This window comes from Sceloporus occidentalis, unplaced genomic scaffold (assembly GCF_023333645.1).
Source record: "Sceloporus occidentalis isolate IW3139 unplaced genomic scaffold, rSceOcc1.0.p SCAF_3, whole genome shotgun sequence".
NCBI lineage: Eukaryota > Metazoa > Chordata > Lepidosauria > Squamata > Phrynosomatidae > Sceloporus > Sceloporus occidentalis.
The window spans coordinates 61334266-61440341 of NW_028316983.1; the positions used below are offsets into that span (position 1 = coordinate 61334266).

The 106076-nt window shown below is 42.4% G+C and overlaps 1 protein-coding gene across 1 annotated transcript; it reads right to left on the reverse strand.

The window, feature by feature from the left end:
* Positions 1–11549: 11549 nt before the first annotated feature.
* Positions 11550–94169, reverse strand: MDFI (MyoD family inhibitor). The gene is made up of 4 exons (XM_089518288.1): positions 94085–94169; positions 34605–34829; positions 14977–15252; positions 11550–13115 (listed from the first exon to the last, which is right to left on the reverse strand). The coding sequence occupies exons 1-4, from the start codon at positions 94167–94169 to the stop codon at positions 12859–12861; spliced, it is 843 nt and encodes a 280-aa protein (XP_089374414.1). The 3' UTR covers positions 11550–12858.
* Positions 94170–106076: the final 11907 nt, after the last annotated feature.

Here is a 106076-nt window from a genome sequence, read left to right on the forward strand (position 1 = left end):
ACATAGCTCACTTTCTACTCTCTCTCAAAAATGAGATGAGCCCTTGAACTTCCTTGGTTCTTTTCTTTTCTTTTCTTTCTAGTCACTGAAGTCTATGCTCCTCCTGTGAGGCCCATATAATTTAAATGCATTCAAAGAAATGTAATCCTGCAGACTTGAGGCTATATACCTTCAAGTCATTTCTGATTTATGGCCAGGGTTGCCATATTCCAGTCCCTCTTATCTGGGCATCTAATTTGCATGTTATGCAAATTATTATAATTATGCATATTATTGATTTGTATTTTGATTGTGCAAATTCAACACATTAATTACTGCACTTTTTCTAGCATTATGTTTCAATCTCAGTACCAGTACCAAGCTAAGTGCTCCCCCCCCCCCCCCACACACACACACTAGCTGATATGAACAGAGGGAGGTTTCTTAAGGCTGTTAGGAAGCTCCACTCTGTTGCTTACCATAGGCTCAAGCTGCTGACACAATTACCACACAACACAAGACCGTCTCTGCTTGCCTCCTTTTCTTTTCCATCTTCTGGTCCTATCAGGGGATGGGGAGAGGGAATGGAAGAATAAGGTGGCAATGCCACACCTGTGCAGTAGCAGCCGGTGCCTGCAGGGCAGGATGAGACTCTTGTCAGTGCCAGTCTTCTTGCATGATTTACTGCGTCATCACCACTGCCATATTTTAATCCACCATTGCACTGTGATGAAGAAGAAATCCAGGATTTACCATTTCAACTGGGCCAGTCAGCCAGGATGTTTCTTTAGTCCATTCAATCCTGGATTTTCCAGGACAAATGGCAACCCTGCTTATGGCAACCCTATCAGCCTTCCTCTGAGGCTGAGTGTGACTTGCCCAAGGTCAGTCACCCAGTGGGTTTCTATAGCCAAGTGGGGATTCTAACCCTGTTCTCTAGAGTTACAAACCAGCACTCAAACCACCACTATATACCACGGTGGCTACAGAGAAGACTATTGTCTTCTCACTTTGGAACTATTTATCTCAGCAGTTCACTGAAAACTGGCTGGGTAATTCTCTTTCTCTCTCCGTCTCTTTCTCTCTCTGCCCCCCTCTCACACATGTGCCCCCCCATTCCTTCCATCTTGTGTTTAGTACACAATGGCCTGCCTCTGCTATGGTATTTTTAAGACACCTATGAAATCTAATTAAGAACATGTTAGTATGGGTGCCATTTAGTTAACCAACATCCTACTATGTACTTTTTTTAAAAATAAAAAGAATGTACACTACTTATTATTTCTTAGCAAAACATCTGCTGTTATGGAAGAAGGAGTGTCAGAGTGTCAGTGGTGGTGGAGGGTGGGGGAGTAGATGCATCCCTCCTTCTGGTTCAGTGCAGGCTTGGAGGCCCCTTTGTTGCTATAGGAAGAGAACTGGAGGTTAAGAAAGGCCTGGAGAACAGGAAAGAAATGAGCCAGGCTTACTCTGGCTTTCTGCTTCCTTATATCTTTCCCCAGATGCTCCAGTGGCAAGGATTTTTCTTTCTTTTTGCTGTAAAATGCAGGACATGCAAAACATCAATTTGCCTTCTTCAGTAGTTACTAAAGTACTTTCTAAGGATCACACAATCACAAATGGCAGAGTCTTTCAGTTTAATTTGCTCCTGTGGTGATGTTTTAAAAATCCTGTTTATCCATTCTGAATATAAAGAAATTTGTTAATTTTTATACATTTTTATTAAAATTGAGCTGAGATGAAATTCTTGCCACAAAACTTAGTGGGTCTGTTTTTATTCCCAAGATGGAGAGGACCATGTTTCACCTGTTCACCATGATATAGTTGTGAAAGATGAGGAACCTGCCAGAAAAAAAGAAGTGGCAAGCCTAACTCAGCATTGACATGGTTGAACACATAGGCATTAAAAAAGCCGGACTTTTGCCGAAATTTGAAGAAGTATTTCTATTCAAGATGGAAAGAATTTAGATGGTTTAAAAAAAGCAATGTAAGAGAAACTAAAACTGACAAATTTACAAGGTCTTTTTAGTTCTTAAAAAAAATTGTCAGTTTTAGTTTCTCTTACATTGCTTTTTTTAAACCATCTAAATTCTTTCCATCTTGAATAGAAATACTTCTGCAAATTTTGGCAAAACAACAATGAATTGAAATTTGATATTCCCATCCCTATCCATAGATCAGATCTGACATAGCTTCCACACACAGTGGAGGTTCACTAGTCTCAGACTGTATTATTGATTCACAATATTTAAGTAGGTAAATTCTCCCCCAGAAGTTTAACGCTATACTCTCAGTGCTGACTCACAGTGTTGTCAAGACATTTGTGCCTATTTCATTGACGCTTCCGCTATAGTCTCTTCCTCGTTCCTTAAAACAAACACACACACACACACGGCTGGGAAATATTTAAAAACAGCACAGCGGCAAAAGAGAGGGAAATTCGTGCACCAGACAAGAATACACACTGTACCTTGTAAAAAAAATCTCCCTTGTGGGCCTTGGCTTAGCTTGTGGAGTTTGCTCCCCATTGCTACCACTAGCAAAGTTTAAGTAGCTGGCACAGAGGGAGGAAGTGGCAGTGAGCTCCCAGCACTGGCTCACTAGTGAGACTACGGCAGCATTTGGATGCAGGTTGTCTGGACTGAGTCAATCTACTCAAATGTACATGGCACAAATATTTATTTCCCACAGACTTCTGTCAAAACTTCTTACCTACCTAGCTACCATATATGCTCCCCTTACTAGAATTAGGAAATGATATTTTAGGACTGCAAATCCTTGAATATCCCAGCCAGCATAATCTATGGCTGGGGCATTTTACAAGTCCCCCCCCCCCCGCCCCCGCAGGCAGTGCTAATTAATAATAAGTATTAATAAGGCATTTACAAGCATTCTGCTCAGGATGGGAGGCCCATTGGATATTTGTTTGGGTTAATATGTAACTTCAAATCAACTGTCAACTTATGGTGATGATTTCATGAATTTCATAGGCAAGGAATGTTGTAGCAGAATTGAGCACACAGAGTATCTCCGGAAGCCTGCGTTAGGATAAAACAACTGGCAGCCTTGGAGCTTGCCAGGAATCCAGCTGTAGATGAAAGCCAACTGGAGTCTGGTTTATCTCCAAAGAGGCACTTTATTTCTTAGAGTTGCTGATTAGAAAGGAACACACTAACAATAGCTATCTCACATCCACCAACGACACAAACCCACACTGTACAGTAGAGATCTGGACTTTATATACACTTTTGCCATGCGGCCACTTTGCCCAGCCTCTTGCTCTCAGCATTTCCTGTGCCACCTGAATTATTGTCCTCCTTCCAGAACGACACTGCATATTTACACTGGCAATGCTTTGGTTAACATGCCATCTATGTTGTCTTTTGTGTCAATGTATCCTAACTTTAGAATTCTGTTTTGTACCATTTCCCTCACATTCTGGTACCTTACACCAATGTACTTTGTACAGCAGTTTAAATTCTCTGTCTCTGACATGGCAATACAGGACTGTGAATCCTCATGCACTACTATTGGTTCTGTGCATCTCTCACCTAAATCGTCAAGCAATTGACATATCCACCGAATCTCCCCTGTCATTTCAGACAATGCTGCAAACTCTGCTTCAGTAGTACTCAATGCTACACAGTTTTGTTTTCTGCTTTTCCAAATCACTGGACTATTTGCATATTTCACCACTAGACCTGTCACTGATTTTTTTGTCAGTTAATTCAGACGCAAAAGAACTATCAACATAACAATCAAGCTGATCCATGCTTCCCTGAATTACTAACTTTCTGTCCTTGCTCCCTTTCAAATACCTAAGCACATGCTTCAATGCAATCCAATCCTCAAGTTTAGGACTATTGACCTTTCTACTAAGAACTCCAGCTGTAAAAGAAATGCCAGGCCTTGTGTTATTGGCAATAAACATCAAGCTACCTACTACACTTCTGAACAATTCTGGATTCTCAAACTCCTTTGTTGACTCACAGCTGGCATAACTAGGAGTCATTGGACTTTTGACAACTTTTGCACTTTGCAAACCACACTTTTTAATCAGCCCTTCAATCTTTTTCTGCTGACTTAGCAAACATCTGCCATCCTCAGTCCATTCCACCTCAATACCAAGGTAATTCCTTAGATTCCCTAAGTCTTTAAGAACAAACTTCTTGGACAATTCCTTTTGCACCAACTGCACTTCATGTTCTGACTTTGCTGAAACACACAAGTCATCCACATAAATTACCAGTGTTACCTACCCCTTGGTGTACACACAAGCAACAGCAATGCTACGTTTGTATCCAAGCTTCACAAGCTCCTTGTGAATACACTAATTCCAGCATCTTGCACTTTGTTTCAGACCACAGAACACCTTATTCAATTTGTACACCTTCTTATCACTGTCTTTGTCAAATCCTTGTGGTTGCTCCATGTATACTTCCTCATCATGATGAGCAATCAAATATGAAGTCTCAAAATCAAAATGCCTTACAATTTCCCCTTGTCTAGTTGCCAAAGCTAACACTAATCTAAGACTTTCAGGCTTTGCTGTTGGAGAAAAAATTCTATCAAAACTCTCAAATCTCTGCTGTGTAAAACCTTTTGCCACCAATCTGGTCTTGTATCTGTGGTTACCATCTGGCATTTCCTTTCTTTTGTAAACCCACTGGCAACCAACAATTTTGTGATCTTTTGGCCTATCAACCACATCAAAAACCTCCTTTTCTACCAATGACAAATTCTGCCCATTGCAGAAAACCACTTTTCCTGTTTCTCCTCTGGATAACTTTGCAAATCCTTGTAACTCTCTGGCCGATCAGCCACCACTGTACAAGCTCTGGTACTGTGTACCACAAAATGTTCTGGAGGTCTCCTCACTCTCTGTGTCCTCCTAGGTACAATCACCTTTGTCCTACCTCTCTCATCCTCACTCTCTGAACTGGTTTGAACCTCAGTATCAACCACTGGCACTTGCTCAAATTTTGTTGTTGTGATTGGTGAGTGTAGTAAAGGTTGTGTTTGTATGTGTTGTTGAGATGTACTAGGTGTGCATTCTGGTGAATCTTCTTGTTTTCTCACCCCTCCATTCCTAGTACTTATGTCTTTTTGTCCCAGCCTTAGAAAAACTTCCTGGTTGGCATGCAATCTTTCCCAACCTGAATGCTTTTCAAAATTTGCACTTCTGGGCAAACCTCTCCCAGTTTCCCCAGACGTGTAAAACTGGAATGACCTAACACCCGGTGGTAATAATGTGCAGTCAGAATGCAAAGACATGTTATTAACTGTAGCACACTGTGCCTTACTGCCCATGTAATACATTTTGTTTCTTTTCTGTGCTTTTGCACAAACCTGGTCACCCATTATAATAACACATTCATCCCCTTTGAAACTTAATGCATACCCGTCAGTAGTTAATGCAGGCACACTAACCAAACAGTTTTGCAATTTGGGAACACACAGCACATTAGCAAAGTCTTTTTCAAAACTTGGAATGAACACAGTCCCCATGTCTTTTACTTCCCTTGGTGCACCATCAGCCAAAGCAACTGAATGCACGTTGGAAGAAGTCTTGTTCCTCAGGAGCTTATATGAGTTTACCATATGACCTGCAGCCCCTGAATCCAAAATCCATACTTGACTCTCCTTGTCATCCTGATAGGCTTTATAGTCACTATCGTTTGTCACAGCTGCAACACCCTTCCTGGTCTCAGGATTCTTGGGCTGCTTTCTCCTCACTGCTGCAAGCTTTCTACAGTCCTTTTTGAGATGGCCTGGCTTGTCACAATAGAAACAACGTTTCTCCCTTGACACAGTTGCCTTCTCCAGCTGTAGCTCTCTCAAAGCCTCTGGTGGGTAAGTTGTTCTCAGCATGGTCTGCTGCTGTTTTGGGAATCCTGCCTCAAACTGGAGTTGCTGGCTCTCCTCCAAGACACGAGCAGCTACCAACTCCACAGACATCTGTTCCTCAGGCACTCCCTGGAAACCATACAGGATGTGTCCATAGTCCTTTGAGAGCCTTCCTAGTAAGATGTTCGGTTGGCAGGTTGACACCTCTCAATTGAACTTGAGAGAAGAGGTTTTGCATTATTTCCAAATGCTTTTCAGGACTCTGCCCCTGTTGCATTTTACAAGCGTACAACTTCCGGCACCAAATCATTCTTGACAGAGCTGTCCCAGATTGATGTATGTCCTTAAGAGCATCCCACACAGCTTTTGCGGATGTCTTTTCCTGGACATTATTTATCTGGCTCGGCTCAAGGGTCAAGAAAATAGTAGCTCTTGCCTTTCTATCATCCTCAGCATTATCCACTGTGGCTCCACGCTGTACCACACTCCAAAGCTCTTCTATTATCAAGAGAGCTTCACAGTAAGCACTCCATGAACTGTAATTGGTTTCACAGAGTTTAGGAAATTTGACTGCTTCCATGGCTTAAATCAGAACAGAAAAGTTCTGGCAGTCTTCCCAGCTCCCACTGTTCTGTCTCTTTTGCCTTCCGACACTGAACAGAAGAACAGCAAAAAAGTGCACTCACTTACAGCCAGTTGAATTTCTCATCGCAGCGGAAGCGTGCTGGGCCCATAACCCTTGTTGTAGCAGAATTGAGTGCTCAGAGTATCTCCAGAAGCCTGCGTTAGGATGAAACAACCAACAGCCTTGGAGCTTGCCAGGAATACAGCTGTAGATGAAAGCAAACTGGAGTCTGGTTTATCTCCGAAGAGGCACTTTCTTAGATTTGCTGATTAGAAAGGAACACACTAACAATAGCTATATCACATCCACCAACGACACAAACCCACACTTTATACAGTTGTCCCTCCATATTTGCTAGGGTTAGGGGAACAAGACCCCCGTGAATATGGAAAACTGCAAATAACAAAAACACTGTTTTTACCTGAGAGGACACCTCTCTAGGAATCTCTAGGTCCTCCAATGCAACTCTGTGGTCAATGTCCAACATACACTGACCATAGAATGGCACTGGAGTAGCTACAAATGGTCTTTCAGTGCAACCTTTAGTTAAAGTTGACCACAGAGTTGCACTGGAGGACCTAGACAGTCCTAGAGAGAACATATTAATGAAATCCATGAATAATCAAATCCGCAAATATCAAATCTGCAAATATGGAGGGATGACTGTATACACTTTTGCCATGCGACCACTTTGCCCAGCCTCTTGCTGTCATCATTTCCTGTGCCACTTGAATTATTGTCCTCCTTCCAGAATGGCACTGCATATTTACATTAGCACTATGTGCTCACTGGCACACAATGACCTTGTACTTCCATCTGCTGACAGGAGCTCCAGCTGCAACCCAAACAGTACGTGACCATTTGCCACATTGTCACATCTGGACATTTTCCTTTTGGCTTTATTTCCCAACAAGGAATACTCTTATATGGTTTGCCATTGTCTTCTTCCAAATATATCCTACAGCAACTGGGCCCCATTCATATTAGAGAATTATAACACTATTATTCTGCCATAACTGTTATGGCAGCATCCCATAGAATCCTGTGTAGGGAAGGCTATTTAGGATTCTCAGCTGGAGACCTTTAGTGCCTCACCAACAACAAATCCCAGAAATCTATATTATGCAGCTGTGGAAGTTTAAATGGGATCATAGCATCTCAGAATTTTCTGGTGATCTCCATTCAAAGTTTTAAACAGGCCTGACCCTGATTAGCTTATAGGATAAGATAGCATATGGTGCCTTCATTGTCATGGTTGTTTTATGCCTTCAAGTCATTTCCAACTTATGGTGACCTATCATAAGGTTTTCTTGGCAAGATTTGTTCAGAGGAGTTTTGTCATTGCCTTTCCCTGAGACTGAGAACACGTGACTTGCCCAAAGTCACCAGTGGCTTTCATGGCTGAGCTGGGAATTGAATCCTGGTCTCCAGAGTTGTAGGCCAACACTCACACCACTATTCCACGCTGGCTCTCATTGCCTTTATTAGTGTACCCTTCCAACATTTAACACTGACGTATACATTATCACTGCACTGATCAGAATGTGTTGAATTTCAAAGATGCAATACAACTGTAATATACTATTTACTCAAAACAGGCCCATGGAAGCCTGGTTGAGACAGGTGATAGCTGGGCTGTAATACTACATACAGCAGATGGGACTTAATGCATCTGAATACCCATAAAAACCAGGTGCCAGGGAGTGAAGTTCCAGCTCAGCCTAATTTTCTAGCTAATGTTTACTTATTTTAGAATGACAGTGTATACTCTGCAAAAACAGTTATTCTGGTCAATTGTATCAGATCCCAGAAGCACTGGGCACTGTGTGGTTCTAGGGGGTACAGTCTGAAAACAGTGACTTTCCCAAGATGTGTCCAAGGTGGACTCTTGTGCAGTGTTGTGCTTTGTAGTCTTAGTACTACAGTTTCTCCCCATACACAATCATTTTGTGAAACCATGTCACTACACCAAGTCTTCTGCAAGCATATGTCCTATTGTTTGTGTGTAAAGAGACACATATACAGTGTGCCTTTGGTATCCACTTGGGTTTGGTTCCAAGACTCCCTGTGGATACTAAAATCCAAATGCTCAAGTCCCATTAAATATAATGGTGGAGTAAAATTGTGTCCCTTACAGAAGGCTGACTGTAATCACTTCTACATCATGAAAGTGCAGTCCAGATACAATCTGACTGCTTCAGTGATGCCTAATAGGTGCAGCACATTTGGTTTGCTCAACCTGTTTTCCCAGTTATAATACAATTGTGGTGCTAGACTACACTGCAGCTGAGCATCTTATCCCAAGGTTAAATAAGCATATGTTACCAACAGGATACAGGGTGTTGGGTACATTACCCTCGCCCACACAAAACACTCTGAGCATGGCCCAAGAGAAATTGCACTGTAAACGTTGTTGTTGTTAACCACCGAGTCAATCTCGACTCATGGCAACCCTGTGGATGAGACATCTCCAGGACTGTAAACAGTCTTACATATTACACAGTGTGAAGTGGCATTGTCTAAATACATGTAAAAGTATAATAAACACTGGATCAGCAGGAATGCAAGTCAACCTCTACCACGTCTTCATTTCCTCTTCACTGAATACTCTTATAAAACCTGATGATTATTTTGACCATTAATGTTTCACAATCCATGTCCAAGGTGGAGTAAACTAATCTTGTTGGGATTTCTTTTAAATAAAGATATTTTAAAAATGTTTTAGAGAAAGAAAAACAAGGCACACAGTAGAGCTAGTTTAATTGTGAGGCAATCCTGATTCGGGCTGCTAATAATCAAAGACATCCAGAATTTAAGGTTCAGGGAGCTGCTGGTGTTGCCACTTTTGACAAACTTCATGGATGGTAATGCCAGTCATGCTGCTAAGCATCATTCCATTTACTGCATCTTGGATACTTCCAATTGTGCTATTGGGTAGTATCTTAAAATACTCTTCATAAAAGAAATGGGGAATGTTTGACTCTCCAGATATTCTGGAGCTCAACTTGAAAAACCCATGGGATTGAGGAATTTGTAGTCCATCACACACGGAGGGCCAGATGACCCTCCTTCAGATCTCCTCACTTCGTCAATAATTTCCTCTCTATTCAGATAAAGTATTAGTAGCAGTTGTTGCACCATTACATACTGACAGAAGTCATGCTCTCCAAAGTCAGGAGATTACTAGGCTTCAAGGTACTGGACCAAAGCCAGCAGAAAGAGTGTGTGTGTGTGTGTGTGTGTAAGGGAATGGGACACAGATTATTAAATTCACATTTCTGCATGCAAATAAGCTATTTTTCTATGTGTGTTTATTGTCATTCCTGAACTTCAAATGAGATCTATCACAATAAATCACTGGAAAAAATACAAATTGTGAGCTTGCAAGATCACAATATTATTATTTCTGAGTTTTGCTCTTTCCAAGAAATACTGCAATAGAAGTGGCATGAAGGTATCTTTAAGGGGCTTCATTTCAGAAAGTTTCCTAGTTCTTATTCTTTGGGGGAAGAACAGCTCAAAACAATGTCTGTGGCCCTCCAGATGTTACTGGACTGCAGTGCCATCCTCCTTTACCACTGGGTAAACTGACTACAGCTGATGAAAGTTGCAATTCCACATTTCATTAGTCACATACCCTCACCACACTTTAGCATAAGTAAATCAGGAGGCCACAAAAGTTGAACATCAAAAAGGCTTAAAGGTTAGTAGAATGTTGAACTGGGTTGTGATACACAGTGTCATTACTGACCCAGAAGCACTGTACAGTTAGGATTTAAGAAAGGTGTCTATATGTATCAATCCTCCACATGTGTGCCCCTCAATCCCACATCCCCTCAGTGCAGAGTATCTTCATGCAAACCTACATGCTGCTGAGCCCTATTACCCACCTCTGCTACATACTGTAAAGCCCCTGAATCCACCTCATGTGGCCATTCTGTGCTTCACAGTGAGCAAGCAGGCATGGAGAAATGATGGCTACATCCCACAGCTAGATGCTAAATGATCACAGCAGCACTGAGACCCCTGGAAGACCACAGTGGATCTCAGTAATGATATCATCAGTTCATGTCTGGCTATGGGGAGATAGTCAGGTGCTCTTCTGATCCTATCTGCTTCCTGAGAAACAGAATGGCTGTGTAGGGTGGATTCATGGGGTGGGTTCATTAGGGATCTTTAGAGCTGCAGAGAGAAGAAGAGAATACCAACTCCTGCAGCAGCACCCCAAAAAGAACATCTGCACATTTAAGGGAAACATGTGCATGCAGCTGGCTACTGTGTCATGTAACATGGGGGATGAGTTTCAAGAAATGTTTCTGTACGGAGCTATCCCATTTTCTCTCATTTCTGTGGCAGCTGCAGTTATGACCACATCAGAATGATGGTGCCTTTTCCCTAGCCATCCTCATATCTTAGGCAGCTAGTTCTTAGAAATTTCAAATATTCCTCTGACATATTTAAGTCTGGGCTGGCAAATATTTGGCCTTCCAGGTGTTTTAGCCAACAATGCCAATCAATCCCAGCCAGCATGGCCAGTGATAAAGAATTGTGGAATTTTTAGTCCAGTGATGTGGCAGGCCAGATGTTCCTCCCCTTTGCTTCTTGTTTGTCTCTATCATAAACAACAATACTCCATGAATCAATTCTCACGTTATACAGACTGCTTCTAATAGTATGTTAGTTCTTTGGTGTCATGCCCAAGTACAAAATACAGATGAGTGCATTAATTAAATGTAACTAAAATCCATTTTTAAGGCATAAGGTAGATACAAGTTCACACACTCTCAGCCCACATATGGTGGCTAGTAGGCATACATGGTTATTATAGAATCGTATTGGTGGAATGGTCCAGTGTAACCTCCTGCCATGCAGGAATAAAGAGCTATAGATACTGCTGAAAGTTGCCCATCCATCTTGTTTGAAGACCTTCAAAGAAGCAGAATGCCCCCCTCCCCTGGCAGTCTACTGTCAAAGGTATCATATTGTCAAATATATATATATATATATCCAGTGAAATAGCCCTCGAAAAGGACCCCCTCACCAGTGTGCAGTAGTTTCAGCCTTCTGGTCAGTGTGCAACAATGAAGATTTTTTTCTGGGTGAGAAATGAAAAATACTTTTATTTACAGTAACAAATAAAAAGACAAAATACAAACCTTTCCCATGCTAAAAGGAAACAGGGGACTCAATATGGCAGGCATATTTTGGTTGGTAGCAATTGTCCCACCTGCTGGCCCCAAGACATGCAACCAAGTGTGAAGGATCACTTGGAATGCTGTCACATCAGTGTCCAATACCTTGCAAAGAGGAGATGCAACTGGCTTGTGCCTTTGAGCCAGGCCTAGTGTTTTACTTCCTCTTCCACACCTATATGCTGCACCCCCAGCCTTTTAAAAAGCATCTAGAGATCTCTGGCAGGCACCAGAGATGACCAAGAGGCCCTTGAATGAGCGCATTTGGCAGGGGAGAGTGGTGTGTTCTTGGCTTTATAGAACTATCCACTCTCAGTACCAATATCCAAAAGGATGACTAAGAGATGGTGGAAGAAGCAGGGCAGGGATGAAATACAGTTTCTTTGAAAGGATTCACAGAACATGCCAGCTCCCAGCTGCAGACAAATATGAAGGGAAGCCTCCCCAGTTCTTTTTCTCACTGGGTCAGGGGCTGCTCTGGGGACCTGGCTTCCTTTCATCATGCCACTGGAAGAACCCAGCTGCAGCTACAGTGTCAGGGATGGGCCCTGAGCAGCTGTGTGAAAACATTCCTTCTTGGCACACTAGGCCAGCTGCCATTCCTTGGAGTGCCAAGATGCTCAGGAGCCAGCCAGGAGCCAGTGAGACTGCCAACTAATTGGCAGCATCACTATACTTAAGGCACTTTCGGCAGCCAGCAACACAACAGAACTAGAAAAACTCCTCCAGGAGCTGGGCAGTGGCAGCTGGACTTGTTGGCCAGTAGGTGGCACAGCTTACTGGCACACTAAAACACAGGCAGCATGGCTTGCCTGTGATCTTTGGCTGTGTGAATGCTCTAGCAGATCTTTGCCAAGCAGCTATTCTTTTCCTCCTCTTGGCTCAGGCAGCAGGAACACTGCTATTTCCCAGCTTCCATAAGGAGAAATCTGGTGGGAAGGGGGTGGGGAAGCAAATCCACTACGTGTGCTTCAAGTGTCCTGCAAATCTTTAGTGTCAGTCTGGTAAAAAAAGAACCACTTGTTCCCAAGCAGGATTTTGGTTTCAGTAGAGTCCACACTGAACCCATCTCCTGCTCCAAACTTAGCTTTTATGGATTCTCATCATTTGATAATGGAGAAGATTAATGGCAGGAACCTGGCCAAGGTCTTTCCCCCTGCCCCCAGTTCATAGCCAGAATTCCTATGTTCAGACAACAAGATCTGACTCCCAGTTTCAAGAAGAAAAGCACAAGCCACAGCACTCCATGCAGATCTCCAGGCAGTCAGCTGACTCACAGCATGCATCTATAATGCCACAGTCCATGTCACAGGGCAGGTCACAATCGGCACATTCCCCAGAGCCACAGCAACAGCAGCAGATGCAAGAATCCTCGGAGCTGCAGGAGCCACAAGTGGCACAGTCCAGCATGATGTTGCAGAGGGTCAGGAACTCACAAAAGAGGCAGGAGAGGATGCAGTGGACACAGCAATCTGGAAGCAGAAAAAACAGGATAACCAAAAGCAGGCCAAATGTTGGCTGTGTTGGGTGGATGCTGAAATAGTGCAATAGGAGAATAGGAAGGCAAAAAGAAATGGAAGACAATACTGTGCATAGCTGGGGCATGGCAGGGTTTTGCATGAGTGGTGCTTCAATGTTATACTGGCACTGAAACCATCATTCCAGTATCACTAGGCATTTGGGCCAAGGCATCAGAATCCTTTACTTCTGCCCCCCATGGATCACAGTGGCTACTGATGACTCATTAAGCAAGTGAGTGAATAAATGTGAGCATCTGGAAGGTTGCACTTAATCTCTTCGACAGGTTTAAGGTTGTAAGTCTGGTAGGGCAAGGAAAGTTAATTCCAAAAGTACACTGTACCTTGTCTCTTAGATTTTAAGACTGTGGCAGGGCATGGGTGCATTTTTTTAAAATTGTATAAATCCATAGTGTGTTTGAACACAGTATTCAAACACATGATGAGACAGCAGGTTAACTTTCATGATGGAAGGGAAAGGGGTCATGTGAAGAAGGGCTACACCCAGCATAAATGGAATATCACCTCCTGTTTGAGTTCAGACAACATCCCCTAAACATTTGCTAGTGTTTGTGACTGGTAGGGCAAAATTTCTCTGTAAGAAATTTAATATTTAATACAACCATTTGCTGCTTTTACAAGGACTATCCAGTAGCTTCACAGTAAAGGAAGTAAGCACACATCTAAAGAGGAAACAATTCCCACTTCTAGTCTAACCATCAAAGAGACAATGGAAACAACAAAACCAGTACAATGTGTCCACTTTTCCTGTGAACATGATACTTCCCTGCATCTATGAGGTGAAGCACTGCAATGGGTTGAGCACAAGTGCCATGCAATCAGCCTATGTAGTGAAAAGAGTAAGTGTATACTTCATAACTTCCTAAAAGAAAGAACTGTAATAAAGGCTAATAGCTGCCATGCTAGCTTAAATTATTAAAACTCTGAAAGAGGCAGAGGAACACAAGTTGAAGAATTGTGTCAGCAAATACATGATTGCTATCAAATTGCTGCAGATATTGAGTTTAGGTCATGCACAGATTATTTAAGAATTTTCTCTATCCCTGATTTCCACCTGCTGTTTGCATTTCTTCCTAATGTATCTCCTTCCCCTTTCTCTGAAGATGACCCCAGAAACATAGGAAGCTGCCTTATATTTACTCAGATCATTGGTCCATCCATCTCAGTATCGTCAGCTCTGACTGGCTATTTGGGAATTCAGACAGGATTCTAGCTCTGCCTGTAGATCAGGTGTGTTCAGTGTGGTATCTTGGTATATAAACCCATTTCTGACATAGACTAACTCCATGGCTGTAGCCTTGCAGACTTGGGACCACAGTTTTCTATTTGTATGAACTGCTAAGAGACTGGGTGGACTGGAAATCATATCTGCTGATGTAAGAAATCACAAGAACCCTTATCAGGGATAGCCCCACTATTAGGCAGAGTGACACACTTCGAGGTATAGAGGTTCATGCCTTATTAGCCTATTCCCCTCAGGTGTAGTGAAGGACATGACCCCTTCACCAGTGTTGATGGAAGATTTAGCTGCCAATCTGGTCAGGTTTTGTATGAGAGGGAGAGGAGCCATCTTGTCTACTTCAGGCCGCAAAACAATCTTGGACCAGGCTAGCCTACTCTAGGTAGCGAGGGCCCTAAAAGATGGCATATACTGAAAGATTAACTGGGGGCATCAATGTCTCTGCTACCACATGGTGGTCCTTTGTCCCAGTCTCTCTCCCTTTCCTGTGATGCCTGGAAGAGTGAAGAAACTCAAAATGTTAACTCCAAAATATTGAGGAAAGGGGAGAGATACCTTCCTGTGCTTCAGTAGGAATCTGAGAGGATGCAGATTTGGAGCTGCCTTTGCTCTTTTTGCTGATCTGACTGTTGATGGAGTGATGTGACTGTAGCTTTCGATGTGGCTTCTGGGAGCCTGAGAGTGACCTGAGTTCAGAACACAAGACACCATTTCCAGCCTCGCCATTAGAATTGCTGAGCTCATCTGACACGCGTCCAGCACCATTCTGCAGCAGAGGGATAAAAGTTGAAGCTGGAGGGATCTGAACAGTAACCCGGCTCTGGGGCTGGCCTGTTGGCAACAGAGAAAAACAGATTTGAACACAGGATTTCCTTTATATTTACTTCCTTTGAGAACTTTATTTGGATTAACAATAAATTGTCCCTCTACATTCCCTCTCCTGCTATTTTCTTTCATTTATATAAAAATAAGAAGCAAATGAAAAACATATATCTGGTACATTCAGAACATTAACAATATGTCCCTCGCGCAGACAAACAATGTTGCCTGGGCCTACTCCAGCTAGCTAAGCTCCTAAAAGACAGCATATGTTAAAGCAGTAACTAGAGACATCCATGTTTCTGCTATTACATGATGGTTCTTTTTATTGTCATTGTTTCCTCTCTCCTTTGATGACTAAAAGAAAAAATAATCAATTAATATTCATTTTAAAAAATCCATAGACAAATATCAAAACTTCTAGAGGCAGCAAGTCTCCATTAAGAGCCCCACAGGAGACCTTCAAAAGTCTTTGAGTTTTTTGCAGTTGGTATTAAAAGGAATCCATGGTATGTGTTAATAGGGAAAAGATTCCACAACTTGGGTGCTTTCATTGAAAAGGTCATCTCCCTGGAGGCGACACTTGAACAAGGACCTGCAACCATGATCTTAAAGTCTGGATAGGTTAATATGGGAGTGTTACATGGTCGTAGGCTAGTTAGGATTTTAACTTGGTCCAAAACAGACTTGCAGCCAGTGTACTTGACAAAGTGCTGGCATAATACAGTATGGTCAAATTTCCAAGTCCACACTAAGAGCTCTGCCACGCATAGGCGGGATACAGACCACCCTTTTGGGGCAGCCTGCACCCGCCCCTTTCCCTGATGAATCAGGGCCTCAGCTGCCACAGTGGCAGCCCTGGAGGCCCCAATCTGCTGCTTTTCCAGGCCTCGGGGAAGCGGCAAAAGGCGGCTTACCCGCAGCCTGGAAAGGGGTGTCCTTAGGGCTTCATACCCCAAGGACACCTGGAGAGCGGCGGGGAGACAGAGAAAGAGGCCACTTGGCCCCTTTCTCTTCAGTACCATTGGCGCGGCCATGTAAAGGCCATGCCAGTGATACGCAGCACAAAAGGAGCTCCGTTTTGGAGCTCCTTTCGGCGCCACTGAAAGGGTGCCACAAGCGCCCTTCAGCAGCGCCAGGATGTAACAGCCGCACTGCGCCGTTTGGATGTGATGCGGCCATTACGTCAAAATGGTGACGCCTGTGTGTACAGGGCACCACCGTTTTGATGCCCCCGTCATGTGCTAGGGGTGAGGCCGGTATGGACACTGCGTCCTCGGCCAACCCCTAGCACGTGATGGGGGCGCCGCATACGCCGGTATGTACAGCGCCTATGTTAGATTAAAAGAATTTCTGGACTGTTTTCAATGGCAACTCCATGCATAATGCATTACAACAATTTTAAGTGGTAATTTACCCAGGCATTGTTTATTGTAGTCAGGATACCTATGTTCAGTACATCTGCCAGGTCAGCAACATTGTTCCTGAGATTTCAAGGCCCAAATATGAAAGGTAAGTGCAGGTCCCTGTGATCTCATGGGGTGAGGGAGGCACCATGAAGGAAGGGAAGAGTGCAAGAATTGACCAATCCAATTCAAACCTTTGTTTATAGATTAGAACCACTTAGGGGACAGTAACTCAGCAGTCCTTCTCTCCAATTTCTTGTTGAAATTCTGACCGACTTCAAAGTCAGTGACAGAATGTCCTAAGAAGCTACAATGTTCTCCCAACTCTTTTTGAATAACATGCATAGTAACCCAAGTAGCACAGCAGACTGTGATTTCTGAAATACAGGATATTGTAATGACATGTGAACAATGATTAATGACTATAAAGATGACAAGCACATCATGCACTGGCAACAATATTGTGTTTTCATGGAAGTGTGGTCCAAATGGCTCATTTGAATCTCTGAACAGCAATGGGCCTTTAAAATGAATTAATTGGAAATAAAAACTAATAGTATAAAACTACAGAAATCTGAAATAAAACTACAGTCTGCCCTTCTTATCTGTAAGGGATCCCTTCTGGACCCCCCATGGATAAGGAAAAACGTGAGACTGGTTGTCCTTAATGGCGGAAATGACATGCACATGGCTGCTAATGTAGCCAAATGCATGCATGTCCATTGAAAGCAATGGAGCTTAACCTTCACAAATGTTTAAATCCACAGATAGCAAATCATAGATATTGAGAGCCCACTGTATTGTTATTGTTAACTGCCATCCCATCAACTTCAGTTTACAGTAACTCTATCTGTGAGAGACCTCCAAGTCACCCTATCATCAACAGTCATGTTCAGGTCTTGCAGACTCAGGGCCATGGCTTCCTTGATTGAGTTTATCCATCTGGAATGCGGTCTTCCTCTTTTCCTAAAGCCTTCTACCTTATTGTTTTTTCTGAGGACTCATGTCTTCCCATGATATGTCCAAACTGTGACAGTATCAGTTTAGTCATTTAATCTTCTAGAGAGAGTTCAGTTTGATTTGCTCTAGCACCCATTTATTTGTCTTTTTAGCAGCCCATGGTGTATGTAGAACTGTACCAAGATGGTTAAAAGAAACTCAAAAGGCTAGGCTGAAAAGATGCATAGTAACACCTTCTCAAAAACTGCAAGTCTAGCTGCCACCTAACATTCTTAAAGAAGAACATTCCATAGCTGGAGCGTGGTGCAGAAGAAGGCCCTTCATACAAGTTCAGCAAATGGGCCCTGAAATGGTCATGTCCTCAAAAGGGCTTCCTCTACAGAACTTAATAACCAGACAGGTTTATAACAAGTTAGGCAGTCACAGACACTAATTAGCATAAGATTTTAAAGGTTAAAAATCAGAAAATAAATAACAACTAGGGCAGGTCTTTCAGAGTTGGAGTAGCATCATCTTGATACCGTGTGCCACCCCTATTTACTTTGAAGTAATTCCACTTTACTCCAATATAAAACTCTAATAACACTTGCAGCTAAAACAGGAAGGATGACTACATGACTCTCCAGATATTGTTGGATTGAAGTTCTCATCACCCCCAGCATTAGCTATGCTGGCTGGGGCTGATGAAAGTTTTTGCCCAACACAAATTCCCCACCACTGATATAAAATGACTGTGTTGAGACTTGCAGCAGAAAACAAATACTGAAACCAGCCTAGATGGTAAGGGCCATCTGGGACAAATTTGCTTAAATAATGCAGACACTGTGGCTTTCTAAAATTATGGATTCTACGAGCAGAGAGATGGGGTAGCAATGGGAAGCCCTCTAAGCCCTGTGATAGCAAACTTTAACATGGAACACTTTGAAAAGCAAGCCCTGGAAACAGCACCGAAAAAGCCCACAACTTGGTTCCAATGTGTGGATGATACTTTCACTATTTGGAGCCATGGAGAAGAAGATCTGGCTGTGTTCCTGAACCATCTGAACAACATCCACCCCAACATCCAATTCACTATGGAAAAAGAAAAGGAAGGAACACTACCATTCTTGGATGTCCTAATCATCTGCAAACCGAACCAATGTTTGGGTCACACAGTATACAGAAAACCTACACATACAGACAGATACCTGCACAAGAACTCCAGTCATCACCCAGGACAAAAAAGAAGCACAATCAGAACACTGGTAGACCGGGCAAAATGCATCTGTGAACCCCATTTCTTGGAAGATGAATTGAAGCACCTAGACCAGGCTCTACAGGCTAATGGTTATTCCAGCTCAGACATCAGAAGGGCTGCCAGGCCCAGAAAAACCCAGAGGAGGGAAGACAAACAACCACCCAAAGGGAAGGTATTTTTACCATACATCAAAGAAGTCACAGACAGAATAGGAAAACTGGTGAGGAAACACAAGCTTCAAATGGTTTACAAACCAACGAAGAAAATCCAACAAATGCTTTGCTCAGCCAAGGACCAGAGAGACCCTCTCACAGCCGCAGGAGTTTACCGCATACCATGCAGCTGAGGACAAGTCTACATAGGGACCTCCAAACGCAGTGTGCAAACAAGAATCAAGGAACATGAGAGACACTACAGACTGGGTCAGCCAGAAAAATCAGCAGTAGCAGAACATGCCACAAACCATACTGGGCATAAAATACTGTTTGAAAACACTGAAATTCTGGACCATGCCAACAACTACCATGTCAGGATGCAATTGAAATAGACAAACACCTAGACAATTTACGAAAGAAGAAATGCTTAAAGTAAACAAAGTCTGGTTACCAGGCCTGAGAAACACCAAAAGCAAGGCCCAGCACATGCAAATAAATACCACCCAGAGTCAGAGGAGTTAACCAGCAGACAATGGATCATTAATCAAATGGACACTCATAGGGCTTGCCATTCATAGAATCATAGAAGCATAGAGTTGGAAGAGACCGCACGGGCCATCCAGTCCAACCCCCTGCCATGCAGGAAATCCAATCAAAGCATCCCCAATAGATGGCCATCTAGCCTCTGCTTAAAGACCTCCAAGGAAGGAGACTCCACTACACTCCGAGGGAGTGTATTCCACTGTCGAACAGCCCTTACTGTCAGGACGTTCTTCCTAATGTTGAGGTGGAATCTCTTTTCCTGGAGCTTGCATCCATTGTTCCGAGTCCTGTTCTCTGGAGCAGCAGAAAACAAGCTTGCTTCCTCCTCAATAACAGGCCAACACAGAGATCTGGACCATGCCAACAACTACCATGTCAGGATGCACAGGGAAGCTACAAACACCTGGACAATTTCAACAGGAAAGAGGAAACTATTAAAGTAAACAAGGTTTGGCTATCAGTCCTGAGGAATAGCAAGATGAAGACTCAAAAGATGCAAATGAGAAATCTCCCAGGGTCAGGACTTTCCCAGCAGACAATGGCCTGTTACAGACAGCCAAAATAAAGCTGCTTCGAGTCACAGTGGAGGTATGGTGTTTCAATGATGCATGCGTCCTAAAAGTCCAGAAGTTGCACCAAAGCCACACTCCAGCCCTAAGGACTGGAGTGTGGCTTTGGTGTGGCTTCTGGATTCTTAGGACGCATGCATCATTGAAACACCATACCTCCACTGTGACTCGAAGCAGCTTTATTTTGGCTGTCTGTAACAGGCCAATGAGCACTAATCAAGCAGACACTAATCCTCTTTTGCAGACCCTCCCACCCTGAGGCCTGCCATTAGCAACAGAACATACACATGCAAATCACTCCTGCCTTCACATACACATGCAAATCACTCCTGCCTTCCCAGGTCATGCAGTATATATATCCCCAAATCCTTTCCAAGCAAACATTCTCTGAAGATGCCAGCCACAGATGCTGGTGAAACGTCAGGAAGAAACTCTTATAGAATATGGCCACATAGCCACAAAAAACAATGGATGCCAGCCATGAAAGCCTTTGACTTCATGCTTCCTAAAATTGTTTTTTCATTCTTCTTGATGGTAATGGTGGAGAGAGTAGAATTTCTTGGTGTTAATGGCAGGGAGGGTGTGTGTGAAGTTTTGGGAAGTGTCTGTTTCCATTTTATGCAGCTGTATTCCTTTCTCAGGGCATAGCTAGAAAAACCTCTGTTAGTGCTGGCCTGTTATACCATTCCCATTCCAATCATCAACCACAAAGCCTGCAAAAATAAAAGAACAATTGTGATTGCAGAACTCAACATAGTTCTTTTTGCTACAACAGACGTTCTGTGGCATGTATCGAAGGGGGAGGTATGTGAATGAAAATACCTGCATTGCTTGGCCACATATACAGCATTGTCAGATTGCAAGCATATAGGCCAGGCCATTGAAAAGGAAGAAAATAAGCAAATACATTCAGGTAAAGCAGCACTCTATTAATTTTTGGACCAATATGCTAACTGCCTTTTTACAAACACTTAGAATGGTATGCTCTTGTTGCAAGTATAACATCACAAGAAATAAACTTAAAAGAGGGATAGGGGAAGTGACACAAAGTGAGAAGCATTTGCCTAAAAGGTACCATTAAGTGGGTGGCAAATTTGAAGTCCTTTGTTTTAGAACTAAATCCAGCATTTTGGATCACAGTTCTAAATATGACATGACTGTAGGTTGTATTTTTAGCTTTTTCACACACTGCTTCAGTGTATACTTCCTCTGCAATCCACATGATGTCCATGAATGAGAGATTCATAGGAGATTCTGGGAGATGTTATCAAAACCTTTTAAAAAATATTCCCAATCTCTGCAGCAGAGTTGCACTTTGTAATCCTAGGGGCTGCCATGTTCCTCCACAGTGTCTGAACACTGTTGCATCAGGATGGGGGTGGGTAGGGATCACAGTTAGAAATGAGGAAAATAAAAAGAAGCCCAGTAAAACTTGTCAAGTTTCATTACTAATTCATATATTTTCCAGACCTTTTAAAGTTTTCTCGATTACTATTAAACAGGTTGAATTTTTTTAGTTGATTCATTGTTGTTTAATAGGTCAAATGTAAATAAATACATCATTGTTCTGTTGCAGCTTTGTACAAACAACTTTGTTCTTTTAATGGAATTAATTATTTTTTAAAAAAAACTTTTGTGTTCATGATTTTTTAGGTATACTCTGAATTCTTTATAAGCTGTCTTGGGTCTCATGCCAGGAGAAAGATGGGATGGATGAATGGATGAATAAATGTACATATTAGAAACACTTTAGTAAAATATGCCTATTTGAAATGCTGAAAGATATGATTTTGCCACATATTAAATAGCAGATATGTTATTGCAAAGGCCATTCTTCCTATTCTTATTTTGCATCTCATTTTAACATAAGAACAAATGTGCTTAATTTGTAGTTACCGAAATTATATCAAAATTTCTCCACCCAGTTAGAATGGGACCTCATAGTAATCTACCCACACCTCAAACTATTACATACCTTTAATATCTAACTACTTAAACTGTAATCTTTTTTAATGTTTAATAACAATGTAGAATGTAGAATAACGTATTAGATAGGTATACAGCAAGCCCACATTTGTTGCCTCTACACATAACAGAAAGCCATAACAGGACAGTTTTTCAAACCCAATGGGACATGGCTTCCCAAATATATGTATCTGTGTTAAAATACATGCACAAAAGCATTTTTCATACATGGTATGTGCCCACTGAACATGGTCCTCCTCCAGTGCACATGGAGGTACAGAAGAAGGAAAAGATGAAATCTACTCAAAATTCCCACTCCACCCCGTTTTAGCAAAACGCCTTAGCCTTCTAATGTGGTCAACTCTCCCTGTAATTTGGGCACTGCAGAAATTATAATCATGTATACAAAATGTATGAAATGTTCCTAAAATTGCTCAGGACAGTACAAATTGCCATTTGGAATTTCCAGATTCATGAAGACAATAAACTAAATTGTTTTGACTAAGAAAGATATTTTGGGGAACTAAGTACAAATTACTGTACAAGTGAACCTCTTTCACATAGTTTCTTGTGTGCAGCTTCTAAACGGATGAAGTCTAGACCAGGATAGTGATAACTAAAAGGATGCAATTGGGCACTATACAAACAAATAACCCCCACCCAATCTAGGATTTGTTTCTCTTTCTCTCTGCTAGACTTTACATTTCTTTCCTTCCTCTGATCTGTAAACAAGCAGTGATTCAGCAAAAAGGCTTGAGAGCAGAAGGCATCTTGAGCCAATCTGGGGAACAGAAGCTACATTCTCTCTGGGGTGTCTGCTGGACAGGCTCTGGGATTTTGGGGTTGAACAGGGCCAAACTGAGTCATACTGAAGGCATCATGCACAGCCTTCAGACACAGGATGTTTCTTGTCTTCTGCTGCTGATGGGCCAAGCAATGCACAGTAGGTGGCAAAAAGGCAAGCTTGGTTTCTCTAGTTTGAGTAGCCTACCAAACAGCGCTAAGGTTACACAAAGTTCTATTTTGACTTACAAAAGAGAAATGAAATGAAACTATAGGCATTGGGAAATGTATTAGCTGCAATTTCCTTGAGCTGAGTGTAGGGAAGAGGGTGCAGTGACTTGGTTTTGGAGACATATGCCTGTACATCTGTACATCCAAACTGAACTAAACTACCCCTTCCTACCATTCTCCCTTACACCTGCCAAAAAGGAGATCAATGCTATCTGTTCATGCTGAGCATCAGTTTAGTGGTGGTGGTAGAAGTGGACATCCTTCTATGTCTACATGTTATTGCCAGAAGAAATCCTTGTGTTTTCACATCCTATTGCTCCAGAAGGACAGGACTCTCAATCAGGATCCACATTATTAGAATTGCAAGGCACACCCAGTCATCTACCTTCATAATGTATTCCACTGCTCGGAAAGCATGTATAAGAACTTTAAGAGAAGAACACCAGGCACTGCATAAGATAACCAATTCCATAAAAGCATATAGGGGAGCATCATAAGCTGAGTACTTCTTCCTCCAACGATGCTACCCTTAATACACTTTGTATTGTTTGATTTCCTTCGTCAAGGAGAGCTAGGCCTGGTTATTACTTGAAGGAAGACCACCAATGATCTTCAGGTAGGCCTAGGAAAGAATCCTGTTTGAAATCCTGAAGAATTGCTGCCAATCAAAGTTGAAAATAAGAGCTAATTGAACCAGTGGTCTGACTCTGTATGTGGCCAACTGCTATGTTCCAAATACAATAGCATTCACATGCACACACATGCACACACAAAAATTCACAGCCTGATACTCAAAATAAGTGAAACTTCCCTACGTATTTTTTTATTTTACTTTGTAGTGAGCTACAGCTAATGGTGTTCAGTCAAGAGCTCATAAAATAAGTATGGTGCTGTTAAGATTTTGCTTAAAAGGTGGAACAATGAAGTCCAGATTTTTTGTATGTATTACTCTTCTGCTAGGGATCTCATGTTCACCTGTGGGAAGCCATTGGTCATTCACATTCATGAAACAGTTTCTATCATTGCTATTTCTTATTTATTTCAGAGATTTCTGTTTCAGTTTTTAGCTGACTCTCATGTGGCTGTGCATAAAATAGCCATACAAGAATACATTCAAACTGCAATATAAGTCAACCTAACATAATAAAAGCGTGGACCAACTAGAGCACCAGCTCACCAGAAAAATACTAATTTTACATTTTCAAAATAATAATAATTCCCAAAGCACAAATGATCATGATTATCTTATCCTGATACCAGAATTATCTCTGTGGGTGGGGAGGGAGAGAAGCACTCAAAGCCTTTTTGTTGGAGTCAGATGGTCAATATTTTGGTATTTGAGAACTTAAGAAGAGCTGCACTGGATCAAACAAAAAAACCTCACATACGTCAACATTCTATGTCCTTGGTGGCCAACCAGATGACTATGGAAAGCCTATAAGCAGGACATAAATACAATAGCACACTCCAATATGAGTTCCCCAAGAACTGATAGTGGTTGCATATGGACTTTGATAAAGATGGCAATATGTAGCCACCACCTAACCACTGATAGCCCTATCAGTGTACATAATCTGTCTAATCTTCTTTTAAACATGCCCAAGTTAATGATTATCACTATAGTCCAAAAAGCAAATTCCCAGATTTAAACTATGTCTTGTGTGAAGACATATTTCCTTTAATCTGTTCTGAATCATGATTCTTTAAAAAAAAAGGGGGGGGGGGAAGGAAGGGATGAAAAAATGATCCATTTTTGGCAGTGGAAACTGATAACCATGCCTACAGTAAAGGAAAAAAGAATGGAAAGACTGATTGTGAGACACTGCTGAGATGAATCTAATCTTGAAAAAGTATCAGACTGAATGCAGTGACAACTGAAAAGGAATTCAATAAAGAATATAAACCATAATTGCATTAACTATAGAAAGGAATAAACTTTGGGTGTTTTTTTAAAGAAAGAGAAAATTCCACTTCTCATGCCAACTAATCTGGTTTCCACACAAGATGGAACTTGAAGTAGGGCCTCCTGGCTGATCTCAACTTCTGAAAAGCTTCCTATGAACTACAGCTATGGTGGGGAACATGCAATCTTCCAGATATTTTGCAACAGCAGTTTCTATCAGCCCAAGCCAGCATGGTTAATGGTGAGAGTAGCACTTCAGTAACATCTGGTAGGCCATATATTCTCTATGCTTGGGTTGCAGCAAAATAAGTATTTGCCTCTTGTTACTCAAGAACTGTGCTACATGTTAAGGAAAGAGATGAATAATTGCACCTTCACCGTATTTACACTTCTTTGAGACAGCAGCCCCATGATAGGGGTATTCTTTTTTAAGGGGGGGGGGGTTAAGATGTTTTTGTATTGTATATTTCTTGTATTTTAAACTGTAAGCTGCTTTGATTACTTTACAGCAGAAAAGCGAGATATAAATAAAAGATTTGTTTGTTTGTTTGTTTGTTTGTTTATTTATTACCCATCTGCAACTTCAGAGGATTGATTTTCATTAGAAAACGTGTATGTATATGTCTCTTGTCTCTGTGAAATTTAGGGCTGAAACAGATGGCCCTGCCCAGATGTGGACCAGCTTGTGGGCACTCTGGCGGTGTGGTATTTACACGCCACATACCACTAGAGCAGTCCTTCCTAATGCCGCGACCCCTTAATACAGTTCCTCATGTTGTGGTGACCCAAACCCATGAAATTATTTTCATTGCTTCTTCGTAACTGTAATTAAATAGGTGTTTTCCAATGGTCTTAGGCGACCCCCATGAAAGGGTCATTCAACCCCCAAAGGGGTCCCGACTCACAGGTTGGGAACCACTGCACTAGAGTGTCTTAAACCTGGCTTCTAGCTGCAACAGGGCAAGAAAAGATGGCTTTTTGCAATATTACTGCAGCCAACAAGACTGCTGAGGGTGGGGACAGAGTCTATAGCACCTGCTTCTATCCCACCAACTTCTTTTAAAAATGTTGAGAGAAGTAAAGGGACCACTGTTGAAATGTGCACCTTGGTTCCAATATTATTGCCATAACCATCACAAGCCTTAAAGAGCCCCTTATTAAGGGCTACTCAGTTGAGTTCATAAAAAAGAGGAGACTGTGCAGTGCCCCATGCACCCCATCACACTTGCCCTGTCATACTTTCTCACAGCCCAGATCCAGGGCTACAATCCTCATCTATTTTACTAGCTATGAATTCCCTTTACATCTGCATACTCCTTGCCAACACAATGACTTCTTGAATTAAACTGTCTACTAAATAATGTACCCTCATTTTGACCCCTCTGCAACCTGGGTATGGAATGATCAGCATTCTGAAATGTGCTGACGTTTTCATTTAAATAGCATGCCAATTGCCTTTTTGTCTGCCTTTTTTTGACTGCAGTAACCATCCATTAGCATGTGTATGATGATGGGACACAGTGATCACACATGAAAGTCTCTCACTTAATGGAAATGGCAGTATCCAAGTGAACCTATAGCTCCCTATGTGCAAAAGGATGGGAACAGATCGTTTCTCTGTACTTTAAACTTTTCTGGGAGGGACAAACCCCTTGCTATAAGCACATCCATCTAGTTTTCAGTTTCAGCTTAAGGCAAAGAATGAATTTCACCAGCTGAGTTCAAATGGAGCCCATGAGAATATGGGTTCACACACTGACATGACCTTAACTGCTGTGGCATGAGTGAACCATTATAATCATCATTATTTCAGGAATGAAATTATAGAGTGGTGAATCCCCTAATCAGATAATTACAGGTGGGAATTCCACTGATGATAAGAATTTTGTTCCTGGCAATTTATTACATTTTTCCCTGGCTCTCCAACACAGTCTTCTTGCACGAGGCAGGCCAATACCCAATATACCATTAGTAGCTTGGACTGCTCCTAAAGGTCTCTCTGATCTGGGGGTGATGGAGGGCAAGTAGCCTGAAGATCTACTGGTAAAATCCACAGAGAACTTCCCCTAGGCAAGAACAGCAAAATGAGCCAAAGTTCCACATATACTCTGTTCATATTTCCGAGGAGGGTTCAGAAAGAAAATTGAAAAATTAACCCAAGGCTTAAAAAAATTATTTAAAACAGTTGTATGCAACAACAGCAGATTCCATGACCAACTTTCTATCCTTAGGACTCAAGTGCATGGAGTGCCAAAAGTCTGGTGGAGTCAGAAACTTCTTTTGGAAATATTACTCTGCTGTAGCTAGACTGGATCTCTAGTGCTTGCAGAAACTACTACCCAGTAAGTCAGGATCTGGAGCAAACATTGGTATTGCCTACACTATGTAGGAATCATGAATACAAATCAGTTACAGATGTATAACTTAGCACCAATTCAGATATGTAATTGTGATCATGAATTCCAGCAATTATTAATTAAAGAGTTAGAGGCAGTACAGACCAGCACTTTATGCTGGCCTGACTGCCTGTTAACGCTGAAATAGGGTGGAGCATGCACATGCTCTGAGCCCTAGTTCCACCACCCTGGAGCCATCTTGGCACATGCCCATACACACGGGGCATGCCTTGACGATGTTTCTCGGGTGCAGTGCCCAAACAGTGCTATGCAAAGGGGCGTCATCATGGCACACAAGTGCGCCAATGGCACTCCTTCGGGGGATGCAAAAAGAACCCACTGGGAAGTGAGTTCTTTTTCATCCTTCTGGAGGCCACGGCTTCTGGTTGTCATGGCTTTTTCTGGTTGCCGCGGCTTACATGGGGGATATGTTCTGGACCCCCTCCCACGTAAGGGGAATCCTGCACATGATTATGCCCCATTGCAAACCATGGGGTATCTACACCATGGGTGGGCGGGCGGGCGGGCGCGCGCGCGGTTGTTTGCCACACGACTTCAGTGTATGCTTAAAACTGCGTATGGTGCACCTGTGTCTGGCGTGGATTAACTGTATGACTATCAAATCAATTTGTCACAACAGAAACTCTATACTGTGTACATACATAAGCATATTTCATACATTATTAATACAATTCATCCAGAATTCATGTGCACATGTCCCTTAAGCATGTGGATGTGATTTCCCACAAGCTGTAAGGGTTACTACTCCTGTCCCCTCTTTGCAGTGTTCAAAACCCCTCTGCCAGCTTACTGCCAGCCCTGGAGCTTCAATGTAAACAGCCAAGATTGGAGAAGCAGATGGCAACCCCCCCAACCCCCCTACCCCCAAAAAATTGCTGGAAGCACAATGATTACATCAGTGCTGAGACCTCTGAAGGTCCCTCACAGATCTCAGTGCTGATGTCATTCTTGTGCATCTGGCTATGGGGTGGGTGGGTAGCCAGACCTTCTGTGAACCTGTCTGCTCATGGAATACCTGTATGAGGTGGCTTTACTAAGTGAGGAGGTTGCATTTGAGGTAGCTTTAAAGTAAGTAATGTGGTATATTGGGTAGCTAGCATAAGGTACAGTTGTCATATTAGACTTGGACTGGGGTGAATTCAAATCCCCTGTTAGCCATAAAGCTCTAAGAATTCCTTAAAACCTCAGCCTAAAATGGTTTTGTTATGAAGATACATATGCCAGCTTGAGATCTCTGGAGGATGGGCAGGGTATTGGTGTTGTTGTTGTTGCTGCTGCTTCTATTACAGTGGGCCCTTTGTATCAGCGGACTGTTGATCCCCAGATTTAACTGCCTCCCTCCAACTGCCATGGCCCATATTATTCAATGGTGGTGCATGCATGTGGATGCACTGATACACCTATATACATATTGCAACCATTGGATAATATGCAGCATGACCATCTGCATTTTTTTTTCATCTGTAGAGGAACAAAAAACCGAACCACCTTAGATGGGAGAGGCCCCTTCCCCAGAAAAGGGACTCAAGGTGTGTTACAAATTAAATAAATACAATGTAGTTAATACATACAAAATGACAAGATTAAAATGTAATTAAACTAACAATCACATTAATATAATTTAAAACAAATATAAGCCTGCCATTCAATTCAATTTAAATGAAGCAATTTTTTTGAAGCTACCAAGGGCTTTAGAGTTTCTATTTTACATTCATCCATAACATTAGCTTTTGGGGTACATTTGAATGTTACCCAAGGGAGCAACAAGACAGAGCCAAATTTTCTACCAGGGCCTTCCTTACTCAAACTCTAATAGCTGTGCTATTAAGCCCCATTATTTTGCTTATCTAATAGAAAAAGTTCTGAACGAGGCAGGGAATCCTCTGTTGAAGATGGGTTGGAACTTCTCAAAAGGGAAGCAGATCATATAATAATGCTATATAAAGACGAGAAGTTTACTTCAAGCTACCTAGCCATAACAATACTGAGAGCAATGTTTCATGTTTAAATCTTAAATACGAAGATGCCTCATAGATCAATATCAGACTATGGAGGGGTAATCACTTTATTCCCAGAGAAATGACTTAATCCTAGACTATGGAAAAAGAGGACTAAATTTGACTTGCATATACTTTCTACTGACTTTCCTTCTGGCAAATCATACTATACTCTTTGAGGGCTGGCAGAAATGTGTATGTCCATGTATGTGTGTGTGTGTTTGTATAAACATACAGCAGAATAGTAGTGATGACAAAACAGCTGGGGGCAAACCTGCTGAAAGCTCAATTTCTACAGAGGGTGCAGCATAACAGCAGAGTGACTCATAGATGCAGAAGATCAACAGGCAAGCTGCCCAGCACCAGATGCTCACACGCAGCCATGTGGTCTCAGTGTGATGATATTTCTAGGACAGCTTTCTCTAGTTACCTTTTGTCCACATATCTGTTCACACAATGGGAAGTTTCATGCAAACTCTTTGTGCTTTTCTTTACCCCAGTGGTGAGATTTCTCAACATGGTACAACTTTTGAGAGGAAAGGAATTATAGTAGGAGTTAGCATTTGTAGGGCTTGACAAGACATTATGGTCTGAGTGTTGGACTAGGATTCAGAGGAACCTGGCTTTTAATCACTATTCAGCCATGAAAATCCAGTGGGTGACCTTGGACAAGTCACACTCTTTCAACTTAAGAGTAAGGGAATATAAAGCCTTCTCTGAATAAATCTTGCCAAGAAAACTGTATGATGGGGCACCATAAAACAAAGTTGACTTGAAGCCTCAAAACAACAAGAAGTCTTAACAGGAATACTATACAATGACAACCAAATGCCTCCTTCTTTGGGGGTTTCTTGTTGGATAAAAATACTTAGAGAGGACATTAGAAGCATGAAAGTAGGAGCAGAATTTTTGAACTACAGCTTTCAGAATCATCACTGAACCATGACTGAGCCTCAGCCACTGGCCATGATAACTATGGGATTCTAGAAGATGGAGTAGGATGAAGGCTCCATTATGTTTTTTCCTGAAGTGCATGCAGAACAATGCAGTATGACACCACTAAGTGCTGGAGCTCCATGCTATGGAATCCTCGAATTTGTAGTTTTACAAGGTCTTTCACCTTCTTTGACAAAGAGAATTGGTGTCTCACAACACCACAGATCTCAGGATTCTGTAAGATGGAGCCATGACAATTAAAGTGGTTTCAAAATGCATTATTTCTACAGTGTAAATGCCCCCCTAGTCTCTGCTTATATGCTCCTGATTACATCCTCCTAAAGTTTCCAAATATAAAAGGACTGCTTGGTTACTATGTGTATGCTTATGTCTGATGTAAGTACCATTTGCCTGATTGATGGCTTCTGATGCTACTTTGTAGCGATTCAGGTCTGTGGAGCAGACCAGCACCAGAACAACTTGAATCAGCACAACTTTTAGAATGATTGAATGTAGGCCAGCTTTAATTAAAAAAACCCCCCAACAAACCTAGGTGCTTTGATAATACACAAATCTAGATGCCATCCCTAGCTCTGAGGCCTGAAATTACATGCCTCCCCTATTGCTACATGTGATCACCACAGTTTTTGGGACTGTTTGGCCAGTTGCTAATTGTGGATTAACAGTTTTTGTTTCCTGACTGGTTTACATATTGGAGAGTGAATCAGAGGCTGGAATAAATTAGAATAATAGAATAGAGTTGTGAGGGATTTTCAGAGCTAGGTTTTCACTCTCAAAAGATGGCCATCCAATCTGTTTAAAAACCTCCAAGAGAGAGTCCATCACCTCTTGGGGTAGTATGCTCTATTGCTGAATACCAGTAAATTCTTCCTAATGTTTAGGTGGAACCTCTTTTCTTGTAATTCAGATCCAATGTTTTCTGTTTTCTGAACCAGCAGAAAACATAACTGCATCTTCTACATGATATCCCTTCAGGTATTTAAATATGGCTACCAAATGGCTATCAAATCAGCTCTCAATTTTCTCTTCTCCAAGCTAAACATACCCAGCTGCCTAAGCCATACAACATACCTAGACATGGTTTCCAGACCTTTTAAAATTAAAAATTAATTTGAAGCCTTTCAAACTTAAAATTAATCAGAAGGGCATCAGCAACCACTGGCAAACTGAGGCTCTTTTAAATACTGGCATAAGGCGGGGTACAGACCACCAGAAAGAGGCGCCAGGGAGGCACCTCTCCTTGCTCCGCAGCAGCGCCAAAGCAACCAAACTGTGTGATGCTGCTGTGCAGCAAGAAAGAAGCGCTCGGAAGCGGCTCCTTTTTGCGGCGCACTCGCGATGCCGCAAACCTCCAGAGGCGTCTGGATGGCGTCGCAGCTTCGCAGCGCTGTTTGGATGCTGCTCAGCTGCGATAACATAGCTGTGCACGCCGTGTAGAAGGCGCTGCGCAGCTGTGACGTCCTCGTCGCATGCGAGAAGCGAGGGGCGTCTGGAAGCACCGCCCCTCGCACGTGACGAGGGCACCCTATAGCACCCATCTGTAGAGTGCCTCAGTTAACAAATAGCAAAGATACTGTCTCTGCTATATAGAGACAAGTGTTATGTGATGGCACCCAGAGTTTCCTAGAGAAACACCATGGTCTGTGAATCACATTTTCACAAATTAGACAGAAACAAACCACTGAGACAGGGATCCTCAGCCAACCCTTGCTTTCAGATGAGCATTATTGTTTGAATAGACAGGTAATCTATGTATCTATTCAAACATCTGTTTGACACATTCATACTTTCTTCAGTTCATTTTTTGCTGAATAACTTTGAATGAAATTACAAAGATAAATGTTTCAGTGTACTGTAACAATATTTCCTTGTCTCATTTCCCCCTCTCCCTGTGTTGTTGTGCCAAAATAGGAAACAGTTGTGAAGGGTAGAGATGATTTTGCATACAATGATTATTATTTCATTTAATGTTCCAGTGTTTGACTTTAACATCGCCAGCACATCCAATGATGTAAGTTGTAATTCACGGATGGACATATCTGGGGGTCAAAATGAATCCCCAGAGCCCACCACAGGCCACACAGCCCCTCAAAAAACCATGTTTTCCTACTTTTTTTCAAAACCTAAAATGAGCAGAACTTAATTTATCATTTTGGAAGAAAAGGCTGAAAAACCCCCTCCTTCCATACACAGACAGGTAAGCCACTGCAGTTTGCTTTAGAGGAAGCTGCCAGCTCCTAGACATGCACACCAGTGGCAATTACCCTTTTAAAGCAAAACATTATTTTTTGGATCCTAGGAACCCTGGGAGGCTATGAGGTTTGCAAAAATGGATGGATGCCTGTCAGCTACAGCCCTATGTTGCTTACCTTCCTGTAGTCCCAACAACAACTGGGGGGGGGACACTGATTTCCCATTAATGATCTCGATTTTAAAAATCTGAGAGAGGGAGGGAGGGACTAAAACATAATGCATGAGTGGGAGTATCATTCAATTTATGAAATTTTAAATCAATTGAACCTGCATACAGTGACTCCCAACTTTGGCCCTCCAGAGGTTGTCAGTGTACAAGTCCCAGAATTGCTGCAGACTATTTGCCATAAATTTGTCAGAGATCCAAGAATCTCTAAGAACTCAAAGTGGGGAACAACTGACAAAAATTGTTCTGAGAAGGAATCTGTACAACATGTGCTGGATGAAAATTATTAAGGAAATCAACAGTCTGATGTAATATTATAAACACATGTTTAGCTCCTTAGGTTTTATTGACTGCACTCCTAAATGAGGTTATACCATCAGGGCACTATCCTTTATAATAGAGGCAAGAGTGATTATTGGTAGATACTAGCAGAACTCAAAAAGTAGTAACGACTAAAAGAGTGGATGACAAAAGCTTGCCAAACAGAAAAATTGTCTATATCTAGGGAAACAATCAGTTTAAGTCAAAGAGATAGTAGAAAGCACTGGAAAAATTGCTAAGAGCTAGAGATCTTTTATTATTGGAAACAAAACACAGTATTCATATTAATGCAATTAATAGCTCTTTGACAATTTAATTACTTCTATTTGATTCCTTTTTTTAAAAAAAGAGGGCACTTATTTGCCTGTAGAATTATAGCTGAATGAAGACCTCTCCCTCTATTTGCTGGCATATTCACAGGTGGTGAGATGTTTTGGGGGAGACAATGGGAGTGTGCAATCTCTGCAATTCTTTGTGGGGGTGATGTACAAAAGCTTGATAGGGATGCGAGGAATTATCACTAGTAGAGGCAGACAGTGATGCATTTTTCTTTTTTAGTTAATATTGCCAGTGCCATCACATACAGCACTGTTCTACCTAAAGAGCCAAGAAGTAATCATAATTTTCTCTGATTAGAATGTTCCAACACATTGGATCCATCCCTGGCCATTCCAGGGAATGATGGATAGAAACGTAAATGATGTTGTCAATTTTTTTTTCAGCTAATCTTGTTTTTAGCCTTTGTAAGCCATGTTGGGCAGCATGGTGTAGTGGTTTGAGCACTAGACTATGGAAATTATCATATGGGGGAAAGAAGTGGTTTGAGGAGGTACACTCACACAATTCTGCCAAATGCTTTCACACTGCATCCATTCATGCAATTGCAAGCTTGTGTTATGCCCAAGTTTTTGTGTGTCTGTGCAAAACAGGATTTACAATGTAAAAATCTATGGAATTTTTGCACAAACCATTTTTTGTAAAAAGAAAAAGAATGAAGAGAAGAGAAGAGAAGAGAAGAGAAGAGAAGAGAAGAGAAGAGAAGAGAAGAGGGGAAGAAAGCTCAATAAGAGAATATTGGAGAATTCCAATATGTATTAGAATTCTTGTGATCTCACCCAGTGGGGTGAATGTGTTTGAAATTATACATTATTTCACATGAGAAAAAAAAGTAAACCAAGATTTACATCCCTAATGTGGTTGCGAGTATTTGTCTGGCAGGACCTCCTACATTTCCAGTGGCAGGAGAACTTGGAAGAAATAATGAAACAAAGACGTTTAAATCAGTTTTAAAAAGCCAAATTATAACAAGTCACTGTGGCAAGTTCAATTCCACCACTATGGATTTTCTTCCAGGCTGTCAGCCTCAGTTTTGGAAATGTAAATTTTGTCCATTTATCTCAAGTTGAATATTCTCCTTACATTTGGTTTAGCGGTGCATGGAGATGGGTGATTAAGAGGAGGGAGAGAAAGAAACAGAAAAAGTGAGGAGGGCAAAACCTACGTGTCACAGCTTCTGTCACTACTGCAAAGCCATCCTCAGATTTTGTTTTTGAAGAGGACATTCCATTCACCAGGGATCTGTGAGATGCTGAATGTTCTTGAGATGGATCTTCTTCCTTCACACCTGTAGTCTGTTTTTGAGAGCTATGGGGTAGGTTTGAAGAATCTGGAGTTGTTGCTGTTGCTGAATTAGACTTGGAGGAACAGGACTCATTTGTATCTTGACCTGAAAGAGAGGATGAAATCTGACATCAGTACACTTCATTCAAGGAACAGCAAGCTCTAAGTTCATAAAGGAAGGAGCATAATACATGTATTTAAATACTGTATTAATTGTAATCACACAATTCTTTCCCCTTCTGCTTTCTTCACTGTCCAGATTTTCATAGCCAAGCACAGAAATGGGAAATACAATGGCACAGTAATCCGATACTGAATCTCACAGTTTTGAATCTCCATTCTTCCCAGGTGGACAAATGGCTAAAGCATGTTGAAATCATTCATCTTATTCCAAAACTGTTGTAGGTTTATTTCCTCCCCTTTTTAGGGCCAAAACAGATGGCCACGAAGGGGTGGCTTCAAGCCTCCCCACTGAAGACGCCTTGGGACCGTGGGAAAAACACACCATGGTCCTGAAGACACTCTCCACTGCCAGTCCAAATAGGAACGGAAAAGATCTGCACCTATTTGGTTTGGCTTTGGGCTGCCTTAGGCAGCCCCAGTGCAACCCCTGGGCAGCCTCTGGGCACTTCAGGGGCGTGTATCATAAAAATGTCATGCCCCCAGAGAGGCTTGAAGCCACCCCTGTCTGATCAGCTGGGCAGCTTCCTGGCAGCTTGGGGGCATGTTGTTTAGATGATGCACACCCCAAACTTGGCAGGAAGCCACCATGAAGCCACCCATCCAACCACATAGGGGCCGCTTTGTGGTGCTCTGGTGGCATGGCGTTTCGACGCTGCATGCAGCAGGAGTGCTGTCTGTGGCAACAGAAAAGCCAGCATTTTGCCGGCTCAAAAAGGAGCAGCTTTCTGCCAATTCTTTTTGCACTGGCAAACAGCTGGATCGGGGCATGGTGTGCGGCTGCTTAGGCCCCAACCCAACATTCAAAGGGGCACCATTAAGCCACCCCTTTAGAGCCATCTGTTTTGGCCCTCACTATAAACTGGGAAACTATATTTACCAGGAAATTTAACTTGGAACGCAAACCCATTTCAAGTTGTAGTTTAAGACCACAGCTTATTTCATTCCTGGTAACTTGCTTTAGATGTAATGATAAATTATTGTTAATTAATGAAGGAAATGTTCAACTGCAGTGTGCAGAGAAAAGAAAAGGGAAGGGATATTTTGAGGACAGCATATGCAGGCAAAAGGCATGGACGTGTCTAAGCATAATAGCCCAAATTATGCGTGCCCCCCTACTGAGCCAACATGCTGTGATGTACTAAATAGTGAAGTATACTATATAAATCTTTCCCCCCCCAAGAGGATTACTGAGGGCTGGCCTACACTGGCACTTTCTGACCCCCAAATAGCCCCAAATTTCCCTCGTTACTTCCACATTCTGGGCAACACAGGGTGGCTGTCTACAAACATTGTGCTATACTACTTTTAAAAAACCTTCTAATTTTTATTAATTAAATGTATTATTTATGTAGTACAAATTATATGATCCATAATTCATAATATACCCCCCTTTTTGCTCCCTCTCTCCCCTCCCACAAAGAGACACAGTGAAACTATACATTCCATACAAATTAACAGTTATTCTCGGACATATGAAAATATCATTAATTAATTTATTAACTTCACAGTTCATTTTTTCTTCTACTTTCTTAATCACTATTTCCCATTTATCTTTCCATGATTCTTTATTGCTTTGTCCAATAGATTTAAGCCTTTTTTGCCTAAGGAAATCAAATAATACCTATTCTTTTATATATTTAAACAAATGAGATATGTTCCAATTAGATTCCTTTTTCTATCCAAAGTGCATGGGCAGCTTTAAAAGTTTGTTTTGTTACATATCTTTGATTTCTATCCAAATCCAATCCCCCTAAATTAAAAATATTTTTCTGCTTAATTGTATTTCTGTCCCTATTATTATATTTATCTGCTCCTTAACATCTATCCAAAATTCTTGAACAAATGGGCATTCCCACCACATATGTATATAAATGCCTTTCATTCCACATACATGCCAACATTTTGATTGAAATTTATCATTTATAAATGCTAACTGATGTAGTGTCCTATACCAGCTTACAATCATTTTCATTTGTTGTTCTTTTACATTTGTATTTTTAATTTTAACAGTTTCTTGTAGCCAATTTTTTTTATTTAACTATCAATAAACCATTTTTCCAATTCATTGTCAGTTCCTCTACAATTCTGCATACATGTCCCACTGTGCTTTTCAGCGCCACTGCTGGTGCAGATCACTCCCTCGGCTGTAACAAATGAGGCACTTAGTATCGATCATATGGCTGGGTGCCTTGTTGTGACCTCAGAGGGAGCAATTCATGCCAGCGGTGGCAGCAAGGGCAGCAAAGTGGGATGCTGTATAAACAGCCATCTCGCATCAATCTGGAAAATCCAGAGAAAGAGGTAAGTTTCTTTAAACTGGTAGAGACAGGGGTGGCCTGAATTTGATGTAAACTGGGCTCATGTCATGAAGACAGTCTGCAGTTCAACTGGGGCTTTGGGACTGTGTTGCAGAAACAGGTCACGATGAGGGTGGGGGAAAACTGGTCTGAGATAGTAATGAAACAAACAACCTTCATTTATATACCGCTTCCTACCACCTAAGCAGTGTCTAAGCAGTTTACTACTGTAGGCTAATGGATCTAGAAACTGGGGTCCAAAACACACTGCAGATACAATCCAGTTTGAGACCACTTTAACTACCCTGGCTCACTGCTAGGGAATCCTGGGAATTGTAGTTTATTGGGACACGAGAGCTCTCTGACAGAGAAAGCTACATGTCTCACAAAACTACAGTTCCCAGACTTCTCTACCATTGAACCAGGGCAGTTAAAGTGGTCTCAAACTAGATTATTTCTGCAGTGTGTTTTTGACCTGAGTCTTGTGTGGTGGGGTCTATTTATTATCATAGAGAAGAGAAGATTGAGATGATATAATGGCCTCTTCAAATATCTGTAAGTTTTTTGAGCAAGTTTTTTTTAAAACTGCTCTAGATGATAGGACCTAAACCAATGGATTCAAATGGCAGATCCTAACCAAACACTAAGATGTTAACTGTGGCCCTAGCAACCTGCCCTTTGGAGCCCAGAGCTATGCACAGGGTTTCATGCCCACACTGGTATACTCTGGTGCACACGGCTAGCAAATTCTATGAGAGATTACCCTGCCATGCCCTGTTGGAAAAATATTGCCATTGGTAGGGAAGCTTCCAAGGTGCTTGGCTGTCTACTGCAGCAGTGAACTATGTGCAAAGAGAGGTATAATATCTTGACCAAAGACTGGTTGCAACTTTAGTGACTTGAAATGGGACCTGTTTGCTAGGGAGTAATAATAAGGCATAAAATGAAATCTTGGATTCAGTGAAATCAGAGGCCAAAATCCCATTAAGATTCTAAGAGAGCAAACAGACAAATCCTTCTAAGCAGCCACAGCTTCACCCATAGACCTATTCATCTTCCTACCTCCTCTCTCAGAGCCCCTTCCTGCTTCCATTCAGTACTCAGAATAGCAACAATTTACACATACGATGAACAGCTGGAGCACAGCGGCTTCAGAGGGGTGGGACCACACTTTATATAAAGTAAATTACACCTTGGGTGAAGAGAGTGAGGCCAAACACCCATAATTACACTGACGGTAACAACAAGGCCTACTCGCGCAGTCAGGCAGGGGGCTGAGGGCAGGAAGCAAGAGGTCTTGGACCCATCATTAAACTGAATATAACAAGAGGTCCTACATACAAGCAGACAGGGAGGAAAGGAGGTAGACCGTGCACACATAATTATAGCAGATGTAACCAGGAGCCCAGTGTGAAGAGTACTGACTGGATCCACAAGCTATTACAGTTAATAAGGGACTTTTTATATTCTTTTAGAAGGATCTGCATCAACCAAAAGGCACACAGATTTGGAGTGAGTGTCATATGTAATAGGTAAAAATCATACATAATAGGTCATATGTAATAGATCATACATAATAGCATCTTGTTGTTTTTAAAATTATATTTATTAATATTATTTCATTAAAATATCATATAAATTCCATCCAAGCACTTTCATTTGTCAGTTTCTTATGTACAGATTTCACTTTAAACTCTCAGTTCCCTTGTTCTGTCTGTAACATATTCTAAATGATTATTATGAACCTTATCCTTCAATAACACAATTGGTCTTAAACTCTGATATGATAGCCCTGTTTAAATATTTGAAAGGATGTCATATTGAGGAGGGAGCAAGCTTGTTTTCTGCTGCTCCAGAGAACAGGACCCGGAACAATGGATGCAAGCTACAGGAAAAGAGATTCCACCTCAACATTAGGAAGAACTTCCTGACAGTAAGGGCTGTTCGACAGTGGAACACACTCCCTCGGAGTGTAGTGGAGTCTCCTTCCTTGGAGGTCTTTAAGCAGAGGCTAGATGGCCATCTGTCGGGAATGCTTTGATTGGATTTCCTGCATGGCAGGGGGTTGGACTGGATGGCCCGTGCGGTCTCTTCCAACTCTATGATTCTATGAATCTTTACTTGTCTTTACCTATGAAAAATAGTATCTAATGAATGAAGGCCAGAGACAGTCTAGGGATTCTGTTGGTCTACCGGCCACCCCGTGCACTAACGGACTCCCTGGCTGAGCTGACACACCTGGTCTCGGAGCTGGTGTTGGAGTCCCCCAGGCTTCTTGTCCTGGGGGACCTCAACATCCTCTTCGTGGCCAGTCAAAATCCATCTGGTGCGGCTCGGGAGTTCATGGATTCCATGACTGCCATGGGCCTGTCTCAACTGGTCTTGGGGCCGACGCATCCTGCGGGTAATACACTCGATATGGTTTTTTGCACGGACATGGAAAGTCCGTGGGCGGAAGTAACTAATATTTCCGCCCTGTCATGGACGGACCATTTCCTGGTGGAGGCAAAAATCAAGGCTTCTACCCAGTTCCCTCCCGGGGGTGGTGGACCTATTAGAATGGTCCACCCTCGAAGGCTGATGGAACCCAAAAGGTTCCAAGAAGCCCTAGAGGGGTATATGGTTGGATGTGACGGTGATTCTGTTGATGCCCTGACTACCATCTGGGACACTGATCTCTCCAGGGCTATACACAGTATCGCTCCCAAGTGTCCTCTCAGGCCTGCTTCCAAAAAACAGCCCTGGTATACGGAAGATCTCCGGGCAAGGAAGCGGGTCCTGCGACGACTAGAGCGCAAATGGCGAAGCCATCATCTCTTAACCGACAAGGCTCTCCTAGCCTCTCTTTTAGATGACTATGGAGAGGCGATAGACGCAGCAAAGAATTCGTTCTATGCTGCGCGTATCGCATCCGCGGAGTCGCGTCCAGCAGAGCTGTTCAGAGTAGTGAGGGAGCTCACGCAGCCTTCCCCCTCTCTGAACCCTATTTTGGAACCATCCAAGGCCTGCTGTGACCAATTCAACAACTTCTTCGTGGACAAAACCTCTCGGATAAGGGCTGATCTCGACGCCATTATTGGGTCAGAATCCGGAGTAGAGGCCTCCAGAGCTTCCGTGGACTCTATTGTACTGGATCAATTTGAGCCTGTAAGTACCGAGGATGTGGACAAGATCCTTAGAAGCGTTAGGAAGACAACCTGCTCACTCGATCCCTGTCCCTCATGGCTAGCGGCTCAGGGGGGAGTAGGTGTAACGTCTTTGTTGCACCAGATTATTAATACATCATTCAGGGATGGGCAGTTTCCAACCAGCTTGAAATTGGCCACAGTAAAACCGCTGATTAAAAAGCCCTCCCTTGACCCCCTGTTGCATAGTAATTATCGGCCTGTTTTGCTATTGCCATTTTTAGGGAAGGTGATCGAGAAAGCGGTTGCACTCCAGCTTCAATCGATCTTGGATGATACTGATTATCTAGACCCATTTCAAACTGGGTTCCGGGTGGGCTATGGAGTTGAGACTGCCATGGTCACCCTGGTCGATGATCTCCGTCTGGGCATAGACAGGGGTAGCGTGTCCCTGTTGGTGCTCTTGGACATCTCAGCAGCTTTCGATACCATTGACCATGGTATCCTTCTGGAGCGCCTGAGAGAGTTAGGAATCGGGGGCACTGCGCTCCAGTGGTTCCGATCCTACCTCTCAGGAAGGTTCCAGATGGTGCAGCTGGGAGACGTGTGCTCTGATAAGAGGGCACTTACATCTGGTGTCCCTCAAGGAGCCATTCTGTCTCCCATGCTATTTAACATTTACATGAAACCGCTGGGAGAGATCATCCGGAGGCACGGGGCGCGGTGTTATCAGTACGCTGATGACACCCAAATAGTCTTCTCTGTGTCTCCGACTGATGCAGTGACCAGGGATGGCATCTCTCCTCTAGATGCCTGTCTGGAGTCAGTAATGGGCTGGATGAGGGAAAACAGACTCAGGCTGAATCCAGAGAAAACGGAAGTACTTGTGATAGGTTCCCCAGGTCCAGGTTTGGAGGTTTGTCCACCTGTCCTTGACGGGGTCACGCTTCCCCTGAAGGACTCTGTTCACAGTCTGGGGGTGCTATTGGACTCGTTGCTCCACCTCACATCTCAGGTGGATGCGACGGTCAGGAGTACCTGCTATCAGCTTCGGTTGATACGCCAGCTGCGACCCTACCTGGGCCGGGGAGACCTTGAAACTGTAGTACATGCTCTGGTAACCTCTCGTTTGGATTTCTGCAACGCGCTCTACATGGGGCAACCCTTGTACCATACCCGGAAGCTTCAGTTGGTTCAGAACATGGCAGCAAGGCTGGTCACTGGATCTTCCAGGGCTAGCCACATAACACCGGTACTTGAAGATCTCCATTGGCTGCCTATTCGCTTCCGGGCGCAATACAAGGCGTTGGTTGTTACCTATAAAGCCCTAAATGGCTTGGGCCCAGGGTACTTAGAGGACCGCCTCTCTCCATATAATCTGCCCCGCACTCTCAGATCTGGGGATAAACATCTTTTAAAAGTTCCAGATGTGAGACGAGCTGTCACCACGCAAAGGGCCTTCTCAATAGCGGCCCCTAAGCTCTGGAACTTGATCCCCGACGAGCTCCGCTCGACCCCCTCCCTAGCCCAATTTAAAAAAGGGCTGAAAACGTATTTGTTCAAACAGGCTTACCCTCAATAGCCCTATTATGTTCCCCTCCCCCATTGCTAGCTTGGATGCTTGTAAATGCTATTGTGTATTGTTGTTTTTAAGCTGATATTGTAACTGTTTTTATTGTATTTTATCTGTTATTGTATTTTATTTGTTATTGGGATGATATATCCCATTATTGTATGCCGCCTTGATCCCTGGAAAGGCGGGATAGAAATAAAACTTTTATTTTTATTTATTATTTATGTTCCCCTCTGTTTTCTCTTACCTTTAAAAGTTAGCCTATCTTTTTATTTCCTTATGAAAAAAAACCCTAAGTAAATTGTTAAAACATTTTAAACACCTTTATCATGTTCTGTTTCCTGATGTCCTTTCTTTTTCCAGAATTATCTACTCTTTTTATGATTCAGTCTAATTTCTTAATAGTTCTTTCTTTATTCCCCATGTTTCCCCCCCAATAATCTATTATGGGATACCATTCCTTTTCAAATTTCATCACTGACTTATTTTTAATAATATATGAGAGTCTATCCATCTCTCTACATTCATTTATTTTTTGTAACCGGTTATCTATCAATGGTATATTTTTATTTTTCCAATTTTTGGCTATTATTAATCTTACTGCTGTTATTATATATAGTAGTACCCTCCAGTATTTAGAATCATAGAATCATAGAATAATAGAGTTGGAAGAGACCGCAAGGGCCATCTAGTCCAACCCCCTGCCATGCAGGAAATCCAAATCAAAGCATCCCCGACAGATGGCCATCCAGCCTCTGTTTAAAGACTCCAAGGAGGAAGATTCCACTACACTTTGAGGAAGTGTGTTCCACTGTTGGACAGCCCTTACTGTCAGAAAGTTCTTCCTAATGTTGAGGTGGAATCTCTTTTCCTGGAGCTTGCATCCATTGCTCTGGGTCTTAGTCTCCGGAGCAGCAGAAAACAAGCTTGCTCCCTCCTCAGTATGACACCCCTTCAAGTATTTAAACAGGGCTATCATATCACCTCTTAACCTTCTCTTCTCCAGGATGAACATCCCCAGCTTCCTTAGTCGTTCCTCATAGGGCTTGGTTTTATTGCCAGTTTCATATATAATTATTATGGATTATTCACTATTTACTTTAAAATGTTACAGTTATCCTGGCTTCATCAGCTTCATTTCATTCAGGTGGCTCAGAAGCAAACTTGGTCTGACGTTATAGTTGCTCCCCATTATCCCAATGGGTACTGTATATATATATAACATGCCTCTGGCTAACACTTCAGGCACCTGATGAAATGGACTGCAGTGTAATTTATACTAAAGCAGATCAGTTTGTTGTTGTTTTTTTGCAACAAACTGACACAGCTACCCTTTTCAAATTATACTGTTGCCCAAACACAAAATGAAAACTACAATTTTAAGTAATATTCCATTTCTGACTTAGATTTTGGATTCTGATTTGGAGAGAAACTGTGTCTACCACTAACTATGGCCGTTACAAATGGGCCTATAGTACGGACTGGGTCCGTATTAGGGTTAGAAAGGGGCATCCCTTCTGGACACCCCTAACCCTAATATGGACCGAATCCGTACAAAATGGCGGCGCCCATTCCACATGGGGGCTGCCATCTTTACGTAGCGGACGCACTGCGTCCGCACGATGCACAGCACATATGACGCTGTGAGTGCACCATTGGCACCTCGCGGCGTCATATCCGCGCCGCGGAAAGAAGTGCCATTTTGGGACTTCTTTTTGCTCCGCAAGGGAGCCGCGCGGTTTGGCTGCTGTGGCTCCCTCGCGGAGCAACCGGCAGCGGCGCGAGACTGCCCCTTCTGGGCGGTCTGTAATGCGCCTATGTTCTGCTGATGGTGAAACAAAACCAGATATTGCACAGGTTAAGAGGTGCTATGGTAGCTGTGTTTAAATACTTGAAGGGCTATCATATTGAGGAGGGAGCAAGCTTGTTTTCTGCTGCTCCAGAGAACAGGACCCGGAACAATGGATGCAAGCTCCAGGAAAAGAGATTCCACCTCAACATTAGGAGGAACTTCCTGACAGTAAGGGCTGTTCGACGGTGGAACACACTCCCTGGAAGAGTGGTGGAGTCTTCCTCCTTGGAAGTCTTTAAACAGAGGCTGGATGGCCATCTGTCAGGTATGCTTTGATTCTGATTTCCTGCATAGCAGGGGGGTTTGACTGGATGGCCCTTGTGGTCTCTTCCAACTCTATGATTCTATGAAATATGATTCTATGAAATATATATTATTTGAATTTACCTCCAAATAATGCAGGTCAGAATTTATTATAGGGGAAAAAAACCACAGGGGCTACCCTGCTGTGTAATGCCATTTCTCATCACATGGAATGATACAGATATTCACCAAGATGTTTATCACACTATGCTCTTAAAGAGGTACTATTCCAGTGTGACTCCTCTAGCAGCCTCCTGTTGCATGCTGGGATTGGCAGTTTTAAGGAGGGGTATTTAGAATTCTCAGGCAGAGAAGTTCAGCTCCTTAAAACTGCCAATCCCAGCATGCAACAGGAGGCTGCTAGAGGAGTCACACTGGAATAGTAGCTCTTTAAGAGCATAGTGTGATAAACATCCAAGTGAAATTGATATGGTGAGGTTTACTACTGGATGTATAAAATCTTCTCTTTGATAGTGAATTCTAGGGATGGAGTGCTTCTTCAGGCTTCCATGTACCTATCTGCTCTAAGATCAGCATTCAAAAAACACAGGTTTACAAACAACTTCAAGAAATCTTTAAAGTAATAGTTGTGTGTCCAAATGTACACTCCAGTCCTGAACCACATGATTCCTACCCATTCCAATGCCTTCTACAAGTTATTACAAACAGAAATAGAGATAATCCCCAAATATTTGTATTTTGCAATCCCAAATCAGGCTTTGGGTCGAAACAGATGGGAGTGCAGTGTTTACATGACGCACGCTCTAAAGCCACCCAACAGCCACCTATAGCAAGATGTGGGCAGCTTCAAGATGCTCTGGTGGCACGGTGTTTACACACCACATGCCATCTTGAAGCTGCCTTGAGGCTGTGGCAGGCTGTAAAAGGCAGCTCTTTCCCAGCCCAAATAGGAGCAGATCTTTTCCACTTCTATTTGGCCTGGGTTCAGGGCAGATTGGGGCTGTGGCATGTGTTTGCTGAAGCCCCAATGTGTCTTCAGCATAGGCAGCTTCAGGTTCCCCCTTCCTGGCCATTTGTTCCAGCCCTTTGATAACAGTTCTAGGGACTTCTTAATTCAAGTATTTTCTGGTTGTGACCAGGTCAATAAAAATTATTATTATGCTAACATTTAAATGCTTCTGCCGCTCTTCCTCTTTCTCTGTTTTTGTCTTTTTCAATCTTTTTTTTTTAAAAACACACACCAATTGCTTAAAAAAAATCACTTTCAACAATATAAATGTCAGGATTACATATAGTGGAGAGGGTTCCACTCGTAAACCTCTGAATGAGAGAACAGACACCCAGGGTCAATTCTCTAAAAATAAGCTGAACAACTTCCTTCTTATTAGGAACAAAACATAAAGGCACAACTTATTGTAGCTAACCAGAGCAGCTCATGTAGTTTCTACTTATTCTAACATACAGAGAGATGACATGAAACCAAACTCATACCTATTGCAAATGACAAGTATCAGTGGGGGAGCAGATAGTTCCAAAGGCCTCTTAAGATGCATTAAACCAAGATGTGGGAATTGTGTGTCCCTCCAGATGTTTCATCACAAGTACCTATGTTGACTAGGACTGCTGGGAACTGCAGTCCAGCAACATCTGGTGGGTCACACAATTCCCACCCCTTCATGCCATAAATGATAAACTGCAAGTAGTTTTCAGCAAACTGAAAATAACCAACACTTCTCTAGAAAAATGTCTAGAGAAGAGGAGAAATTTCAGGAGGCCTAACATCTTGTGGAGGAAGAAAAGAACATCTTGTGGAGGAAGAAAAGAAAAGACCAGGCAGGCTTTCCATAAAATATAAGCATTAAATGCACTGCACTTTTCTTGACCTGGTTCTGCTGTGCTCATTAAACTGCCCTCAAGGGAACAGTACATGAACCATTCCCTCCACAATCTGCATGTCAGATGGACCCAAGCTGAAAGAAGGGGCACTCTGAAATCCCTCTCAGACAATCACAGCCTTGTGTCCAAAAACAGGAAGACAAATATTGATTTGGCCTAGCAGTTTTTCTCCTCCTCAGTACTGGAATTATTTAAAGATAAAATGTCTCCAGAAGGAGAAAGAGAATTTGCCAGCCAAAGGTCTCTAGTTTACAATTTTTCAATAATTCACATCTGGAAAAGGTGCAAAATATTAACGAAAACACTTATTGTCTTAAAAGTATAATTAATTTTTGTAAAACCCAGTGACTTTAGAATGCTTCCATCATGTTCTACAAATTCCATATTATTCTCCATTTGCCATATTTTTGCAACCCTTCCCGTAGGAGGAAGTACAATGTGCCCGCACCGTACTCAGGCTTGCCATACGGGTATTCAAGGTCATGTGGATGGTGAGCACCTGCCCTCTTAACAGCATGTGTGCCCATGGTGCACGGGAGCATGCCACCATTAAAATCAATGAGACATGGTCCCACAGTGCTTCCCTTACATGGTGGGGGGGGGGGGGGTCTGAAACAGATCCCCCATGTAAAACAAGGGTCCATTGTAGTCACATGCAATGAGTTATCTATTTTCAGTACTTCTGGCTTGACCAAAGGAATGTGGTTGCAGCAGGACTGAAGAATCTTCCAGTATACATTACATAAAGCTTCAGCACATCCTGGACTTAAGAGTACAGTTACTAACACTGTCCTATGGAAACAGGTCATGCTTTAACTTAAATACCAATTTAATTCACTCTGGTTGCATCTACACTAATTCTGGAATTTGTAGTTCTGTGGGATATTTAGCCTTCTCTGTCAGATCACTCAAGTGCCACAACAACCTACAAATCCCAGGATTTCATAGGAGCAGAAATTACAAGCATGACTGGTGAATACTCTAGAAACAAAATTCTCTAGTTGAGAGTGTTCTAAATTGAACCATTATGTTTTCTGCATGAATGCTAAATTTCTGGATGGCACGCACACTTTTTCAGAGCCAATCAGAAATAGCAGTGTTGGATGGAGGGAATGCAGCTCTAGCAAGAGCACTGGACATCAGCCTTCAAAAGATACGCAAACTATATGCTTGCACAAGTGTTTTCAAAAAGTACCTCCCTCATTCTGATGGTAAGACTCAAAAACTGTTTTAAACATCAAATTGCATGCCCTATGTACAGGGTGTACCTGTTTCTCTAATCTGGACTGTCCTAGCCTAGGGGTTGCTTAGATGCCAAGGTATAGACTGATCAGTTTCTGAACACACAATGACAGCATCTGCTGGCTTTGAGAACCTTATGAAAGTCTGGGCTGTGCAATCTGATGAATGCATATTGCACACCACAAAAAGTCACAATAGTATCACTGAACATTCCAAGAGAAGATTTTTTTCCTTAGAGTATGCATGGATGTAATATATACTGTAATAAGATTTTGTATTTTGAAACCCTTATTTTCAAAATTCTGCTGTCATCACTAATGAGGAAGCTGATTAACTACTGTGACACTACAATGGTAGAGGAAGCAAAGATATGGACTTCAAAAACTTCACAGTATTTTCATCAGATTATACTTATAATGTTCTATATTGATGTCAAGGTACGTGGAGAATACAATCTAATGAATATCTTCACCGTATTTGATAGATGCTTGCTGCTACACTTTCATTCTATTAGTCCCTTTCTATGTGCTGGAGCACAGATTTATAGTTGCATCAGATGAAAATTTCCAAATGAAGAACAGATCTAGAAAAATACTGAGGTGGAGTGAAATTATGCCATGGTTACTTCATCATTCACAACACTGACAAATGCTGCACTTCAACTTTTGTTGATCTTCCAGTCTGGCAGTTTGTAGCACTTTCCAAAAATAATAAGGTGAACTGGAATGTTGATCTATGTGACACTCATGAGAAACATGACAAGAGCAGTGAAGAAAAAGGAACATGTTGGTTTGTTCGTCCATCGTTTAACGATGTGTCTAACCAGTGTGCCTTGTAAAATAGTATTCCAGAAGATACTACTGTCAATTGTGGTCTGGCAGCTGGAAGTAGGACCACAGTGATCCAACAACTGGGAGCCACTGGGCTGGAAAAATGACTTCCCAGCTCTATCAGTGCATGCTGGAGATTCAGACTGCAACTACACTACAGAATTAATTCAGTTTGACATGGTTTTCTCTGCCATGGCTCAGTACTGTGGAATTCTGAGATCTGTTGTTTTGTGATACATTTAACTTTCCCTGTCAGAGAGTTCTGGTGGCACAAAAACTACAAATCCCAGTATTCTGTAGGATGGAACCATGACAGTTAAGATGGTGTCAAACTGCATTAATTTTTCAGTGCGGCAGCAGCCTGCAATTAGGATGTTTGGATGTGAAACAAATGCTCTGTCACTCAACTATTGCCCTTTCTCAAAAGTAATCTGTTTGAATGGGCAGGGCAGTATATTTGGAAAGGAAATATAGGCGGTATCCAGACCAGCGCAAAGCGCTGGCCTGGATACGTACTAGGGTTGCCTTGAGGCTTCCTTTACAGACGCCCTACAACCCTAGAATGTACTCTGTACATCAAAATGGCGGTGCCCTGGCTACATGAGCGCTGCCATTTTGACGAGACGGACGCACCACGTCCAAACGGCACAGCGTGGGCGTCATGTCCTGGCGCCACTGTAGAGCACTTGTGGCACCCTTTCAGCGGTGCCAGAAGGAGCTCCATTTTGGACCTCCTTCCGCCGCACATATCGCTGGCACGGCCTTTAAACAGCCGCACCAGCAATGCAGAGAGAAAGGGTCCGAGCGGCCCCTTTCCAGGCCACGAGGAAGTGGCATTTTGCTGCTTCCCCGAGGCCAGGAAAAGTGGTGGATTGGGGCCTCCGGGGCTGCTGCTGTGGCAGCTGAGGCCCCAATCCGTCGGGGTAAGGGGTGGGTGCAGGCCGCCCCAAAGGGGCGGTCTGTATCCCGCCACAGTAATGTAATGTACCATATTTTCCGGCGTATAAGACGACCCCCAATTTTTCCAGTTAAAATATAGAATTTGAGATGTACTCACCGTATAAGACTACCCCTCTTCCAACACACACCAAATAAAAATTTAAAAAACATCAGATTTGATTTCAATATGGTAATTTTAATTCAAATGCTTATGACATGCAGGTACTTAGCAGGAAACTTTGTTGTATACAAAGCCTGCTTGGACTGGTTAGCTCTCCTTGCCTGCCCAGCCCTCCCTGTCTCCAAGACTATCAGTGTGATAGTGCAAACACGGCTCTTTTTCCCCATACCCCAGGCATCCTGGATGCCTGCAGCTTGCTCCACCCTTCACTTACACCTCCCCAGTGAGGTGCCTCCTCACCTGGTCAACAGGACCGTGTTAAGTCACTTCTTTCCACGAATCCTGGTGAATGGATTTTCTTCTACCGTACTTGTACAACACCGCCCTTGCTGCTTTCATACGGTCACCAGATACGGCGGGGATATGGCCACAGCCGTTTTTGAACTCCCCCCACCATATGCGGCGACCGCAGATTCTCCAGTCTGGCTCAGACGTTTCAGCACCTGCCCTGTAAGACGACACTTGGCTTATAAGACGACCCCTGACTTTTGAGAAGATTTTCCTGGGTTAAAAAGTAGTCTTATACGCCAGAAAATACAGTATTACACGTAACATATATAAAGTATATAACACTAGCACAATGCTGTGGGCAATCTGGGCATGAAATAGAAGTTTTACTGAGTGAAGCATGCTTACATTACCTGGCACAAGCAAATGTTTAGCTTTCTCACATCTGCTTATCTCCTCTCCCCTTTTATCTCTATTTTTCTTTTCAAACATGTACAGTACAAGATGCTGAGGGCAGCTGCTGTTTACTTTGCCTGTTTTAGGCACACATACACAGCTACAGAAAGACCAGCTAGAGTAGGATCCCAGCTCAGTCTTTGCACTGTTCAATGCAGATAGGCTGCTTCAACTAGACACTGAATTCTATGTTTCTCCAGCCTTCTTCCACATATTCCCAAATGCCAACTAGACAGAGTGTGAGGAACAATAGGAGGGCTGGGCAGGTGTAAAAAGACACTGTAAAAAAAAAGACCTTAGCAGTCAGAAGCTTTAACTGACACATGTCTATAAATAGAACTTACTTTCCCTAATCAGCTCCCATGTACTTTCAAAACATTTGCTCAGAACCATCAATTAGTGACAGAAAATGTAAAATTGAAATAATGGCCCGATCCAGACGAGCCTTTACAGCGCCCCGTCACGTGCTAGGGGTTGGCCGAGGGTGCACTGCCCATACTGGCCTCTCTCCTAGCACGTGACGGGGGCGTCAAAATGGTGGCGCCCTGTACACACGGGTGCCACCATTTTGACACAACAGACACTTAGTGTCCGCACGTCCTGGTGTCATTGTGACATCGCAAGTGCGCACACTGCGGTGTCACAAACATGTCACAAGAAGAACCTGCTTTTTAAGGGTTCTTTTTGCTGTGCGAGGGAGCCGCGTGGTTTGTCCGCTGCAGCTCCATCATGCAGCAAAACAAGGCGTGGATAAACCTCCCTTTTTGGGTGGTCTATATCCCGCCAATATTACTTATCTAATATCCAGGGAGCATATGGGAAAGGGTAGGCATATATATGGAGGAAGCTACATAAATTGCTGTGTTGTTGTCAACTAGTTTCTTTTCGAAAGCCACTAATCTGCACTCCAGGGAAAAGGTACACTTCTAGCAGTGGAAGTGTATCTTTGTCATGATACCTTTTATTAGCCAACCGAAATGTACAATATACTTGTTGCGAGCTTTTGAAGCTCCTTAGGCTTCTTCATCAGGCAAGATGTTACAAACCAAACAGGAGAAAAAGAACAATTGGAGATGTTAATCAGATGCCTGCACGTTATTTCAGTCCTTAGTAAAGATGATATGATGGGGAGGATATCTTTTGTAAGCAGGCTCTTCCTCCTTTTGGCCAAGCAGGAATAGGGAACTTTTCAAAGTCCAGGAAATTTAAAGTCTATTTGTAACTCAACAGGGACCCCTCTTTTGCAATCCATATGTCTCCATTCCAGTGAGGTCACAGGCCTTTTTGTAGGCAGAAAACAATGGATTCTTCAAGAAGTCTCCATGTTTTTGCATCAGGAACATTTTGGATTTTTGTTTGTGTAGCTTCAGGCTGTGCTAATCATAGCAGCCCAGTTTAACCATAGTCAAACATTTTTAGATTATTATATTTATATCCCTGTTTTTTTTTCTTCTTCCAAGAAACCTAAAAAGGCTTATATGATATTCATCCTCCTGACCAGTTTATTCTCACAACTCTGCGAAGGAAGGTTGAAAGACAGCGACTGGCTGAAAGTCACTAGTGATCTTTGTGGGTGAATGGGGATTAGAACCTGGATTTCCTGAGTCTTAATCCAACACTCTAACCCGGGGTAGGCAACCTGTGGCCCGCGGGCCGGATGCGGCCCGGCGAGGCCTTGGGACCGGCCCCAGCCCGGTCCTGCCGCCGGGGCCTTTGGGGGGCAATTGTCTATAGAAGCCTCAGAAACATGCATTTATATTAACATTTTTTAAAAAATCAGCAAATTTTTTCGCGTGTCCTCCATTTTTTTTTAAAAAGTGTCTTCCATTTGAAAATTTTGTCCTACATTTGTCCTGGTTTATTTATATATTTAATTTTCAAAAAAAATTATTTAATTATTTATTTTTTGGCTTCGGCCCCCCAGTTGTCTGAGGGACAGCAACCCGGCCCCCGGCTCAAAAAGGTTGCCTACCCCTGCTCTAACCACTACATCACATTGATCCCACAATGCACTGCCACCATCATAGACCAACAAGTTTCTTTCAGACTATGTACTTCCTGATTTACCAGTTGGAGACTTCTACAATACTGTACAGACTCAATGCAGACATCACTAAAAGTCCAGATTTGTGAAACTGAATTATGATTTTTGCAACATAATTAAACACATTATGAACATAATTATGACCGACCATAGGGGGCAGCGCTCATCTCTGTTGCTAAGACGAAGAACCAGCATCATCAGAGACTACTCTATGATCATGTGGCCAGCATGATTGCACAGAACATTGCTTGCTTTCCCACCAGAGTGGTACCTATTTATCTACTTGCATTTGCATGCTTTCAAACTGCTAGGTTGGCAAAAGTTGGGACTAGTGATGGGAGCTCACCCCATCATGCAGGCGATACAATTCCCTAAAATGTATTTATTATGTTGTTTATAATATTATTTCACATTCACCTCCCTCCTACTCCTGTGCCAGATTTTCAGAGGGAGACTAAATGGGAAAGAATTTGTTAAGACTTACTCTACAGTCCACGTGCTCTGATCTGCAGGTACAGATGTGTATGGCGGAACTGGTTGTATCATAAGTATTTTTAAAAATTTAGCATATTATTTGCATTCATGCTTTTGAATGTACAGGAATGGAAAAGTTGGATACCAAAAGAAGAAGAAGAAGAAGAAGGAGAGAGAGAGAGAGAGAGAGAGAAAGAAAGAAAGAAAGAAAGAAAGAAAGAAAGAAAGAAAAGGAAGCACAATCATGTTTGTAAGCAGACAGTTTTCAGAATGTTAACAGCAAATGAACCTTTCCCCAGTTCAGTCAGATTTTGTATATTTCTTTCAAAGAAAGAGAGATAAAAATAGATTTGGTTGCAGACAGAAACCCACAATTGGGAGGATGTGTTTTGATGGCAGCTGGGTTCTGTGAATTGTCTTCAAAGTTATAATACGTGTGGGCAGACAGTTAGGCCTTATAATAAGGATGTCAGAGCTGTGGCTTCATGAGGCCTATAGTTGCTGTCCTGCATGCTATTTACATATGTCAAAGTCTCATGTCTCTCAAGTAGAAGAATGGCTTCACACTGGACATTTTGCCCACAAGATCATCTTTGTGTAGGATAGCAACCTTTGTGAAAACTAGTGCAGTAAGTTATTCTGGACAAATATATGGATCAGTGAGATATGGCATGTTTCATCTTTCTACCACTTATTCTGCTGCAGCTATACAACTAGAAGTATAATTTTCTTCACTCCACTTTCTGATTCTTTGAATAGTCTTTACTGTACTATGCATACCTAGATCAAGTATCAGATCAAGTAAAACTCTTAACCATATTACTAGATGCTTTTCACTGATGTGTTTTTTAAAAATTGTTTTTAATTCAGTTGTGTTTTAATATTAACAACTGTTAAATTGTGTTTATAATACAATAACTCTTCTATGTTTTTATCTGTATCATTGTTGTTTTTTAAAAATATCATGACCCCAGTTTTGGAAGAAAAGTGTAGATGTAAGCAAGATAACTCCTCTTCCTGTTTATAGTTTTTCATGTGGACACTTCATTTTACAATAGTGAGACAGGAAGAGTTAAAGCAATATCCCACTGCATCTGCTAAAAAGGTGAATAGTTACAATTGTGGTCCACTTGTACTTTAAATTGACATTCAACCTGAAATTAAACCCTTACTGGGCTATTTCAGATTTGGAGGTACACAACCACAGTGGCAATCATTCCTGACTTCCTGAATTCCCCATCTCAGTTGACTCCATTTGTAAGGAGTCTTTACACAACAATGGTCTGATTTTGATTTTGGGACAAAATGGTAGTTCCTAGAGCAAGTTATTTCTTTTAGGAGATGGGGTGGGGAACCAGTTTATCAGGATGGAGATGTAATACTTCTCACAATTCATTTTATTTCTGTACTAAAGCACAGACGAGATTCAAGACTGGGAGAACAGATACATATGGTACAGATCACCTTCAAGAGGTTTTAGAAAATGCAGACCTTTCACACAGACTGTCATGCCAAGGAAAATTATGGAGAGTCTAATTAAGGACATGCTGGTACAGTAATTGTATAACCTTCTCAGGTCAAACCAGCACAGGTTCTTCAAGGGGAAATTGTGCTTCTCTAACCTGTTAAGAGATCTTTTGAGAAGTTAATTGAAGATTAGATATATAGGAGCTAGTGGACATCATTATTAATGAAAATTATAATTTGAGCATATCCAACTCTTTCACTGCAAGTCACACTCATCCCTTAGCTTACATTTTATTGAAACAGTATTATCCAAGTCAGTGACAACATAAGCCCATATTAGATGTTTTAATAAAATGTACATGCCCAAAGGTTCATATATAGAAGTTCCCAAATACTCGATGCCTGAATTCCATCCCAGGTAAGATCTGAGGGTATATGTAATAATAAATAAATGATTTATTTATATTCCACTTTTTCTTTGTGAAATCAAAGCAGATTACAAAAGAAAGGTATTGAATACGAAAAATACAGCCTCCCCACCAATTGTAGCACAACAAACATAATAACAATAAATTATACAAAAGCAGAAATAAAGAATAAAGAATACAACAAACATAATCCAAAGTACATGACATAGCATAATGCCTAATAAAAATACAAAGTACAAAATCCAAAATACATAACATGCTAATAATTAAGGCAAAACTTCTACATGTATAGCATTTGCTTTCTACCCAAATAGAGCTGCATATACTGAACCTGAATGCCAAATTTAAAAAAAAAATGTGAAAAGTAAAGTTAGTTGTCAAAAATAAGGTGAGGATAAGGCAAAGAAAATAACATATCAAAAGGAAGCAAAAAATTATTCTGCTTTTCACTAGGTGAAGCCAATCAGATTATTTAATTGCTACTGTGTTCTCGAGTGCCAATATGCATTTTTTTTAAAGAAATGTACATATATCCCAGGTAAAGAAAAAAAACTTTGTGTAACCCATGGCTGTGGTGATGATAATTGAATGCTGCAAACTGTACAAGCAATGCATGTTGTGCAAATCTGCAGATTTGTGTATATTATTCTGCATTTGCTGGCCATATGAAGCATCAAATAACAATGCATCGAAATTCAGTTCGGCTCCCCCTGCTGGCTTGTTGGATTTACCAGGTATTACATATGCACTTTCAAGACTATCTTCACAGTGTTAAAAATTAGAAACTTTAAATGAGAGATAGAGAGAGACAGAGATGGAGATAGAAGCCAAGATGCTAATTTCAGGATGTTCAGGTCTGCCCTCACAATCCATTTCTCTGTTCTTGTACTGAATCAATGTGGCATATATCCAGTCAGTATTCATAACTTCTCAAAATTAAGACTGGAAAAGAATCACACTGTAGTGAACAAAGGCCACATCGTAAAAGAAAGACCTTGTCTGCTTGGCTCAAAAGGTCCATTCCCCCTGTATTGTTCTGGTGTCATCTTGTTCTGATCGCAAACCCCAGTTCTGGTGTAAGGAGTCTGGACAATGTCCAGCATGAATTGTACCAGAGCTGGGCTATACTAGACATAAAATGGAGTAAAATAACATACAGTTGCTCCAGATCTTTCAGGAAGATCTGGAGCCCTCTGTTCCTGAACTGCAGCAGCTGTCTGCATGAGTGCCCTCCTGGACTGCCCAATGCATCTGGTGCCACCACAGATTACTTGCTCTGAGGTCAGAAGAGGCACTCAGCCAAGTGACCATCACTGGGTGCTTCACTCTGACCCCGAAGTAAGTGGCCCACAGTGGTAGCAAACATGCTAGATGGCCCAGCAGGATGTCTGTGTAAACATCTGATGCATCATGAGAATTGATCCAGCATCCTGCAGAGAGTGAGGAGATCCCACATACCATCTAGAAGTGAAGAAGAGAAAATTCGTCTGCTGTTCAGTGACTGCACATCCCATCTGCCACCTCTTCCATCACCCAGGGACTCATTTACCTCCACAGGGGAAGCTGCCTCTTCTCAGGAGTGAGGCCCAGTCAGCAGCTCCCAGAGAAGCAGTGTGCTCCTTGCCTGCGCTGAAAACCCGCAGAGCTATAAGAGAGTTTCTGGGAGCTTCTGGCTGTTTTTCCACAACACCAGCAACTGCCCAGCTGTCGGGTTAGCCTCCGGGCGGGGGACTACTGTGGGGACAAGGCTTCTGCCCATGGGGTTGCCCATGGGGTTGCTTCACTGTAGGGTGAAGGCCTGTCTCCCGGCTGCCTCTTTGATAAGTAAGGAAATTAACTGACCAGTCCTGTGGGGAGGGGAGATGTACAGCCAGTGAAAGGAGGTAATGATACTCAGGGAGCAGCCATTGAAGGTATACAGAGGACTGGGAGCTATGGAAATGGGAGACAGTTGCACCATCATAGGGGTACGATAGGGTGTTAGTCACCCCCAAATTGTCTCCTATCCCAAATCTGGATAGCCAAGGCACCTATCCCCCCATGTTGAAAATGCTGCTGCTTAATGCCAGGTCAGTGAATGGTAAAACAGCTGCCATTTAGGACTTGATCCTGAAAGAACAAGCTGACCTGGCCTGTATGACAGAGACCTGATTGGATGAGGCTGGGGGGGGGGGGTGAATTCTCTCTCAGCTTTGTCCACTAGGATTTTCTGTGCAGCAACAGACAAGACCTTGGGTGTGGGGAGGTGGAGTTGCAGTTGTCTATCAGAATAATATCCCCCTAACCAGGCATCCCTCTTTGTACAGGGTTTGAATGTGTTTATTTAAAGGTGGGCAGCCAGGACAGATTAGGGATTCTGTTGGTTTTCCGTCCACCCTGCTGCAAAACAGTCTTCCTTCCTGAGCTAGCCAGGGTAGTCTCAGGGGTGGTGTTGGAGTCTCCTTGGATTATCCTGCTGGGGGACCTCTACATCCATGCTGAGGCTACCTTGTTGGGAGTGGCTCAGGACTTCACAGCCACCATGACAACCATGGGGCTTGTCTAAAGTGGTATCTGGCCTCATCATGCCACTGGGCACACTCTAGACCTTGTCTTCTGTACAGAGGGGGGTGCTGGTGATCTGAGAATGGAGGAGCTTTCTACTGTTCTGTTGCCATGGACAGATCACTTTCTGGTCAGGCTTAGACTTGCTGGAACTCAGAACTTCTGCAGGGGTGGGGACCCATTAAGATGGTCCAGCCCAGGATGCTTATGGATCAGGGTGTATTCCTGATGGCTCTTCGGGAGTTTCCTGCTGCCTTGGCAGGTGGTCCTGTCAAAGGCCTGGTTGATCTCTGGAATGGAGAAACTACCAGGGCAGTTGACATGATCTCTGTTAAGCGTCTTGTCTAACGAAGTGGAACTAAACCAGCCCCTTAGTTTTCTAAGGAGCTGACAGCAATGAAACGAATGAGACGGAGACTGGAGCGACAGTGGCAGAAAACTCTGAGTGAATCTTCCATTTTTGGTAAGGTGTTGGAGTGTGTGGTGGCTTCCCAACTCAAGGCGTTTTTGGATGAGATGGATTATCTAGATCCATGTCAGTCTGGTTGTTGGACAGAAACAGCATTGGTTGCCTTGGTGGATGACCTACGCAGAGAACTGGACAGGGAGAGTGTGTCCCTGATGGTTTTGATGTACTTCTCAGTGGCTTTTGTTACCATCGACCATGGTATCTTTCTGAGTCGCTTCTCTGAAATGGGGCTTAGAGCTACTGTTCTACAGTGGCTCCGCTCTTTCCTGGAGGGGGGCTCTCAGAAGGTGGTGCTGGGAGATACCTGTTTAACTTCTTGGCCATTGGCCTGTGGGGTCCCTCTGGGCTCAGTCCTGTCCCCTATGCTTTTTAATATCTACATGAAACCGCTGGGAGAGGTCATCCAGAGTTTTGCAGTAAGGTGTCACCTGTATGTTGATGATACCCAGTTCTGTCACTCCTTTCTACCTAATTCCAAGGAAGCTGTTTCTGTCCTAAACCAGTGTCTGGCTGCTGTAATGGACTGGATGAGGAAAAACAAATTGAAGTTTAATCCAGACAAGACAGAGGTGCTCCTGGTCAGTTGAAATACAGATCTGGGAATAGGGATTCAGCCTATGTTAGAGGGGGTTACACTTCCCCTGAAAACTCAGGTTTGTAGTTTGGGAGTACTTCTGGATTCAGCGCTGAGCCTGGAAGCCCAGGAGACCAGGAGTGCCTTTGCACAGCTAAAACTTGTGCACCAACTGTGCCTGTTCCTGGAGAAGTCAGACCTGGCCACAGTGGTACATGCCTTAATTACATACTGTTTGGATTACTCTAATGTGCTCTATGGGGGGCTGCCTTTGAAAAGTGCTCAGAAACTTCAGCTGGTTCAAAAAGCTGCAGCCAGGCTGTTAACTGGAGCTGGCTATAGGGAGCATACAACTTTTTTGTTGCAACAGCTCCATTGGTTGCTAGTCCATTTCCGGGCACAATTCAAAATGCTGGTTTTGACCTATAAAGCCCTATATGGCTTGGGTCCAGGCTATTTGAAGGATCTCACTATACGTATCTCCCTATACGAGTCCCGCAGAATTTTGAGGTCATTGGGAGAGGCCCTTCTCTCTGCCCCACTACCCTCCCAGGTGCGTTTGGTGCGAACAGGAGAGAGGGCCTTTTCTGTGGCTGCTCCCAAGCTCTGAAACTCCCTCCCTGGAGAGGATAAGCTGGCTCCATCCCTGCTGTCCTTCCGGCAGCAGGTAAAGATGTTTTTATGCCACCAAGTTTTTGTATGACATGGATCCTGTATTGTTTTTGTTTTGAAAGAGTTTTAAACTTTAAAAATTAATAATGTAATGTTTTTAATTGTTTGAATTGTTGAATTGTTTTCTAAACTTGCATTTTGTATGTTTTATAGTGTTTTAACTTGGACTATTTTAGATTTGTTAGCTCCCTGTACTGGGAGGAATGCAGGATATAAATAAATAAATATGATGATGACAACAACGATGATGATGATGGAGGGGAAGGTAATGAGCATTTCAGGGAAGATAACAAGGCCAAGATAGCCTGTGCTTCCTCCAGAGTATCATGGCCAGTGCAAGGAGTGCAGACAAGGCCTAAGTTGGAAATTGGAATTTGCATAGCCTAACTCTCTGACATAATGTAAAATTGTCCATCCATTTGCATCTATATTTATCTCAAACACTACACTCATAAAGTATGCTATAAGCAAAAAGCAGGAAGGTGAGGCCCAGGAGAACAAAACATTCTAACATTTTGGAGTCCACACTTTCACATTTCCTCTCTGTAACCATTGTTCCCCATTACACCTATCTCCCAGAGTGCCATGTTTTTTTCAGTCTCTTTCGAATGGTGTGAATGGCCGCTATGGCTTTTCTGATGTTTTGATCACCAACTCATCCCTGGCCCAAAGACTTTGTACTATTATAATGTGAGATTTCCATCCACATAACTTTTACACCATTAGAAAGAACAATTTCCACCCATAAGCTTTGCTGACAACCTGTTTCCTTTACACACAAGAGGAAAAGATCAAGGAACAAATGAAAGCTTGTTCTGTACAGAGATAAAAATCTCAGATGAACCTAGCTTCCAACACATTATAGAATCATAGAGTTGGAAGAGACCACAAGGGTCATCCAGTCCAACCCCCTGCCATGCAGGAAATCTCAGTCAAAGCATCTCCGACAGATGGCCATCCAGTCTGTTTAAAGACCTCCAAGGAAGGAGACTCCACTACACTCTGAGGGAATGTGTTCAAGTCTGAACCAGCATGTAGTGCAAGGTGGACAAAGTGCAAGCCACATACAGCCCTTGAGATCCTTAAATGCACCATGCATTACTGCCAGAAGCCCCCCAAAGTCCCCAGATTCCCCTCCCCATTTAAAAAAAAAAATACCTTCAGGCTATTTTTGAGGTGATTTTTTTAAATCCTGAAATCTCCCAAAACTGCCTAAAAGGCAGTTCCCTAATCCCCAGCCTCTAAACCTCCTCAAAAGAATCAACAAGAAGGGGAAGCCAAAATGGCATCCAGAAGTGGTATCACATCACTTCGGACTCACTGAAACATATGACCTGCAAGGTGACCTGAGGAAGGAAAATGTTTCTCACTGTGTTGGCAGGCAAAAAATGTGGAGGGCCAACTGTAATTGTGTGAAAGAAGTTGTAGCATAAGCTTTCACAGACTCAGTCTACTTTCTCAGATGCATCTGAGGAAGTATACCAAGTCTACAAAAGCTTATGTTACAACTTTTTTTGCACACTTAATCTCAAAGGTGCTACAAGATTCCTTTGCATAACATCAGTTGAGGCAGCCAATCTCCACTTGCATTAAAGTGCATAACTTTTTCTAAGAAGACTTGGTATATGGGCTTAAATATTGCAATTTAAAGTTGCCAGACAGAGTAAGCAATTAAGATGGTTTATAAGCCAAATCAACAGTACAGCAGACTGAGCTTTCTGTCTTCACAGAAAGGCAATATTCCAGGGAGAATCATTTTTTTTAAAAAAAATATTGAGTTTTATTTGTACGCAACAGTGCCTTTATCAATCGACATTACAAGTATAAATGAGAATCAAGGCCAACTCTCCCTCCCTATAAAAAAATTCACATATAATGTTACAAATTTGCTGGGTGTACATATTTGTCACTTCAGAAAAGGCAATGGTGTATACAGAAATATGTAGAAAAGCATGGTAAATATAAGGAAAAGAAGCATAGCTGACTAGATCCTTTGCATGGGTTAATAGCAAATCTGCCTTTCCCCGGCTTTATGGTGCTCACAGCATATGCTAATGAGCCAAAGTCAGACATGTTTTATGGATACATTCCAGTACAGCCCTCACCTATGTCAATAATGTACTAACAGCTTAGATTTTTGGAGAAAATTGTATCTCCAGCAGTAACACCAATTTTTCAGAATAGCTATCATAGCAGGCACAGGTAAAAAAACAAGCAGCGTTGTGACAGTCATATAAATATGCTGTCATTCATTTCTTTTTTCAGTTCCAGCTATGCAGAAATAGGCTTGAAACAACATCATATTATGTTTGCATAAATAAGATGTAATGGAAAATGTGTGACACTATACTGTGAGGATTAAGTAGGGCATGTTGGTCCCACAGAAATAATTACAGAATCACTAGTGCCAACTACAGTTGAAAATTCTGGATGTAAACTTGGACTTCACATAAAATTTGTCCTCGCTCCTAGATGTGAGCTGTGCAATGTTTTTCAAGTACTTTTATTTCACACTCCAATCTTTAAAACTGGAACATATTCTGCGATTCATAGAGTAGGTGTTCAGGGACAGAAGTTAAAAAGTATAGTAGAGCTTGAAAGGAACTACTTTAAGTAACCCACATTTCAAAAATTAGTTATTTGTTATTAATCAATTTCTCCAGCAATGAAGACATAAAGAATATAAAATTTCAATTGTAACTCAATAAGGGATAATGCCAATCCAATTGTAATGGAACTACCATCTTGTTACTTCTTTTATAGTTGGAGATTTGGCCTCACTAAATGGTGGAAAAGGGATATCACAAGGTTCAAGTGTTGGTCCATGCTATGCCTCATGCATAGAGTTCTGTTTTGGTGGTTGAGGCAACATCATGGTAGACAGGAAGAGAGGAAAGGCTAGTAGCTTGTAGCATTCAGATATCTGTTTTACGTAACTAAATAGATAATTATTTTTGTTAATTCTGAGAAATACAAATGAAAATAATTACTTTTTAACCATTGTACTTACACCATCTTCTTTCTAAAGGGGGATAGAATTGTAACTATACTTTGGAAAAGTAACTTTCCAAGTTCTGAGCTACACCAGAACTGTATATCCCTTTGGTTCTGAGTAAACTTTCCGATACTGTAAACTTTGGAGAGATTTCTACTACTTTCAGCCTAAATCAAAGTTTAAGTCAAAGATAGGCAAAATGAAATTACTATACAGTTCGAAACAACAGCATTTGAAGGCCTCAGATCACACAATGACCTACATGCCATAAATGTCATTGTCCTTCACCCATTCCTGCCACCTTGCATTACTTCCTATGGGGAGAGGAGAGGGACACACATCAAGAGGACACACATCATGTTGTAAAAGCTGAAAAAGGATTCATGGCCTGAAAGGACTAGTGCTTGGTACTGATGTGGGAGGAGACCTCTGCTGTGTCCACATGGGTCAAATAACACCTTCTCCCTCTGTTCTCACGACGATCAATCCAGACAATGCAGAACCCAATCCCCGGTTCTGGTGTGAATTGTCCCAATTACATATGGCCATGTTCAGCACTAAACCCACAGTATCTCACCCTTAAAATCAATTTTAAAAACTCACCTTATGCTCTGTATTTTCCAAGAAGACCCAGAGCCCTCTGGAGCAATGTCAGGCAGTTATTTACAATGCATCCTAATGTGCTGCTTGCCATCAGTGCCATTGGCATGAGTCACTCCCTCTGGGGCCATAATGAGGCATCCAGCTATGAAAAAGATACTGGGCACCTTGTTTTGGCCTCAGAGGGAGCGACTCACCAGTAGTGGTGAGTGGCACAGCAAAACAAACATGCAAACAGCCACCCAGTGTCACTCCGGAATGCCCAGGTAACAGGGGGACATCGGGCCAGAATACTCCAGACTGCTCCCTGAGTATTCTGACCCATGATGACACAGTCCTAATCCAGATGTAACATCATTTCCAAAATGAAAATTAATTCAGAGTCAAACACAAAGATATGTGTAGCATGTTTTTAGAAACATTGTTCCCTGAAATAGTGAAAAATATTTGTCATAGCATGCATGCGGCTTTCCTTAGCCACGTAACTTGCATTTAGGGTGCTTTCATTTGTGTTTGTTCTTTGAAAGATAAGCATAGACTTAATTTGTAAGTGTGATTGCGAAAAATGAGTTAATTGCAAGCAATGTGCATTCCTGCTAATGTCTAGTTGGATCCTCAGAGAAATGTGAATCCAACCTGAAAATGAGTGATTTTTACCAGGTTCTAACAATACTATAATGCACAATGTCCAGAGTTATATCCTTAGTTTTTTCTCTATGTTCTTTTGTTAATTAGGTTACTTATTTCCATAACTGAGCAACAAAGTGTCACATGTGCTAACAAGTAACTTCCCAACAGTACAAAACTCGAGTAGACAAGGGCCACACCCTTATGACCCTAGGCACAAGAGATGCAAATGCATGTCCTGTGTATTTTTTAACAGTTAATACAATAGGCTAGATCCTCATACCGAGTTGTGCTGCCCACAACTCCTGCTCATGCTGATGTCACGCACTCTTTAATCTTGACACTTTTCTGCAGTCCAGTCATAGCCTGCTCGGAATTTACAAGGCCGAATGATGTGGCCAGATGATCTTCTCTGTGAGAAGAAGCAATAAAAATGCTTTAGTCACACAGAATTGGGAAAGATATGTCCCAGGTGCTCTGAGCAGACCTGGAAGGGAACAGAAACTAAAGGTCATCTTATCCAAAAGCAATATATTAAAAAAATGTGGCCAAAAACCAGCTAGTGAGGCCTTTGTCTTTCCCTTCCTTCTAGGGAAAAATAAAGCTTGACCAGAATGTTATGGTTCAGCAATCTCACCTATCTCTGCAAATAAATCAGTTTCCTTCTCTTTTCCCACATTGTATTGACTGTATTATCTGTTTTTGGAAATATTAAAATATTATTAAAATATTATTGCAGTAAAGCCAACTGAACTGCATTTCTACATCTGTTCAGAAAACATACAACTGGGAAATTTTTGACCTTTTCCTCAAATGGTATTATGCAGGCCAGCTCATCTAGAGAAATAAATCTTATTATTCAAATAAGAGATCATTGGTTTGTAAGATAATCTTCTGCATCGGTGTCACCACATCTGAGCATTCATAGTTTTATAATTAAGTTCAGGGTTTTGATTCTGAACACCTCTCAGATCCCACCTCCCCCCACCCCCCAAAGTGAATAGTTTGAATATAAATACCTAGAAAGCAACAAGGCTATTCCTGTAGTCTAAATCAGATTGGGCAGAAGGCTTAGGGGGCTACATTAGCCCTCCTGGAGACTCTAGTGGGCCAAAACGGCTCCCAAACAAACAAACAAACAAACAAACAAATTTAAAAACTCCTGCTCCCAAAACACATCTGGGGGTATGAAGGCAAAAAATGTTTTTGAACCTGGGGGTGAGCAAAGGACCACTCCATAGGTAGTAGAAATGTCCTCCATGCCCTCAAGAGGGAATTTGGGGGCATTCTGGAGCAAAAATAAATTGTTCAGTCTTGTGGGGCCCTGGAGGCCACAAAAACAGCTCTGGGTATCTCATCCCTGATCTAAACCTTGCCTCTGTCTTGAACTGAGTAGATGGACTCAGGTAACTGACTCACTCTCTCTCAGTCTTGCAGCTACCATATGGCAAATAATATGCAAGACTGCACCTCAGGAGGCCCCCAAATATCTTTCAATTAAAACAAATGCTGAAAACATACTCAAATTTTCACAAATTCTTGTTGGTTTGGGTCCCCTTGCCCCCCCCCCCCCCAGCTGAATCCTGGAACTGTAAGGGATGCAACATCATTTCTGGGTGCACTGAGAGCACTGATGCAGTTTCTGTTATGTTTAAGCTTAAATTGTGTTTAGGTTCATACATATGCAGTGTCCACAGCTTTTATCAGATTTTCAAAGAGGTCTATGACCCCCCCCCCCCAAAAAAAAAGTTAAGGACAAAACTGCTGCATAGCAGTCCAAAACAGAAAATCTGCAACAGCAGAGTAAAGAATTATCCATTTAATCACATATAGTAACAAATATTTGGTTCAGACCTATCTACACAGATCTTAGGAAGCCTGAAGCCTGCTATGCATGTGGTTTTCCAGTTCTGGGAAAGACTGAGAAATGAGAATACAAAATTCAAGAATACCCAAATGGGATATTGTTTGGTTTCTGCAACTAATAGAATCTAGTCAGACAATTTCAAAGGAAATCCAATTAGAAATTAGTTCAAGAATGCAGTGCTTAAGCAGCAGGGAGCAGATCCCAGAAGTGGGATTATTGTTTTGCTTTAAAACTGGAACTTTTCAAAAGGGCAAAAGGCTGCTTATTGTTCTTTTGTTCTCCCTTCAGCTTGTTATTATTTTAAACATATGCCGCTATTTCACAATTTGCCAAGGAAGCTACAAACCTGGGTTGCTACCTTCCAGGAAGCAAAGCTTTGATACCTGGGTGGGATGGGGCTGAGCCAGACCAGAGATCCTAGTGAAAATGTTTTGTGTACAACTTTCCAATTCTTTATGGTAAAATGCATCCTGACATATGGGTATAAGCATACTCACATGGTACAATCCCAACATGGGCCATTCTGGCACAATCCAGATTCCAAGCATCCAACAATCATGATAAGCAAGTAACTTAAGTAGGTGAGTCCAGCTAAAGACTATACATCATCACATGTACAATTTGGAGAAATCACATTTTGGACTACACAACTGTAAGCCACAAAAGTAACATTTCAAAGTTGTCTGATCACAGCAACTACATATAGCATATGATGAAGACCATAAAAGGGCATTCAAGGAAATGTTTGTACATTTAAGGGCCAGGTAAAACTGAAGCTGAGTGTCTCTAGTCTGAAGAATAACCAGTGATTCTGTGACGGAGAAACTCAAAATCTTTGCAAACATGAGATTGCCAAAAGAGTCTCTTCCAAGTGCCCATACCTTCTGAAGAAGCAGGTGGAGACAAAGTTGTGACTCTCCCTCTTGACTTTTGAATAACTCCCCAGTGTGATTTTAACTTTTGAATACATCCCTACTCCTATGTCATTTCAACATTAGATAAGGGTTGGCATTAAGTATTACAGTTACAGATTCATAACCTAGAATAACTGCTCTGTGTGTTATGCTACAACTTATTTCACACTGTTTTCACAAAGGTGCTACGAAATCCCTTTGCTCTGTATTCAGTAAGACTACAAGCATTCAAAAGCCCCAAGCATTCAAAAAGGCCAGAAGACTACAAAGTCTTACTGTCACAGAAGAAAGTGCAAAAGTAGGCATAATACTGAACATCAAGAAAACAAAAATAATGATCACAGAACATCTACATACCAAATATACTTGACTGTAAGTCGACTTCATGTATAAGTTGAGGGCAGGTTTTGGGGGCAGAATTATGGATTTTGATATTACTCATGAAATTTAAGGGTATGTAACAAAGGATGTAAAGGATGAAGTTTACTATCTTCATGCAGAAATATCTTATTCAGATCCTTCTAAGCCTGATTCCTCTTGGCACTGCTTTTGAGGGGAAGCACCAAAGAGGTGTCACCACTGCCATTTTATCACCCAAGCATTCAAAAAGGCCAGAAGCAGCATCATAGTGGAAAGAGTAAATGGGATTGGTTCTTCTTTTGGGTGTTTCGGGATGAACTAAGCTCTTACCCTTTGCCACTCTACACAGAGAAGGAAAAAACGTTAAAATATAGTACTTACATTGACCCATGGCTAAGTCGACCCAGTTTTGGGGGTCAAATTTTTGACTAAAATTTCATCCTAGATGACAAGGAAATTGAAATAGTCAAAGAGTTCCCATACCTTAGATCAAACATTGATCAGAATGGAGACAGAAGTCAAGAAATCAGAAGGAGACTAGAAATGTGAAGAGCAGCTATGAAAGAACTAGACAAGATCCTACAGTGCAAAGATATAACACTGAACACCAAAGTTAGTATTGTCCAAGCCATAGTATTCTCCATCACCATGTACAGATGTGAGAGCTGCAGAGTGAAAGAAAAAGACAAAAAGAAAATTAATTCATTTGAGATGCAGTGGGAAGAGTGCTGACAAAACAACAAATCAGTCATAGAACAAAAAGACAAGCAAATGGGTCCTAGAACAGATCGAGCCTGAACTCTCCCTGGAAATCAAGATGACTAAATTGACGCAGTTGTACTTTGGCCACATCATGAGAAGACATGACTCATTAGAAAAGGTAATAATGCTAGGAAAGGTAGAAGGAAGTAGAAAGGGAGGAAGATATCATGCTAGATGGTTGGGTTCCATCAGGGAGGTCATGGGCCTGGACCTGGAGGAGCTGAGCAGAGCAGCTGAGGATAGGGAGACATGGAGACATCTCATCCACAAGATTGCCACGAGTTGAGGTTGACTCAAAGGCAGTTAACAACAACAACAAAAAGTCATACCATACATAAATGTCACCCTAGTCTATTTTAATAACCAGCAGCCAGATCAGAAGAAGGAAGTCCATTTAACTTTTGACTAATCTCCTACCAGCAAGCAAGGTCTGAACAATCAGAAGCAGAACTCCTGTTACATGTCCTTGTCAAAGCCTCTCTCTCTGGTGCAAGGTGGGTGTACCTGGGTTAGGAGCTGAAAGGAGTCCTTCACCTGGTTTGGCTGCTGGCTCTTAAGGACAGGGGGTGGAGTGGGCCCAGAACATGTTACTTAGCTATACTTCTGTAACTAAGGTACAAAACACACTGCAGAAATAATCCAAATTGAGATTGCTTTAAATGCCCTGGCTCAGTGCTAGGGAATTCTGGGAATTGTAGTTTTGTGATACATTTAACCTTCTCTGTGCGAGCGCTCTGGTGCCACAATAAACTACAATTCCCAGGATTCCCTAGCACTGAGCCAGGGCAGTTAATGTGGTCTCAAACTGGATTGTTTCTGCAGTGTGTTTTAGACCTAAGCAGCCAATATAGAATATTGGTGTGTATTATTCCCCTCAAGCTTTTAAAATCTTACAATTGGACAGGGGATTTTGTTTTTAGATTTCAAAATTTTATTATGTGCTTCCTTCTGCTAATATTTTGATTTTTGTTGGTGCTTTCATTATGCTGGATTGTTATTTTATTAGAATGTGAGCTGCACTAAGAATATTGGTGTGTGGAAAGTACAGGATATAAATTTGGAGAATAATAAAATAAAGCAACACATATGATACAATATGCCAAGAAGTTAAACATATAAAAATAACGTAACTCATCCCATACACATACCTACCCATTCACATACCTCATGCACCTGGTGGCAGCTGTACCTGCCTGTGGCTAGTTATTGGAAAAGTCAATGGGTACCTGCACAAGGCAGCCAGCACTTTGAATAAAGGATTATGTTGCCTGAGGTGAAAGATGCCATCCCTTTCTTAATCCCAGTGTGGAAGGCAAGTGGGCCCACAGCTGAACCTTAGCTCTGGTGATGGGAAAGTGGCTTTTGCCACACTTGAGGGCAATAAGGTAGTTCAATAGGCCAAAGAAGGCTGCATGGCATATACAGATTTGTCCCTGCAAAGATACCTGGCATACCTAGTTTTGTTCACTTGATGCTCTTTCGCTTTATGTCTGTCCCCCTCCACACACACACACATTGATGGTTTTGCTCTTCTTCCCAATCAAAACCTGTTCTCTTCCTGTTCAATCCTCTCCACTTTCTAGGCACCTGCATCTTTTCTGATTGCTCTTTATTTTTAAATAAATAAAACTGCTACTAACATTTGGCATCTTGATCTTTCTTCTCGGAAAAAAAGACATGCCATTGTTATGATATGACAAGAAAAGTTGGGCACAACAGATTGTTAAGAATCCTTTGGTGAAAGTATTGCTGTTGAACTGAGAAACAGTCAAAATATAAATCAAGTACCTGTCTTCTTTAAGTAAGAATATAAGATAAGGATATTAGCATAGAATTTACAATTACAGGAAAAGCTGTAGTTTTAACAAGATTAGTGTGTGCATGCATTTGTGGGGGAGGGAGAGAAAGGAGATATTGCAGGATGGCAAAACGTCTGAGCCTATGAAACAATAGTCTTTTGTTATAGCCTCGTTTTCAAGTAAGAGATGTTAGTACAAATGAGGGCAACGTGAAGAACAAAACTTGACTTCTTTTGAAAAGTTTATGTTGAATTTAAAATCTTCTAAAGGCATCTTCATCATTTATGACTTACAAAAGGAGGTGGCTGTTAAAAAACAGTAGGTTCAAATTAAATGGAGTAATGACTGTGGAGAAGAAATTAACAGATGAAAGGTGGAAAACCACCTCTACTAATGAGATAAGCTAATAGAAATGGCATAACTAAAGACAAAATCATTATAAAGTTTTATAGAAATGATATCTCAACCCTTGTTAAGATAAGCAAGTTCAATATGGGTATACTAGATATACGTTGGTAGCATTCATGATGAACTGCTGGTGACATGAGTACATGACTGGGAGATGATTCAGGGCCACTGGAAATAAGAAGCAAAAATTAATAAGAGATAAATCTTCATACTCATTACTTATGACTCCAATGAGGTTTTGCCTTGGATGTAGAGTAGATGTCGGGCATAAAAATATAGTTACCAGTTTAATGACAGTAGCAAGACATGAGTTAGTCCTGCTTGGGGCATCAGAATGAGTGTTTGTTCAATTTGCAATAGAAATTTGACAAGAAAAGTTACAAACACATATTGCTGTACACGGAAAGCTGTCAGCCTCAAATGCTTGAAGCATGTCCAACTTAATAAATACATACAGAAAATGTAAGTGAATAAAAAATAATTAATTATAATTAATCAGGGACTGCCTGAAGGAAGAGGCTCCTCCCTCTTTCAACTGTCATCTTGGCCTCAGAGGGAGCGATCAGGCAGACCCAGCAACATCAGGGACTGCCTGAAGGACGAGACTTCTCCCTCCTTTAACTGTCACCTTGTATTGTATTGCAATTTTTACTGTACACCGCTATGATCATTGCGGAATAGCGGTTTATAAATAAAACATATTATTAGCAGTATTATTAGTATTGGTATTATTAGTATCCATTTCAGAACTAGCTAAAGTTTTCAGACCTAGAAGCTTTCAGCATGCCCAAGACACAAGTAGATTATTCAAGAAAAGGATTAGCAACAACAGTTGCAAACACTCATTTCAGAGCAGGAACTTTCTCAGAAACAAAGAGGTGCAAGGACGACCGGGAATGGAGTATGCAAGCATTTCAACCAAGGAAGCGTTGCAAGTAACTGAAGTGATACACATTAGCAACTATACAGATTCTCCACATGACCATTACGGACAGATTAAAAATCGCTAGACGCACCTCTGTTCATGTCCATATCTGCAAATGAGAGCAACCGTGCTGATCTGATTCAGCTTTTCTGAGGATAACAGAACTGATGTAGTACCAGATGCCTTGTATGCTCAAAAACACCTTTAAAATTGTACTATTTAGAGCCTAACTCAAGCAGAGTAAGGCAGCTGTCTGAGTGCCAGGAATAGTGAAAAGCACAATTTCCTCTCCTAGAGGGGTTCTGCTAGTGCTGGATCTAGGGTTGCCATAATTCTGGACCTCCAAACTGGGACAAATGTAGGACAAAAGTAGGACAAAATTTTCAAATGTAGGACACATTTTAAAAAATGGAGGACACGGAAAAAAATTGAAGATTTTTTTAAAAATGTTAATATAAATGCATGTTTCTTAGGCATGATCAAAATGGAGGACATTTTGGCATTGTTCCTAGACAGATGGCAGAAATGTACTTCCCTTTCTGGCTAACCTCCCCCCCCCCCTCATTCCAAACAGCATATTTGGGCATTGAAGAGGAGGAAGAGTGGAAAAGGCAAAGGAGGAGGAAGAGGAGAAGAAGAAGAGGAGGCGGAAGAAGGGGAGGAAGAGGAGGAGGAGAAGAAGAAGAGATGGAGAAGAAGAGGAAGAAGATGAAGAAGAGGAGGAAAGGGAGGAAGAAGGAAGAGGAAGAAGGGGAGGAGGAGAAGAAGAGATGGAGAAGAAGAGGAGGAGGAAGAAGATGAAGAAGAGGAGGAAAAGGAGGAAGAAGGAAGAAGAAGGGGAGGAAGAAGAGGAGGAGGAGGAGGAGGAGAGGAGGAAGAAGAAGAGGAGGAAAAAGATGAAGAAGAAGGGGAGGAAGAGGAGGAGAAAGAAGAAGAAGAGAAGGAGGAAGAAGGGGAGGACGAAAAGGAGGCAGAAGAAGAGCAGGAGGAGAAAGAGGAAAGGCTCTTTCCTCTGCTTGGCTGCCTCTGTCGCCAACGGAGGAAGCCAGGCAAGGGAATGGGGCCTCGCTGAAGCCAAGCCCCAAACCCCTGCCTGGCTGCCTCCGTCGCCGTTTTGCCCCCACCCCGGGGAATTCCCCCCCCCCCGAGAGACGGAGGCAGCCAGGCAGAGGTTTGGGGCTTGGCTTCAGCCGTCCTCCAAGCCCCAGCCAAGCCTGGAGGACTCCGCGATCGCGGAGGAGCCCCCAGGGCATGGCTGGGGCTTGGAAGACAGACGTCCTCCAAGCCCCAGCCAAGCCTGCAGGACTCGCTGGGGGGGGGGAGTCCCGGGGGCGGGGCCAAACCGGGGCGGGACCGTGCGGACCCGCCCCAAATCAGGAAAGTCCCCCCCCCAGGCGGGATATGGGAAGCCTAGCTGGATCCCTCCCTCCCTCCCTCCTCCTGCCACCACTGCCTAGCCTGCTCCCCTTCCTTCTCTGTGCCTTATTCCCCCACATCAAGGTGCTTCTGACACCCTCTTTCCCCTTTCTCCCTCACCTTTTCTCTTGCATCCTACCACTGTGTGTCCCACTCTTATCGCCTTTGTCTCCCCATCAATCAGCAAGGCATACTACCATATGCCCCACCCTTCCCCACCCATGTCATGTTATTGCACCTCTCATCCTCTCTTTTGCCTGCTGTCTACTTTGACTTATGGCAACCCTATGAATGAAAGATGGAGATGGAAAAGCTCTACTCTTGTGGCCAAAACCCAACCAGGAACTGATTGTGGCACAGACCCAGTAGCAGCACTAGGGGGTGCAAGGGTGTGGACCACACTGGGTGACACCACAGAAGGGGGGTGATACCCTGTAAGCACAACCCACCTCCCTGCTGCATGCCACAGTGTGTGGCAGTGAGAAGGTCTGGCACACACCCCCATCCCTGCCCCTGTGCGGCCTTACTTTAGAGTAAAGCCATGAAGTGCAGGGAGAGAAAGGGCCTGGCACACGTCCCTGCCCCATGTAGCTTTACTCTGAAATAAAGCCGTGTGGGGCAAGGAGTTGGGAGTGCACCCTTTTGGCTCTGTCCCCAAAGCCCCATCCTGGAAGCCCTACCCCCCCCATCAGGTGACACCTTGGTGCGGGTCACCACTGCACAGAGCACAAACTGCTCATAACAAAAATCAGAGTTATGCTGAAGAAGAAAGCAAAAACCATAATTATACCAAAATATGACATGAATTCAATGACAATGTAAGAAACAGACCTGAAGTATTGAGTATAATCGACCGAGAACCTGAAGAACTGTGGACAGAAGTCAAAGACATAATTAAGGATGAACGCAAGAAAACACTAACAGTGGCCAAAAAGAAAGATAAAAAACAGTGGATGACAGATGAAACACTTCGTGCAATAAAAGAAAGAAGAAAAGCAAAAGCAAAGGGAGAGAGGAACAAAACCAGAAGTATGAACACAATTGTGAAATGTCTGACATGCAGAGATAAGGAGAAATACTTCAATGACCATGTGTGTCATGGACTTCAGAAGAGCATTTGTTTGTATAGATCATGAAAAGCTATGGTAGGCACTCAAAGACATGGGGGTGCCACTACATCTGATAGTCCTGATGAGGAATCTGTACCAAGGACAAGAGGCCACCGTCAGAACAGAATTTGGGGAAACAGAGTGGTTCCCAATAGGCAAAGGGGTCAGGCAAGGCTGCATCCTATCATCTTACTTGCTTAACTTATACAGTCGGCCCTTCTTATACACAGATTCAAGCATCCACGGTTTGAAAATGTTAAAAAAAGTATAAATTTCAAATATCAAACCTTGATTTTCCTTTTTTTATATAAGGGACACCATTTTGCTATGTCATTATATTTAATGGGACTTGAGCATTCACGGATTTTGTTATCCACGAGGGATCTTGGAACCAAACCCCAGTGTATAACAAGGGTCCACTGTATGCTGAAAACATCATTAAAAAAAGCAGAATTAGAATCAGAAAAAGGAGGAGTTAAGATAGGAGAAAGCATCCCTAGGAATTTCATTTGGCTTAATTTAATTCTGATTAAAACATCTCTCCCTTTATTGGGCTTTAAAAACCATAAACAAGCCTTCAATACAAAGCTCCCACAGATATAAATAAATTCAGTCCCCAAACAAAATCATTTCTGCATTTTTAATCTATAAAGACATTTTATGCCATTTTTCACCCTTCAAAAGGATCCTCAAGGTCATTTGCAACTGAGAACATCTATCTTAAAACAATAAAAATGAAGAACAATACAGTCTTGAAATAATTACTGAAAAGCAATATCAAAAACAGAGAATTAAAATAACATTTTAAACCTTGTAAAATCTGGCAAAGTAGAAATTGTCTAAATGACTAAAAACCAGAGTTTGGGAAAGTTACTTTATCAGACTACCATATCCCAGCATGTTGACTTGGAGATTTTGAGAACTGTAGTTCAGGAGGTTGCTTTCCAAAGTTCCATTAAAAACCAACAAATATAGATCTTACAAAAGAAAGTGCCACATATAGCTGCTACCATTGGTAAAGCACTGGCTCATGTTACTGCCAAACTCACTTCAACTTAGTGGTGAAAGTCATAACAGGAACTGAGATGACATCCACAACTGACATGCAGATCTGTGAGGGAGGATGCAGTGCTTCAGCTATCTTAGGCCCAAGCTATTCAGGGCATTACAGGAAATAATCAGCACCTAGAATTGGACCCAGAAACTAACAGGAGATCAGTGCAAATTGTTTGGTGATGAAACATATTCTATATAGTAAGTGCCAGAAAGCTTTCTTGCAGTTCCATATTACACTGATTGCAGTCTCTAGACACTTTTCAAGGGAAGCATCTCCATTACAATAATTCAACCTGGTATTTCTTAAACTGATGCGATATACTAGCAATTTCCCCCAATGTTCCAGGAACCAGCACCATGTGTGTGTCCTTTGGCTACAATGGTTTCTTTCATTCCTAGAGACACACCATTGGCAGGTAGGCAAGGGCTCACAGTCTGGCACCAGTTTATATGTGTACGACTAATTTAATCTGTATATAACTAACCCATGTGTACCTGTGAGCCAAATTTGCCTTCTCCAGAAAGGAGTATACCTGCACGTCAGCAAAAACTTGACAAAGATTGTCACAGACTCGTGGATTTATAGCCTCACAGAATTAGAGGGAACAAAAAAGAGCCCACTGCCTTCTAAGGTAGTCTGTTCCATGGATGAACAGTGTGTACCAGCAGGAAATTCTTCCTAATATTTAGGTAAAATCTTCACAGCAAACATATGGATAACCAGGCACAATGCTGGATCCATCCAGTGAGTCCCAAGCTGCAAAATTGGTCCTTCAAAGAGTGTGTATGGCAGCTCCATACAGAATAAGTGTATCTCAAATCAACTTGTCTACTGTCCACCAGTACTTTTGTATTATCTGCATTAGGTCTCAACTTGTTAGCTGAGATATAGTTCATCACTTTCCCCAGACTTTCACAACCTCTTTGGGATTAGTTTAAGAATTCAGAGTTGAATATCATTTATATATCCCAGGGCTACAGAGAAGCCCCAAATCCCAGATGACTTTTTTCAGAGGTTTCATATGAATGGTGAATTAGCATAAGCGAAACAACAGAACTTTGTGGAACTTCTTAAGATAATGGGTGGAGAATTGAGCAATAATTCCTCCAGCATCAGATTCTTGAAATATCAATGTTGCAGTGGATCAAAGCCATTAAAACATACGCCTTTCTCACACATGGAAAATTAGGGGTTTAAACAGCGATTATCCCATGAAAATCATGAGATCATGATTAACATTTTCACACAACATTGCAATTAAAGTGCCATTATCCCAGGAATAAACAGGCAATAAACAGCAACAAATCATTCATGGCGAAATGCCGTGAACAATTTGTTGCTGTTTATTGCCTGTTTATTCCTGGAATAATTGCTCTTTGTGATGTGTGTGAAAATGTTTAATCTACAGAAACAGATCTCAATCCTGTTAGTGGAAGAGATGGAAAAAAAGATGAAGTTCGTAAAAGCGAAATATTGGGAAGGAGCCAACAAGCCTGGTAAACTCTTGGCCTATAGGCTGAAAAAAGAAAGAAGTAAGAGAACAATAGTGTCTGTAAAGGATGGAGATAGAATAGTGACAGAAAAAAATCAAATTAAAAAAGTATTGGTTAGATACTTTTCGGAATTGTACACTGAGAAAGGAGACAGCCGGTTCCCGCTGGAAGAGTTTCTTGAGAGGTACGATATTAAGAGATTGACGAGTGAGCAAAGACAATTATTGAATACCCCCATCACGTTGCAAGAAGTACTCGAGGCTATTCATAAATCAAAAAAAGGGAAATCTCCGGGTTTAGACGGTTTTACCAATGAATATTATAAATTGTTTGCAAATGAATTAGGAACCCCGTTGAAGGACACAATGAATGAAATTATCCATGCAGTAACACCGCAGACATGGAATCAGGCCAACATAATCTTAATTCCCAAAGAAAATAAAGAAATATTGGAACCAAAAAATTTTAGACCAATTTCTCTTTTAAATTCGGACTATAAATTTTTGGCAGCAATTTTGGCAGAGAGATTAAAAAAAATCTTGAGTGATTGGATACACGGGGATCAAAATGGGTTTTTACCAAATAGAAGGATTAGAGATAATATAAGAAATTTACTAAATTTAATAGAAATACATGAGAAAAATGTTAATAAAGAATTGGCTTTGATATTCTTAGACGCCGAGAAGGCGTTCGATAATGTTAGGTGGGATTTCATATTTGCGGTGTTGAGAAAAATGGAGATAGGTGACACTTTTTTAAATTGGATTATGAAAATTTATCAAAATCAGGAGGCGATTATTTCTATTAACGGGGAAAGAACGAAAATGTTTAAAATTAGTAAGGGTGTAAGACAAGGTTGTCCTCTTGCCCCCTTACTATTCATATTGACTCTGGAAGTACTTTTGAATAAGATTAGGAAGGATACTTTAATCGGGGGGGTTAGGGTTAAGAACTATTCTTATAAATTACGGGCTTATGCAGATGATGTGGTGTTTACTATAAATAATATATTGGAATGTGCAGACCATCTAATGAAAATCCTCAAAGACTATGGCAAAATTTCAGGATATAGGGTTAATCAGAGAAAAACAGTGATGTTGACTATGAACATGTCAGATAAAGATGTGGCAAAAGTGGTGGAAAAAACTGGATTTCAAAGAAAGAAACAGGTTAAGTATTTAGGGATAAATCTGACAACGAAAAATACGGAATTATATCAAAATAATTACATAAAGGTTTGGAAAGAAATTAAAAGGGACTTGGAGAGATGGCAGCATTTACAAGTCTCTTGGCTTGGTAAGATAGCAACGGTAAAGATGGCTGTACTCCCCAGGTTGATGTTTTTATTTCAAAATATCCCTATAATTGCGAAGGACTCGATTTTCAAGGATTGGCATAAAGATTTATCAAAGTTTATTTGGCACGGTAAAAGACCCAGAGTTAAATTGAAAGTTATGCAAGACAAGACCGAGAACGGAGGATTGAGCCTCCCTAATCTTAAGTGGTATTTTGAAGCATCTGTTTTAGATTGGATGTTTGACTGGGTTAAATTGGATAATGATAGGAATTTGGCTGTGGAAAACTTTGGGTTAAAGTTTGGTTTCCATGCATATCTATTTTATGGGAAAGCTAAAGTGGATAGAGAATTTAATACCCATCTTGTTCGGAAAACTCTGTTGCGAGTGTGGTCGAGATATAGATACAGATGGTGCCCAAAGATACCCTTGTGGGCCTCCCCAGCTGAAGCTTTTTTAAAGCGGGAAGTTTACAGTGAAGACAGGTGGATCAGATATAAAGACATATACGATGTGGGTCAAGGAAAACTCAAAACAGAGGAGGAGATTAGTAATGAGGGTTTCACTTTAAATTGGTTTTCTTATAGGCAGTTAAGGGAAAGGTTTAAAGTAGACCAGAAAGATCAAGGCATTGCTCCCGCTATTTCAGAGTTAGAAAGGATGGTTAAAGAAGGGTCCAAAGTAAAAATGATATCGAAATTCTATAACTTGATTTTGAAATTTGAATTGGAAGATGAGACCATTAAAGAGTATATGATTAGGTGGGCAAGAGACCTAAAGAGGAATATAATGTTGGAACAATGGGAATTGACATGGAAAAGACGGATTAAGTACACTAAAAATGTTGAAATCAGAGAAAATTGTTATAAATCAATTTTTAGATGGTACTTAACACCGTATAAGATTTCAAAAATATATAAGGAAACAAGGGGTACATGTTGGAAGTGTCAAAAGAACTTAGGTACGTACTTGCATAGTTGGTGGGGATGTGAGAAGGCACAACATTATTGGAAACAAATTCATGGAGAAATGAAGAAAATATTTAAGTTCAATATTCGTGCGGACCCGATGATGTATCTATTAAATATAATAGAAGACCCATTGATGGAAAAATCATATGGTAAATTGATTTTTTTTGCCATAGTTGCAGCCAGAACATTATATGCAAAATATTGGAGATCTGAAGAACTACCCTCCATAGAAGAATGGAAATTTAAATTGTTTGAAATGTTTGAAATGGATATACTATCATCATATATGGAGAATGATACTACGTCCAAGGCTTCGAGGGACTGGGCTCCTTGGTTCTCTTATATTAAACAAGAAAACAGCTCCAATAGATATATGGCAATTGTAGACTAAAACCTAAATACTGTGATATATGGATGTTATAGAATGAATAAGGATGTTTATATGATAATTTATGATACTTTATAGATATGAGGTGGGGCAGATGTTATAGAGGATAGAATTACTAAGCAGTTCATGTAAAAATTTATAAGACACTCCTTGATAGGACATTAAAGAAGTATATAGAGTTATATTTAGTAAGAATATATCGCATCACTGTAACTGGATGGGGGGTAACAGATAGGTAGAGATGTAGTTTGATTAAGTTTCCTTGATTCAATAGTTAACTGCGAACAAGAGTATGTGTAGACTAGGAAAGAGGTTTATGGTGCAATCGTTGCTCAGCAGAGGAAGTCATGTGTGTGTCAGGTGTTAAGTGTTAGTTAGATATAATTGTTTGTGGTTGGTATTGTATATTGTGTTTTAATTGTGTTTAATGTATGTTTTTTTTCGGTACATGTCTTTTTCTTTTTCTTTTCTTCTTGTGTTTTTTCCCTCTTGTTTTACTCAATAAAAATTTATTAAAAAAAAAAAAAAAAAAAAAAAAAAATGTTTAATCGCAATTGCATGATTTTCACAGGATAATCGCTGTTTAAAGCTCTGATTTTCCCTGTGTGATAAAGTCCATATTAATTCCTACCCCCCCCCCACCCCTACCAAGGTCCATAGGAGGATATCATGGCCCATGATACTCAAATCTGTCAAGAGATCTAGATCCATTTTCCCTAGCTGCCACAGGAGGTCATCATCCAAAGTGACCAAGGCCATTTCAGACCCCAAACTGGTCTAGGTTTCTTAGATCCTTCCCAAGCTGGGCTTGCAAAGGGTCTAAGTCCAGTTTGGAAAGGTTCTAAGTAATCATCTTCCTCCAAGAAAATGTGGAAATTCAGTTTTGCATATATAAATACCTTATTTCTGCTGTTGTAAGCAAGCAACTATTAGACGGATTAGAAATTTCCTCTCTACAGATGATCCATGTATGTTTACCTGGAAAAATCTATACTGAACAGTGGGATATTTCTGAGTTAAATATGCATAGTGCTACTGCATACAACTGTTTACAGTAATCTACATCTAAGTCAAACTCACATCTATTTCTCTGAGTTGAGTCCTACTGGATCAGTCCAAGACCTATCTGTGCACCCTGTTTCCCATTAGACATAGATATCTATGGGAAGAGCATGTATATTTAAACAGGACATGTACACAGTAACAGTCTCATGTTCAGATTCCCTTGCAGCTGACATTTCTGTTGTCCCAGATTCAGGAGTCACCATACAGCCATCATGATAAGTGGTCACTGAGACCTATTTAGAAGAGTCTGTGTAGACAGGTATCATGTTATGCTGAATACGAATGAGGTTCACATTTCTGTTTGGCATTTCTTCGGGTCTAAGTTAAGAGTTTCTTATATTAACAGATCAATTGTGTGTTTATCACATTGGAATAGTAGTAGTTTTCCAGTTTCTCATGCAACCAGTATCTGGATTTGGGATCTTACCTATGAAAACCATATACTCCATCACTGAGTTACACAGTCCTGCCCTGTTTTCAGACAGAGTGCTTACTGCAGGCATATATGATTCAGAACTGTTCCATGCTTAAGTTCCCCTTCAGTTCACATCTGCATATGCTGTAGCAACTGGCTCCAGCACAAATCTTTCTCTGCAAAGGGGACAGAGTCCCTGTTTGCATTGGCGCAACACACTCAGCCAGATGTTGTCTGGAAGGTTCCATCTTTAAGACAAGAGAAAACACATCCCACAATGACTAGAGCAATCTTGATCTCTGAGGAAAAGAATAAACTGAGCTTCTCCTTTGCCGCACTCATTTTTCCCATTTTTACCTGCCACAAATCAGGCGGTGAAGCCCTAAAGTAAAGGTTGGATGGATCAACAGCCAAATAACTGACACATAAAATTATGACTTAAATATATCAAGGAAGGGTTCCCATATGGAGCAGGCTGATCCTTTAGCCAGAACAATAGACTGATTGGAGGCCACATCAGCACTTCATTTGGCTGGATGGCCTAAAAGCTGAGTAAAGCATCAATTGAGGACTCTTGTGAAAGATGCATTGTTTGGAAGCATCCAAGGGGGCTGGGCAGCCAGCTAAGTCAGGATCTGGACACAGAATGGCTTTCAATCCCACATTATACCTCAGGGCAAACTTGCTGAGAGTGGTTAGAAAGCTGCTCTCTGTGCCTATGACAAGTTAGTGTTCCCTCCCTCGCCCCACTGCTCCACTAATGCAATGTGGAGAAGCCACAGAACCATTGGCTTGGGTAGCAAAAATAGGGAAGGAGAGGCAGGAAGGCAGCCAAGGAAGAAAATTCCATGGGCCAGTTATATTTTTATTTATTTTTATTTCTTTCTGAAGGACATGGCTTCTTGAAGAAATATGCTCACTGCTCAGTTTAGCCCACTGAATCTCTTGAGCTGTAAACAGAATGGAAGAAGAAGTGGAAGAAAAAGATGGAGGAGAAAGGGAGTGCTGGAAAGGGAGAAAAGAAAGGCAACAGAGGTTACATAAAATATATAGTGTGTGCCAGAGAGATGAGACTGAACAAATGGCAGACCTAGAATTTTGTCTACGACTACTTGTGCAAACTTGCTGGGTTTGTTTTGGATAGTATTTGGTTCTCATAGTTGAGAACAATTAATCTCCTTGTAGTACTTCTATTTTAAGAGAATGGTATTCATGCAACCCTTTCCATATATGCATCCAGTATGTGGAAGGGGCAATATAACAGATCTTCTTGGCTCCATCCTATCATCATGCATCCCACTGGTTCCACTCCTAACTTTGATGCATCCAACAGAACTTTTCAAAGAGGGGACTATTCATTCATAATCATGTGCATGCATATGCTCTCTACACGACTCCTTTACCATCAGGGTTTCCCATTGTATGGGGGAAAACCCTACATACAGAATGCAAGGAATGGTGAGGAAGCACACTCCAGAATTGTCTGAGAAGCAGGATAAATATTCATCAACTAAATAGATAAATACCCACTCCCTATAGTCTTTGTATTGTTCAACCTACAATTTCTACAGTTTCATTCTCAAGATACTCTAGGTAAGTATTGCTATCATTAAGTCCTGAGAGAAATTAATCCTGGATGATGAATCTCAAAAAAAACCTGCCCCTCCCTCAGTGAAAACTAATGAGTTGACTATATGAGGTAGATGACTATATGCAATAACAACTTGAGTGAGCAATCTCTGTGTCTCCAACTGTTCTTGACTACATTCCCACCATCTGTAAAAATGGACTGTGCTCATGTGTGTTGTATTTCAACAAAATCTGAAGGCTACATATCCTTGAGCTAGGAGCAGACACCTGCCTACCAAAAAGCTAGTGAGTCCACGGCTGTTGCTAATAAAGACCTGTCAATTCCATATCACTGAAATTCCATAGCAAAGTGGGTGGAGGTGGAGGACAAGGACATCTTAATATACCACTTGCAATTCTGGGGTTGCCAAGCAGAGTGTCTCTAATAATGCTGCTCAGATTTTGAATGCTTTAAACCATGGTACTATGGAGTATGTTATACCCTTGAAGAGTTAATCACATATTTTCTTCAGAGTAGAAAGGCCTCTAAAGGCCAATATAGTCAGCTTCTATTTCCCAATTTGGCTAAATCTAAATCCAATTGTTCATCCCAACTAAAGTGAATCCACAGAATCAATGGAATTTAGGGTCCACACTAGTTGGGACTAGGAACTGGACTTAAGTCTGAGTGTTGTTATGATGGCCACCATCCTTTCTCATATTCTAATGCATGTTTTTCCAAGATATAAAATTCTTTAAAGTTTGGGAAGATATAGAGATATCCTTTGACAATGATGTATAAATCTGGATTGACATTGATTCATACACAGACCCAGTTATAACCATCACTCAGGAAGCTTCATAAACCATAGTTTTCCAAGATCTGAATAATGATTGTAACTAACATAGGCCACTAACTGACCACCCACTGAACTATTGCAGTTTATGAAGCCATGAATTGCACTTATAATTAAGCATTGTTCTGCTCTTTGCTTGCATTAAGCCAGTTTTCCAGTTCATATTCAGTGAGAATCTCTGACTTAAAATAAGTCAGGAGCTTTGTGCTGAAACTGACATGAGAGCTGAGAATGGAAGGGGAGGCTGAGGGTGAACAACTTTATGAAGGAATTACTCACCTGAAGTGAGCTGACTTGTGAAAGCAAACAACTTGATATTTGCATAATACTTTGATCAGCCTCTGTTTTTCACAAACATTTCATTAACATTTACAACACCCCTGCAAGATAAGTCACTATTATTTCATATTGCAAACAGAAGATTGAGACAGACAGTATCTTGCCTGACTTCATGGCTGAAGTGAGACAGAGTCTTAGCAACTGCATTGCACCTTCTACCACTTTTGATAAAAAATGCAGTTCAGAATAAATACAAATACAATTGACCTCTCTATAACAAAGTATTTGAACAAAAATGTTAACTGGATATCCACATTAGATTTTCTAGACTCTATTATCAGTGAACCACCAACCTTTGTAGTGTTCACTGGGGGAAGTTTATGGAAACCATAATATGCTGTCATACAGTTTTGGACAACAAATAAATGTTGTATTCACATGGTACTGTGCTCCAGGTCTAAACTCTGTGCTCAACACAATGATGAACTTACACTACAGAAAAATGTAACCACTTCTGTTTCATATCATGGTGAAATTTTGTTATAGAGGAAGGCGAAATCAATGCTTAAAATCTATCCCTCCTTCCTTTCACCCTGTTAACCCAAAGGTTATGGAGAACGTACCAGCCCATCCACTGAACCTTTCATTGCTCCTTTGTAATGCCAGGTCTATTAAGAACAAAACCCATATTCTATATGATCTTCTCATGTATGAAGCTCCGGACCTGGCATGTATCATGGAAACCTGGCTAGGGGACGATAGAGGTGTGACATGGGCGCAAGCTCTCCCAGCCGGGTATGCCGTTAGTGAGCACATAAGGGGAAGTAGGCGAGGGGGTGGTGTGGCCATAGTCCATAGGAACAACCTTACCTTGACCAGGATACCTCTCTGAGAATTAAACCGCATCGAGGCTATGTACCTTCGCCTGAAGGCAAGGGATAGTCTAGGGATTCTGTTGGCATACCGACCACCGCGATGCTTAACAGACTCCCTAGCTGAGCTGACCCAACTGGTCTCAGAGCTGGTGTTGGAAACTCCCAGGCTTCTTGTTCTGGGAGATTTCAACATCCCCCTCGAGTCCAGTTCTTCAGATCTTACAGGGGCAGCTCGGGAGTTCATGTGGGCCATGACAAACATGGGCCTATCCCAGATTGTGTCTGGGCCTATGCATTGCACTGGTCATACCATCAATGCGGTCTTTTGTTCAGAACAGGAAAATCTGTGGGCAGAGGTAACCTGTACCTCCCCTTTGTCATGGATGGATCATTTCCTGGTTAAGGTTGGACTAAAGGCCACCATTCATAACCCCCCTGGGGGGGTGGACCTATTAGAATGGTCCGCCCTCGAAGGCTAATGGAACCCAAAAGGTTCCAGGAAGCCCTAGAGGGTGCAATGGCTGGTAACGTCAGTGAATCTGTCGAAGCCTTGGTGTCCATCTGGAACAATGATCTTAGAAAGGCTATTGACACAATCGCTCCCAAGCGTCCTTTTCAGCCCGCTTCGAATAGAAATCCTTGGTATACTGAAGATCTTAGAAGGATGAAGCGGGCTGTACAACGACTAGAGCGCTGCTGGCAAAAGACTCGACTCTTATCTGACAAGACACATCATAGGACTTCACTTAAAGCCTATCGAGTAGCAATAAATGCAGCAAAGAAGTCTTTCTTTTCTGCATCTATTGCGTCTGCGAAGTCTCGCCCAGCAGAGCTTTTCAAGGTGGTTAGGAAGTTAACTCAGACTCCTTCCACCTTGAATCCGTTATTACAACCTACGGAGGCCTGCTGTGATATTTTCAGAGATAAAATCTCTCGGATAAGGGCCGACTTAGATTCCATCCTTAATACAGAAACGTCTAGAGAGGTGTCCAGCGACTCTGTTAATGAGATTAATTTGGATCAGTTTCAGTCTTTGAGTACTGATGACATAGACAAGCTGCTTGCAAAGGTCAAAAAGACCACCTGCACTCTTGACCCCTGTCCTTCATGCCTGGCCATCCAAGGACGGGAGGCAACTATGAATTTCTTAAGATCTATAATTAATGCCTCCCTCAGGGAAGGCAGTTTTCCAGCCAGTTTAAAACTGGCTGTGGTTAAACCTATTCTTAAAAAGCCTTCCCTTCATGCCCTGGAGAAATCTAACTATTGGCCGGTATCTCTTCTTCCTTTTTTGGGAAAGGTGATTGAGAGGGCGGTTGCCAACCAACTCCAAGGAGTCTTGGATGACACCGATTATCTTGATCCATTTCAAACTGGCTTCAGGTCGGGATACAGTCGAGACCGCCATGATCGCCTTGGTTGATGATCTCCGTCTGTGTATCGACAGGGAAAGTTGGTGCTCTTGGACTTCTCAGCAGCCTTCGATACCATCGACCATGGTATCCTTCTGGAACGCCTGAGGGGGTTAGGAATTGGGGGCACTGCTTTGCAGTGGTTCCGGTCTTATCTCTCGAGTAGGTTCCAAATGGTGTTGCTTGGGGATAGTTGTTCGGCCAAGAGGGAGCTCAAATCGGGTGTCCCTCAAGGTGCGATAGTGTCTCCAATGCTATTTAACATTTACATGAAGCCGCTGGGTGAGATCATCTGGAGACATGGGGCGGGGTGTTATCAGTATGCTGATGACACCCAAATTTGCTTCTCCATGTCTTGGACCGCTTTGGTGACCAAGGATGGCATCTCCCCTCTGAATGACTGTCTGAGGTCAGTAATGGATTGGATGAGGGAAAATAGACTTAAACTGAATCCAAATAAGGTGGAGGTACTCGCTATAGGCAATCCTAATCCGGGAATGATGATAAGCTCTCCAGTTCTGGACAGGGTCACACTTCCCCTAAAGGACTGTGTTCATAGCTTGGGGGTACTCCTGGACTCGTCGCTTCAGCTGTCATCTCAGGTGGATGTGACAGCCAGGAGTGCCTGTTATCAGCTTCGGCTGATACGCCAGCTACGACCCTTCCTGGAACAGGAAAACCTAGAAACAGTTGTATATTCTCTGGTAACCTCTTGTCTCAATTTCTGCAATGCGCTCTACATGGGACATGCCTCGTTCGGAAGCTGCAACTGGTTCAAAATATGGCAGCCAGATTGGTGACTGGGAGTTCCAAGTTTGATTCCATAACACCTATTTTAAAATCCCTACACTGGTTGCCTATTAGCTTCCGGGCACAGTATAAGGTGTTGGTCATTACCTATAAAGGCCTACATGGCTTGGTTCCAGCGTACTTGAGGGAACGCCTCCTCCCATACAATACTTCCCGCACTCTCAGGTCCTCTGGGAAAAATCTTTTGCAGTCCAAGAAAACCAGACTGGTATCGACTTCCCAGAGGACGTTTTCTGTTGCTGCTCCAAAAGTCTGGAATGACCTGCCAGAGGAGATCCACCATATAACATCTTTGGAGGCTTTTAAAAAGGCAGTAAAAATGGATCTCTTCCGGCAGGACTTCCCAAATTGACCTCCTCGGAATGTTTGCTCTCCAGTTGGGAATTATTATTTGTAATGCTATTTTAAGGTGGGAGGGGGATAGAGAATTGGATTTTATATGCTTTGCTATAATTTTTACTTGTGATTTGTTATGTTCTATTTTTATTGTTCTTATGTGTGTTGTTAGCTGCCTCGATCCAAAACAGGGAGAGGCGGGATTCAAATAAATTTATTATTATTATTATTATTATTATTATTATTATATCAGAATGCATGAACATATGTATGCCCATCTTCCTTAAGGTACTGCTTCAGCCCCCCACTTGTACCTCTAAAGAGTTTCCTAAAACACAAATTAAACTGGACTCCAAGTTACCTACACTTTGGGGAGTCAGACAGTTGCATCCTTAGAAAAGACTCTTACAACAATGAACAAAGAAACCATAATCTCATCACTACTATAGCTACAGATGGCCTAGAAGACCTCCTTGTTTCTATACTGGTGGTAAAACTAAGTTGAAGAAAATGGCTGCCTTCAGATTTAATGCTAAACTATTGTTTAGTGCTATAATGAGCTTATGCACCCCTCTGTTTTCATCATGGCCACAAAGATTTTCTACATTTCTAACTAACCATGGTTTGTAATTATATCAGAAAGCCCAACAAATTGTGGTTAGTTTTAACTACATTTTATGAGTACAAGCAAACTTCAAATCATGGTTTTTGCTCCTGGCTTGTTCAGAGAAAGCACTGTCAAAATGAACCACAGTTTCCCTTGGTTTAGACATCATGACAAGATGTGAGTTCCAGGGTTAGGAAAAAGGTGGGATATAAATTAATAAAATAATAACAGCTGAAAATGTAACAAAAATAATAATTCTGGTGCAAAATTAATGAAATGGAGCCAGGCAAACTCCTTAGATTATGTCTATTAGAATAGTTGCACTCTCGTCTGCAATCTTCATGGTCTATACAACTGATAAACTTCATAAAGAGCTGTGGTCTCCCCATAGCCTGCACAGCGAAAGATCAAGCAAGAAAGTGTGCTATATTCTTGTGTTTTGAGCTTCTTGTGTAGGGTTGCCATATCCCGCCTGGGGGCGGGACTTTCCCGGTTTGGGGCGTGGCCACACGGTCCCGCCCCGGTTTGGCCCCGCCCCCGGGACCCCCCCCCCCCCCACCGACGCCAGGCAGGGAAAAGAGCCTTGCCTCAGCAAGGCTCGTTCCCTGCTTGGCCTCCTCCGCCGGCCAGGGAGGCGGCCTGGGAGGGCCAGGGGAAAGGGTCTCGCCTCGGCAAGGCCCTTTTCCCCTCCCTTGCCGCTTTCCCCGCCGGCCACGGAGGCTTCAAGGCAGGGAGGAAGGGTCTCGCCTCGGGGAGACCCTTTTCTCCCTGCCTTGAAGCTTCCTCCGCCGGCCAGGGAAGCTTCAAGGCGGGGAGGAAGGGTCTCTCCGTGAGGGGAGACCCTTTTCTCCCTGCCTTTAACCTTCCCCGGCCGGCCAGGGAGGCTTCAAGGCGGGGAGGAAGGGTCTCTCCGTGAGGGGAGACCCTTTTCCCCCTGCCTTGAAGCTTCCTCCGCCGGCCAGGGAGGCTTCAAGGCGGGGAGGAAGGGTCTCTCCCCGAGGGGAGACCCTTTTCCCCCTGCCTTGAAGCTTCCTCCGCCGGCCAGGGAGGCTTCAAGGCGGGGAGGAAGGGTCTCTCCCCGAGGGGAGACCCTTTTCCCCCTGCCTTGAAGCTTCCTCCGCCTGCAAGGGAGGCTTCAAGGCAGGAGAAAGAGCCTTTCTTCTTCTTTCTCCTCCTCCTCTTCTTCTGTCTCCTCTCCTCCTCCTCTTCTTCCTCTTCTTCCTCCTCCTCCTCTTCTTCTCCACCTCATCCTTCCCCTCTTCCTCCCCTTTTTCTTCCTCTACTTCCTGTTCTTCCTCCTCCTCCTTTACCCCTCCTCCCCCTCCTCTTGTTCCTCCTTTTCTTCTTCTCCGCTTCCTCCTCCTCTGCTTCTTCCACTCTTCCTCCTCTTCTGGTTTTTGGCCAGAAAGGGAAGCACATTTCTGCCATCTGTCTAGGAATAATGCCAAATATCCTCCATTTTTATCATGCCTAAGAAACATGCATTTATATGAAAAAAAACTTTAAAAAACCATCAACTTTTTGAGCGTCCTCCATTTTTTCAAAATGTGTCCTCCATTTGAAATTTTGTTCTACATTTGTCCTACATTTGTCCCAGTTTGGAGGTCCTGACTTATGGCAACCCTATTCTTGTGGCATCTGGTGCACAACAGCTTCATACACATTCTGGACTTGGGCTACTCTCCTGAACTTGTCACTCTCTCTAGTGCATGAGCACTTACCTGGTGACTCCATGAATTTCATAGGGTTTTCATAGGCAGAGGTGGTTTTGCTAGTTCCATGGTCAGATGTGATTTGGTGCCTTTAGGGTATTTATGCACTATCTAAACACCAGTACCATTCTATACATGTTTCCTCAGAAGTGTGCCCCTTTATGTTCAATGGAACATGTTCCCTAATAAAGAGCCAGTATGGTTAAGTAGGCTGAGTGTTGGACTATGCCTTTTGAGACCAGGTTTTGAATCCCCGGTAAGTCATGGAAACCCACAGAATTCAGTTTCTTATGCAATTTCTTGACTTCTTTTATTTTTTCCAAACCACTTTCTTATGGGATGCTTTTTATTGTTGCAGAAATAATTGTTGAAAGTGTAAGAAGCAAATGGGGAAAGAAGCGAAAACAACTGCCAAATAAAATTTCCAGTAGTCACATGGCAAGCTATAGGTTCCCTGTACAACTTTTTCCCTCTCTCCCAAACTACCAAAAGTAGGCTCAATAATACGTGCGTAAGAGGAATGCAACTTTCCATAATTTATACCCCTTGTAGAAAGTTTGAGTTACCTGGGCACCAGAGCTTTGGAATATGTTGCCTGATATCTAAAACATACTACAGTACTTTGGAGGGTAACAAAGGCAGAGTATTCTTTTTGCAAAATAATGTAATAGCTGGCAGTTGGTTTTTTTTAAAAAAAACAACAACTTCCATTTGTAACAAATAGCATTTACTAATTACCTTTTCCCATTATTTTGAGGGGAGCAATGCTTTGAGGAGCTACCCCTAATTTAGGTCATTTTCTTTTGTAAATCTTTTAAAGAAAATAAAATTAAAGAAAAAGTAAAAAGCAACGTAATGAGCTAGCAATGTAAGTCTGTAACATGGCTGGTCAGCATGTAAATTTCTATTCATTTAATTCTCTAATGTAAGAACAAATAATTTCAAATATTTTCTCCCTTCTGAGCAAGATAATTTTTACATTTCAAGATCTTTTTTCCCTATTTTAGTTTGTGAACCTCCTCATTTTTGCAGGAACACGTGTTTCGCACAAACACAAACCACCTTCCCATGCATTTTCAAACAAGGCTATGGCAGGAAACTTGCTGAACACATACAATTGTTATATGTGCTATCTGTATGCATATGTCCTTTTACATTCATTACACAATGAGGCATCTGGTAGCTCCTTGTGTAATGCTTGTCCCCCCTCCCCCAGCTGTAAGCTTGCTGTTGAAAAGGCAAGCATGCTGTGCCTCAGGTATTGAGTGGACAAGGGATGGTGATGGGTTTTCAGGTAACATTTCGCTGCAATCAGGAATAAATAGCAGCTGTCCCTTTCCTGGAACTTCAGCAAATACACTGCAATCTGGAAGTAAGATGGGTGATTTTTTCTCCCAGGTTTTCTCCCATGCTCTCCAGGGAACCATCATCCTCCCTAAGAAATGGCTGAGGGACCGCATGCCATCTTTTCCAAGCAGGCTTGTGAATTCAAGAACTAGCTGCTAGGCAGAACTGTATATATCTGGGCTGCAAGCCATGATGACTAAAGGAAAAAAAAAAGTCTGCTATGACAATTCTGGCCATGTGAATTAACTTTTAACTTATGAGCAAGTAAAGAATATTTTGACAGCCACCATGGCATAGTGGTTTGAGTGTTGGACTACAACTCTAGAGACTAGGGTTTGATTCCCTGCTCGGCCATGAAATCTACAGCCAGCCCTTCTTATACACGGATTTTTTATACACGGATTCAAGCATACACGGTTTGAAAATGTTCAAAAAAAGTATAAATTCCATTTGATTTTCCATTTTTTATAAGGGACACCATTTTTCTGTGTCATTATATTTAATGGGACTTGAGCATACACGGATTTTGTTATACACGGGGGATCTTGGAACCAAACCCCAGCATATAACAATGGTCCACTGTACTACCTTAGGCAAGCCACATATTCTCAACCTCAGGGGAAGGCAATGGTGAACCTCCTCTGAACAATTCTTGCCAAGAAAACCCCATGATAGGGTTGTCTTGAGGTCATCAAAAGTTGGGAAAGACTTGAAGGCACAGGGGACAAAACAAAGAATATTCTCCCTCATACTCTTTTCCACCTCAGTGTCAAACTGCCTCAGGTCAAAGCTGGGTAATGTGCAGTCCTCCAAGTAAGATCTCACCTGGAATACTATGCCCATTTCTGGGCACCACAATTCAAAAAGGTTATTGATAAGCTGGAACATGTCCAGAGGAGGGCAACCAAAATGGTGAAAGGTCTGGAAACCACGTCCTATGAGGAGTGGCTTAGGGAGCTGCGTATGTTCTGCATATAGCCTGGAGAAGAGAAGGTTAAGGGATGACATGGTAGCCATGTTTAAATATGTGAGGGGGTGTCTTACTGATGATGGCTCAAGTTTGTTTTCTGCTGCTCCAGAGACTAGGGCACAGAGCAATGGATTCAGACAGCAGGAAAAGAGATTCCACCCAAACATTAGAATTTACTCTTTTATACTGCTTCATAGTGAACTCAGCACTCTCTAAGTGGTTTACAATTTGTAAGCCCATTTCCCCCAACAAACTAGGTATTCATTTTACCAACCTATGAAAGGATGGAAGGCTGAGTCAACCTTGGAGCCCTGGGATTGAACTCACAAAGTTGTGGCTGCTGTACCAGCATTTAACCACTGCACCACCAGGTCTCCTATTAGGAAGAACTTCCTGACAGTAACAGCTCCATGACAGTGGCACACACTGCCTTGGTGTGTGGTGGAGTCTCTTTCTTTGGAGGTTTTCAAAAGAGGCTGGATGGCCATCTGCCAGAAGTGTTTGATTGTTTATTCCTGGATGATGCGGTGTGTGTGTGTGTGTGTGTGTGTTGGGCTGAATAACCCACTTGGAATTCTTCCAGCTCTATGATTCTGTGATTCTAGGTACTGCTGGATGACAATTTGTGATGAAAGATCTTGGCAACCGTCTTTCATGCAAAATACACTATTGACTTGTTTTGTCTATCTTTTATGCAAAACATCACTTTTTTCATTAAAAAGGCTTGAGATACAAAAATTCTCATGGCAGAATGTTTTATTCTGGCGTTTATTCTTGGCGTTTCAAGATACCATTTGTCATGGAGTGATTCCTTGGAGATCTCATTCACTTTCCCACTATACTGAATCTCTTCATATGACGCAATTTTACTGGAGGGTTTTGCTTGTATTACCTGTGCATCTGAACTATGGGAGCTAATGATCATGGGCAAGTGCTGCCCATCCACATCACTTAGGAAGAATTGGGGACCTTTCTGTCCTATGCCATATCATTCTTATTTGGACAGCAAGGGCTTCTGTGCACTTATAGCTTAGAACACCAGGCCAAGAACCAGAGAGATAATCCCAAACACCTTAACAACCCTTGTGAAGGTAAACCTGTCACTACCAACTTCTTAACACAGTGAAAAAGTCAGTCAACTTGCATGTTGTGGGTGTGAGGAGACATAGGAGGGGAACTCTAAGGATGGTTTCCTTTCCCTCGCTAACCCTGTAACACAACACTGAAAATAAGCTGGAATGTGGGTTCTAGTACTCAGGTAATCACACACACACACACACACACACACACACACACACCCTGTTTTTTCACTGTAGGGTGATACTGGAGGATAAAGTTATCTCTGGCTATGAGCCATGATAGTTATCAATTTCCTCCCATATCAGTGTAGAATGGAGTGGACTGGCCCAGGGACTCAAGGCCACATGGGGATTTGAACTCAAGTCCCTGAGGCCTAAATGCCCTAAAAGCACCAGATCTCATCTGGTCAGCCCTGGTTAGTACCTGCATGGGAGACAGCCAGTGGAGTACCTGGTGCTGAGGAAAGTCATGGAAAATGACAGAGTATTCTTTGCCTAAGAAAACCCAGTGAAATTCTTGGAGTTGCTATAAGTCAACAGGCTATTTGAAGGAACACATATACACACCAGAAGCAGCCTGACACCAGTTCTCAGGGAACACAAGTATGTGGTTGTACTGACGGGCGTCCCATAGGCCTCTGACTCACCACTTTGGGAACAGAATGCTAGACTAGACATGACTTTGCTCTGATCCAGAAGGCTCTTAAGCTCTCCTGACAGTTGGCTACACTGGTTAAGGCATTACAGAGCTGGCACAGCATACTCTTACAGAGCACAAACTATAATCTGAGGAAGTCTTCAGTGAAATTTAAATCTCTGCCCACGATAAATTCAATGGGAGGAACCTAGGCAAGCCAATCCCTCAAAGACTGAGGACCATGAACATTAGCCATGATTCAAATTGCTGCAGTGTTCCCTCATACTCTTTTGAAAGGCCACACCTTGGTGGTGCCGTATAAACAAATAACATGTGCATCAAGAATTTAAAGTAGTTTGGAAAAGTACTACATAAACTTGGAATGTGTCACTTCCTTTGGAGAACTGGCCATAAGCAGGCTTTGAAAAATGAACCTCCATCTTGAACAACCAAGACTTGACTGTCGTATTGTACAGCCCCATCTCCTCAACCCACTTTTAAAAACTAGTTTTCCATCTGAAATCAGATGTGTAAGTCAGCGCCACCATACCAAGAAGGGACATCACTTTAAAAACAACAACCACCACCTTCTTCTCCAAATATCTCCTCCAAATGCAGTTTCTAAAGGGATGGTGGAATGCCCCCTCCATTTCACAGCACAGAGCCCAGACTCCCACCCCATCCCAGTCCCACAGCCTGAGGCTAGATCTGCTGAAAGGATTCGGTGGAACAAAGAAGAAAACTCTTTCCTGGCTACAGCTAGGTCTAGAGGATGTTATTAAATTTAATATGATCAAGACTGGGAGAGTAGGGAGGCTGGGAGGAGTCAAAATCCCACAAGGAATGGGCTTCCAGCCAAGAACGCACGATGTCTGAAGGAAGAAAGAAGGAAAAGGAGAAAAAGTTCCTTGGGAGAAAATTCATCTCCCTTCATCACGCCCACCCACAGCTTGGCAAAGGTTTCTTGGGGGGGGGGGGGCTGAACACAACTCCCACTCATCTATGATTCCCAGTGGCCCCAGCCTGGAGGGATACTGGGAGATGTGGTGCCCTCAATCCCCCCCCCCCCAATATACAATGAAAGTAACTTCTCCCAAGCTCCTCTGCACCCCCTTCACTCCCTCCTCCCCTCTTGCTTTCTCCGCCAGGCCTGCAACAAAGATCAGGTAGAAAGAAATGCAAGCCCCCTCTTGGCCGCCCCTTTTGGAAAGCCTGCCAAAATAAATAAATAAATAAATAAATAAAAAGGAATGGCTTCAGACCAAGAGCAAAGAGGAAAGGGTGGGTTTCATCTTGGAACTGAAGGAGAGAGAAAAGTGGGGAAAGAAAGAGAGAAAGAAAGGATGGAAAGAGGAAGAGAGACCCTCTGAAACACTAGAATTCCACAAATGTGCTCTTGCTGAAGGGCTAAATGCAGCCACACTGGAGAGAGAATCCAGTTTGACACCACTTTTAATTGCCACGGCTCCCTGCAATGGAATTCTGGGATGTGTAGTTTGTTGGGGCAACTTTGATGCCCCAACAAATTATACGTCCCAGAATTCCATCGCATGAAGCTGTGGCAGTTAAAAGTGGTGTCAAACCGGATTCTCCCTCCAGTGTGGCTGCATCATCCCACACAATCCTACTCAAGGCCAAGGAGAAGCTGAATCCTGGACTCTTCTTGATCTCAGGCACTAGAAAGGGGGAATAAAACAGTTACAGCCACTTGTACGTATGTGTAGGTTTTGCGTCTGTCCAGAGAGAGAGAAAAAGTTTCCAAAACACAAAAGTTGGGCCCTTGCCTTCCATCAGGAGGGGAGAAATCCAAGCAATCCCCTCTTCTGCTGGGCCAGCCAGAGGCACGTACACCGCTGTGTAGTGTGTGCAGACACTCTCACTCTGTGTGTATCTGTCTGTCTGTCTGTCTGTCTGTGTAGACATTCACACAAGCGCAAGGAGAGCCAGCTGGGGCAGAGCAGGGAGGCTTTGCCAAAAGTTTCCAAAACTTCAGCCATCCATGTGAAATTTCGAAGAAGAAGAAGAGCAATAGCATTTACAAGAAGCAGAGAGATCCTATAGCACCTTTGAGACTAGCTGAAAGAAAGAAAGAAAGAAAGAAAGAAAGAAAGAAAGAAAGAAGAGAGATCTTGTAGCACTTTTGAGACTAACTGAAAGAAAGAAGTTGGCAGCATGAGCTTTCCCTAGACTTCACTCTCCTTCCTCAGATGCATTTAGTGGAGTGGAAGGAGACTGAAGTCTAGGGAAAGCTCATGCTGCCAACTTCTTGGTTAGTCTTAAAGGTGCTACAAGATCTCTCTCCAGACTGATTCTACAGACTAACACGGCTCTATCTTTGAAGGAGGAGAGGTGTCCTTTTGCGGGAGTAGCCTAATTGAAACCTAAGGAGGATCAGGTCCCCAAAAAGAGAGAAAGAAAGAAAGAAAGAAAGAAAGAAAGAAAGGGGGGAGGAAGGAAGGAAAAGAGAGTGGGAGAGAGAGAGGAAGGAAGGAAGGAAGGAAGGAAGGAAGGAAGGGAGGGTGGGGGGTCCTTTGCCCAGGGCAAAGGTGCAGGAGGAGGCAGAGCACTCTGCCGGAGAGGCGTCCTCCTGGCAGCAGCCCTGGCCAGCTTTCGGCGGGGGACTCAGGGGACCCTCCCGCCCCACCGCCTTTCCCTTTCCCGGCTTACCTGCCGGGCTGGGCTCCGGCGGGCCCCTCTCCAGGGCGCCTGCTCCATGGGGCGATCCGGCGGGAGGGCTGCCCACCTGGGACATGGGGCTGAGCCCGGGGGGGCCAGGCGCCAAGCGGGGCGCCCAGGGAGCCAGGCGAGGCGAGGCGCATGGAAGAGGCCCTTTCCTCCAGTCAGTCCTCCCGAAGGGCCCCCAACTAAGCCCTGCTTCCCTCGGCCAGGGAAGGCGCCACTCCAAACCTCCGCCAGACACCTTTCGGTCTTTTGCGCCACCTCTTTGCTCTCTCCGCCCCACAGAGCCCTCTCTCTTTTGGAGGGGTCAAAATCATGGGCCAGGGCTTTTAAAACAGCCCTCCACAAAGCCTCTTGCCATGGCTTGCCTCGCCTGAAGCTCAAAAAAAGCCTCCACCAGCAGCTTCCCCCTTGAAGCTGGGCTCTGGGAGCAGGAAAACAAGCCCCCTTCTCTCCCTCCCTCCCTCCCCCTCCTCCTCCTCCTCCTCTTCCTTTCCTTCTCCTGCTCTTGACTTCTTCCCTCAAGTTTCCTCACGAAGAAGTCCTAGGAAGTGGGGCAAAGACGACTTTTTCTCTCCCAAATGGGTTTCCCAAGCTTTCTGCCTCCTTTTTTTGCCTCCCCCTTTCAGCTCTGCCTCCCAGCCTCTTCCACAGGAAATGGCATTACTTCACTTTCCTTCAAGCAAGAGAGCTTTGGAGGAGGCTGCATCCACACTGGGGAAATAACCCGGTTTGGCCCCACTTTAAGTCTTTGTCTGGCTTTTTGCTATGGAATTCTGGGAGTTGGGGTTTGTTGTGGGCCCAGAGCGGAGCTCCGCTCTGGGCCCCACAACAAACTCCAACTCCCAGAATTCCATAGCAAAAAGCCAGACAAAGCAGGGCCAAACCGGGTTATTTCTCCAATGTGGATGCAGTCTAGTCGCTTGGCACTAAAGGGCTGTTTTGTTTGGTTTTTTGTGTTTTGTTTTGAGCTGCAAAAGTGTAAACACAAGCAACTTCCCAAGGCCACTTCTTGGACAAAACTCAACAAAATGGCAGCTATGGGGAAGGGGATATAAAAGGGAGGGAAGGCCATTCACACCACACTGAGCCAAAGAGAAGGCGAAGGGAAGGCCATCTCCAAAGCGATAGGGCTCTCTTCCAAAAGGTCCAGGCTTGTGCCAAGGTTGTCTTGCCCTACATTCTCCAAAATCACACACGAGCAAATCCTACAGCGCTCTATAAATAAATGTTAATAATAATAATAAAAGTTGAGACAAAACCATGATGGGAAAAGGCAATGTGATCCAATATCAAGAAAGCATATAAAGTGGTGTGAAGAAAGTAAAAAAAGGGTCGGCATCCACACTGTAGAAATAATCTGGTTTGACACCACTTTTTGGTAATCTATGGCCTCATTCCCACTGAAAGATAAATCAGTGTGTGATCCAAATCAATGGGTCAGTTTGACAGCAGAGTGTGGCTCCCACTACATTTGCCCCTGGTCACGTTTTCCCCCTCTAAAACAATCCCCTTGTGGTTTCCATTCATGCATGAATCAATTCAAAATGGAACTGCTCCAGTCAGCTGAAGGGCAAAATTAAATTGATTCTGATCCGCATCTGGTTCAAACTTGCACAGAATTGATTTATTGAAAAAGACACAGAAAACATTGGCGTCAAAAAGACACAAGGTTCCTTGAACTGGTTCAAACCGATTTGCAATCCAGTTTAAAAGGTAACAGGAATCAGACCATTCACAGTTGAAAAATAATCTGGGTTGAATCCTTGTTGTTCACACATGTCCTGAATGCACTTTTTAGGACAGCGGCTTGCAAAAAAAAAAATCTACTTAACCCGGGATATTTGATACCTGTTTTTTGCCCCAGGTTTTCCTGAAGATCCATATTGATCGCAACTTTGGCAGTGTGAATAAGCTTCCGAATCGATTCGGATCACTCTGTATCATTCAAGGGAATGAAGGAGGCTCCATGTTATCCCAAAACAATGGCATGTGTGAATAAGAAAGGGGTTGCAATGACTCAAAGAGATTCACAAACCCAAAACAGGAACAACAAACCCAATATGCATTAGTGTGGTGGTCCACATCTCCTTAGGACAAAAAAAATGAGTGTGAATGACTCCAGTGCTATGGAGGAACTGCAGTTCTTCTCACAGCGCTTGCTTAAGCTACAGAATTTGCTGCTACAAGATATGGTCATGGCTGCTAGGTTGAATGGCTTTAGAAAGCCAAACTAAGGAAAGAAAGGACTACCATTGGCTACTAGGCATAATGGCTATATTTTGCCTCTAATGTCCGACACAGACCTGGATTGGGAACACAAACAGGTGAGTGCTACTGTGTGCCTAAACATCTTGTGTGCTTCCAATAGGCATCTGATTTGGCTGTGGTCAAAATATTGTGCAGAACTAGAAAGACATTTTGTTTCCTCCATTCCCAATTCATCTTTTGATCTTCGGAAAGAAAACATCAGCTGTGTAGTCAATGTCCATGACCAGAAATAAAAGCGTGATTCTGTTGAACAGCAGTTTATTGGTTACAACGCAAAGCATTGTGTCTGGCTTATTGTACCACAGCTTGCCACTGGAGACAAACAATAGCATTTCAGATAGTTGAAGGCCATTTGAAAGAGGTACGACTGTTCACACTTTTGCCACTGGTGAACATGATTCATGTGAGAAGTACTGCCTCTTTCAAAATGTTTTCAATTCCTTGGATCTATTGTCTCAAGAAATTAATGAACAAAAAACAGAAAGAAAAGAAAGTACAATAGATAACTGGGGAAAAAAGTATATGGATATTTAAAGGAAAAATGGGGAAATACAATAAATATAAGTAGGATGGGAGAGTAGGAATAAAGACAAAAAATAAAACAACAACAATAATAACAATAATAAGAAAGAGTTATGAGTAGAAGAGTATATATTTTCCCTGGATGAAGATTAACCTTCCATTTTGAAGCCAAGCCCTCCCTCCAGTCCATCTGCCTTGGTCCAGGCCTCGGAGGTAGAGAGGAACTGCTGGACCTCTTACCCTTTCCCTCCACCACTCAGAACAGATTGTATGAGTCAATGTTTTTAATATGAAAATGATAAAAACTGAATAAAACAAACAAAAATGTTTTCAATTCCTAAAAGCTATTGTCTGTCTCCCTCCTTAAGAACCACACAGAAATTGGAGTCATTCAGGGGGAAATGAAGGTGTAAAACAACAGTAGTGGAGAAGAGTCCAGAATATACAACATATATGGAAAGACTCTAAGTATGTGTAGAACACTGCGGGGAATTTCTGCAGCATAATCAAAAAAAGTAACACGGTAGTAACAAGCAATGTGAAGAGTTACTCTTCTAACATAACTATAAGCAATGGCAACAAGATACTTCTTTAAAGTGGTGAGCAACAAGCACAAATCATTCTTTAAAATGTGAAGTCGAAGGCTTTCATGGCCGGCATCCATACTTTTTTGTGGGTTTTTCGGGCTATGTGGCCATGTTCTAGAACATGGCCACATACCCCAAAAACCCCACAAAAAACATTCCTTAAAAGTTCCATCTCCAGTTCAGCTTCCTAAAAGACAAAAACCTTTAAAGGATGAATAAGACATAAGCCCTTATCAGATGAGTCTGGAACTGGGGGTCTTCAGCACTGGGCGGTTCGAATTCACGTTATTTCGCACAATACCATCATACCAGCATTCGAATGGCCCAATCCGAACTCACGTGAATGCGCGAGATGCCGAACTGAATGCGTACTGGCTCCTCTTTTTGGAGCGTGTTGGCCAGTGCGCTGATAAGGGGATTGGCAATATCCTGGATTGGGGCTCTGTTCGATCTCAGTGCGAATGGCTCTGGTGTGACTACCCAATCCTGAATTCCATCGCAAGACCCCCAGATTCCAATTTTAACTTCCGGTGGGTCTTTCCTCTTGCCGGTTCCAGGGAAGCGGGGGGGGGGGGGCGGTTCCAGCGGCCTCCTCCTCCTCCTCCCGGCTTGGGAGCCAGCATAAGCTGCATCCCAAGAAGGGAAGAGGCGCGGGGGGCCGCTGGAATCGTGGTTCCGGCAGCCTCCTCCTCCTCCTCCCGGCTTGGGAGCCAGCATAGGCTGCATCCCAAGAAGGGAAGAGGCGCGGGGGCCGCTGGAACGGCGGCGATCGCCGCGATTCTAGCGGCCCCGCGCCTGTTCCCTTCTTGGGATGCAGCTTATGCTGGCTCCCAAGCCGGGAGGAGGAGGAGGAAAAAAACATCCCCATTTACTTAGATGGCCATCCAGCCTCTTTGACAGCCGCTGGAACTGGTCCTCCCCCCCCCCCCAGAATACATATTCACACACTCACACACACACACGTACAACCGGGCATTGCTAATTTGTTGCAAGGGAAGGTCATGGTAACGTTAAAACCAAGCAGGAATGTAGAGAGGAAACAGAGAGGAATGTAGAGAGGGCACGTTGTATCGCGATTGTTAATGTGCATGAGCTGGCTCTCCAGCTGTTTACCGGGCTGTCATGACGTGACCTCCCCTTTCACCCCGGAAGCGTTTAAGGTCGCAACCCATGCAGGGCACCACTGAGCATGTGCGAGGGGGCCGATACGAATCGGCCAATCCTCATGTTGAGCACCGGTGTGACAAAACATTCTGCACTGAATGCACTTCGCGCGAATGCGTATTGGCCAATTTGAATCATGCCAATTCGGAGGGGCTCCCAGGTATGATGGTATTGTGCGAAATGACGTGAATTCGAACCGCCCAGTGCTGAAGACCCCCAGTTCCAGACTCATCTGATAAGGGCTATAGATGTCAGTCTAAAAGAGTTGTGGTTTGCTGTGGTCTGTCTTATCATGCAAAACAATTATTTTTAGAGGATTGTTTAGAGATGGGACAGATGATAAACAGATGATAAACAGTATTGGGAAATGATATTGGGAGTGGCCACTACACTCACTCAGTTATGATACTACACCCAGTTCATGCCATGTACCTGAGGAAATAGACTAAGGTCTAATCTGCAATGCAGAACTAATGCAGTTTGACACTGCTTTAAGTGCTAAAAAAACAAATGATTTGTGATAAGAATGACTTTGCTATGTATTCAAGGTGTCAATTCCTTGTTTTGTACTCATGTAATTCATGTTTGTACACTTAATTTTCAAAGATCACCACATACTGTTAAATATTGTGATCTAAATTGTGTTCAAGCTGTTTGTTTTATCTGTGCATCTGAAAGCAGCTTTCTAACAAATGAATTCCCTGTATGACAGTCAACCAGAGAATGAAGGAATACAATTGATCCAAGGGCTGCTGCTGTCACAGAATGCGCAAAAGCACAATTCCATACTGTAACAAAAGGAACCTAACAAGAAATGCAAGAAGAAACAGATCCCACCTAAACATTAAGAACTTTGTGACAGTAAGAGCTGTCTGACAGTGGAACACTCTGCCTCAGAGAATGGTGGAGTCTCCTTCTTTAGAGATAGGGGATATCATGGAGCCTTTTTTTAAACAGAGACTGAATGGTCCTCTGTTGGGAGTCCTTCAGTTGTGTATTCCTGCATGGCAGGTGGTTGAACTGGATGGCTTTTGTGGGTGGTTCCAATTCTATGATTTTATGTATCTAATCATGAGTGAAGAACCAATGTTTGCATTCCAAATTATTCAGCACCTTGGTCAATGTGCATTTTCTGCGCTTCAGCACTAAGATTGTAATTGCTCTATAATTGGTTGGTTTGCCCTTGCCCCCCAAGAGCTTTCAGAACTTTGCCATAGGAAAACCTCACAACCCCGTCTGAGAGAGACAGAGACTAAGTGTATCCTGCATTGTGTGACTCCCAGTTTGCCATGGCCACCAAAAAGACCCTGCCAGTTTTTTCCACAAGAGTCCATTGACCAACGATGACAGAGAAGCTGGCATGGCTTGTGACACCCAGGGAGCCTGCCTGCAAAGCATGTCTCACTGGGTGTGCCTTGGATTTCCTGACTACTAGGCAGCGTGTCTGTGAATCACGCTTGAAACATGTTGGTGCAGCCACTTTGGCAAATGCTGCTTCTTGTTTGTTTATCTGTTGGCTCTGCATTGCCGATGCATTTTTTGTTTTGTTTTGTTTTATATCTGCCTTGTTTTCCCTTCCCCAATACATTCCCATCAGTTGCTGATTTAGCAGCTGGTTTGGTTGGGCTATTTGCAGAAGAGATCAGCTTCATGATACTATATATATGAACCCAGTCTCGACCGCCCCCCCCCCCAAAAAAAAACCTTTGTCTTTCTAGTGCTCAGCTGGGAATGGTGGCCTTTTCACCCCACCCGCCTTGCCGCCTGCTCTTTGGTGCCTCTACAGATGGGAGGTGGCCCAAGTCCACAAGAATGAAAGCACTTGCTTTGATGATGAAATGCCAGCTCATCCCTTTCATCTGTCTATTAAGATTCATGCTCACAGGCAGGTGATATGATAGAGGCTGTCCCCTTCTCTTCCCCTGATTTGTTCTTTATTTATACTGAATGAAGAAAAAAGTGGGTGTTTGAGTACTTTTTTTGTGCTTATAATGATGAGGAATTTGAGAGCACCTTTCATGTGAAGTTTCCTAACCACTAATTAAGCCTGCTGGCCCCATTGCAAGGGAGGGCAGAACTGTCAGTCCAGTTTTACAGATGGATAAGATGAAGCACAGGAAGACTAAGTCAGTTGTCCAAGGTCACATGTGAAATCTCTGCCAAGGTTGGAAAGGCATGAAAGGGTGCATTTTTGAGATTGCATCATGCAGATTAGTTGCTCTTTAACTTCATTATCTACTCACAGTGGTTCTGGAATGCAAAAGTATTACTATTCTCACCTTATTTCTACTTGGGGAAGGCTAGTACTATTCTAGCTTTCCCCAAACCAGTCACTTCCAGATGTGCTGGACTACAAATACCACTATTCTAGCCAATGTGTTAATGTGTTGGTTGGGGATGATGGGATTTGTTGTCCTACACAACTAGAAAGTGAAAGGCTGGGGAGGGCTGGACTAAACACTCCATACCAGATTAACAGCTGAGAGGATAATATCAGGATTGGCATAGAATGTTAGCTTTAGTTTTTGTTGTTTTGTTTTGTGAATTGTTTATGAACTCTAAAACCAAATTTATTGTTGTTAATATTAAAGGTGAAAAGATTTAATTATTGCATTTATTGTTGTGTTAATAATTACTTTTAAAAGGAACATAGCCAACCTACATGCCACAGTTCCTTTTCCATGGAAAACCTTCCAAATCTCTGAACTTGCATGCATTGTGGTACAAAATTTTCCCATGCTGGTTGGGAATGCACACTCACCAGTCATTGTGCCAAAAAACGTATAAGCACAAACTTGAATAAGTTAAAAGCAAAATGTAAGGCAGTTTCTCCTCATTATTCAACCCTCCCATAAATTACTTCCAAACTCTGGTTATTTCATACACCATCATCCAGAAAATATCTTACATCTGTTAATTTATAGAACTATGTAGCTTTATATGCCAAAACGTAATATAGAATTTTAAAACAACATCTTCAAATTAACTTATATAAAACAAAGTAATTAACATTGGCAAGAAGTCTGATTTATGATATTTTTGGAACCCTGTTTCAGAGATATACACTGAGTTCTGGTAGGACTGAGTTCCACAGGAAGACTAGTGCCAACACCAATGTTGTCTCAGATTTAGCTCTCCTTCTCTCTCAACCTTACCTTGCCATGAATGAAATACTTCAGTTGTGAAAATAAAAGGTCTAGTGGACTATGGAGGAAGAGATATGGGCCTCAAGAAAGATAACGTTTATATCTTCCAAAGAACTGGGAAGTCATAGAATCATAGAATTGGAAGAGACTGCAAGGGCCAACCCCCTGCCATGCAGGAAATCTAAATCAAAGCATCCCTGACAGATGGCCATCCAGCCTCTGTTTAAAGACCTCTAAAGGAAGGAAATTCCACTACACTCCGAGGGAGTTTGTTCCACTGTCGAACAGCCCTTACTGTCAGGAAGTTCTTCCTAATGTTGAGGTGGAATCTCTTTTCCTGGAGCTTGCATCCATTGCTCCGGATCCTAGTCTCTGGAGCAGCAGAAAACAAGCTTGCTCCCTCCTCAATAAGACATCTCTTCAAGTATTTAAACAGGGCTAGCATATCACCTCTTAACCTTCTCTTCTCCAGGCTAAACATCCCCAGCTCCCTTAGTCATTCCTCATAGGACATGGTTTCCAGACCCTTCACCATTTTAGTCTTCCTCCTTTGGACACGTTCCAGTAATTCATTTTGTTAGCCTTGGCCCAGCTTTCCAATCTATCAAGGTCATTTTGAATCTTGATTCTGTCCTCTGGGGTATTAGCTACTCCTCCTAATTTGGTGTCGTCCACTATGCTTGTATGTGTTTTTCAAAATAAATTGACCGGAATTCTGTTGGAGTGTTGCATGCTTGTAAGTGGACATGCATCTTCAGGAAATAGAATTGCAAAGGTGTGCAGTGTCCATATCTAGTAAAAGGCTGCTGTTACTGAACTATGTAACAGAGCCAGCAAAAAGATGTGCATTGGGATGGATGTGAATTGGGACCAATGTGCGATGGTCTCCAATATGCATCAGACCCACAATGGCAACCTCACCAGTGTCCCATTAGGCATCTTTGCAATTCAGTAACTGGGTTTCTTAGTGTTTCTCCTACTTAGTTAAGTGTTTGCAAATTTACAATGCATGAAAGGTATTCATATAGTATTCTTGCAAAGTTTTGTTGGGAGTGAGTTCCAGAGGGACAACACAGATGTTGTCTCAGATTTACCTCTCCTCCTCTCACAGACTTAACTTGGCAAAGGGCTCTCTCTCTCTCTCTCTCTCTCCAGTGTGTGTGTGTGTATCTCCCCTCACTGAGTTGAAATATGTTTTCCTACTTCTTGGGACACTAATTTTCTGGACACACACCTGTTATTGCCTCTATAAGGGAGAATGAAGTTTCCTATGGAAATTAGAGTGGGGACTCAAGGCCAGATTTTCTTTTCTGCAGGCAGATTTTTGTTCCCCTGACTGGGGAAATCCAACCTATCCCGTGTCCATAGGATCACCACCACATGCAGATATAGAGAAGATTATAGCCCATTCCCTAACCAAGGCCTGTTACAGACTGCCAAAATAAAGCTGCTTCGGGTCTCTTTGGAGGTATGCTATTTAAATGATGCATGCATCCTAAGAATCCGGAAGCTGCACCAAAGCTGCACTCCAGTGCTTAGGAATGGAGTGTGGCTTTGGCGCGACTTCCGCACTCTTAGGACCCATGCATCATTTAAATAGCATACCTCCAAAGAGACCCGAAGCAGCTTTATTTTGGCAGTCTGTAATAGGCCCAAGTAACTTTTTATTGATTTCCTAAGATCTTTCCTCTCTGATATCCTAAGGATTTTTTCCATCGGCCTCAAATATTCCTTCACACACAAAATCCAAATAATTTTCTGAAAATGTAGAATTATCTTTCATTGCACCTGATCTTCCGCACCAATCTGATTTTGTCTGAATAAAGCCACAGATGCCAAACTCTGGCCTAGGTCTGCATCTATGGAATATGATATTAAATCTTACACAAACCTTTGCCTTTATTTTAATCATACTCATGACATGCCCTCACACACCTGCCATGGATTGCATCTGAGGTGTCTGTTACTTTAGTAACATAGTTCCAGCTTTAAACTCATACCTTGGAAAAGAAAGCATAAAGCCTCTTCCCCTCAAGGCAGAGAGGTGTTTAGTCTCTTCATCAACAAAGAATGAAGAGTTTGTAAAAGCACAAGCCTCAGCAGGTGCAGACAAAGAAAGGTGGGTTTAAAATTTATTCACACGCCTCAGACTTGAGGGTGGGGTACATATGCATCTCTTAGGAAGGAAAACCTACAAGGAACATCAAATGTATTCTCCACTATAATATGTTTGAGCAAAGCCCTGGTATAAGTTTGTATTCCTTCAGTTTTATGGAAACCTGGCTTGTGAAAGAAGCACTTTTCTCAAATATTGTTATTTCCAGTGGGTTTTCTGTAATAAAAGTCAACCTTGCTGTTGCAACAGTATATCACTTTGCTACATAAGAGTAAATGGCAGGTAGTAAAGAAATCAGTGAGATAGTGTTGTGCAGTGGTTTGAGTGTTGGGCAAGGACTCTGGGAGACAAGGGTTTGAATTCCTGTTCAGCAATGGAAACCCAGTGAGTGACCTTGGACTAGTCCCAATCTCTCAGCTTTAGGGGAAGGCAATGACAAAACTCCTCTAAATTAACCTTGCCAAGAAAACCCTCTGCCATGAGCTGGAGTTGACTTGAAGGCACACAACAATGACAGAAAGAAATTGGCTACTGCCACACTGCAGAACTGAAGCAGTTTGACACTATTTTAACTTCCAAGGCTTAGTGCTATGGAATTCTGGAATTTGTAGTTTTGTGAGATATTTAGCCTTCCTTGTCAGAAAGCTCTGGTGCCCCGCCAAACTACAGATTCCAGAATTCCATAGCATTGAGTCATGGAAGTTAAAGTGGAGTCAAATAGTTTTATTTCCATAGTGAGGTAGCAACTTCAGTAACTGAGTGGAAAATATATGAAGACATGACAGTCCATGTTGGGCTCCGTGATTTCCATTCCTGCCCTAAGCTAATAAAAAGCCCTCTGAACTATTAAGGCCATCTCTGCCTCCTACAACAATGATGGATCCCCAAACACCCCTCATAATATGTTTTTCAGGGCAGGAATGGGGAATGTGTGGCCTTCTGGATGCTGTTGGATTGCCACTTCCATCAGTCCTAGTGAGCACAGCCAGTGAGGAGGGATGATGGAGTGCAGTCTCCTCCAGAACCAGTTGAACACTACTTAACTAGGCAGATGAAACACCTTCCTAAAGTATTATCTCTGTCCTGTCCATACTGATCTCAGTTTATTTGTCCTCCTCCAAGCTATTACTGTGGCTTGACAGCATACTTGCAGCATGTCCAGGATCACCCACTGTATTCTGGACTGTATTTGACAATTTAATTTTGAACATATATTTAAGGTAGAGTAGCCAGGTGTCAATTTTCATGGGTCATCTACAGGTGGGATATGAAGGTGCAAATTCTCCAGGTGGGCTCATCTCCAGTTAAGAGGAAAGGTCTGTGTTCAAATTTCCAGTTTAGCTAGCAGAGAAGGAGTATGGATGAAGTTAGTAGAGAAAGATTAATTCATTTACTGCTGCAACTTGATGTTGGGGGGTGGTCTATATACAGTAGTTATTTAATATTCTCCTTCTGTCCCAGTCCTTGTGGGCTCACCGTCTACTCTGCATTCATCTTCTGACTACAAACGAGCAGGCTAAATGAAATGTTCCTTATCCTGACTCCTTAAATAGGTAAATTGGAATAATCCCCTCATTTCACCTTGATCTGGAAACAGCTCCTTATATTAAGGATATCTGTTTAAAATTTCAAACAGGAAAATATGGTGTGTGTGTGTGTGTGTATGACAAGCTGTGAACAAGGCTGGTTGGTACTTAACACATAACATTCAATGGCATCACCTGGGTTTCAGGTTTTAGCTAGGAAACCTCAGGGACTGGATTGATCTTGAACTGGCCAGACTAATTTGAGGTTGTTGTTGGGCCTTGCTTAAAGTGACCGAACAAAGCTTGGAAATACTACTTTTTAGACTTGTCCTTCCAGAAGCTTACAGTCAGATTAGTAGTAACTCTTTTAAGATCTATTGTTGAAATGATGCCTCACCTGATGGGATCTGATTTTAGAAGCGGAGTATAGGAACTGAAAACAGGTTACAATTCTTGTTTCCATGACATTCTGCATAGAAAACTCAGGACTCTTGACAAATTTGCAATCTGACCAAACATCACTATGATTATCATTTCTGCTAACATAACCTTTATTTTATTTTTTTCACCAGTTTCATAACAAGGCATGTTAATGGCTTGTCATAAGACTGGGATGAGTTCATGCTAAATTGACCTTTTCTAACTCGA

Excerpts from the sequence above, each read along its gene's own strand:
- MDFI (XM_089518288.1), bottom strand. The coding sequence starts at position 94,169 with ATGTCCCAGGTGGGCAGCCCTCCCGCCGGATCGCCCCATGGAGCAGGC. Across the intron at positions 34,830-94,084 it reads GCCGGAGCCCAGCCCGGCAG|GTCAAGATACAAATGAGTCC; the intron begins GTAAGCCGGGAA and ends CCTCTCTTTCAG. Across the intron at positions 15,253-34,604 it reads AGTGACAGAAGCTGTGACAC|GCCAGCCCCAGAGCCGGGTT; the intron begins GTAGGTTTTGCC and ends TGTTGCCAACAG.